The sequence below is a fragment of the Oncorhynchus kisutch genome, linkage group LG15 (genome assembly GCF_002021735.2).
Source record: "Oncorhynchus kisutch isolate 150728-3 linkage group LG15, Okis_V2, whole genome shotgun sequence".
NCBI lineage: Eukaryota > Metazoa > Chordata > Actinopteri > Salmoniformes > Salmonidae > Oncorhynchus > Oncorhynchus kisutch.
Genome location: NC_034188.2, coordinates 29,807,449 through 29,951,627, shown reverse-complemented (window position 1 = coordinate 29,951,627; position 144,179 = coordinate 29,807,449). Strand labels below are relative to the sequence as shown.

The window sequence follows — 144,179 nt, the reverse complement described above, 5'->3', positions numbered from 1 at the left end:
GAAGGGCGAGTCACAAAACCATACTGTTCTCATCAGTGCAAATGTCAAAAGTCATGTCCTCCTTCCCTGTCACTCACTTACAGAAACAAAAGACCGTCAGCACTCTTTCTGAGGGTTTTGCAGCAGACATGATGAATTCCAATTTAATTGCCTACAATCTCATATTAATGGGGGTGGGAAAGCACATGCACAAGAACAAAAACATATACAAATGTCAAATGGAGAGATGAGACAGACATGGGGGTAGGAATAAAGACGTTTTAAAAAACGAGTCGAAATGAAATCTGAAGTTCTGTATGTTGACCTCCGTAACCGTGGCCTCGCATGCTTCATTTCTGTCTTAACGCTTCGCTCAACTACAAGGTTTGTTCAAATTTCTCATTTGATTTTCTACCTTGCTATTTGTTCGTTTCTAATTCTCTCCTCCTTATCTTTGGCCGACCGTGTTTCTAGCTCATTCAAAACGTCAAACTTTCTGAGACGGAACTCGGTTATATTCCTTCCTTGTTTGAACATGGAACAGCGGCGCGGGACTGTCCTCTATCAAAATAGACTTCGGCTATTGGCCCAGATCATACGACATTCCAGAGAGGAAAAACTAAAACATATTTCCTGACATTTTATGCTGCTTTGCTGGAACTCTTGTCTCTGTCTACATCGCTCTCTTGCGTTCTGTAAATATAACATATCTATTGAAATAGCGCTGCCTGACTCCTCTTCACTGCGCTGTGCCAGTCAAGTTGAAATAGGTTAGGTGTCATCTCTCACATCACAATGTTGTCACCATCAACCATCATCCTCAACAGACAATACTATTGTAATATCGCCCAACCCTAATGACAACCATGCAGCATTTAATACCATACCGCATCTAGCGTGTTCTGTAGCCAATCATAGCTGACCCCTCAATCATAGCTAACCACCAACAAAGAGAGGCAAACGGTCCAAACGGGTCTCCAAACCCAATGAATCACCTTCAAAGTTTCTCTACAAGCCCAAAGGTCAACACAGATCAAAGTGATAAACACATATATTTGCTGTGCTTTCTCCGTGGCTCAACATTGTTATTGCCCCTGTCATTTATAAACACATGTAGTGTTGCCACTAATCCTCTATCAGCTCCGACAATCAACTTGAAACAGACACAGCTAAGGGTTAAGGAAGTAGTCATTGTTTTAATAGAGAGAGAGCTGCTACAGTGTACCCTGTAGAGGAGCTCCAATGGAGAAGCAGCGATGGGCGGCTGAGCCAGTCCAGATGCCTGCCGATGGACCAACTTGCCTGAGAGACGCCCGAGCTGTCTGGGGCTTCCGACAGCGCTCTTCATCACCGCACTCACCACACGCACACACTCCCTCCACATGCCATCTGTGAACACACAAACACACACCACACCAGCAACACCCACCAACCAACCAGCAGCGGCACAAAAGCGGGGAGACACGTTAGCATCATGGCTAAGACCGCAGCTCTGCTGACTGCTGACAGGCGTTAAAGAGAGATAGAGAGCGGGAGGGAGAGAGTAAGGAGGGAGGGAGCGAGGGAGACAGAGTTGCTGAGCCAGATGGTCATCCTAAGCTAAGCGCTAAAGATTGAGCTGCCAGAAGACAGCCGTCTTGGGCCGCTCTGGTGCTGTCGTGCGTGAGACTGCTGCTGTGTGTGTGTGTGTGGTGTGGCTATTTGCTTGCCTCTGTGTCTGTGTGTGTGTCATAGTGTGTGTCGTGTTTGGGGTAGTGTGTGTGAGCGTGGTGCTTGTGGCATGTAGGGTTAGCCCTCTCTGGCAGTGTGCGGCCCTGCACTTGCATCAATTACAGCGGATGACAGTGACAGCTGTAATTACAGTGCTGTAAGTGTGATTAACCAACGGCTCTGCCATGGAGATCAGCAAGCCACCCATTTCATCTTCAGCACCCCTCTGACCATAGCCGCGGGGAGAAGGGGTGCTGAGGGTGCTGCAGCGATCTCTAAAATGTGTCTTCACAAAAGTAGTGCACTGGGCCTTTACTAGTCCTGTACTAGCTGACTGATATATAGTTCTCTGTAGCGCGGGCTACATCGTGGGGGCAGAGAGCATGCTTTACAAAAGAGAAATGTTTTTATTGTCAGCAGATAGATGCAGTGAAATGTGCTGTTCTAATGAAGATCTACAACAATAAGTAAATGGCAGTATTAGACTGAAAGATATAAGGTCATTCCGTGAGGCTCTCCATGTTTATTAGTGGCTCATTCAACATACAGTATTTGTTGCTACTTCACTCAATCCCGTTTTAACAGTTTCCCTTCCTAACTGTTTTACATTCCCTGAGATCAACCAGAAATGTTTTCTTGGTCAAATATTTTCATAAAAAGGCCATACGTGGTTTCTCGTTTCTGCATCATCATATTTTGCGGAAAGGTAGGGGCGCTTCGGTGCAGCGGACAGCAGTGTTCTGGAGCCGCACAGAGCTTTGCTCCGGCACTTCTCACACTGGTGCTCGTTTAGTAAAGTTAGATCAAAGCTGAATCAATGTCTTGGAAGATGAATGATTCATTAGTATTCTACATAACAGAACCAAATACAGTATAATAGTACAGTATAACGTTACTGTTACACCAAAAACACCACCTCATTTCTTATGAGATCTCAGGACGTTCAGCTGAATAGTCAAAAAGAAAATCAAATGTGGCCAAAACGCAACAGCGCCCACCGCTAGGCAGGGGGTGAGGATGGGAGGGTGCAGCCAAATGTTTTTATTCATATATGCTACACTGTCCCGCAAAATCATCCTGCTGTCACACATTTGGGAATTTTAAATATGGTCACCCCCACCCCACACACACACTCTACCTCAGCAGGGAAAAGAGGCCAGGAGGAAGGCTGAAGAGAGAGGGGGGTGGAGGGGGGTAAATCGCCACTAAACACATAAATAGGTGTGCATATACATAGAGACACTGTAACGGTATTCGTCGTCTGAAGAAGAGGAATCATCGGACCAAAGCACAGCGTGGTAAGTGTTCATGCTTGTTTTATTACAACTGAACACTATAACAAAAATAAACAAGAGAATAACTGAAACAGTCCTGCAAGGTGCAAAACACTAAACAGAAATTAACTACCCACAAAAACCCTGTGGGAAAAAGCTACCTAAGTATGGTTCCCAATCAGAGACAACGATAGACAGCTGTCCCTGATTGAGAACCGGCCAAAACATAGAAATACAAAAACAGAAAAAGGAACGTAGAATGCCCACCCAAATCACACCCTGACCAAACCAAAATAGAGACATAAAAAGCTCTAAGGTCAGGGCGTGACAGACGCACACACACACACACACACACACACACCCTCTCCTGCGTCGGTGAGCTCTCCTGCTGCTCTGTGTGATAAGGGCAGCTGCATCAAGCTCCAGTGCTATTATTTTCATAATAACGGATGGTTTAGTGGAAGATTAAACCAAACCTCTTCAGGAGACTGGTGTTTATCCTGCCTCTAGTGAAAATGAAGCACATGTAAACCAATATCATAATACATTGTGAATACCTTCTATCATCTTATTGGCAAACCATAATCACAAGTTCCTCTTTAGCCTACTCTAGCATCCAGCTTTCATCAATGATATCCCTAATCACTGTTTGTACTGCAACCGTGATAACACGGAACAGTCACACAAATCTAATGTGATGAAGTCAGTGAATCGATTGGAGATGCCAACTCGGATATGACATGAATATTTAACGATTTGTCTGGGCCAGGCAAATGCATTCCGTGATACCTTCAGGGAATCAAGACAGTGCCGATTTGTTCATAGAGGATAAGAGTTATCTCGCACAGATGAGCTGCGCAGACACACACACTTGCAGACACACACACAGCCAGACTCGCTCTGGCTCATAAGCTGTAACCCATCCAATATGCGTAGCTGTCGGGCAGCGCTCGGGAAAGCCATTCTAGACAGCACAGTGAATCCTGCACGCTACCCTCTATTCAATCACAGCCCTCCCTGGCCCAACCCGTACAAGTGGACCAATCCGGTACACCAGACACTGCCCCCTCCCCACCCCCCATTGCCACACACACATTTAAAGCATCCAATCCAGCTGTGATTACTGGCCAGGAGCCAAGCTGTCGTTCTGGCCGGGGTGTGGCATGAATGGCAGGGAGATGTGGGTGTGTGTCTGTGTGATTGGGGGTGGGATGGCGTTCCCTGATACAAATCGAACCACATCTGAACTCTGGTAGTAGATAGCGCCTCGGCAGCACGCGAGACAGACGGAGATAGAGAAAGGGAGGGAGGCACGGAGAGAGACGGGGGGTTACTATGCCAGTGTGTGAGAGAGAGTGAGTGAGCGTGACTCTGGAGAGGAGAAGAGGAGCAGCCAGCCGGTGAATCATCCTCTGCTCACAAACATCTCTTGGCCCAGATCACAGAGATATAAAGCCTAGAAAGGCAGACTTACACTCTGTAAGACTCAGATTGGGATACATTCTACTTTGATCTGAGATTCTAGGTTATAAGTTCTAGGAGGTTGGATTTGACAACGGCAGTTTGATTATTTGTTGGATAGATGTTCTGCTCCAATATAACTCACACATCTGTACACAATCTTAAACACAAACACGGACACACACTTCTAAGACGAGGCTGATGTATGAGTGGTAATGAAACACAGTGGGGACTTACCTATGGTTCAACATGAGTAGTCTGTCCCAGAGCCAAATGCCAGGAGTGATATCCAGGTGAAGGGTCACAAGCCAGGGGAGGGGTCATACTCAAACCAGGAGGTAGAGAAAAGAGACATTCTGAAATAGGAACAAAGAAAAATACAAATAATTTTTGGGGCTGCTTATATTTGTCCTATTTCACACGTTAATATATGCATGTGTGAATTGGAAATGTGTTTATTGCATTTTCCAACTCTCCCTGAGACACTCTCAGAGACTGGAGCAATTATGTAAAGTCCCCATATTTGGGGACCCTGTTAGATTGTTTTATTCAATTCAGTCTGGCATGACAGCGGTAGCCCCTATCTGCAAAAGCAGGGTGTCTGTGGAAAGCTGAATATCTTGGCTATTGATATGTGCTTTAAAAACTTTGGTGTGACTCACTACCATATATGGGCATACGAATGTATAAGGGCGGGCTAAGCCAATGACCTCATTTCAAGATGGCTGCCACCTACATTCTGGTTAGCATTGTGAAGCATAAACTAAATAAAAAATGGAATACGTCGATACACACCGAAAGCTTAGGTTGGTAGGAACAAATCTGGCCTTTTATCTGATGATGTATGACCTAATAGCAACATTGAATGTCCACGGAGTGACTATATCTTTGTGCATCAAAAATATGACGTCGTCTGCTTATGCGTCGTAGGCTTCCATTACACAGGGGATTGGCTACTATGTCACCTTGACAGTCTTGTAGCCAATGAGATACGCTTTCCAGGGATATGCAGTTGACCTGAGTGGGACAAAGAAAGGCCTCTTGGCTCAGAGACGAGATGCATGAGTTCATCGTAAATGTAATCATCGCTTTAGCATAAAATATGGCTAGGGGGGGAGAGATAAAAACGAAGAATATCGAACAGGAAGCTAAAAAGAAGGCAGCTATGAATAAGTACACCAAATAAAATACTAGTCGGATCAGGGGAGCGATTTGGACAATGAGGATTTCGACTCTGCCGACAAAGATTGCTTTCTAGAAGGATTGGATCCACTTTTAGACCTGTAAGTAAATCATTTTCAGGACTTTATGCAGCTCATTTACTAGATGTATTTCGTTTTTTGTAAGTTGTCTGCTTTTTGTGCTTTGGATTTAGTTTACATAAGCAAGTAACAAGTCATTTCAATGTTATATCATTCCAAGGTAGTTATTGTCTGTTTCATATTAGTTCACTGTTTGCTGTTCTACGTTTCATCATTGGAGAGGCCACTAAACTCTCATGGCCATTGTTTATTTGTGGTAGTCACCTCCATCTTTCTCTCCAAAGTGTTACTCTTCGCATTGTGTGTGTGCTTCACACCTTCTATGTGAGTCACTGTACAGATAAAGTTTAGGCTTGGTGTTTTTACTTTACAGTTATGTCGTTTAGTAAATTTAGTCAACTGTAATTCTGGGTGTCTTACAACAATATATCCCTTTATTTTAGTCACCAGAGAGTGGAGGATGCAGAGGATATGGATGATGACGTTTGGGAGCCACCCCTCCCCAGCAAGCGCCCCAGCCGGTCAAGGTCTTCACCCCCCCCCCCCCCCCACACTGCTATGTCAATCACCCCGTCTGATGGTTCTACATCCACTTTTCATAGACCTCTTGAAAAAGAAAATAGGGGCTTGTGGCACCATTCGTCCTAACAGAACCGGCTTCCCCAAGACCAAGGTAAACGTCATGACAAAGACATCGGAGAGGGGGACCATACGTTGGATCAGGACTAACAAGCTGCTTGTTGTGAAATGGAAGGACACTAGGGAAGTAACCATGCTCACCACACAGCATAAGGCATTCAATAACAATCATGTCTCAAGGAGGGTGAAAAAGGAAGAATGTCTCCATTCCTGTTTATGTGAAGGACAACAATGCCAGCATGGAGGGTGTCGACCTATCTGATGGTCCTCCACAAGACCAGGAAGTGGTAGAACACTTTTTTAAACCAATTTGTGGATATAACAACCATGTTAGATAATTCCAGTGCTTTTACATATTTGCCTAAATGCTATTTGTTCAGCATAGAAACACAATTTCTACAACACCAACCTCTCTCAAACATTGTGGTTGTGTCAGGGGACATACAGTGGGGCAAAAAAGTATTTAGTCAGCCACCAATTGTGCAAGTTCTCCCACTTAAAAATATGAGAGAGGCCTGTAATTTTCATCATAGGTACACTTCAACTATGACAGACAAAATGTGAGAAAAAATCCAGAAAATCACATTGTAGGATTTTTTATGAATTTATTTGCAAATTATGGTGGAAAATTACAGGCCTCTCTCATCTTTTTAAGTGGGAGAACTTGCACAATTGGTGGCTGACTAAATACTTTTTTGCCCCACTGTACAGGGTGTTATTTCCAAGTGTTTTTTCAAACCTCTCCAAAGTGTCTGAACATTTAGCTTAGACATATCCAATGTCTTGGCCCCACATACAAATGAACTGTTGACAAAAAACGATATAAAAGCAACAGATATACATAAAACAAATTGTAAAATGTCTTATCAAACACAAACTTGGTTAAACACGTGTCCTTCACTATAAAAATAAGCAGAACTATTTACAACTATTTAACTACACCTGGGATGTAAATGCTTTCATTCTCCACAAGCAGATGGCCAAAGCAAAAGGTCAAACCACTCTCTCCCAGTTGGCCTTCCTAGAGCAGCTGGTGTTGGAAATGGCTGAATTGGGGGCCCAAAGCAACCTCACAAACATCACAATACCCCCCAATCAAGGTGAGCGCCACTATCCAACACACATGCCAAAAGCCAACAGGAAGAACTGCAAGCACTGCATAAAACACAGGGGGGGATGGGGGGGGGGTGAAATGCCAGATCTTCTGTCTGAAATGCCAGATCGCTTTTTGGTTCCTGGCAGAGAGGGATAGCTTCAAAGACTATCACGACATGCACAAGCTATGGTGAACATGAAATCTAATCATCTACACCTGGGATGTAAAACCAACACGAATGCCATTTGTAAAGGACACGTGTTTAACCAAGTCAGTTAAGAACAAATTCTTCTTTACAATGACGGGCTACCGGGGAACAGCAGGTCAACTCAAATCAAATCAAATCTATTTATATAGCCCTTCGTACATCAGCTGATATCTCAAAGTGCTGTACAGAAACCCAGCCTAAAACCCCAAACAGCAAGCAATGCAGGTGTTGAAGCACGTTGGCTAGGAAAAACTCCCTAGAAAGGCCAAAATATAGGAAGAATCCTGGAGAGGAACCAGGCTATGAGGGATGGCCAGTCCTCTTCTGGCTGTGCCGGGTGGAGATTATAACAGAACATGGCCAAGATGTTCAAATGTTCATAAATGGTCAAATAATAGGTCTGGGACAGGTAGCATGTCCGGTGAACAGGTCAGGATTCCAACTGCCTTGTTCAGGGGCAGAACGACAGATTTTGACCTTGTCAGCTCAGGGATTCGATCCAGCAACCTTTCAACCTACCCAAAGCTCTAATCACTAGGCTACATGCCACCCCAAATGATAAAACATCATCATGGCTGCATGTGAAAAGATGGTGAAAAACGACTTTAACCATAAAAGTGTGCATTGCTTCACTTCAGACATTCCTCTCCATTGCCATCCCCATTATTTGGTGTCAAATAGATATTGCAACTGTTTGCAAAAATGTTTTTTTCATATTTCCATCGCTAAATATGTCCCACTGTTGTTATGTAAAAGATCACACACGAGACCAACGTTGAAATCTTTTTCCCTCTAAGTTAAAATACATTGTATCAACGACCTGTACGCACCACTTTGAATTGTTTGAGGCCTGATTAGGAAAGTGCACACCGCTCTTGTCCACATTAGTGATGGGTCGTTTGCGAAGGAGTCAGCTCTAAGAGCGGACTCTTGTAGGTGAACGTTGGGAGCCGGCTCGCATATCAGAAGAACCGCATCTATTTATAAAAATATTAAAAAATTAAGATATGAATAATCAAAAGATTTAAATGAACAGAATTAACTAATTCAAAGAACAAAAAAAATATTATAATAATATCGGCATAAATGCTCAAGCGCACACATTCGTTCTGACTGTCTGCTCAGACTAACAGCCTCACCTGTTGTTCCTGTCAATCAGACACGCAGTGTCAACCAATGAACCAAAGAAGCGTGAGGGAGGGCCGAGCCAACTCACTCACAGTCACACAGTTAGCAGGAGAGAGAGAGGAAGGACAGTTGTGAAATCAACAGCTGGAAAATGAGTTGGAAGCACAGTAGCATTTGGATACATTTTAATAATGTAGACAATGTTACAGCACAGTGTAGAATTTGCCAAAACAAAATCTCATATCAAGCCGGTTCAACGCATAACCTACACCGGCATATGCGAACTGTGGACCCATCTGTGAAGCTAGCTGTAGTGGAGCTTCGAGAAACTAGCGGGCCTGCTAGTGATAGTGGTGGAGCCAGCACCTCCACACGTGGAGATGTATCCACTCAGTCAAGTAGGCCTACTTCGCAACCCACAGCAACACAGTCTTCTATGGACCAGTTTATGCCAAAGTCTATGTCTGTAGCAAAACAAGGCCAAATTTATATAGATTTCCAGCCATTTTCAATTGTGGAGGACAGAGGTTTTAGAAATTATAGCAATAGTCTAAATCCAATGTACACAATTCCAAGCAGGAAAACCCTTTCAAAATCACTTATTCCACAACTGTATGAGAGCACACAGGCTTCAGTGCGGGAAAGAATCCAAAAAGCTACTGCAGTTTTCCTTACCACTGACTGCTGGACATCAGGGGTAACCACTTCTTACACGTCTGTTACCTGTCACTTCATTGAAGATTTTTCGATGTCTAGCTGTCTTCTGGACTACTTTGAGTTCAGCAACAGACACACCTCAGAGAACTTGGCAGAGGAACTGTTGAGAGTGGCAAGAGAATGGCAAGTAGATGGAAAAGTGGTATGTTGTGTTAGCGACAATGCAGCTAACATAACCAAAGCCATGAAAATGTTTAAATGGACCCATCATCCATGTCTAGCCCACACAATCAACCTGATTGTAAGAGATGCTCTGAAGGTGATGAAGCCCACTGTGGACAAAGTGTAAGCAGCTGGGATACGTCCACAGGTGCACAGTAGGTGCTGAAAAACTAAAGTCTACACAACACCAGATGGGGATGCCTGAGCTGAGGCCTAAACAAGACTGCACTACAAGGTGGAATATGTTGAGCGGTTTCTTGAGTCAAAGGATGCCATCATCTCTATCCTGGACATTGTCAATGCACCTGTTGATGCTCTGACCCAAGAGGAATGGGAGGTGGTGGAGGAGGTGTGCAGAGTCCTGGAACCCTTTGAGCAGGTCACTGTGGAGATCAGTGGAGAGGTACAGTAAGCAGTTATTACTACATCATTATTTAATCTAGTATTATATATGTATATGAGCAGTAGATGAGAATGTAGTATCAGTAGACAAAACATGAACCAGAACTAATAAGTTACTGTTCTCTCTTTTCAGCTATGTGACAGCCTCAAAAATGACACTCCTGTGTAAGGGTCTGCAGCGAATCACAGCCAGCCGCCAGAGAGAAGCAAATGTAACCACAGGACATGTGGCAGAGTTGATGGACACCCAATGTTCATCAATGGACAGAAAGTTCCACAGAATGGAATATAATCATGTGCTATCAGAAACCGCTGCACTTGACCCCAGATTTAAGAAGGTAGCCTTCAGTGATGCCAGAGCGATTGATGAGGCTCTTCAAAGAATCACCTCAGCAGCAGGGAGGGAGAGCACCAGCAGTCAGCTGGCTCAGGCACCAGGGAAACAGGAAGAAGAGGGAGGGAGAGCACCAGCAGTCAGCTGACTCAGGCACCAGGGAAACAGGAAGAAGAGGGAGGGACAGCACCAGCAGTCAGCTGAATCAGGCACCAGGGAAACAGGAAGAAGAGGGAGGGAGAGCACCAGCAGTCAGCTGTCTCAGGCACCAGGGAAACAGGAAGAAGAGGGAGGGAGAGCACCAGCAGTCAGCTGAATCAGGCACCAGGGAAACAGGAAGAAGAGGGAGGGAGAGCACCAGCAGTCAGCTGACTCAGGCACCAGGGAAACAGGAAGAAGAGGGAGGGACAGCACCAGCAGTCAGCTGGCTCAGGCACCAGGGAAACAGGAAGAAGAGGGATCAGAAGGAGCAAAAGCACCAGCAGTAGTGCCACAAACGTCTTCTGTTTGGATGCTGTTTGACGAGAGAGCAACTGGGGATGCAGCACGAAGGAATCCCTCAGCAGATGTCATAATGGAGGTCCGATCCTAATTGGAGGAGCCCTTCCAAAGACCTGCAGATCCTCTGAGCTGGTGGAAGAACAAGGCCTCTGTCTACCCACGGCTTACTAAAGTCATGACAGGGAGACTCTGCATAGTGGCCACATCCGTTCCCTCTGAGAGGGTCTTCTCGAAAACGGGACAAATAATTACTGAGAGAAGAAACCACATCAGCCCCTCGAAAGTGAGGCAGCTTGCATTTCTGAATGCAAATCTCTCATAAAAGATACATCTGGTCAGCATTTCTGTGTGCTGCTGGTTATAACATGGCAGTAAAGAAGAGAGAGAAAATAGGGACCAGTTTTAACTGGGATGCTGCAGTTTGCACATTGTTATTTATCTTTCTTTGATATGGTGCAATATTGTATTATGTTGTTCAGATTGTATTAGTTTTGAACGGTTACATTTATATACACTTTGTTTATATACATATACATTAAAAAGTTATACATTAAATGCAAATGTTTAATAGCATCCTTTTTCATAACAAACCAATGCATTTTTAAATCAATTGTAGTTAAGGTAGTGTATGATTTCAGTCAATAATTTAATTAGAATAGTTTTAACACCAATCATAGTTATCGTAAAACTATCGCAAACTGTTTGACTTTAAGAAATACGAAACATATATTTTTTTAAAGAGCCGTTTGGGAGACAAAAGAGCCGGCTCTTTTTGGTGAGCTGAGTCGAACGAGACGGAATGCCCACCACTAGTCCACAGTTATGTTCTATGGTGAGGATGGGCTGTTTTCCTACTATCTTTCTTAGTTTAATCTTTATGTCATATTATTGGCCACATTGATATGAAAACTATTCAGAATCATTTTTTATAGAAAGACATTTTTATTGATGAAGTACCTGTTTATTTGCACTCTGGATTCCACGGTTCCAGAGGTTGAGATTTTAGTGCACGTATAGTAGAGTATGTATAGAACCTGTTCACTGTGCTTTTGAACAAATGAGTGGTAAATAACAGCGTAGTAATAGGTTTTGGATTGTCTAAGTCTGGTCTCTAAACCACCCCCCATGCTTTCAATTCAGACTGAGGCTTTACAATATGGGGATGCTGGTTTTTTAGAACCTTAAATACTTATTGATTTCTGTCAAAGCGAAAGGGGCTTACTTTTTTTCACACTCCAACCCTCATTTGTGTTTTTTTTTTGTTGACGGAGTACTCCCTTTCTTCATCTTTATTGTGGTCATACAATGAGAAATAACTGGTTTTCACTGGTTTAGAGGATATACTAAAACACTCAAACAACTCTCTTACTAAGGCTGAGTGTGTTGCTCTGTGTTTAAAGGCAGCCTAGTTATTTGTCCAAATGGGTTAAAGGCATAATGGTGTTTAATCCCCATGGGTCTCCCCCACCCCACCCCAGCACACACACACACACACACACACACACACACACACACACACACACACACACCAGCTCTCACGACGACCTCCCCCTTCAGCAATCAGCTGTCAAAGTCCCCTGGCTTTCCAATCCTGATTGCCAGCCCATTGTCATACTGCCTATCGACTTGTTAGATTAAACAACATTTCACATGTCAATTAAATGTGTTTTTCCCTGGTGATTAGCGGATCCCACTAATTGTCTCCTCCCTCCTCCTTCTCTCCCAGATATTTTCCACATGGAAGAGCAGGAAATGGGCCTTTGTCCTGACGGGCACCAGTAGACATGTCAAAGATGGCTTCTCTCCTCTTCAGATACCCCCTCTCTCTCTGCTCAGGGTATGAAGGAGAGGGCAGTATTGGGAGGGGGTAAGTTCATACAAAGCAGGATATAGGTTTGAGTTTATAGGAGAGCCCTCCCCACTTCACTTTGGGCCGTCGATTCATCCATTCACATGATGCAGTGAGAATGCAAACAGACAAACAGACAGCCAGTCAGCACTAGCCAGCCAGACAGAGAGCACTAGCCACTCAGATAGCCAGCCAGTCAGCACTAGCCAGCCAGACAGAGAGCACTAGCCACTCAGATAGCCAGCCAGCCAGCACTAGCCAGCCAGACAGAGAGCACTAGCCACTCAGATAGCCAGCCAGCACTAGCCAGACAGCCATCCTGCCAGCCAGCACTAGCCAGACAGACAGCCGGCACTAGCCAGCCAGCACTAACCAGCCAGCACTAGCCAGTCAGCCAGCACTAGCCAGACAGACATCCCAGCTAGCACTAGCCTGACACCCAGCCAGCCAGCCAGCCAGCACTAGCCAGACAGACAGACTTCTACACACACTCTTCTTCACACTCCCACACACTGGGCTAATAATTACCCAAGCAGACTCTGGAGACCCAGACACCCACACAGGGCCCCTAACGGCTTTAGACAAGGGCCACGGCACTCACAAGACCCTCCCTCTTTGTCCCTTTCTCACTGCCCATGTGTTTGTTTTGCTTAGCTTAATGAACTTGATCTCTGGATCATCGTCCCATTTGTTCCATCTCATCCCAAGAGGTGTCGGGGAAATGCTAAGATGGGCCAGGGAGCATCTTTTGAAGTGTCACTTGAAAGGCGTGAAAAACAAGGCGTGACTGGTAACAAATGTGTTATTCCTTTTTTCCTTCCCTCAATGTTAGGGAAAATTCGGATGCAAAGTTATGCATTCTTAATACTGCTAAATTATGCACGTGGAAGTAATTCAAAAGAAGAGGACAGTCGCTGGGAGAGTCTACACACACCCTAACCACTCTGATCATCTTGACATCCCTCTTCTCTTGACACCATCTGAAAGAAATGTCCACACACAAAAGATACCAATCCGGTCGCTCAACAAGCTCCAGAAAAAAAAAACGTCCCTCTGCTCTCCTCCTCCAGTCATAAGGAGCCGCCCAATCATCCCTTTTCATAATTAACGGCAGTGGACAGCAGCTCCAAACACTGGGGTGACATCTTTAACCAGTCCTCAATGGTCCCAACGCCCAGGCCCTCCCTAGTCCCACCCCAGTGTTCAGCACTAACCAAGCATTACACAGACCTACATTCACAACACACACAACTGCTCCCCTTCATAATGGAGGACACAACCCCGGGGCGGACCAGCCCAGATCCTAGACGGTTTAGTCCGCACTTTATCAGACCTTACAAAACACCAATGCCCTATTGAGCCTACAGTATATTGGCTGGTGGTTTCCTTTAAGAGCAGCACAATGAATGTGCCAGGCCTGGTCTTCCCTTTGTGCCTGGGCAGCGGACCAGAGATGACACACCACACGGGCCTGGTGGATGAGGGATGGATGGAGAGGTGAAGGAAGGATGACAGAGACCCTTCCTCCTAACAGGAAAACACTCTATACAGTTTTAATATATAGCTCATGTAGTAACATCAATTAATACAGCACACCAATGCAACTCTCCTTAGCATGTGTAACAGTCTATACGCAACTAGGAGCAATGACCTTTCCTTGGGTAAAAGGTTGATTCAGTGCAGGCTCTAAAATTGGCGTTAGGGATTTCCCTGTTTAGTCCTCTTCCGTGCAATCTCTCTCTGGCTCTCTCATTCTCTCGTTTTTACAATGTCCGTGATACTAGCACACTTGTGTGGATGTGCGTGTAGTCATCCGTGAGCTCGTGTGCATTAGAGATCGTGCGGCTAGAGTGTGTGGATGAGTGCTCTAGTGTAGTACATGGGCAGTGTGCACACGCCGGCAGACAGTAGTATGAGACTCCAGCCTCTACAGTCAGGGCTATCAGACAGACAAGTTGGAGATCAGTATGAGGAGTTCACTTTACAAGTAGAGCTATTATGTCAGCTTCTATTCATCTTTAACCATGGCTAAACAACCAGATGACTTTGGCTCCTTCTGCTATTCTGAACCACCCAAAACAAAAGATCCCTAAGGAAGCGAAACGGAATATACTGTAAACAGATTTAATCATCTATGTTCTGCAATAACATGAACAAATCCACAATCTGACCTGGTTTTAAAGGCAGAAAACACTTATAGAAATCATTCATTATATAGAACGTATTTGGTACTAATGTGTTCCTGGTTGTAGAGTCACTACATGATATTACATGCCCCTAAAAAGCCCCTCAGCCCACGGCCATTACTGTGCAGAGAGAACCACAATGGTGGGAGGGGCATTGGGGAGGGGGGAAAAGTGTGTTTCCATGACAACGGTGAAGTTCAACTCCTGGCGGGTAGGTGGGGCAGGGGGGGGCTTAACTGGTCCCATACTATACGGTCACTCCTATTGTTATGGGCTGGGGTCCTCATAAGACAGGGTGGGTGTTGGCTGCCTGCCTGTAAATGAAGAATGAAAACAGAGGGCCACCGGGACAGCTCCCACAGATCTAGGATGAGCTTACCATCCAACCCTAACCTTGACCATAATAGTGAACAAAAAACATAAAATGACCTTAGATCAGTGTCTAGGGTTAACATCACCCTAGTCCACGCAGAGAGGGCAGTGGGTGGAGACCAGGCCCACTACTATGTGGGGCCCCTCTGTGGTCTTAAAGGAGAGGTGATGTTGGACTGGCACTAATTGAAAGTGGCGAGGTCATCCGATGACACTGCGGGGATACTCTGGTTTGTCACAATGTGTTTGGGCTTGGTGTTCAAGGCTGGCTGCTCTCACAGCAGAGTTAATGAACGACCCAGCTTAACACAGAGTGCTCAGGACACAGCGGAGTGCAGCGGCTGGTCTAGAGGGGAACTGAGGTTCACTGGCCTCACAAACTGAGCTACATGCTAAAGTATGCCTAGCTATCAGTCAACGCTATCATCATCACTAGATGAAGGACACGCAAAGTGTGGTTTTTCTTGTAATTGTACCTTTAGCAAACCCCTTGATATAGTAGCTGTTGAAGAGAACATAAACATGTATAATCCTGGTCTGAATATTAGGGAAAAGAGCTGGTTTGATTTTCATGGGAGTCATGCATGTCCATCCAGCACATGATGTGCTGTGTCAGCCAACCACTCTTGTTTTCTACATTAGACATGGTGGAAAGGAAGGATGAGAAAAAGTGGCATTCTGGACTGGACAGCACCAGACACACACGCTCAGACTAACACCTTCAGGGACTGCAATACACTGTTAGTGCCACGTTGGAGCCCTCACACACACACACACACACACACACACACACACACACACACACACACACACACACACACACACACACACCGAATAACAGCTAGCCTTTACGGTACACTTGTAAAGTTGTGATTTACACTTGTGTACTAAAAACAGCTTGACACAAACAGACACATTAAAAGTGCAGACGGCTCAGGCCTTCAAAGTGTGCCAGTGTTTGGCAAATTTACTGAGGTAGATCTAAACCTAATAGCGAGACAAAATTGACACCATAACAGTTTTCCGCACAAAACAAAGCCAACGCAGCAGTCTGGTAGCTGGCTAACTGAAGCAGCTAAACAAGATGTCTCCTAGCCTCGTGTACACTCTAAACTCTGGCCCTGTCTGTCTACACGGTGTGAGGCCTGCCCTGGGATAAGTCTCCAAATCAAATGAAGAGGGAGGGAATCCATTTGCATTGTAAATACACCATGGATGCAAATCCTGTTTAGCTTGTTGGTTGGAGAGCTGATGTGGAGCTAGAGGATGGAGAGACGCACTGACAGATCTAGGAATCCCCCCTGGACCTGGACCACCCTCCCTACTCCTCCTCTCCCTCTCCCTCTCGCCACCCAGCCACCCCAATCCCCCGCCCCCCCTGGGGGGACATCCCACTCCCTGACCTCCTCCTCCAAGGGGCTTCAGTGGGAATTTAACACACAGGTCCCACATTCCTCCAAGGTGATAATTGCCCTGGCAGCAGGCAGGGGGTCATCAGGAGCAGGGTAAACAGGCAGAGGGGTGTCTATCTACCCCTCTCCCCTACAAACACTGGCCCCCACTACCTCCTCCTCCCCCCTCCCCCTCCTCAATGTCATGTATGGCTGTTGCCCCGTGAATTATGGCATCAAGCACGCCGGCCCCTGACAGAGCATGTCGCCTGTGACGCCCATCGAACCGGTTGCAAGGTTTATTTAGTCGCTAAGAGCCCACAGCTGTTCGCTAGATGAGCCCTACTACAACATCAGAGCAGGCCAGCCTCTTCACACGTTATACTGTAGATCCTATTCAACCAACCAGGGCCAGGCTAATACCCTTTAAATATACTCTTAAGAATCTAGCTAGCTGGGAGTTATGGAGGAATCACCGCGGCTGCCATCGCTCCCACAAACAGCCGCTCAGCTTATTAATCACCCCCCTCAATCATCTGTCCTCTTTTCCCCCTGGTCGGTGGAGAAAGAGCGGTGTAAACAGAGACTGATGGATGGAGCTGGCCTACCACAAGTATGTCGCTGTTACTGTGGAGCTGCTGCTCTCTCCTTTATTCAACTCATCAATCAAACTAGAGTCAGGCCATCATCACTCCTTCCTAGGCTTATATATTACCAGCCAATCAAAGTGTTATATATTCACGGCCAATTAAAGGCTTATATATATAAACGGCCAATCAAAGGCTTATATATTAACGGCCAATCAAAGGTTAACTGTTTATATGTCATGTGGTCAGGGATGGGCAACAACTACAACATAGAATTACAAAATACCATAAAGGTCAATGGATCAAAAGAAACAATTTTTTTTTTTTTTTTTTTTGTGCATTTAATTAAAATACAGGTACAGTGGCAAGAAAAAGTATGTGAACCTTTGGAATGACCTGGATTTCTGCATAAATTGGTCATAAAATTGGATCTGATCTTCATCTAGGTCACAACAATAGACAGTCTGCTTAAACAAATAACACACAAACAATTATATATTTTCATATCTTTATTGAACACACTGTGTAAACATTCACAGTGCAGGGTGGGAAAAGTATGTGAACCTTTGGATTTAATAACTGGTTGACCCTCCTTTGGCAGCAATGTCCTCAACCAAACGTTTTCTGTAGTTGTGGACCAGACCTGCAGTCAGTCAGGAGGAATGTTGGACCATTCCTCTCTACAAAACTGATTCAGTTCAGAAATATTATTGGGATGTCTGGTGTGAACTGCTCTCTTGAGGTCATGCCACAGCATGTCAGTCAGGTTGAGGTCAGGACTCCAGAAGGTGTATTGTCTTCTGTTGAAGTCATTCTGTTGTTGATTTACTTCTGTGTTTTGGGTCGTTGTCCTGTTGCATCACCAAACTTCTGTTGAGCTTCATTCTCCTGCAAAATGTCTTGATAAACTTGTGGATTCATTTTTCCGTCTATGATAGCAAGCTGTCCAGGCCCTGAGGCAGCAAAGCAGCCCCAAACCATGATCCCTCCACCATACTTTACAGTTGGGATGAGGTTTTGATGTTGGTGTGCTGTGCCTTTTTTCTCTCCACACAGTGTAGCGTGTTCCTTCCAAACAACTCAACTGTAGTTTCATCTGTCCACATAATATTTTACCAGAAGCGCTGTGGAACATCCTGGTGCACTTTTGCCAACTTCAGACGTGCAGCAATGTTTCTTTTGGACAGCAGTGGCTTCAGCAGTGGCTTCTTCCGTGGTTCTTGTTTAGTGTTTTACGTATCGTAGACTCGTCAGAGATGTTAGCATGTTCCAAAGATTTCTGTAAGTCTTTAGCTGACACTCTAGGATTCTTCTTAACCTCATTGTGCATTCTGTGCTGTGCTGTTGCAGTCATCTTTGCAGGACGGCCACTCCTAGGGAGAGTAGCAACAGTGCTGAATTTTCTCCATTTATAGACAATTTGTCTTACAATAGACTGATGAACATCAAGGCTTTTAGAGATACTTTTGTAACCATTTCCAGCTTTATGCAAGTCAACAATTCTTAATCTTAGGTATTCTGAAATCTATTTTGTTTGCGGAATGGTTCACATCAGGCAATGCTTCTTGTGAATAGCAAAATCACATTTTGTGAGTGTTTTTTTATAGGGCAAGTCAACTCTAACCAACGTCTCCAATCTCGTCTCATTGATTGGACTCCAGGTTAGCTGACTCCCGACTCCAATTAGCTTTTGGAGAAGTCATTAGCCAAGGGGTTCACATACTTTCCCCAACCTACGCTGTGAATGTTTAAATGACGTATTCAATATAAACAAGACAAATGCAATACTTTGTGTGTTGTTAGTTTAAGCACACTATGTTTGTCTACTGTTGTGACTTAGATGAAGGTCAGATCAAATTTGATGACCAATTTATGCAGAAATCCAGGTAATTACAAAGGTTTCACATACTTTTTCTTGCCATTGTATTTTGTATTTTAAAGTACAGAAATATATTTGCAAACAGCCAGCCCTAACAGCAACAACATCCTCAGTGACAGTTACAAAAAAAGTTTTACTTGGTATGACTGTGATAGGTTGTTGTTATTTACGTTAATTGAATACACTGACTTTAAGTCACTCACTCTGGATAGCAGTGTCTTCTAAATGACCAACATGTAAATACTAGAACTTCCAGCGCTGACAGAGATGGCCGTCTCGCTTCGTGTTCCTAGGAAACTATGCAGTATTTTTTTTTTAATGTGTTATTTCTTACATTGTTACCTGAGCTAAATGACTACCGCCCCGTAGCACTCCGTCATCATGAAGTGCTTTGAGAGACTAGTCAAGGACCATATCACCTCCACCCTACCTGACACCCTTGACCCACTCCAATTTGCTTACCACCCCAATAGGTCCACAGATGACGCAATCGCAATCACACTGCCCTAACCCATCTGGACAAGAGGAATACCTATGTGAGAATGCTGTTCATCGACTACAGCTCAGCATTTAACACCATATTACCCTCCAAACTCGTCATCAAGCTCGAGACCCCCCCCCCCCCCCTGTGCAACTGGGTCCTGGACTTCCTGACGGGCCGCCCCAAGGTGGTGAGGGTAGGTAACAACATCTCCACCCCGCTGATCCTCAACACTGGGGCCCCACAAGGGTACGTTCTCAGCCCCCTCCTGTACTCTCCTGTAGTCAGCCCTCTCCTGTTGACCCACGACTGCGTGGCCATGCACGCCTCCAATTCAATCATCAAGTTTGCAGACGACACTACAGTGGTAGATTTGATTACCAACAACAACGAGACGGCCTACAGGGAGGAGGTGAGGGCCCTCGGAGTGTGGTGCCAGGAAAATAACCTCACACTCAACGTCAACAAAACAAAGGAGATGATCGTGGACTTCAGGAAACAGCAGAGGGAGCACCCCCCTATCCACATCGATGGGACAGTAGTGGAGAGGGTAGAAAGTTTTAAGTTCCTCGGCGTACACATCACGGACAAACTGAAATGGTAAAACCACACAGACAGAGTGGTGAAGAAGGCACAGCAGCGATTCTTCAACCTCAGGAGGCTGAAGAAATTTGGCTTGTCACCAAAAACACTCACAAACTTTTACAGATGCACAATCGAAAGCATCCTGTTGGGCTGTATCACCGCCTGGTACGGCAACTGCCCCGCCCATAACCGCAAGGCTCTCCAGAGGGTAGTGTGGTCTGCACAACACATCACCAGGGGCAAACTACCTGCCCTCCAGGACACCTACACCACCCGATGTCACAGGAAGGCCAAAAAGATCATCAAGGACAACAACCATCCGAGCCACTGCCTGTTCACCCCGCTATCATCCAGAAGGCGAGGTCAGTACAGGTCCATTAAAGCAGGAACCAAGAGACTGAAAAACAGCTTCTATCTCAAGGCCATCAGACTGTTAAACAGCCATCACTAACATTGAGAGGCTGCTGCCAACATACTGACTCAACTCCAGCCACTTAAATAATGGAAAAATTGATGTAATAAATGTATCACTAGCCACTTTAAACAATGCCACTTAATATAATGTTTACATACCCTACATTACTCATCTCATATGTATATACTGTACTCTATACCATCTACTGCATCTTGCCATCTTGATGTAATGTATCACTAGCCACTTTAAACAATGCCACTTTTATATGTTTACATACCCTACATTACTCATCTCATATGTATATACTGTACTCTATACCATCCACTGCATCTTGCCTATGCCGTTCTATACCATCACTCATTCATATATATTTTTATGTAAATATACTTATTCATTCCTTTACACTTGTGTGTATTGTCGTGAAATTGTTAGGTTAGATTATGTTAGATTACTCGTTGGATATTACTGCATTGTCGGAACTAGAAGCACAAGCATTTCAATACACTCGCATTAACATCTGCTAACCATGTGTATGTGACAAATAGATTTTGATTTGATTTGATACTGTATATACATGAATATGAATATACAAAAATGAACTGCAAAGCACACTGGGAAATATCATTGGCCTTGTTTCGGGGTTATGTCTAGATGGGACACGGCTTAACCTCATTCTCCTAACCTGCATCGTTATTTCTCCTAACCTGCGTCGTTATTTCTCCTAACCTGCTTCGTTAATTCTCTAACCTGCTGTGTAAATTCCTCTAAACCTGCTAGGAAAAGTCCATTTTGACAAAAGTTGAATCATTCCTAGACAAAACCTTGTTTTGTGGCAGAGCTCATTCGAATAATATTCAGGATGCTTTTCAATTGGAAATGTGTACATACACATGTATATGTAGTTAATTTAGCAGACGCTACTATCAAACCATAGTGCCATCAGACTTCTGAAACCAATGCAGGGTGAAAGGGGACCACAAAATGGAGAACCGCTATAAAAAAAAAATGGTATAGAAAAGTATTTTGTAATTTGAAAATACAAATTACAGCTACCGAAAGTATCTTGTTACAAAATACATTGGAGTGTAATTCGGCCCAGTCTAATAGTTGTTTCAAATACATGTAACCGAAATACTGCCCATCAAGTAGTGTATATTATTATTATTATATTTTTACATTTAAGTAATTTAGCAGACACTCTAATCCAGAACGAGTTACAGGAGCAATTAGGGTTTAAGTGCCTTGCTCAAGGGCACATTGACATATGTTTCACATAGTCGGCTCAGGGGATTCGAACCAGCGACCTTTCAGTTGCTGGCCCAACTCTCTTGACCGCTTGATTTGAAGATGTAAATAATATGACCAGGGTAAATGTTCAGTAAGGCGACGGAGGAAGCCTGCAGTAGGAGGTTACCAGCCTATTCCATGGAATTCAGCTCTCTACACATAGTAGTAGAGAAATCCATCTATTAATACTTTCCTAATCTCTCTTGACAGTCCCAGCAGGATCATAGAAAAGAATGTACCCAGTTCCCTTCTCATAAGCATCAATCAAATGCAGCAGAACACTTCTCACTGTGCCCTTTGCCTATTGTGTTCAGCCCACTGAGCTTACAGAGCCCAGACTGTAAGTTCTGGGAGGCGGGGAGGGAGGGCCTATTCTTGTGGGCCTGTGTTTCCTGGTCGGTGCCCACATGTGGTTCCCTCCCTGCAGCCACACATTGAAGCTCAGGGAGGTTATAAAAGCCTAGGTGGTGATTAAGAAGCCACATAATGGCCTCCACAAAACCAGGAATGCGTTTAACTGCTACAGCGGCTCGGGAATCATTCTAAAGCGGAACGCCGCCATTAATATCGAGAGTGATGCCACTATTCCCAGGCAGGATCTATTTACTAAATGTACTGTATTTACTGTATTGGCTATTTACTGTATTGACTGTCTTTACTGTTATTAGTGTATTTACTGTATTTACTGTATTGACTGTCTTTACTGTTATTAGTGTATTTACTGTATTTACTATTTACTGTATTGACTGTCTTTACTGTTATTAGTGTATTTACTGTATTTACTATTTACTGTATTGACTGTCTTTACTGTTATTACTGTATTTACTATTTACTGTATTGACTGTCTTTACTGTTATTACTGTATTTACTATATTTACTATTTACTGTATTGACTGTCTTTACTGTTATTAGTGTATTTACTGTATTTACTGTATTGACTGTCTTTACTGTTATTAGTGTATTTACTATTTACTGTATTGACTGTCTTTACTGTTATTAGTGTATTTACTGTATTTACTATTTACTGTATTGACTGTCTTTACTGTTATTAGTGTATTTACTGTATTTACTATTTACTGTATTGACTGTCTTTACTGTTATTAGTGTATTTACTGTATTTACTATTTACTGTATTGACTGTCTTTACTGTTATTACTGTATTGACTATTTACTGTATTGACTGTCTTTACTGTTATTACTGTATTTACTGTATTGACTGTCTTTACTGTTATTACTGTATTTACTGTATTGACTATATTTACTGTTATTAGTGTATTTACTGTATTTACTATTTACTGTATTTACGATTTACTGTTATTAGTGTATTTACTGTATTTACTATATTGAGTATATTTACTGTTAATATGGTATTTACTGTATTTAGTGTATTTACTGTAATGTGGGTCTTGAAATGAGGGTATAAATGAGTATTAACATAGTTTAGAAAGGAAAGGAGCATGGAAGTGCATGAGAGGCATAACCAGTATGTAGTGTAGTGTGATTATGTCTCCATGGCTTGGAGGGTGGACCGGGAAGATTTGAGCTCTACCTCCAGTAGCTGTGCTGAACTAACTACCAGATTTACATTGTTGGAAATGTGTGGATCCTTCCAAATCCAGGATTAGAGGAGTCAACTGTGCACAAACTCTGACTTCCCCTCTCTCTATCCTCCTCCTCCTCACACAAACACACACATGTACACACACACATGGTGTTGGCTTGTAGCGGCCTTATGCTCCACAGTTAGTGAAGGGGAGTGTAAGTGTACACACACATACACACACACACACACACAGTAAACTTCCACTATCTCTTTCTCTCTACACAGCCAAACACACACACACACACACACACACAGTGTGTCCCTGATGCCTGCGTGCTCAACACACCCAAACCCCATCACTTTCCTCATTACAGGAGCTTCATGGCTTTTTAGGGGCTCTGCGCTTTATCAGGGGATTTCACATTTCCCAGCCTGCCACTTGACATGGCTCACCCAGCTGCCAGCAATCAGGCCAGGCTGTAGAGCAGAGGTCTGTAGAGGGGAAGGGGCCGCCCAGCCTCCCTAGACTCCAGGCTGCACCTTGATTTGAACCAAGCGCCAAAGAGCCACTGCTCCTGCTAAGCCCCCATAATTACAGGTCACAGATCCCCTCCTGCCTTCCACCCACATCACACACTGACCTGGCCTCATGGGAGGACTAGAGAGAGAGAGGAGAGGGACAGCAGTCCAGAGGATTGTATCTATTTGCTTGTTAAGTTGTTGAGAGACAGTCCAAAAAAAAAGTGTGTGTGCGTGCCCTCATGCACGTATGTGTGCGCGAGTTGCATAAGTGTGTGTGTTTATCTAATTGAGAGGTAAGCAAAAAAATGTTCCCTTTAAAGTTCCCAATAAATATCCTTCCCGTAATTTGAAACACCTGCCCGTAAACCCTGGAGGAATGCTAAATGAAACCAAGTTGCAGAGCCAGTCTCCTGTCTGGAGTCTCACATCATGACAGCAGGATGTGTAACGGCTTTAACCAGGATTAGGGAGTTCAAGCAGAACAGCCAGGGAGAAGAAAACGGCACATTAACAATACAGTACTTTTGTTCCATGCCGAATCCAGCAAGACAAGTAGCCTTAATAAGCCTTTCAACTTCACCATCAACCTTCAAGTTATGTACTTCATGGGGATTATAGCAAAGAACAAAATAACCTGATCATGTATGGAACCTTAACAATATGTGAGATCCTCGTATGTATGAAATCACGTCAAATGATTGGAATCATTAGGATTGGAGCATTTGTTTTGGTGAGTAATGGAATGGCATGACTTGCTTTCACTTCGGGCCCCCAAGGGAGGGGGGGGGGGTGTTACTAACTGACCCCGGGGGCTGAAGACACTAACCCTCTTCGGCCCATCTCTGGTTTCGATTCCCCCGGCTCTTGTCGCCTTCCTCCCTCTTGCACCTGTCGGCCGCCAATAGACCCCCCGCCCGGGCCCTTTCAGCAACCCTGAATATATGTCCCTGCTCGCTGGCCCTGCCTGGCTAATTGCTGTTGGCCCCAAAGGCCATGCTAGGCCCAGGCGCTTAGCTACTACAGCCATCGCTACCCTTAGCTAGGGCTGTGACGGTCATGGAATACTGGATGATGCTTATCGGTCAGCCAAATAACCTCAGTCACATTATAACGGTTCAAATTTAAAAAATGAAATAAAAGTATCTCCTCTTCTCTCACAGTATCTCCTTTTCTCTGCTCCTGACTGCATGTGCTGCTGCTTCAGGGAAGGGGTGTTGCTAGGCAACCAAAGACAAATTTGCTACAACACCTTGTATGTTTCAGCAAGAAGCAAAAAAGTTTCATCACGTTGTAGAGTAGTTTGTTACAGCAGAAATGAGTGATAGCTTTATTATTCATGGCTTTCATGTTTTTTTTAAACATTTTTAAATACGGTTATGGCGGTAATTTTATTTTCATGACGGTCTTCATCCATTACCATCGGCTACATGGTTATACTGTAATTGTGCCAGCCCTTAGCCTCCCTCAGCCCGGCCAGGCCTGGTGCTCAGTGGGCTGACCTGGGTTGGCCTCCTAGCTACGTAGGCACACTGAGACATGAGCTGCCACAGTAAACCTGGAGATTAAGCACCCTGTCTACACGCAAGCCATGAATAATAGAGCGATCACGCCAGACGAGCAGGCAACAGCAGTTTGAGCCAAACACACTCCTAATCCCACAGGTTCGCTGCACGAACGTGTCACACACAAGCTACATTCATATACAGGGGTATGAAGGAGGCGATGCACGTTCTTGTACAGTTATGGGAATGGATATTTTACTTTATTCACACAGCATCAGTAGTCAGGATATTCCATAAAATACAAGATATTAAATTCAATAATATATGCCATGCATGCACATCATGAGGGTATCCCTCCCTATAGTATACATTCATGTGAATTCCATTTTCAAAATACTTTGAAATGATTAAACATTTATGTGGAGAAAATACATTCCATATCATCTGCATATCACTTCATTATCCAATCAAATGCTTGCCCTGATAGTTAGCATTATCCATAATGTATCCATCATTTGTGCAGTGGTGCATCCCAATATTTAACTTGAGTGCTATGAAATAAACAGCTCCCCCCATACACTGTAGACTACCTCACTTAAAAGAGTGCGGACAATAACAAACACCACGTGACTGACTGCAGCACTTTGAGTCGAGACACACGAAAGAGTCTGGCTCAGAGCATCCTCGCTGTCCCGCGGAGAGGAGGAGAGATGCACCAACTCATCTCAACACGATCTGTTTCTTTTCCTAACACTAGTTCATAAATTCACCAGGCAAGCTAAGGGTTTCAAGACGATTTTTAACAAATAAACAATATACATGTGTACTAACGTTTATAGTAACCTACACAGCTTGTCTGAGTCTCGTCTCCCCACCTCTGTTTTCTGCCAATTACACCTGCCATTCAAGCCGAGGTCTGAACCTCGACATGTGTACCCTTTCGATGTAATTACAGTACATATATTGCCCCCTTTACATTTACAGCCCAGTCCGTGACTATTGAGTCTCTGCGGAATCCATGGATGTTATTTGTCTCCATAACACCTCTGCTCGTTTACTGCGTCACCTGAGTCAGATAGAGGGGGAACGTGTGGCATCGCATCTGAACTTGTGAAAGTACTACGATTTTAAAAAGCACTCAGTCAGCAAGCGAGTCACTTAGCTTCCTGTGCATCTGTCTCACCTGCGTGGTTATCTCCTGCATCCTCCAGCGAACATCACATGTCTGGACCCCCACTGCGAGGCAGCATCCTCCAGGGTTCTGGACATCCTAGACAGACTGTCCTGCGACATATTTTTAGTTTGGACCCCCGTGATGTCACATCCTGTTTGTGTAATACATAACCAGCCCAGGCATATCGAAATAAAATATGAGAATTGGCATTTTTTGGGATCACACGGACGAGTTCACTGGGGCAAGCAGGAAATAAGCGGCAGGCGGCGGGGAGAAATACGCCGTCCTGAAAGAACATTAAAGTGATACCCGACATACCATTTCGAGCATCTATCCGGTGGTGACACGCGCGCATTATACTTTTATATAATCATCTGATCCACTCCCAACTTATCTATCCCTTGCAGATCCGCAGTCGACTTTTAATTTCCTGGTAGGATGTGCGCATTTTACTGTTAGGCGTAATGACAGGCAGCATCATCACCTATTGTTTTAACCTATATGTCATTTTATATCCAGAGGCTCTATTGACCAACTGGGGAACTTTAAATGAATAGTTAACTGAGGAATGGTAAACAGTGGTTGACGGGGAGTTCATGGAGAAAAAGAGACACTTGTTACATCACACAGACCAAGTCTTGTCCATAGTATCAAATTACATTCCAAATTAAATCACTGACCTATTTTCCCCCTTGTAGAGTTGCAAAATGTTACACAATGTGAGAATTGTTAAGAGGCACACTTTAATTACTGTTAGAGGCTGACATGATGGAGACAGGGCTGACTTGTAGAGGCAGGAGACATCACTCCTGAGGGGGGACTGATGGAGGTTACTGATGAAGAGGGTGTAGATTAGACACTTTTAGAGGGGCAGTTTGGCTGATAGAGGTTGGTTTGGGTGTGGCCTCCTGCATGGAGCCGGATCCTCTTTCTTTAGTCCAGGTCTCGGCTGTTTACCTTTGAACCCTGGCCCAGCAGCCCATCTCTGATCTACCGAGGGGCTCCCCTTATGGCCCGTACCCCAATCGGCCCAGAGATAGATTGGCCACCGCCATGCCAATACTGCACAATATTTACATTTCCTGCCCAGGCGGAGGTATTCGGCAGGGTTGATTGGAGTTCAGCTGCACAGTGTGGAGCCTGCAGCCTCCTGCCACCAAACCCACTGGCCCCACTCTGCAGCATGGAGACCCAAGACCCAAACATTCAGCTGGGAACATTCCAGAACCCAGACCCTCTCTCTCGCTTTGTGTTTGTGTATCAGCAAAACAGCCACCTTCACCCGCAGTCCCGCTGTACCTCAGCTTAACAGACAACAGAACAGTCTACGACTGCAGCTCACTGCAACCTGGGTGAGTATCGGAGATATAGCCTGGAGTAAAACAGTAATAATAGCCTGGATTAATACAGTAATAATAGCCTGGATTAATACAGTAATAATAGCCTGGATTAATACAGTAATAATAGCCTGGATTAATACAGTAATAATAGCCTGGAGTAATACAATAACAATAGCCTGGAGTAATACAGTAATAATATCCTGGATTAATACAGTAATAATAGCCTGGAGTAATACAATAATAATATCCTGGAGTAATTCTGTAATATTAGCCTGGAGTAATACAGTAATAATAGCCTGGAGTAATACAATAATAATAGCCTGGAGTAATTCTGTAATAATAGCCTGGAGTAATTCTGTAATAATAGCCTGGAGAAATACAGTAATAATAGCCTGGAGTAATACAGTAATATTAGCCTGTAGGAATATAGTAATAATAACCAGGAGTATGACTGTAATATTAGCCTGGAGAAACACAGTAATAATCGCCTGGAGTAATACAGTAATAATAGCCTGGAGTAATACAGTAATAATAGCCTGGAGTAACAGATTAATAATAGCCTGGATTAATACAGTAATAATAGCCTGAAGTAATACTGTAATAATAGCCTGGAGTAATAAGCAAAACATAAATGTGCCTATGTGTATTTATCTGTACAAATACATTGATGGACATAGAGGAAAATATTTCGCTTTTATCTGGTGAATAGCTGGCAAATGATTCACTTTTATCTGGTGAATAGCTGGCAAATGATTCACTTTCATCTGGCGAATAGCTGGCAAATATTTCACTTTTATCTCTGCTACTGGGAACCCATGCCAGACATTTCTGCTAGGAGAAAAAATAAGATTGTTAGAAACACAAGCAGGAATGAGGCCATGGATCAAGTTTGACATTACTATCTGGGTCAGTTATATTTATGTTACATGGTGTTTCAAGCAAACAGGATTATGTACATTCATATCTATGTATGTGACTAAAGCGGGCAAATATCCAGTGTGTGTATAAGTGGGTGTACTAAAGTGGTTTGTGATTTATGGAGGCTGCAGTGTGGCAGGGTTTTGGAGGGTGGTGATTGGCTGGAGTGAGCCAGGAGGCTCAAAACAAGCGGGAGGGGATGCTATGAGTCAGGCAGTGCAACCTAGTGGTGGGAGAGAGGGACGGGGTGTATCATTGACAGTTCATCACACACACACACTCTGACACACACACGTTTAGAACCAGTAGCACCGAACCATGCACGTTCCCCTCCCACAACCCACACACATGCAAACACCCTGTACAAAGACCATTGTAAATTGTCAGCTAAAAGCATTATTTTACACTCTGTCATATTTGTCACCCCCCACCCACACGCACACACACACACACTCCCCACCCCCAAACTAAATGGTGCTAATGGCAACTTCAAAGTCAATAGCTCTGTGGCTGTTCAACCTTCACAAAACAACAGCCAGAAAATGCAGACATTGTTTGGTTGTCTCCACCAGTGGACATTATATACTGGAAGTAATGGACCATACCGTTTAGCCAGACCCACGGCTGAACGGTAACTAAATGCAACATCAGAGCGCCAACCTTGATACTGTCAGGGAGCGGTCACCCCACAGTGTGTCCCCCAAGATCAGCCCCTTGCCCCCCTACAAAATTATAGCAGATTATCCCTCCTTCCAGATGTTTATGGGAGCGATTGATGGGGCTTTGTGAAGGGGGGTGGTTGATTTGGGTGGGGTGGGGGTGTACAGACCAGCCATAGACAGAGACCCTAAAGTAGAGTTTAGTAGCAGCCCAGCCTAGCCCAGCCTAGCTAACCCATCCCAGCCCAGCCTAACCCGGCCCAGCCCAGACTAACCCAGCCCAGCCCAGGTAGCAACAGCCCTGTTTGCCAGTGAGGGGATTAATAATGAATTAAGGCATCCCCCCTTTCAAAAAGATATTCATGCATGCTAATGCATCCATTATTTATGGTGTGCATACAGGCTCGCTAGTGGTGGTTGCATGGGGTTCCAAGGCTGTGGCGAAACATCCGCCTATTGTTGTTGTGGGTATGGCTGGGAGTGGTGCTAGGGCTGGCACTGGGCTGGGGCTATGGCTGGGGATAAGACTGGGACTGGGGCTGGGACTGGGGCTAGGGCTGGGGCTAGAGCTGACGCTATGGTTGGGGATAAGGCTGGGACTGGGGCTAGAGCTGGTGCTATGGCTGGGACGGGGGCTGGGACTGAGGCTAGAGCTGGAGCTATGGCTGGGGATAAGGCTGGACTGGGGCTGGGAATGAGGCTAGAGCTGGAGCTATGGCTGGGGATAAGGCTGGACTGGGGCTGGGAATGAGGCTAGAGCTGGAGCTATGGCTGAGGATAAGGCTGGACTGGGGCTGGGACTTGAGCTATGACTGGGGATAAGGCTGGGACTGGGGCTGGGACTGGGGCTGGGACTTGAGCTATGGCTGGGGATAGGGCTGATACTGGGGCTGGGACTATGGCTGGGACTGGGGATAGGGCTGGGGCTAGGGCTGGGGCTGGGGATGAGTGGGGACAGGATGGGGACTGTATAAGGAGGAGGAGGGGAGAGAGGGGGGCTCCTACCACCAGACAGTCAGTGCATGGGGAGTGAGACTGACAAGTACTGTAGGGGGAGGGGAGGATTAAACAAATAAATACATGATAAGAAATAGTCACGATTGGGAGGTCGGGCTCAATGGAGAACAAAGAGGCTAAGGGGTGAGTGGGGGAGTGGGGGGTAAGTAGTTAAGTCAGCATGGATTTATACTGTCTGGAAGGTCCCATTCTGGCCTGAAATAATGTTGGGGTCACGACCACTTTTCTATCCCTTTAATTCATCTGTTGGGTTTAAGTTAATTCACACTCGCACAGTCACGCTCTGGGGATAGAGTTAACCAGTGGTGATCTGTAGAAACAAGGCCATCTCTTTATCTACAGGATACAGGCTAAATAGATCTGTCTGAAGTTGAGTTTGAATGATCGGGCCATGTTTAGCACTGTCTATGGCTGCTGACCAACAGACCATGACAATCAAACTATGGTATAGTTTCAACCATAGATATACAGAAAATAGGAATGTTGCCAGAAATACAGAGAAATGCAGAGAAAATATGTAAGGCATCGACAGAGCCCGTGTGATGGGCGAATAGGAATAAGGGAAGCAGGGCAGAGAGCGAACGTGAGAGAGAGAGAGAGAGGAGGATGAGAATGCTTGTGGAGCCAAGGCATCCTATGAGGCATGCCAGGTATGCACTGAGGCAGAGGACAGAGAAGAGAGAGAGCGATAAGGTAGAGGAGAGAGCTGAGAAGAGCAGGCATCCACATTAGCATAGCTACATAGGCATCAGGCTGCCACCCGGTGGGACGGAGGTGACAGGAGGAGTGGCCACCACGGCACCCAAACACTCATCTCCATAGATACCAACAAGGACAAGGGACATTACTGACATACCTGTCTTATCTGAGCAACAACATCTATGCAGCATTATCTTGTAACATTTGGTAGCCTTAGCAGTCTCGAATTCTAAATCATGTTCATCCCATATACAATGCTGATTGACCTGAAATACTCAAGTGGGGCACATCCGAAAAACACTCTGTGATTAATCAGAAACCAATGAAGGTCACTGAGTTCACTCTCTACATAGAGACTGTTGACAGAGTAGTACTAATGCCGTAGACTACTTGCACACAGGCTTGGAAAGGCTACTGACAGGTCAATGTTTTTGGGTCATACTCGCTCTCTCTTGCTTTGATATCTGGGGTAAGAGGTTATCAGTGTGGCTTTGTCAAAAGCGTCCCATGGGATGGATGGATGGATGGATAGATAGATAGATAGATAGATAGTAAGTACTGCTGAGTAAGTACTCCTAGTAAGTACTGCCAAGTAAGTACTCCTAGTAAGTACTCCTAGTAAGTACTCCTGAGTAAGTACTCCTAGTAAGAACTGCTGAGTAAGTACTCCTAGTAAGTACTGTTGAGTAAGTACTCCTAGTAAGTACTCCTAGTAAGTACTACTGAGTAAGTACTCCTAGTAAGAACTGCTGAGTAAGTACTCCTAGTAAGTACTGCTGAGTAAGTACTCCTAGTAAGAACTGCTGAGTAAGTACTCCTAGTAAGAACTGTTGAGTAAGTACTCCTAGTAAGTACTCCTAGTAAGTACTGCTGAGTAAGTACTGCTGAGTAAGTACTCTTAGTAAGTATTGCTGAGTAAGTACTCCTAGTAAGTACTCCTAGTAAGTACTGCTGAGTCTGTCATTGTCTAAAGAGTATATTTGACCAAAAGGCTATAGTGTCTTCCATGGACAGTTTTAGGAATACAGTTTGATGAATGGATTAAATATGGACTCTTAACCAGGCCATTCCCATCAGAATAAGGATCCATTAGTAGCTAGGTTTAGTTTACTGTAGGTAGTCACACAATAGTCACACATAATATGGTTCTAATGAATTAGCACTGGAGGCTAAACCTCCCTGAAGATAGTCAACCTTTATTCCCCCCAACAAACACCAGGTGAACCACTTGCAGCTTTTACACATCCATCTTACCACACACAGGAAAATCCATAAACGTTGAAATGATGTCAAAACAACATTGTGAAGTTTTTGACAAGATTTCATTTTCCACTGTTCAAAGTGAAAATGCCTCCTGCTATATTTCCTGCCCCACCGCCCCCTGATTTTTATGACAAATACAACAGCACCGTAATTACACATGCGACCACCGCGTAAACACCATATCGTTAAAGAATGTCTTGTTAACATGGGGGGGGACTTGCCCAAAAGTGCTAGTGTGACGCTTTCTAATCCTTCCTCACTGCTGCTGTCTGCTGCTTGGCACGGTTCTAAAGGAAATATAAACATTAATGTGGCAGAACATACACACCTACACACACACCTCGTGTTTGGGCTGGGGCTGGTTTGAATGAGCCGTGTAGGGGTGCCTGGTGATGGATCTACTGATGATAAACTCACTCTTAAAGATGCGTTACGAAGGTGTTTCAGCCAATAGTTTTGAAAGTAGAGCTCATGAGCCCAAAAATTGTGCACAATTGTGTACAACATCATCCATTTAGAACGATATGTTACGCCCTGCAAAAATAACACAAAATGCTTTACACATACTGCAACCGAGTCCAAAACACACTTTAAACTCTTAACTGACACACACACTCTCTGACACACACTTTAAACTCAGACACTCTCTTAACCGGCATACACACTATAACTGACACACACTCTCCCTTACACACACACTCTCTGACACACACGCTCTGACACACTCAACACAACCTCCAGCTGTAGAAAAGAGTCCAGCATGTCTGTGACCTGCCCCGGGGAGTCAGGGGGGAACTCTTTGAGTCTCCTAATAATGATGAACCTCCAACCTCCTCCCGAAGAGGCTTTCATTAGGTTTCAAAGGCTTCCTGGGTTTTACATTACAGACCAAACACAGTGCAGCTGGACACAAGAAGTGACCAGTCTCAATGAGACACTATGGAAGCAGAGAGAGTGGAGAGGGAGTAGAGGGAGCAGGGACGTCCCGTGACGTAACCAAACAGCCCGATCTTAAGGCCAGCAGGATCAGGAGGAATGCCATTGATGCTGATGTTTGGTGAAACAGGTCACAGTGGTCCCTGATGACAGGTGTGATATTACTCACACAGCCCAGTGGTGGAGGGAGGCTGCCTGGCTGTTTATAGTGTTGCTGGGAGTGATGAGTTCAACCTCTCTCTGACTCTCTGTCTTCTACAAAGGGAAGTCTGGCCTCATAGAGTATCGGATGATAATAAAAATGGGAGAGAGGTCATGGCAATGTTCCAGCATATTCTACTGCAATCTCATTTACCTCGAGCCCATACACCTCCACCGGCGGAAGCTACCAACCAGCTGCCTGTCAATCTCTACATGAGAGGTGGCTCCAAAAACCCACAGCACACCTCCTCAATAGCAACTCCATCAAAGCTCTCTTACTACAGAGATATACAGTATATATGACCCTATGTTAAAGGGTGAATGGGCAGAGAAAAGATGCCCTCCTGAATCCTATTATAACTCAACCCCATTGTCTCTGGGCCATGCCGTATGCCCCTCAAAGTGGCCCTTAAAAGACATGTTGAGACAAAAAGGCCCTCTGTTTCGGAATGGGCCCAAATCAATTATCATAGCAACTGGCGGTTGCTCTTTAACATGTCAATAGTCCTCTGGCTACATGCATAATTATGCAGAGTCATTGTGGTGGCCTCTGTGTTGCCCGCTGACAAAAACCACAGGCACGGGGTCCTATTGTCATGGGCGCATCCATCTGGATCAAGGCCATTAGGATGGAGAGAGGATATTTGCACTTCCTCTGTGGCTCCTGGCTGCTTTTTGACATGCGGCAGAGGGACCAGGCTTTGACCAGGCTTTGACCAGGCTTTGACCAGGCTTGGTCCACCACCCTCGGGCCGTTTGAGGTATAGATTTGGCTGGGGGGACCTGTCAGGCTGTGTGATAGACAGACACGGGGGCGGATGGGGGTGGTTGTTGGCCCGAGGTCCAAGAGGATCAGGGGAGATTGATGGGACAGGATGAGGTAGGGAAGCGTGGCTCACAGTGGATGTTGGGGGGGGGGGGGGGGGGGGGGTGGTATGTCAGTTCATTTTGGGGGCCACAGCACACTTCTGTTGTCGAGCATAGATATATATGCAAACATTATATAAACATCAGGAACACCTTCCTAATATTGAGTTGCACACCCTTTTGTCCTCAGAACAACCTCAATTTGTCGGGGCATGGACTCTTCAAAGTGTTGAAAGTGTTCCACAGGGATGCTGGCCCATGTTGACTCCAATGCTTCCCACAGTTGTGTCAAGTTGGTTGGATGTCCTTTGGGTGGTGGACCGTTCTTGAAACTGTTGAGCGGGAAAAACCCAGCAGCGTTACAGTTCTTGACACACTCAAACCGGAGCGACAGGCACCTATTACCATGCCCATTCAAAGGCACGTTACTCTTTTGTCTTGCCTGTTCATCCGCATACACAATCCAAGGCTTGAAAATGCTTCTTTAACCTGTCTCCTCCCCTTCATCTACACGGATTGAAGTGGATTTAATAGGAGACGTCAATAAAGGATGATAGACTGACCAGGTGAAAACTATGTCACGGAAAGAGCAGGTGTTCCTAATGTTTTGTACACTCAGTGTAGCTTGCATCATGACAATCACAACACTGAATGTGAAATATGGGAAATGGATAGCCCTGATGTAATTACCTTGTCCTTAGTGGAGGCCTCAGACGCCCACTCAGGGAGTGTGTGTGTGCATAGATGAGAGCAACTCAAAGAAAACAGCATTTACAATGGCCAAACACCCTAACACCAGAAACTGTCCGGCATGACAGTCCCCTCAGTTCTGCATGAACACATGAACACGAGAGCCTGTCAATCTGCCCACATGAAACATATACGCCTCACTCTCCGTACTCCGCAGCTCACAGTGTTGTGTTGGAATGCTGACGGCAGGGAGATGAAAATCTTGATTTGATTAAGCGCCAGGGTGTCGGGGCTGGGTACTGCATGGGGCCGAGGTACTGGGTGGGTGTTCAGGGGGACCGGTGAGGGGGGAGAGAGCGGACTAGGTGATGGGGCGGGGGGGTACCTGTGGGCCCGGCCCCTACTGGGAGTAATTTGGAGCAGACTGCTCCCAATGTGTTCATTAGGTTGTGATTGGGAGCTGAGCGCAGGTGGGGAGGGCTCGCCCGGCTGACGCTGAATAGTCCTGATTGTGCTCAGCATAAAACGCCATCTGTTTCGGCGGGGGAGAAAGGAGAAGCACGGGGGGGTGCTACTACCAGGGAAAAAGTCAGCTCTTTTTTGACTTCATTTTTGACAAATTCGGTGGGGTGCAGAGAAATAGGGAGAGGGAGATACTAGAGCTAGAGAAAGGGGGATGGAGGGAGGCAGGGCAGGATAGAGGGAGGGAGGGATGTACTGTTAGTGTTTATGATCATCGTTTTCCTCTACATGAATTGTCTGATAAAAACATTTTATTGAACAATATCCCTACCACCAAAAACGATGCCTATAAATCAAGGCCACGAAATGTCCACACAGAAATCCTCCCCCTATCTCTTGTAAACCACTGGCCGGCCATTTCAGCCAAACGTGATTGATTGAGGTGGCAGACAAAATGGAGGGCGTTTTGGAGTGATCCTGTTGAGCTGTGGTTAGTCTCTCTGTGAGGAGAGGAGAGAGATGAGAGGGGGGGGTTGTCGATGTGGTTCCAGAGTTCATTAATAGGTCACCAGCCTGAAAGCGGGGGATGTTTTTGGATAATCCTTTACTATTCCCCAAAAACATGGGTACACACACTAATCGATAGCTTATGTACACATTTACTCTCTGTCTGCCTAGTTCTCCTCAGCAACACATGGCCATTTATATGCACAGGCATAGAACGCAAATACAATAAATAGAAAATAGAATATTTTCTTTATTTTTCTCTCCCTTTTTTTCTGTCACTCCGGGGAAGAAGGAGAGGGAGCGGCGGAGGAGAGGAGGGCTCAACTTTTAAAGCATCTTCATCTGGCAGCGTGGTCCTGCATGTCCAAGCCTCGCAGCGCTTTTCATCCATTGTGCCGTCCAAGGTGTGTCCAATGCACTGGGGCTTTGTGTTGGCGAGGGAGACGACACATCACATTCTGTCTTCAGTCTTCTGTCTCTAGTGGGGGGGGACAAAAAGGCAACTTATCGAGGACCCCGGCGCTTCAAAGCTGAGATGCACAAAGGACTATAAAGCCTTACTTCATGCAGAGTTGTGCCAGATGTAATTGCGGGGTTCTCGGAGATAGGGAATCACATGCAACGCCTTGGCCCCGCCCCTGACACCATGAAAGGCCCGCGGCTAAGAGGCTTCCACGCCGAGCGAGAAGAAGAAAAAAAAGGAAAAGTTTGCCTCACTTTGATTCACCATAAACAAGTGAGTAAATAAGCTATCCTTAAGGCCCTGTTACAAATCCACCACTTGCTGATGTGAAAAGGCAATTTCATGCATGGAGCTTGATAGCTGCTCGGTGTGAATGGCTGCCTCCACCACGACTCAGGAGGGGTGGAAGCTCCGCCAAGCGACAAGTGATACGCCCTCTCTTATCGGAGCCATCAGCTTCCGTAGCAACCTCTTTCAAGTCCAAATTGGGATTTCTACAGAAAATGATGTTGATTGGTTGTTGATAATGGTGGCAGTTGCGACGGTGTGGCGCGTCACTCAGGGAAATGTAGGCCGACTATTTCCTAATCAACCTGCCTGCATCTTCATCTGTTTCCTGTGGCCTCCTGCTGAGATTTAAGGGTGTGGAAGTGTGCATCTTTAAATATGTTCCTGGGCATAAACAATTGGCATATGGGGGCAGGCAGGTAGGTCTGCGCAAGCTGTGCCTTTGTTGAAGTCTATCAATATGTGTGTAATTGGGGGTGAACGCTAATGGGTGTGGAGGAAGGGGAGGTTCCACCGCCTCCACGGGCCTGCAGATGGGTTTCCCACAGGACAGACACGCCCCTGCTGTCTCCGAAAACACGGAGATGAGGAGCGCTTTATGTACAAGCAAATATGTTGGCGGCTTCGTCTTTGACTCTCCACAGAGCTCATCTCCACAGGCCTGTTGGAGCCGTGGTAACTCACGCTCAAAGGGTCAAGAGTCAAATCTCTGACAGGATCCTGTCTTTACCTCTCAAGGAAGAGTTTGGCAGATTGTGGCCTACTAGGTGTGGATCATGTGGAAAGGGCCAGGACCTAGCCTTAGGGGACGCTACCCTTAGTACCGCAGATCCCATCTCAGGTTAACAACTCTTACTCAGCCATGGGAAAGAACTCTGTATCTTCCTCCTCTATGGGCCGGTGGAATTACAAGGGCTCTGTATGGCGGAATGAAATCTTCCCCCTGAGTGGAAATGAAGGATCCTGTGTATATCCACGTGATATTAAATGGTACCTGGCAGAGCCGGGGCGGTAATGCCGTGCCTGGTTCTCCTTTGCATATCAATGAGCTGTACAGCGGCCCTATGAAACAGAATAATTCATTCCTCTGTATCGCCCCGCTAACGTCACTTTCAATGGGGAAGCCGTAACCCTGCCGCACTGACCCACGCTGAAACAAAATGGAGGGGCAGAAGCCATGTCGAGCCGCTACAGAGGTCTGCTGGACCGCAGCGGCCGCAGGGAAGGAGACAGAAAAGGATGCCCACGCCGTGTTTCATAATTGCCTTCGGCCGCCCATTAATACAGGCGGCTAAAAATGAGGACGAAATTGAGGACGAGGTATCGAGTACGATATGTACAGAGTACATTTTGAGCTTCCATCATCTAAGTTGCCGATTGTCTAGAGAGGAATGGTATCCAGTAGAAACTGGTAGGTCAGAGCCGTGTCAAACTCAGTGGGTCGGTTCGTAGCTCATAGCCTCACTGCTACAGTATAATAATAGCACATGTCCAGATGAATATTTCTGCCCAGCTGCAGGGCTGTATATCACCAAACCCACACTGGTTCACTGAGGTCACAGGACAAAGCACCAGGGTTGGCTAGCAGGTCTAGCAGGTCTCAGGGGTCAGGGGTTAGCCTATCCCAAGGGTAACGCACCTCACTCCCCACTCATCCTCAAAACTAACTCGGCCCCCCTACCAGCCAACCCTGTTCAACCCCTCATCACTAAAGTGCCCCCGATGCTCCCATGCGACCCCATGCCCCTCTCTGGTGGCAGCCGGGGTGCAGGGGGTGGAGGGGGCATCAGGTTAGGTCACCTGGAGCCCCTGGTACATAACAGCCAGGCTGGTTCTCTCCCAGACCCAGCCAGGGACACAGTAGGGGGGGAGACAGTAATAATGCAGACGGGGCCAAACACATCCGGGGGGGTAGCTTCCACTTCTTCTGTATTTCATAAAAAGCTGTTCTCACATTTTGGTGAATTCAAAGATTAACGAGAGAGGAGTTTACCCCATGAGAGACAATTAGCCATAACCCAATGACCCTGCTACTACGGTTCATATACACTCAAACACGTAACGTCCTATCTCCTCGGGCCAGCTCCGCTTTCCACAACAAAGGAAGCTTGTTTTGAGACAAAAAAGTTACCCACCAGAACTTAGAGAAATGCTTACTTGCAAGGCCTTAACCAACAATGCAGGATTTATTTTTAAGTAAGAAAATATTTGCTAAAAAAACTACTTTTTTGGGGGGGCCTCCCGGGTGGCGCAGTGGTTAAGGGACTGCAGCGCCAGCTGTGCCATCAGAGTCCCTGGGTTCGCGCCCTGGTTCTGTCGTAACCGGCTGCGACCGGGAGGTCCGTGGGGTGACGCACAATTGGCCTAGCGTCGCCCGGGTTAGGGAGGGCTTGGTCGGTAGGGGTGTTGCTGTCTCATCGCGCACCAGCGACTCCTGTGGCGGGCTGGGCGCAGTGTGCGCTAACCAAGGTGGCCAGGTGCACGGTGTTTCCTCCGGCGCATTGTTGCGGCTGGCTTCCGGGTTGGATGCACGCTGTGTTAAGAAGCAGTGCGGCTTGGTTGGGTTGTGTATCGGAGGACGCATGACTTGACCTTCGTCTCTCCCGAGCCCGTACGGGAGTTGTAGCGATGAGACAAGATAGTAGCTACTACAACAATTGGATACCACGAAATTGGGGAGAAAAAGGGGTAACATTTATAAAAAAATAAAATAATAATAATAAAAAAACTACTTTTTAAGAAAAAAAGTAACCCAATAAAATAACAATAATGAGGCTATATACATGGGATACTGGTACCGAGTCAATGTGTGGTGATACAGGTTAGAAGAGGGAATTTAGGTAATATGTACATATACATGTAGGTAGGGGTAAAGGGACTATGAATAGCAGCAGTGTAAGAAAGGGGTTCAATTCAAATAGTCTAGGTAGCCATTTGATGAACTGTTTAGCAGTCTAATGGCTTGTGGATAAAAGCTGTTAATTTACTATTATATTTTTTTTATTTAACCTTTATTTAACCTTTATTTAACCAGGTAGGCCAATTGAAAACAAGTTCTCATTTACAACTGCGACCTGGCCAAGATAAAGCAAAGCAGTGCGACAAAAACAACAACACAGAGTTACACATGGAGCCTTTTAGAGGAGACTTTTGGACCTAGACTTGGTGCTCTGGTACTGCTTGCCCTGCGGGAGCAGAGAGAACAGCCTATGACCATGGGGGCTGGAGTCTTTGAACATTTTTAAGGCTTTCTTCTGACACTGTCTGGTAGAGGCCCTGGATGTCAGGAAGCTTGGCCCCAGTGATGTACTGACACTACCCTCTATAGTGCCTTACGGTCGGATGCCGAGCAGTTGCCATACCAAGTGATGATGCAACCAGTCAGGTTGCACTCAATGGTGCAGCTGTAAAACTTTTTGAGGATCTGAGGACCCAAATCTTTTCAGTCTCCTGAGGGGGAATAGGTGTTGTCGTGTCCTCTTCATGATTGTCTTGGTGTGATAGTTTGTTGGTGATGTAGATACCAAGGAACTTGAAGCTCTCGACCCGCTCAGCCTCCCTTTTCCTGTAGTCCACGATCAGCTCTTTTGTCTTTCTCATGTTCAGGGAGAGGTTGCTGTCCTGGGACCACACTGCCAGGTCTCTGACCTCCTCCCTGTAGGCTGTCTCATTGTTGTCGGTGATCAGGCATACCACCGGTGTGTTGTTGGCAAACTTGATGATGGTGTTGGAGTGCGTGGCCATGCAGTCATGGGTGAACAGGGAGTACAGGAGGGGACTAAGCACGCACCCCTGAGGGGCCTCCGTGTTGAGGATCAGCGTGGCAGATGTTGTTGCATACACTTACCACCTGGGGGCGGCTCATCAGGAAGTCCAGAATCCAGTTGCAGCGGGAGGTGTTTAGTCCCAGGGTCCTTAGCTTAGTGATGAGCTTTGAGGGCACTGTGGTATTAAACACTGAGCTGTAGTCAACGAACAGCATTCTCACGTAGGTGTTACTTTTGTTCAAGGGAGAAAGGGCAGTGTGGTGTGCAATGGAGATTGTGTCATTTGTGGACCTGTTGGGGCGGAATGCGAATTGTAGTGGGTCGAGGGTTTGGGATGATGGTGTTGATGTGAGCCATGACCAGCCTTTCTTAGCACTTCATGGCTACAAACACGAGTGCTATGGGGGGGGGGTAGTCATTTAGGCAGGTCATGGCTCACAAGGACTATGGTGATCTGCTTGAAACATGTAGGTATTATAGACTTGGTCAGGGAGGTTGAAAATGTTAGTGAAGACAGTTGCCAGTTGGTCTGCGCATGCTCTGAGTATGAGTCCTGGTAATCCGTCTGGCCCTGCGACCTTGTGAATGTTGACCTGTTTAACGGTCTTATTCACATCGACTTCGGAGAGCGTGATCACACAGTCATTCGGAACAGCTGATGCTCTCATGCATGGTTCAGTGTTGCTTGCATCAACTATTGACCATAGCAGGTCAGAAGCTTCCCACTGGGCACAAACTGGTTGAATCAACGTTGTTTCGACGTGAGTTGTCAATGTATTGTGACGTGGAATCTACATGGAAAATACATTCACCAAGCGGTAGGTTTAACAGAGAAAATAAAATATGACCCTACTTTATCACTAAGACAGTATATTATCAATTCTGCTATTTAGGTCTATATAGCATTTGTAAAGTCATCAACAAGTATTGTTTCAATTCAACCCAGAATTCAACTAAGAATAGACAATACAATATGCCTAGGGTTTAAAGCTCTGGTTGATTTCAAGTGGAATGATATTTAGTTATATTCAATTGTGTTTGGTTGTCAACACACCCAAATATTAATATTTGAAGGAGATTTTTATTCTGCTTGGATATTTCCATCTGTGCCACTGTCTCACAAACAAAAATACAAGTTATATAGAATTGATTTTATTTAGTGCTATTCTTTAACTTAGATTGGTGGTTGAGATGGGGATGTGAATCCAACATAGACAAACTGGAATTAAAGCCAGACTAAGTCAATGGCACAGATGGAACTATCCAAGTAGAAGGTTAAATCTCCTTCAAATGTTGATATTTGGTTGCGTTGACAACCAAATAAAATACATTATCACTTTTGAAATACAATAAATTGCCTATTAGCTTGTCGACAAGTTAACAAATTTTATGTTGGATTCAAGTCTCCAACTCAACCAAACATAACATTTAAAGAATGGGATTAAGCCAGTGTCTCAGACGGAACTAACCTAACAGTAGCTACATCTCCTTTAAATGTTGATATTTGGTTGTGTTGTCAACCAAATACAATTCAATATTAGTTTTGTAATACAGTAAATAGCCTAAAGTTAAGGCTCTTACAAACTAATGTAACATTCAACCATAAAATGAGTAACACATCCATGGCCACATTTTGAGGTTACTGTAACTATACACGTCTTCTTATGTAATCATATAAAGTGTGGATGTTCAAGATAGCATGCAGAGGTTGTCGCAGGTCTGTGGAGATCTTCATAATGGCTGTAATAGTCTGTGCAGAATCTTGAATGGCATTGATCAGTTGCACCATGTACTTTTAATGTAATCTCAACTGCAGTCCAGGTCATTTGGTTCTGCTATTAGATGAAGCACAATGATAACACATTCATCTGTTGTTTAAGTAAACAAAATATCTGTATTACAATTTCAACTTTGCTGTGCTTTTAAATGGTTGAAAGCGCAGTGATATTCATTTTGGGTGACAAATACACCAAAAATCCAACATTGTTTTTCCATTGGAAGCATAGTGATAACACATTGGAAATTCAACTAACTTTTGCCTGTATTTTTGAGTGAGTAAATATAGGTTGCAAACTCATTGATCAACATCTCAACCAAATATTACCCAATTATCCACGTTGAAACCAGTTGGTGTGCCCAGTGTGTACATTCACAACGTTGAGAGGATATACTCAGGAGTTTAATACTGCAGCACAACACAACAGCAATGAATGGAAGGTAGACAGGATTAGTCTATCTTCTGCTACTCTCAGCCTGATCTGTCTGCGAATGTGTTTATTTTGCTTGATAAAGACAAAGCGATGGGGTTACAACCATTGATGCAGCAAATCCAAAACCTCCTTCCCCTTGTCCGCCTAATCAACCATTGATAACGTCTCTCTTCCCTCTCTCTCCGGCCCTTCTCTAGAAACCCAGAGAGCTGGGCCCTAGCCCGACACAATGACGCCTACTCCCCCCATAAGTCTATATGCACAAGGTTAAAGAACACAGTTACACAGATATTCAAAGTGCTTTTACCTCTGCATTTGATTTGAGAGGAAGGAATAGGGAAAAACAGCAAACGGCAATCCACACTAAATAACTCAACGGGAGAATACTAATACATTTTAGTGTGGGCTGCAGTGGTTAAACATATGCATACATAACATGTTGGGGCTGGGGACCCCCTGCCAGGGCCAGGCACGCCAAAGCCTCTCTAACAGGAATACCTCTGGGATCGCTAATGATTCATTAGCTTGTGTCATTAAGTCAGGCAAATGTCACCCTAGCTTCCTGGAGAAACTGTCACCACGTGCACAACTCTGCAAGCACCGGGGGGAGCAGAGCCCCGTTAACAAGGCAAACTCTGACATCTAATGGTCAAATACTAAACTACACCTGTTTCTGCCAGCTCTCATTCAGGTAGTGCTGTAGTATGGTTACATGCAGTCCTCCCTTTTCCAACAACATAGAAATTCTACCAAATGTAAAAACTATCAGCTATATGCACTACAATGCAACAGCACGAGAGACACAGATGCACCCACTGGACTAATCTGGTGTAAAGAGGCTCACTACAGTTAACATGAGGAGCAGGTGACCTTTGACCTGGAAGCGCCACTCACCCAGACAGTGACACATTATTACTGTCAGACTGGAACCAACAGACACATGATGGTGCTATGTGGTGAGCCTGGCACTATCATAACATTAATAATAAATATTACTTATACACTTCAGCAAATCTGCCAGGATTTATTTTGTGGCTAAAGCTTAAATCAATTAATGGAATAAATAAAATCCAAATATTTTTTGTTAAATAAAGTCATGTTATATTTAAATCCAGAGCTTATACTGATTGTTCTTGAAAGTATTCTTACCAGGTCTTACCAGCTTGGTTTTGAAGCTCTGCATTTGAAGACTTATCCAGGGTCTGAGTTTGACTGCCAGTGAACCATTTGAAAAAGCTACCGATATTCATGTACCTTTCTTTCCATCTATTAGCATTGGCCCTGTTTCTATCTGTGTGCTCTACCCATTGCATCCCTATGTCCCTATGAGCTGAACTGCAGGCCGTCTGGCCGTCTGGCCTGTTAACAGTGGAGTTCAACAGAGTGTGAGAAGATGGCCCCTCGTTTCTAAAACATGGTGAGGGGTATGAGGAGGTAGCGAGGGAGAGGCATTAAACACACAACTTAGAGAAGCTTAACTGGGGACACACATCCGTCCATGCCCACTCATACACACACACACCACTCCCTCTCACACACACACAGACAAACACCATTCTCTCACACACACACACACACACACACACACACACACACACACACACACACACACACACACGGCTCTCTCTCTCCATCTCTCTCTCTCTCTCGCTCTCACACACAAACCCCATTCTCTCCCTCTCTCTCCCTCTTTCTCACACACACACACACACACACACACACACACACACACACACACACACACACACGGCTCTCTCTCTCCATCTCTCTCTCTCTCTCTCGCTCTCACACACAAACCCCATTCTCTCCCTCTCTCTCCCTCTTTCTCACACACACACACACACACACACACACACACACACACACACACACACACACACACACACACACACACACACACACACACACACACACACACACACCGCATGAACACACATGCACATACAAAGGCACACCTGTCAGTGCCTTTCCACTGCGTGAGCACGAGCAAAGAAGTCTGGCCCTCCCTCGGCCCCTAATCTGTTTTATATAAGAAGAGCAATTCAACCCCCCCCCTTTCTCATCTACAACACTAAAATAATGGCATGAGCAATTTCACATTTTTGCAATGCATGTGGGCATGTATTGTTTCTCTCTCCCCCCTCTCTGTTTCTCTCTCTCATGCTTCTCTCTTTCCCTCTCTCATCTCTCCCTCTTTCTCGCTCTCTCCCTCGCTCACACGTACACATAAGATGCAGAAGCCTGGATCTGACACACGTGGCTTAGGTGTGGCCACAGTCCCCGGTCTGTCTTTGTGGCTCAGGGAGTTTAAAGCTCTACCATGGGTTTACAGATGCAGAGAACGGGAAATCTTCACTCTTTCTCTGTCACAAATGTGTTGCTGCTCGTAGTCTAAGAGACCTTCTGAAGTCAGGAAGCGTAAAGTGGAATGTGTGTTGTCAGTGTGCTGCTTGTGTGTGTTGGTGTTATGAAAGACAGCAGTCTACACTGAGCATAAAAAAACATTAAGAACACCTGCTCTTTCCATGACACAGACTGACCAGGTGAATCCAGGTGAAAGCTGTGATCCCTTATTGAAGTCACCTGTTAAATCCACTTCAATCAGTGTAGATGAAGGGGAGGACACAAGTTAAATAAGGATTTTCAATCCTTGAGACAATTGAGACATGGATGTGTATGTGTGACATTCAGAGGGCGGGGGGGCAGAGGCCAGGGGACTGCTTGTTGTGCTGGTGTGTTGGTCTGTGACGTCCATTTCCAGGGAAGTCTGTCAGATAGAAAGGTTTATTTAAAGAACACTTTGCTCCAGAGTGGTCCTCTCTTTGGAGCCCTTCCCCACAACACTGCTTGTCTAAAATTAATTAGCTTGGGGCCTTTGGTGGCGGAGCGGGCGGATCCTCAATGGTCAATGGGAAGAATCGTCTGTCCGTGAATGGAGGCCTCCCATCTGAGAGGACACTTTATTTTTCTACACTTGAGGTTTGTTGTCTTTTGTGACCATTATCCCATTCACCATTTGCTTTCATGTAGCTGTGGCCCCAGTCAAAAACTCTTTGTGCTTGCTCCATGAATACGGCGAATGTGTCCATGGCAGGTAGCCCTTATAGCAAGTTAATCTCCCGAAAGAGTCCCATACAAGTACTTTTAAGTTCTCCCTTGGCCACTGAGGGCCGTCATCAATCGGGCACTTCTGTCCTTTGTGGGCAGGGCCCACTTGCGTGAATGTGAAGCGCAGCCGTTGACAATGGCTGCCAAGTGTGGTGAAGTAATCACCTTCTGGGGAAAACACAAGTAATTACTTCTAAACTGTTTGGGCTCTGGAGACAAACGCCATTGTGGTGAGCAGAAGAAGTGAATGGGTCCTTTTCAGGGGCAGTGGTGTGACAGTCGCTCTGTGAATCTCCTGATTATCTATTTGCTTACTGATACAGCTCTCTTTAGCTACAGCCCCTCACAAGCACTGTAATGTGTGTGTGTGTGTAATGGGGTCATTTAAGATGACTGAAGTTCATATTTAGTTTAGAGTGATCAACATCATATTTAGCATATTTGGAGTGTCTGTAATAAACACCAATCACATCTGATCTTTTTCAGCACTGATCTGATTGGTCAATATACCAATTAGTGAAACAAAGATCAAAATTGGGCTGCCGGTGTAAACGCAGCTAAGGTGTGAGTGGATGGTCACTGGACTTGAAGCTGAATGTTGTGGATTATTTTCATATGAGACGCCACTGGCCCAGGTTGAGAGCAGTTCATGACGTGTCCACAATAATCAGCTTTCCAAACGTAGATCTGTTTTTGGGTGATGATCCCATTTATAGCGTATGAAAAGATACGTACAGTTGAAGTCTGAAGTTTACATACACTTAGGTTGGAGTCATTAAAACTCGTTTTTCAACCACTCCACACATTTCTTGTTTACAAACTATAGTTTTGGCAAGTCGGTTAGGACATCTACTTTGTGCATGACACAAGTCATTTTACCAACAATTGTTTACAGAAAGATTATTTCACTTATAATTCACTGTATCACAATTCCAGTGGGTCAGAAGTTGACATACACTAAGTTGAATGTGCCTTTAAACAGCTTGGAAAAATCCAGAAAATAATATCATGGCTTTAGAAGCTTCTGATAAGTTAATAAACATAATCTGAGTCAATTGGATGTGTACCTGTGGATGTATTTCAAGGCCCACCTTCAAAGTCAGTGACTCTGCTTGACATCATGGGGAAAATCTAAAGAAATCAGCCAAGACTTCAGAAAATATATTGTAGACCTCCACAAGTCTGGTTCATCCTTGGGGGCAATTTCCAAACGCCTGAAGGTACCACGTTCATCTGTATAAACAATAGTACGCAAGTATAAACACCATGGGACCACGCATCCGTCATACCGCTCAGGAAGGAGATGCGTTCTGTCTCCTAGAGATGAATGTACTTTGGTGCGAAAAGTGAAAATCAATCCCGGAACAACAGCAAAGGACCATGTGAAGATGCTGGAGGAAACAGGTACAAAAGTATCTATATCCGCAGTAAAACGAGTCCTATATTGACATAACCTGAAAGGCCGCTCAGTAAGGAAGAAGCCACTGCTCCAAAACCACCATTAAAAAGCCAGACTACGGTTTGCAACTGCACATGGGGACAAAGATAATACTTTTTGGAGAAATGTCCTCTGGTCTGATGAAACAAAAATAGAACTGTTTGGCCATAATGACCATCATTCGCAAGCCGAAGAACACCATCCCAACCATGAAGCACGGGGGTGGCAGCATCATGTTGTGGGGGGGCTTTGCTGCAGGAGGGGCTGCTGCACTTCAGAAAATAGATGGCATCATGAGGGAAGAAAATTATGTGGATATATTGAAGCAACATCTCAAGACATCAGTCAGGAAGTTAAAGCTTGGTCGCAAATGGGTCTTCCAAATGGACAATGACCCCAAGCATACTTCCAAAGTTGTGGCAAAATGGCTTAAGGACAAAAAATTCAAGGTATTGGAGTGGCCATCACAAAGCCCTGACCTCAATCCTATAGAAAATGTGTGGGCAGAACTGAAAAAAGTGTGTGCGAGCAAGGAGGCCTTACAACCCTGACTCAGTTACACCAGCTCTGTCAGGAGGAATGGTCCAAAATTCACCCAACTTTTTGTGGGAAGCTTGTGGAAGGCTACCCGAAACATTTGAAGTTAAACAATTTAAAGGCAATGCTAACAAATACTAATTTAGTGTATGTAAACTTCTGACCCACTGGGAATGTGATGAAAGAAATAAAAGCTGAAATAAATCATTCTCTCTACTATTATTCTGACATTTCACATTCTTAAAATAAAGTGGTGATCCTAACTGACCTAAGACATGGAATTTTTACTAGGATTAAATGTGAGTTATTGTGAAAAACTGAGTTTAAATGCATTTGGCTCAGGTGTATGTTAACTTCCAACTTAAACTGTAGTTCCAATACAAAATATGACCATATAAAAGGTGCCGGTGGGTAATCTATAAGCATGTTCCTGTGGGACAGTAAGAACCGTATGCCCTCTCCTCTCACGTAATAATAGATGCATTTTATATAGCGCTTTTCATTACAAACAAGAATCTCAATCACTTTGAACACAAAATAAACAAAAAATATTTAACATGTGCCAGAGAGGATGAGGCAAAGCAAGACGGTCAACTCCGCCCAAAATCTGTTCACGCAGATTAAGCAGACTTGGCCCGTTTAACACTCATAACGTTAAGCAGACCAAGTGAGGGGTCTTTGTATGGGGGCAATCAGAGTGTTGAATTTGGTCAAGATAAAAGTGAACTGCCTTTGCGGACATGTATTTCCATCGTTAGAGCAGTCAGTCGACCATCTTGTCAATATAATAGACCATCTTTTCCCATGCGACCCTTCCCTTCTTCAAAAAAAAAGAAGCTGATTCAAAGGGGGTGTGGCGTATTTCAAAAGTCTTCCGTGAAGGACTCAGGTGGGATCAGCATGACTGTCCTCGATGAAAGGTGGCTATCTACCCGATCACGGTTTCCAAGTCACGGAGGAAACAGGACAGAGTAGAGAGGGTGGAGGACTGACTTTTTCCAAATGAAAAAAGACCCTGGTCACCTGCACGACTTATATACATGTGACCAATGACCCTTGACCTAACATATAGTGCCCTCTAGTGAACAAAATAAGTTAAAACATCCCTGGACAGACAACCTACACAACACATTAAATGACACATAAGCAAGCCAAACGGTTCCTACACAATATCTGTTGATAGTGATTGACGCCAGACTGGATGTACACGAACACACTGATTCTTCACTGTTGTTATATTGTATTGATCGCTACATACTCGTCGCCAAACCCACTGGCTCCAGGTCATCTAGAAGTGTTTGCTAGGTAAATCCCCGCCTTATCTCAGCTCACTGGTCACCATAGCAACACCCACCTGTAGCACGCGCTCCAGCAGGTATATTTCACTGGTCATCCCCAAAGCCAACACCTGCCTTTGGCCGCCTTTCCTTCCAGTTCTCTAATGCCAATGACTGGAACGAATTGCAAAAATCACTGAAGCTGGAGACCTATATCTCCCTCACTAACTATAAGCATCGGCTGTCAAAGCAGCTTACTGATAACTATATCTGTACACAGCCCATCTGTCTCAGCCTCCAATATTTATGCTGCAGTAGTTTATGTGTCGGGGGGCTAGGGTCAGTTTGTTATATCTGGAGTACTTCTCCTGTCCTATTCGGTGTCCTGTGTGAATCTAAGTGTGCGTTCTCTAATTGACTCCTTCTCTCTTTCTTTCTCTCTCTCGGAGGACCTGAGCCCTAAGACCATGCCCCAGGATTACCTGACATGATGACTCCTTGCTGTCCCCAGTCCACCTGGCCGTGCTGCTGCTCCAGTTTCAACTGTTCTGCCTTATTATTATACGACCATGCTGGTCATATATGAACATTTGAACATCTTGGCCATGTTCTGTTATAATCTCCACCCGGCACAGCCAGAAGAGGACTGGCCACCCCACATAGCCTGGTTCCTCTCTAGGTTTCTTCCTAGGTTTTGGCCTTTCTAGGGAGTTTTTCCTAGCCACCGTGCTTCTACACCTGCATTGCTTGCTGTTTGGGGTTTTAGGCTGGGTTTCTGTACAGCACTTTGAGATATCAGCTGATGTACGAAGGGCTATATAAATAAATTTGATTTGATTTGATTTGATCTGTAAATAGCACACCCAACTACCTCATCCCCATAGTGTTATTTATGTTTTGCTCTTTGCACCCCAGTATCTCTACTTGCACATCATCATCTGCACATCTATCACTCCAGTGTTAATGCTAAATTGTAATTATTTCACCACAATGACATATTTATTGCCTTACCTCCCTAATCTTACTACATTTGCAAACTGTACAGATTTTTCTATTGTGTTATTGACTGTACGTTTGCTTATCCCATGTGTAACTGTGTTGTTTTTGTCGTACTGCTTTGCTTTATCTTGGCCAGGTTGCAGTTGTAAATATCACGCCCTGACCTTAGAGATCCTTTTCATGTCTCTAATTTGGTTTGGTCAGGGCGTGAGTTGGGGTGGGCATTCTATGTTTTGTGTTTCTATGATTTTATATTTCTATGTTTTGGCCGGGTATGGTTCTCATTCAGGGACAGCTGTCTATCGTTGTCTCTGATTGGGAACCATACTTAGGTACCCTTTTTCCCACCTTTGTTTGATGGCACGTAGCCTTAAGCTTCACGGTTTGTATTGTTTATTGTTTTGTCGGCGTCATTTCAAATAAAGGATCAAATGTACGCTCACCACACTGCACCTTGGTCCAGTTCTTTTAACGGCCGTGACAGTAAACGAGAACTTGTTCTCAAATGGCCTACCTATATAAATAAAGGTAAAACATTTTTTTTTATAAACATTGGATTGATGACATCCTGTGAAACTGTGGGATTCTGTAGACGCTGACAACGTCACTGCTTTTTGATTTTACAGAACAGTTGGTACTGATTAGGATATATAGGGCCTGTCTCCAAGAGGCTGGTGTTTACAGAACAGTTGGTACTGATTAGGATATATAGGGCCTGTCTCCAAGAGGCTGGTGTTTACAGAACAGTTGGTACTGTCTGATTAGGATATATAGGGCCTGTCTCCAAGAGGCTGGTGTTTACAGAACAGTTGGTACTGATTAGGATATATAGGGCCTGTCTCCAAGAGGCTGGTGTTTACAGAACAGTTGGTACTGTCTGATTAGGATATATAGGGCCTGTCTCCAAGAGGCTGGTGTTTACAGAACAGTTGGTACTGTCTGATTAGGATATATAGGGCCTGTCTCCAAGAGGCTGGTGTTTACAGAACAGTTGGTACTGATTAGGATATATAGGGCCTGTCTCCAAGAGGCTGGTGTTTACAGAACAGTTGGTACTGATTAGGATATATAGGGCCTGTCTCCAAGAGGCTGGTGTTTACAGAACAGTTGGTACTGTCTGATTAGGATATATAGGGCCTGTCTCCAAGAGGCTGGTGTTTACAGAACAGTTGGTACTGTCTGATTAGGATATATAGGGTCTGTCTCCAAGAGGCTGGTGTTTACAGAACAGTTGGTACTGATTAGGATATATAGGGTCTGTCTCCAAGAGGCTGGTGTTTACAGAACAGTTGGTACTGATTAGGATATATAGGGCCTGTCTCCAAGAGGCTGGTGTTTACAGAACAGTTGGTACTGTCTGATTAGGATATATAGGGCCTGTCTCCAAGAGGCTGGTGTTTACAGAACAGTTGGTACTGTCTGATTAGGATATATAGGGTCTGTCTCCAAGAGGCTGGTGTTTACAGAACAGTTGGTACTGATTAGGATATATAGGGTCTGTCTCCAAGAGGCTGGTGTTTACAGAACAGTTGGTACTGATTAGGATATATAGGGCCTGTCTCCAAGAGGCTGGTGTTTACAGAACAGTTGGTACTGATTAGGATATATAGGGCCTGTCTCCAAGAGGCTGGTGTTTACAGAACAGTTGGTACTGTCTGATTAGGATATATAGGGCCTGTCTCCAAGAGGCTGGTGTTTACAGAACAGTTGGTACTGTCTGATTAGGATATATAGGGTCTGTCTCCAAGAGGCTGGTGTTTACAGAACAGTTGGTACTGATTAGGATATATAGGGCCTGTCTCCAAGAGGCTGGTGTTTACAGAACAGTTGGTACTGTCTGATTAGGATATATAGGGCCTGTCTCCAAGAGGCTGGTGTTTACAGAACAGTTGGTACTGATTAGGATATATAGGGCCTGTCTCCAAGAGGCTGGTGTTTACAGAACAGTTGGTACTGTCTGATTAGGATATATAGGGCCTGTCTCCAAGAGGCTGGTGTTTACAGAACAGTTGGTACTGTCTGATTAGGATATATAGGGCCTGTCTCCAAGAGGCTGGTGTTTACAGAACAGTTGGTACTGATTAGGATATATAGGGCCTGTCTCCAAGAGGCTGGTGTTTACAGAACAGTTGGTACTGATTAGGATATATAGGGCCTGTCTCCAAGAGGCTGGTGTTTACAGAACAGTTGGTACTGTCTGATTAGGATATATAGGGCCTGTCTCCAAGAGGCTGGTGTTTACAGAACAGTTGGTACTGTCTGATTAGGATATATAGGGTCTGTCTCCAAGAGGCTGGTGTTTACAGAACAGTTGGTACTGATTAGGATATATAGGGCCTGTCTCCAAGAGGCTGGTGTTTACAGAACAGTTGGTACTGTCTGATTAGGATATATAGGGCCTGTCTCCAAGAGGCTGGTGTTTACAGAACAGTTGGTACTGTCTGATTAGGATATATAGGGTCTGTCTCCAAGAGGCTGGTGTTTACAGAACAGTTGGTACTGATTAGGATATATAGGGTCTGTCTCCAAGAGGCTGGTGTTTACAGAACAGTTGGTACTGATTAGGATATATAGGGCCTGTCTCCAAGAGGCTGGTGTTTACAGAACAGTTGGTACTGATTAGGATATATAGGGCCTGTCTCCAAGAGGCTGGTGTTTACAGAACAGTTGGTACTGTCTGATTAGGATATATAGGGCCTGTCTCCAAGAGGCTGGTGTTTACAGAACAGTTGGTACTGTCTGATTAGGATATATAGGGTCTGTCTCCAAGAGGCTGGTGTTTACAGAACAGTTGGTACTGATTAGGATATATAGGGTCTGTCTCCAAGAGGCTGGTGTTTACAGAACAGTTGGTACTGATTAGGATATATAGGGCCTGTCTCCAAGAGGCTGGTGTTTACAGAACAGTTGGTACTGTCTGATTAGGATATATAGGGCCTGTCTCCAAGAGGCTGGTGTTTACAGAACAGTTGGTACTGTCTGATTAGGATATATAGGGTCTGTCTCCAAGAGGCTGGTGTTTACAGAACAGTTGGTACTGATTAGGATATATAGGGCCTGTCTCCAAGAGGCTGGTTTTTACAGAATAGTTGGTACTGTCTGATTAGGATATAAAGGGCCTGTCTCCAAGAGGCTGGTGATTACTGAACAGTTGGTGCTGTATGATTAGGATATAAAGGGCCCGTCTCCAAGAGGCTGGTGATTACTGAACATTTGGTGCTGTCTGATTAGGATATATAGGGCCTGAGTCCAAGAGGCTGGTGTTTACTGAACAGTTGGTACTGTCTGATTAGGATATAAAGGAGTGCTCAGAAAGGACCAGTTAGATTTGCAATAAACTGTATGTATGTTTGTTTGACTTTACCAACGACTGCTCTCCTTTTTGTTCACCTGGAAATTCCTATTACAGTATGTGTGTGTGTGTGTGTGTGTGTGTGTGTGTGTGTGTGTGTGTGTGTGTGTGTGTGTGTGTGTGTGTGTGTGTGTGTGTGTGTGTGTGTGTGTGTGTGTGTGTGTCTGACCCCCGACAAACAGAAGTTCATGGAATTTTCCAAGCTTAATAAAGCACCTTTTCACTTTACCTACCTTAAAATGGATGGGAGGGGACTTTACCTACCTTAAAATGGATGGGAGGGGACTTTACCTACCTTAAAATGGATGGGAGGGGACTTTACCTACCTTAAAATGGATGGGAGGGGACTTTACCTACCTTAAAATGGATGGGAGGGGACTTTACCTACCTTAAAATGGATGGGAGGGGACTTTACCTACCTTAAAATGGATGGGAGGGGACTTTACCTACCTTAAAATGGATGGGAGGGGACTTTACCTACCTTAAAATGGATGGGAGGGGACTTTACCTACCTTAAAATGGATGGGAGGGGACTTTACCTACCTTAAAATGGATGGGAGGGGACTTTACCTACCTTAAAATGTATGGGAGGGGACTTTACCTACCTTAAAATGTATGGGAGGGGACTTTACCTACCTTAAAATGGATGGGAGGGGACTTTACCTACCTTAAAATGGATGGGAGGGGACTTTACCTACCTTAAAATGGATGGGAGGGGACTTTACCTACCTTAAAATGTATGGGAGGGGACTTTACCTACCTTAAAATGTATGGGAGGGGACTTTACCTACCTTAAAATGGATGGGAGGGGACTTTACCTACCTTAAAATGTATGGGAGGAGACTTTACCTACCTTAAAATGTATGGGAGGGGACTTTACCTACCTTAAAATGGATGGGAGGGGACTTTACCTACCTTAAAATGGATGGGAGGGGACTTTACCTACCTTAAAATGGATGGGAGGGGACTTTACCTACCTTAAAATGGATGGGAGGGGACTTTACCTACCTTAAAATGTATGGGAGGGGACTTTACCTACCTTAAAATGTATGGGAGGGGACTTTACCTACCTTAAAATGTATGGGAGGGGACTTTACCTACCTTAAAATGGATGGGAGGGGACTTTACCTACCTTAAAATGGATGGGAGGGGACTTTACCTACCTTAAAATGGATGGGAGGGGACTTTACCTACCTTAAAATGGATGGGAGGGGACTTTACCTACCTTAAAATGGATGGGAGGGGACTTTACCTACCTTAAAATGGATGGGAGGGGACTTTAACTACCTTAAAATGGATGGGAGGGGACTTTACCTACCTTAAAATGGATGGGAGGGGACTTTACCTACCTTAAAATGGATGGGAGGGGACTTTACCTACCTTAAAATGGATGGGAGGGGACTTTACCTACCTTAAAATGGATGGGAGGGGACTTTACCTACCTTAAAATGGATGGGAGGGGACTTTACCTACCTTAAACTGGATGGGAGGGGACTTTACCTACCTTAAAATGGATGGGAGGGGACTTTACCTACCTTAAAATGGATGGGAGGGGACTTTACCTACCTTAAAATGGATGGGAGGGGACTTTACCTACCTTAAAATGGATGGGAGGGGACTTTACCTACCTTAAAATGGATGGGAGGGGACTTTACCTACCTTAAAATGGATGGGAGGGGACTTTACCTACCTTAAAATGGATGGGAGGGGGCTTTACCTACCTTAAATGGATGGGAGGGGACTTTACCTACCTTAAAATGGATGGGAGGGGACTTTACCTACCTTAAAATGGATGGGAGGGGACTTTACCTACCTTAAAATGGATGGGAGGGGACTTTACCTACCTTAAAATGGATGGGAGGGGACTTTACCTACCTTAAAATGGATGGGAGGGGACTTTACCTACCTTAAAATGGATGGGAGGGGACTTTACCTACCTTAAAATGGATGGGAGGGGACTTTACCTACCTTAAAATGGATGGGAGGGGACTTTACCTACCTTAAAATGGATGGGAGGGGACTTTACCTACCTTAAAATGGATGGGAGGGGACTTTACCTACCTTAAAATGGATGGGAGGGGACTTTACCTACCTTAAAATGGATGGGAGGGGACTTTACCTACCTTAAAATGGATGGGAGGGGACTTTACCTACCTTAAAATGGATGGGAGGGGACTTTACCTACCTTAAAATGGATGGGAGGGGACTTTACCTACCTTAAAATGGATGGGAGGGGACTTTACCTACCTTAAAATGGATGGGAGGGGACTTTACCTACCTTAAAATGGATGGGAGGGGACTTTACCTACCTTAAAATGTATGGGAGGGGACTTTACCTACCTCAAAATGTATGGGAGGGGAGTTTACCTACCTTAAAATGTATGGGAGGGGACTTTACCTACCTTAAAATGGATGGGAGGGGACTTTACCTACCTTAAAATGGATGGGAGGGGACTTTACCTACCTTAAAATGGATGGGAGGGGACTTTACCTACCTTAAAATGTATGGGAGGGGAGTTTACCTACCTTAAAATGGATGGGAGGGGACTTTACCTACCTTAAAATGTATGGGAGGGGACTTTACCTACCTTAAAATGGATGGGAGGGGACTTTACCTACCTTAAAATGGATGGGAGGGGACTTTACCTACCTTAAAATGTATGGGAATGGACTTTACCTACCTTAAAATGGATGGGAGGGGACTTTACCTACCTTAAAATGGATGGGAAGGGACATTACCTACCTTAAAATGGATTGGAAGGGACTTGGTTGTAACTTTTTCGTACCATACTTTTTCATTTGCTGTTTGGCTCAGTTACAAGAGCAGTGAGTATAAATTGCTTTTCGTGATTAAAGTTATATTTCTAGTTGTCCTAATGAATTGTCAATGTAAGATGTAACTTTGCATATATGTTATATGCATGTACATCAAAGAGCTCTCTAAGCTATATGAATACTAGATATCATTCTTAATATGCCTAATACATTTATGATGAGACAGCGCAGCGGTAGATTTGACCCAATTATTGAGTACGGTCATGTAGTTTGATGTATTAAGCATGTGGATTGGCAACATGAAGGGAATGCTAATCATGATGATTTGGATATCAATGGTTTAGAAGCAGAATGATGTGTGGGCTGAGGTGTTGTGTAACATTGTTACACACTTCACTATTATTACATCTTTTAGTGCTAAGTTAATATTCATGGTTATATGAAATCTTTAGATTTTGGTAATTATTTGCACCAATCCACTTAATTAAGATGAATGTAGTGATGTATGGTGAAACAATTACTATAACTTTGAATCAGTGAGGCCTCCCAACACGAGGTATTGATGTGTTGAAGGTACCGAAATGTCTGTTAAACCAGCTGGCACACAGTACACACTCTCATCGGTACAACACAAGACATGCAACCAGAGGTCTCTTCACAGTCCCCAGGTCCAGAACAGAGGCTGGAAAACACATGTATTAATTAGAGCCATGACTAAATGGAACTCTTTGTGAACACCAGGTAACACAAGCTAGCAATGAAACCAGATTTTTTTTAAACGGATTAAAGAACACCTTACTGCACAAAGGGGACTGTGAAGAGACACAGCCATTTTATATATCTTGCATTGGAATTTGCAGTGTATTATGTATTATAAACTGGGTGGTTCGAGCCCTGAATGCTGATTGACTGACAGCTGTGGTACATCAGACCGTATACCACAGGTATGACAAAACTTATTTTTACTTCTCTAATTACATTGGTAACCAGTTTATAATAGCAATAAGACACCTCTGGGGTTTGTGGTATATTGCCACGGCTAAGGGCTGTGTCCAGGCACTCTGCGTTGCATCGTGCATCATGCTTATCAATAGTCCTCAGCCATGGTATATTGGCCATATACCATACCTACTCAGGCCTTATTGCTTAATTAGACCTAGATATGGTGTGTATGTACTGATATGTAGGCTGTGTGTGACATTTTAAATTTATGTAGTTCAGTCCTTGACTAACAATGTTCTGTACTAGGTGTTATGTCATGTTTCATGTGGACCCCAGGAAGAGTAGCTGATGCTTTTGCAGCGGCTAATTGGGATCCTAATAAATTCCAAAACCTGATGAAATGTATCAATCTCAGCACTAGATGGCGGTATAAACCCACTCTGTTATGACGGTTCAAAACCAGTAGTATCACTAAATGAATGGTGCCCTCAAAACCTGTTCCTTCTTTCCAACTGTAATAAGAGATTTCCTCACATACTACCCACTCACATGGTTTTAAGGTTTGACAAGTCATTACTACACAGAACCTTTGATGACTCAGTCTTCATCTGATAGGGGGGAGGGGCTCTGTCCTTGATCCACTCCACAAGTACAGGAGAGGTGGATACATGTTTTATTCACTCACCTATTTGTTCTTAATACCACCAAATGCAGTAGCAGCTGAGCCTGGTCTGAAGTATCATGAGTGCCCAACCCACAATGCAGTCCGTCTCCCTAATACAGCTCGACCTCATCAGACCGATTCACATGACATCTTGATTTGATTAGATTTGATGGCTGATCAATGGGAACATTAGTTCTTCAGATCAACCGTATGCATGTTGGGGAATAAATATATGATTCATCTCCTCTCGCTGTGGTTCCCTCTTCAAGGTTATTTTGCAACACTGTGACTTTCTCCTTTGAACCGCTTCCTCACTGCCAAAGGTTATAATGAGCACTAGTTAACAGCCTGTGTGTGAGTTAGAAATAATCTTAGGGGCCCCACAACTGAGTAGGGGTTGGGGGGCTCCAGGGAGAAGGGGGCCCTTCCTACACAGTGTGTGTCTGGCTCCTGAGGGTGTCCCTGACAGCCACAGGACCAGGGTGTAATCCCAAAGGCCACTGCAGGCTGGAGGGCCCACAGGGCTCCCTTGGAACCAGGGGCCATGAGGAGGAAGAAGATACATTTCTTCCTAGGGCCACCAGCATTTAATATGCAGACAAATCTAACAGGGAGTGCTTACTCAGCACTTCAAAGGACTTCTGGACAGCTTAGAGAGAACTCGTTCGTTACAGATGTGGAGGAGGATGTTGCTGAGGAGGCTACAGTTTAATTGGATTGGGTAGAGGATCTTAGCAGCTTTTGTTTCTCCACGCTATCAACTGTGAAGACTTTCAGATGATAATATAATTAACACATTCAACCTAGGATTGTTTCAAGTCAACACAAACCTATTTCTGTTTCTGCAAGTCAATTGGTCAATTTATTAATTATTCCATATGTTATTCCATAAAGTACCAGTCTTTACTATTTTCTACATTGTAGAATAATAGTGAAGATGCCAAAACTATGAAATAACACATATGGAATCATGTAGTAACCGAAACATGTTAAAGAAATCAAGATATATTTTACATTTGAGATTCTTCAAAGTAGCCACCCTTTGCCTTGATGACAACTTTGCTCCACTCTTGCGCTTTCTCTCAACAAGCTTTATGAGAATTAATTTCAATTAACAGGTGTGCCTTGTCAAAAGTTCATTTGTAGAATTTATTTCCTTCTTTTAGGGTTTGAGCCAATCAATTGTGTTGTGACGAGGTAGAGGTGGTATACAGAAGATAGCCCTATTTGGTAAAATACCAAGTCCATATTATGGCAAGGACAGCTCAAAAAAGCGAAACGACAGTCCATCATTACTTTAAGACATGAAGTTTCATGAACTTTCAAAGTTTCTTTAAGTGCAGTCGCAAAAACCATAAAGCGCTAAGATAAAACTGGTTCTCATGAGGACCGCCACAGGAAAGGAAGACCCAGAGTTACCTCTGCTGCAGAGGAGAAGTTCATTAGAGTTACCAGCTTCAGAAATTGCAGCCCAAATAAATGCTTCACAGAGTTCAAGTAACAGACACATCTCAACATCAACTGTTCAGAGGAGACTGCTTGAATCAGGCCTTCATGGTCAAATTGTTGCAAATAAACCACTACTAAAAGGACACCAATAATAAGAAGAGACATGCTTGGGCCAAGAAACACGAGCAATGGACATTAGACCAGGGGAAATCTGTCCTTTGGTCTGATGAGTCCTAATCTGAGATTTTTGGTTCCAACCGCCGTGTCTTTGTGAGACGCAGAGTAGGTGAATGGATGATCTCCGCATGTGTGGTTCCCACCGTGAATCATGGAGGAGGTGGTGTGGTTGTGTGGGGGTACTTTGCTGGTGACACTGTCTGTGATTGATTAATTCAAGGCACACTTAACCAGCATGGCTACCACAGCATTCTGCAGAAATACACCATCCCATCTGGTTTGTGCTTAGGGGGACTATCATTGGGTTTTCAACAGGACAATGACCCAAAACACACCTCCAGGCTGTGTAAGAGCTATTTGACCAAGAAGGAGAGTGATGGAGTGCTGCATCAGATGACCTGGCCTCCACAATCACCCAATTGAGATGATTTGGGATGAGTTGAACCGCAGAGTGAAGGAAAAGCAGCTAACAAGTGCTCAGCATATGTGGGAACTCCTTCAAGACTGTTGGAAAAGCATTCCAGGTGAAGCTGGTTAAGAGAATGCCAAGAGTGTGCAAAGCTGGCAAAGGTGGCTACTTTGAAGAATCTAAAATATATGTATTTTTTTAACCCTTCTTTGGTTACTACATGATTACATATGTGTCATTTCATAGGTTTGATGTATTCACTATTATTCTAAAATGTAGAAAATAGTAAAAATAAAGAAAAACCCTTGAATGAGTAGGTGTGTCCAAACTTTTGATTGGTACTGTATTTCCTGATCACATGACCTGACCAAGAAACACATCCAGACCCTATAACCTGGACAGATCAGGTAAACCTCTTGGCCTTATACAACATAGATGAAGAGAGGTCACTAGGTTGTGTCCTGCCCCCTCCTAGCCTGTTGTTACGCCATCTCCTGACATGCTATGTTGTTTACATCCCAGACCTTAAGATCCCCACTTAATTAAACCAACTGATTGAATTATCCAAACACTTAGACCATTGAGATTATTGGAGATTCAATACAACGAACTGGAATAGTACACATGCAACTCCACATACTGTTGTGTAGCTACAGTGCATTCGGAAAGTATTCAGACCCCTTGACTTTTTCCACATTTTGTTACATTACAGCCTTATTCTAAAATGGATTAAATGATCCCAAACCCCATCATTAATCTATACACAATACCCCATAATGACAAAGCAAAATCAGATTTCTTTACTTTTCTGCTTATTTATAAAAAATCAATTAAATATCACATTTACATAAGTACTCAGTACTTTGTTGAAGCACCTTTGGCAGCGATTACAGCCTTGAGTCTTCTTGGGTATCAGGCTACAAGCATGGCACACCTGCATTTGGGAGTTCCTCCCATTCTTCTCTGCAGATCCTGTCAAGCTCTGTCAGGTTGGATGCGGAGTGTCACTGCACAGCTATTTTCAGGTCTCTCCAGGACAAAGGCCCTAAACACACAGCCAAAAATGTGTGTTGGGTCATTGTCCTGTAATAAAAACTAATTATATTCCCACTAAGCGCAAACCAGATGGGATGGCATATCGAACCCGATGTTCGATCAGGTTCAAGTCCGGGTCCACTCAAGGACATTCAGAGACTTGTCCTGAAGCCACTCCTGCTTTTTATTGGCTGTGTGCTTAGGGTCGTTGTTCTGTTGGAAGGTGAATCTTCGCCCCAGTCTGAGGTCCTGAGCGCTCTGGAGCAGGTTTTCATCAAGGGTCTTTCTGTACTTTGCTCCATTTATCTTTCCTTCGATCCTGACTAGTCTCCCAGTCCCTGCCCCTGAAAAACATCTCCACAGCATGATGCTGCCACCACCGTGCTTCACTGTAGGGAGGGTGCCAGGTTTCCTTCAGATGTTACGCTAGTTATTAAGGCCAAAGAGTTCAATCTTGGTTACATCAGACCAGGGAATCTTGTTTCTAGGTGCTCCAAGCAGGCTGTCGTGCTTTTTACTGAGGAGTGCTGCAGAGACGGTTGTGGGAGAAGGAGATAGAACTCTGAAACTCTGTCAGAGTGACCATCGGGTTCTTCGTCACCACCAAAACATTTCTAAAACTTGTTTTTGCTTTGTCATTATGGGGTATTGTGTGTAGATTAATTCCTCATCAATTTAATGTAGTCAATTTTAGAATAAGGCTGTAACGTAACAAAATGTGGGAAAAAGGAAGGGGTCTGAATACTTTCCCAAATGCACTGTATATACCTTTAGAATAATTTTACTATTATATTTGACAATGATTCAACTAATTCAACATATATGCAAGGTTTATGAACTCAAATGCAAAACAACAATTGAAGCATCAATCAGTTCTTTGATCAGTCCGCCCTGTGCAGACTCTGCCACAAGGAAACGGAATCAATAGATCTCTTTTGGTGATGTCCATCCGTGGCACGTTTATGGAGTCAGGTGCAGGAGTCGTTCTTAAGTTATAATGTCTGTGTTGTGTTGGACCTACAAACAGTACTGTTAGAAGATCTGAAAAACCACCATCAATCAATGAGAAATATGATTACACCGTTAGGTAAAGTATTTATTTTAAGGGCAATCTCTGTAGAGAGGTACAAACAGAGAGGTTCACGACCCTCGTAAGACATCACTGTCAAATAGAAGGATGTATTACAGAAAGAAATAGTTAAATGGTACCGGGAAAGATAGACATCTGAGGGTACTTAGCAGCAGAAGAAGTGTTGTTTTCCGTTAGGTTGCTCCAATCGGGGGAGGGGTGGTAGGGTTGGGAAATAAAAAATAAAATAAAAAGTGGGAGATTAGAAATTATGCAAACAATTAGTTTGATAGATTTTGCGTACTGTCTGCAATATTGAAGCTGATGATCTATGCAAGATGCACCTGTGGATATTCCAGAGGGGTGCAGGTTTAGTAGCCCTTTATTCCAGAAAGTTATTTTCGTTTAATTAAATTACTTTCATAATTTTTGGTCACAGGAAATTTACATTTCGAGTATAACGCTCAATGAAAGGGGGGGGGGGGGGGGGGACTTGTAGCATTCAAAAATAGCCCACAGTGTAACCAAAAGTCTTTGCATTTTGAACAAAGACAAAAATTGGCAAATAAATGTTGCTGATTGCAGATGAGCAGCTCTCACAGCGCAGGTGTCGTCCGTTTTATGACAAACCAGTATTTCATAGTCCGTTACATAAGGAATGCTTGATTTGTCATGAAAATAAACGATAAAGGGCAGTGGAGATTATTCTTGTCCAAAATCAATCTTCCCCGTTGAGTGATGACAAGAAGCGTATGCCGCTTGAGCCGTGGGGGTGGGGGGCTGCTGCCATTGACGATTCAGCCTTGCCTAAAATGGGAGCGCGACGAAGCGATGACAATCGAACGGTATCAAAGTGGGAACCCGGGCTCTGGTGCTGAGGAGAACGGAGCATCATCACCGACCAAAACACTGCAGCCTTCAGCATCTCAACCGAACCCGCCCCCAAACAAAGGAAAGATGGTCATTTCAAGGTAAAACATTTATTCTCACTGATACATTTGTTGCTGTTTTGGCAACAGTGAAGAGTAGATTGTACAAAATTCATTGATTGGGAGCATCAGTGAGCAAGGATGAACTGGCATTTTGGAAGGGTTGTTTGAATCCCTTTCCTTCGCAGTTTCAAGTCGCCTATGTAAAATACTGTATATGTTTATTTGCAATGCAAGTCGGGTATCAAAGAATAATTCTGTCGTCAATTTTGTCAGAATGTATTTGGCGATTGGGGTTCAAATTTGCACAGGTTTCTGTTGATAGATAATGAAATGTACAGACACTCGTACTCTCTTTACTGGTCTAATGCAGCTGTTACAGACACATTGCCATGGGTATACCATGTATGCAATGGTTTTGCAGCTACAGTGGGGTCTGAAATTATTGAAACACTTGATAAAGATGAGCAATTAGGAATGTAAAAAATAAATGATTCAAATACTTAGCTATATTGTCTGCTCCAAAAAATTGGGAAATTATATTATTTGATACTGTTGTTTAATAAGTCGTAGTAAAAAAAAATGTAAATGAATGAATTCATAGTGAAATTAAATCAGCCTCAACAATGTAGTCCTCTAGAATTAGAGAGTACATGCTGTTTGAAAGCAGACAAACCTCCGTTCGAGCTTGTGCTTTTGTCTTCTCTCATCCTCTCCTTCAAGAAGAACACAGACTGACAGAAAAGGGGACCTGTGAGACATCGGGTGGAAACGGTGAAGGCTGTGAGAGCTACAGTCACGCATGTTGTCTCCCCCACCCTGCCAACTTCAGCATGTCCACCTCTGAGGCGCCTGGTGTGAGCAGTAACTCCAGCACCGTGCCCTGGGACCCTGGTTCTCCTGGCCCCACAGACTGGCCATCGGTGGCCAACAGCGTGGTGAAGATGGTGCTGATCTCAGCCATCGTGTGTGTGTCTCTGTTTGGTAACGTGGTGGTGTTGTTAGTGTTCCAGAGGAAGCCTCAGCTCCTCCATGTGGCCAACCGCTTCGTGCTCAACCTCCTCCTGGCAGACCTGCTCCAGACTGTGCTGGTCATGCCCTTCGCCATCGCTGCCACCGTGCCTGGTGTGTGGCCCCTGGATGCCCGCTTCTGCCAGGCCCTGATAGTGCTCATGCACCTGTTTGCCTTCGCCGGGGTGAACACCATCATCGTGGTGTCGGTGGACCGTTATCTGGCCATCATCCACCCGCTGTCCTACCCCACCCGCATGACCCCTCATCTGGGCACCAACCTCATTGCCTGCACCTGGGTGTTGAGTCTGCTCCAGAGCACGCCACCCCTCTACGGCTGGGGGGCCATAGACTTTGACCGCAAGCATAACATGTGTTCTGTGGTGTGGTCCTCCAGCCTGTCCTACTCAGTACTGGTTGCCACCTGCTCCTTCTGGCTGCCGGTGATCATTATGCTGGGCTGTTACTGGATGGTGTTCAGGGCAGCTAGGAGGCAGAACGCCCTTGTGCACCCTATCCAGACCCAGTCTAAGTCCCAGCCCAACCTGCCTCCAAAACCCCAGGCCCCCTGCCCCGGCAGCCCCCAGCGCCCACCCCAACAGGCACCCCCACCCCTGGACTCCTTCTCAGCTGGAGGGTACCCCATCCGGGGCAGGCACAGACGTTTCCACTACCACTGCAAGGCAGCCCGGGTGGTGTTCGTCATCATGGCCTCGTACATCCTGAGCATGGGACCTTACAGTGTTCTCAACACGGTCTCCATTCGCTCCAGTGCTGCTGTGCCTCCATGGCTGGCCTCCCTAGCCCTGGTGCTCTTCTTCTTGCAGTGCTGCCTCCACCCCTACATCTACGGCTACATGCACCGCAGCGTGAGGAAGGAGTTCCTGGCCCTGCTGTGTGGTCCGCTCTGCAGGCAGGGTCGTCCCTGCCACAACTCCGCCCAGGACAGCTGCTTCACCGTGACCGACGGGCGCTCCACGCACCCCAACCTGCCCACACGTGTCTGCCCCCTCCGCACCTGGGAGGAGGGCACCACCACAGAGGCAACCTCCTCCTCCCCCACCATGGATAGGAGGTCCAGGGACACCCGCAAAGAGACCACCAGCCTGAGCTCTGAGAGAGAGCTGACTGTCCACACCACTACCAAGTAGAACAGTCTACAGAGAAACAGCCTGGGAGATGGGGTTGACTTGTCTTTCATGTGGCTGTTTTCACCTCCAATGAAGACATCATGGTTATTCAGCATGGTTCAACTTGAGCAGATCTGCCTTCTAGTCTACAGGGTTATACATTCTGACATTGTCTGTTTATTGTGATTCGGGGTTGTTGCATTTTTGATGACCTAGTAATGCTTATTTCTAGAGGGAATCTCTGTCAAAGTGCCACAAAATAGATCACCTATCATATCAACTTGAAATAACATGCCACAAATGTATTTGATTTGAGTGTTGCAAATGCTGCTACAGCTTTTGCTTATCTTATGTGGAGAGCATGATTAGTGTATTAACCATTACCACTCACCCTGCCCATGGTGTATAACACCTGATGTCAAGGAAGAGATGGTTGAGTGGGCTCAACATGACCACTGATTCATTAGTCTAGATCACTACTTCAGCTCCAGAATCATGCTGCCTTTCCCAAACAGCATCTCATCTAGCCAATATCCCCCATTTATCTGTGCCCTGTGATTCAGCCAGTCTATGCAGCCTGCCAGTGCAGCCAATTAATTCAGGGTGTTATGGGGACGGTGGAGTGTCCATGCCTGTCCGTAAAGCCTATTGAGCAGGCTGAACAGTCTGGCTCCCTCTCAAAGCAGTGCAGTGTGCAGTGTCTCATTGACTGTTCCCCTCCACTACCAAGTGGATGTGGCTCTATCAAGCCTTCTGAAGGCTACACTGTTCATGTTTGCCTTAGCCAGTTTGGCCCTCTCATCTCGGAGTTTCCAAGGAGGCTGAGAGCTCTCACAAACTTCCGTTACCTGAACGTGGAAATGCTTCTTGGTAGGGCTCCACTGACCACATCCACTCACTTAGCCGCTTCTGTAAAGCGTAGATATATACCATATAAGTATTGGTGTTACTTTATCAGAGCATAGGGCATGGAGGTCAGACTATTAGTCGGTTTGAAACAGGTTACAGAGTACTGTAAACACAGTACTATAGCTAGATTCATGTTGAGACCTCTGAAAATACTGATGGTCTCAAACGTTCAATATAGTAAATGTACATACAGTGCATTGGGAAAGTATTGAGACCCCTTGAGTTTCCACATTTTGTTTCCTTACAGCCTTATTCTGAAATGGATTAAATTAAAATTCCCCTCATCAATCTACACACAATACCCAAAAATGACAAAGCAAAAACAGGTTATTATTTACATAACTATTCCAACCCTTTGCTATGAGACCCGAAATTGAGCTATGGTGCATCCTGTTTCTATTGATCATCCTTGAGATGTTTCTACAACTTGTTTGGAGTCCACCTGTGATAAATTCAATTGATTGGACATGATTTAGAAAGGCACGCATCTGTCTATAGAAGGTCCCACAGTTGACAGTGCATGTCAGAGCATAAACTGAGCCATGAGGTTGAAGGAACAGTCCGTAGAGCTCCGAGACAGAATTGTGTCGAGGCACAGATCTGAGCAAGAGTACCAAAAAATGTCTGCAGCATTGAAGAACAGAGTGGCCTCCATCATTCTTAAATGGAAGAAGTTTGGAACCACCAAGACTCTTCCTAGAGCTGGCCGCCCGGCAAAACTGAGCAAACAGGGGAGAAGGGCCTTGGCCAGGGAGGTGACCAAGAACCCGATGGTCACTCTGAAAGAGCTCCAGAGTTCCTCTGTGGAGATGGGAGAAAGCCCCAGATGGACAACTATCTCTGCAGCACTCCACCAATCAAGCCTTTATGGTAGAGTGGCCAGCCACTCCTCCGTAGAAGGCACATGACAGCCCACTTGGAGTTTGCCAAAAGGCACCTAAAGACTCTCAGACCAAGAGAAACAAGATTCTCTGGCCTGATGAAACCAAAATTGAACTATTTTGCCTGAATGCCAAGAGCCACGTCTGCAGGAAACCTGCCACCATCCCTACGGTGAAGCAAGGTGGTGACAGCATCATGCTGTTTGGGTGTTTTTCAGCAGCATGGACCGGGAGACTAGTCAGGATCAAGGTAAAGATGAACAGATCAAAGTACAGAGAGATCCTTGATGAAAACTTGCTCCAGCGCGCTCAGGACCTCAGACTGGGGCGAAGGTTCACTTTCCAACAGGACAATGACCCTAAGCACACAGCCAAGACAGCGCAGGAGTAGCTTCTGAATGTCCTTGAGTGGCCCAGGCAGAGCTCGGACTTGAACCCAATCTAACATCTCCGGTGAGAGCTGAAAATAGCTGTGCAGCGACGCTCCCCATCCATCCTGACAGAGCTTTAGAGGATCTGCAGAGAAAAATGGGAGAAACTCCCCAAATACAGGTGTGCCACGCTTGTAGCGTCATACCCAAGAAGACTTGAGGCTGTAATAGCTGACAAAGGTACTTCAACAAAGTACTGAGTAAAGGGTCTGAATACATATGTAAATGTGATTAGTTAATGTTTATACATTTGCAAAAAATTCTAAAAACCTGTTTTTACTTTCTCATTGTGGGGTATTGTGTGTAGATTGATGAAAAAAACAAACAATTTAAATCAATTTTAGAATAAGGCTGTAATGTAACAAAATGTGGAAAAGGTCAAGGGGTCTGAATCCTTTCCGAATGCTCTGTAAATACAAATGGGCACATACCGATTCGGTATTCCTCAAAGCCATGGAATGAACGTAGTCAGACCCAATAATAATTATTGGCACCCTTGATAAAAGGCCGCCTGGAGTTTGATAAACGACATTGGCACTTGGATTGGAATAGGTGCTTTGCCCAGATGACATGCAAATAGAGCTCTGGCTACCCACACCAGTGGTGGGTTTGATGTTGAAAAACAGAAGTATATGCAGAAAAGTAGCTCATACCTTGGGTAAAATATGGTGGTGGATCTTTGATGTTATGGCGCTATTTGGCTTCCACTAGTCCTGGGGCCCTTAAGGTTAACGGCATCATGAACTTGACCAAGTACCAGGACACTTGGCTGCAAGTGGATCTTCCAGCAAGACAATAACCCCAATCAGCAATCTACAAATAAAATGGTTAACTGACCACAAAAAAAAATCTACATTTTGCAATGGCCATCACAGTATCTATACTTGAACCCCATTGAAAACCTGTGGTTTGAATTGAATAGGACAGTCCATAAGAGCAGATCTAAGGATATCAAGGATCTGGAAAGATACTGTATGGAGGAATGGTCTGAGATCCCTCCCAACATTTCCTTCAATCTCATAGAACATTTGAGAAAAAAGTATGTCATTATCCTCGCAAGGGGAGGGTGCTGGCTTATTGAAAACAGGGGTTCCAATCATTTTGAATGAATCATCCAATCAATTGTATTAGTATAAAGTAATTTCCCAATTGTTTTAGCATACAATATGTATGAATGCATTATTGTATTAGTTATTTCATACAGTCTTCCCCCCCTCATCAAGGGTGCAAGTAATTATGGACCCGACTGTACATGTAGAAAGAGCAGTCTCTGCTCCTAGTGTTAAATACTTCAAGTGTAATTGTTCAATCTAAAGCAAGTTCATCTGAGAGCTCATCACAGAATTGTTGGCTAACAAACAAACATGGTGTCGATATAGTAGTTTCAGCAGTGGGTCATCTCTGCTCTGAGTGGAAGTCCTTCAGTAAGTGTGATCTGTATGCATGTTGTTGAGAGCCTGAAGTGTGTTAAGTATGAGTGAAATAGACTTGAGTGCGGAGAATCTCAATTTTCAGCCATTTTGTTTAAAGGTAATTGACCTTGAGTGCTAGTTGACAATCAAACATCAAAAGGAAGGCAATCATCACCAACACCATTGTAAAGTATTGTGTGATATGTTTCCCGTTGAACATGTAAAATAGTGACACTAAAGTAAATAACAGAATGTTTTATATGCAGTACTTCTTTAAAAACTAGACATTTGTGAAGATTTCTATATAATTTTTTCCCCTCAACATGGTCTGAGGATGCTTGTGTACAGTTAATTTATAAAAATGAATAAAGTGAGAGTTTAACAACGCTAATCAGAACTCCTTCCATGGAGTGGCAGTGAGATTGATGCTTTGCCTTTAAAAAAGGGGCCATCCAAGATTTGAAAAACAAAAGCGGTCACAGCGGCACTTATTTTGGTAAACAGCTGGGCATGTTATATTCTTCAATAAATCAACAGCTGTATATGATTTAACCAAATTAAACAGATGTACCAATCCCGGTTTGCCCCTTTAAAAAGGTGGGAAAAATTTCCATCCGAGAGAATAGAGGTTTTATGCATCTAGTGAAAGTTACCGAATAAGAAATAAATGTCTAAATGTGGTATACTGTATCGTCATCATCCACCAAGTTGTATTCTCCTGTGCTGTGTGAGACATTACAATCATAAGCTTTGGCTTACATTTCTACTGTTATAGCAAATTAATTTACGATAAAGATGCATTTCTAACTACATATTCTTATTTTCTTATCAACCAAAATATAGCCATAAAAATAAACAGATTTCTTCATGGCAGAGTCAGTTGTAGATATTTATACAGATTCCATTACTGTAAAAGGATAGTACAGGTCATTAAATGGTTAGGATGCTACAGCCCGTCCTCACCTCACCAAACAAATATAAAAACTAAACAAAACATAAATGTTGTAAAGGACAGATCCATAGAGGTGACATTCTTTAAGTATCAACACATCTTCTGAATACAGCAGAGTTGGTGAAAAATAAAAATATAAGTTTAGGTTTCTGAGAATATAAAAGCAAAATAAAGTACTTTTGTTTGTTTTTTTACATTAGAAATGGGGAAAAACATCATTTTGGAACATCCTTCACCACCCTCCCCTAACCAGTCACCCACTAACTTAGATCTTTGGAACTCACCTCGTAAATCAAGGTGCAAGTCAAATCAAAATGTGAATTAATCTTAGATGGTAAAAGCCAAAATAATTACGACCGCAACATATCAAGTTTGAGGGCTTCACCTCTCTAGATCTGAGACGTGATGTTTTCCAATCATTCAAAGGGCTTCCTTTCCTCAAAGCGGTCACTGTAAAAGCGCTGCACTGGGAGAGCAGGGAGTCCGGCCCTCATTCCGTTAGTCCACCTTCACCACACTGTAGATTTTATTTACAAACCAGAAGCAGGCAAAGAATCCAATTGTGCCTGAGGAGGAAGATCGGGGGGGAAACTCTTAGACACAGTACTGCTGTATACAAAATAAAACACATTACACACTCAGTATAATACAGTGCCTTCAGAAAGTATTCATACTAGAGGTCGACCGATTATGATTTTTCAACGCCGATACCGATTATTGGAGGACCAAAAAAGCCGATACCAATTAAAAATCGGCCGATTTAAAAAATTTGATAAAAATGACAATACTGAATGAACACTTATTTTAACTTAATATAATACATCAATAAAGTCAATTTAGCCTCAAGTAGATAAAACATGTTCAATTTGGTTTAAATACAAAAACAAAAAGTGTTTGAGAAGAAAGTAAAAGTGCAATATGTGCTATGTAAGAAAGCTAACGTTTCAGTTCCTTGCTCAGAACATATGAAAGCTGAGTCTTCAATATTCCCAGGTAAGAAGTTTTAGGTTGTAGTTATTATGGGACTATTTCCCTCTATACCATTTGTATTTCATTAACCTTTGACTATTGGATGTTCTTATAGGCACTTTAGTATTGCCAGTGTAACAGTATAGCTTCCGTCCCTCTCCTCGCTCCTCCCTGGGCTCGAACTAGCAACACACCGAAGCAGCGTTACCCATGCAGAGCAAGGGAAACAACCACCAAGGTTCAGAGCCATAGTTACCTGCAAGGAAACACCGTCATTATTGCTTTGCACAAAAAGGGCTTCACAGTCAAGGATATTGCCGCCAGTAAGATTGCAATTGTTGTGAAGGCTTCAGGGTGCCCAAGAAAGTCCAGCAAGCGCCAGGACCGTCTCAAAGTTGATTTAGCTGCGGGATCGGGGCACCACCAGTACAGAGCTTGCTCAGGAATGGCAGCAGGCAGGTGTGAGTGCATCTGCACGCACAGTGAGGCGAAGACTTTGAGGATGGTCTGGTGTCAAGAACAGTAGCAAAGAAGCCACTTCTCTCCAGGAAAAACACAAGGGACAGACTGATATTCTGCAAAAGGTACAGGGATTGGACTGCTGAGGACTGGGGTAAAGTTGTTCTCTCTGATGAATCCCCATTCCGATTGTTTGGGGCATCCGGAAAAAAGCTTGTCCGGAGAAGACAAAGTGAGCGCTACCATCAGTCCTGTGTCATGCCAACAGTAAAGCATCCTGAGACCATTCATGTGGGGTTGCACATCCTCCAAGTGCATCTTCTCCCAACCACCCAGGAACAGTTTGGTGACTAACAATGCCTTTTCCAGCATGATAGAGCAACTTGCCATAAGTCAAGTGATAACTAAGTGGCCCAGGGAACAAAACATCGATATTTTGGGTCCATGGCCAGGAAACTACCCAAGACCTTAATGCCATTGAGAACTTGTGGTCAATCTTCAAGAGGCGGGTGGACAAACAAAAACCCACAAATTATGACAAACTCCAAGCATTGATTACATAAGAATGGGCTGCCATCAGTCAGGATATGACCCAGAAGTTAATTGACAGCATGCCAGGGCGGATTGCAGAGGTCTTGAAAAAGAAGGGTCAACACTGCAAATAGACTCTTTGCATCAACCTCATGTAATTGTCAATAAAAGGCTTCGACACTTTTGAAATGCTTGTAATTATACTTCAGTATTCCATAGTAACATCTGACAAAAATATCTAAAGACTGAAGCAGCAAACTTTGTGGAAATTAATGTGTCATTCTCAAAACTTTTGCCCACGACTGTATATAATTATTTTCTTACTCATCTACACACAATACCCCATAATGACATTTATTGAAAATGAAATACAGAAATATCTAATTTCCATAAGTATTCATACCCCTGAGTCAATACTTTGTAGAAGCACCTTTGCCAGTGATTACAGCTATGAGTTTCTGGGTAAATTGGCTCCCGAGTGGTGCAGCGGTCTAATGCACTGCATCTCAGCGCCAGAGTCGTCACTACAGACACCCATGCTGAATCACAACCGGCCGTGATTGAGAGTCCCATAGGGTGGCGCAGAATTGGCCCAGCGTCATCCGGTTGTGGCCGGTGTAGGCCGTTATTGTAAATAAGAATTTATTCTTAACCGACTTGCCTAGTTAAAAAAATAATAATAAAGTCTCTGAAAAGCTTTCCACACCTGGATTGTGCCACATTTCTCCATTATCCTTTAAGTCACCTTGGCCTAGAGACATTTACAGTTATCAAAACATCACGCCAGGGTAAGTCTACAAGAAACCCAGCCCTTATTTAAGTGTTTCTAAAATACTCTATGGGAAAAATGAATGGTGAAAAACAATTGGAACCATTTCCTTGTTTGACCGCTAGATTTTATGGGTATTATGACTCATACTGTGGTACTCTATAGATGGCCTTCTTTGCTAGGCATTGGAAAACCTCCCTTACAGATAATTGTATGTGTGGGTTACAGAGATGAGGTAGTCATTCAAAAAGTATGTTAAACACTATTGCACACAGAGTGCAACTTATTAGGTGACTAGTTAATCAAATGTTTTACTTTTATTTAGGCTTGCCATAGCAAAGGGGTTGAATACTTATTGACTCAAGACATTTCAGCTGAAAAATCCACTTTGACATTATGGGGTACTGTGTGTAGGCCAGTAAACAAAAACAATTCAGGCTGTAAGAGCAAGATGTGGAAAAATTCAAAGGGTGTGAATACTTTCTGAAGGACTGTAAATACACTGTATGACATAGGTGTAAATGTACAAACTGTACATGTCTTTTACAGCCACATACAGGTAGCTGCCAAAACAATGGAAACACTTGAGAAATGACCGATACAAATCAGGTGCTTCCACACAGGTGTGGTTCCTTAAGTAATTAGCATCCCATCATGCCTAGAGTCATGTCTAAAAATGCTGGGCAGACCATTATTTTGGATACCATGGCTATGCCCCTCCATAGGATGACAATGACCACATCCACAGGGCACGAGTGTTCACTGAATGGTTTGATGAGCATGAAAACAATGCAAGCCATATGCTATGGCCTGGGGCTGGCATCAAAACTTCAGTTGTCACTATGCATTGGGGCAGGTAATGTTCTCCTGGCATCCGCCAAACCCAGCTTCGTCTGTAAGACTGCCAGATGGTGAAACGTGATTCATCACCCCAGAGAACGTGTTTCCACCACTCCAGAGTCCAACGGCGGCGAGCTTTACACCACTCCAGCTGACACTTGGCATTGCGTATGGTGATCATAGGCTTGTGTACGGCTGCTCAGCCATGGAAACCCATTTCATTAAGCTCCCGACGAACAGTTATTGTGTTGACGTTGCTTCCAGAGGCAGATTGGAACTGGGTAGTAAGTGTTGCAAATGAGGACAGACGGTTTTTACTCGCTTCAGCCCTGTTCTGTGAGCTTGTGTGGCCTTCCACTTTGCGGCTGAGCCTATATCTAACGAACTGACTTGTTGGAAAGGTGGCATCCTATGACAGTGCCAAGTTGAAATACACTGAGCGCTTTAGTAAGGCCATTCTACCACCAATCTTTGTCTATGGAGAGTGCCTGGCTGTTTGCTCGATTTTATACCCGTCAGCTACGGATGTGGCTGAACTAGCCGAATCCACTAATTTGAAGGGATGTCCACATACTTCTGTATATATTGTGTATGCCAAGGTGCATTGAAGCTGTTCTGTCTCAACGCCCTATCAAGACACTTTATATTAGTGCTTAATTTATTTTGGCTGTTACCTGTACATACAAACCATTCAGTTTGTCAGAGTGGAAATGAAGTGACACTGATGTTTGAGCTCCTCTCTGGAGAGAACAATTTAATTGGGCAAAATCCTGGGAGAAAATTCATAAAAAAATTTACAAAAAATGTACGTTGAACACCCGTATCTGACGGCTCAATGAGAGCCATACAAGAGACTCCTGGATTAAGTTCTGAACCAAGTTGAGACGAGGTGAAATGGGAAGGACGAGGATTGGGTAAAAATCTGAAATGGGGCAGATTAGAATTATTCCGATGAAGCCCCTTTATTTTAGATTGATGAATGTTCTGCCAGCCCATCCCAATATTGCTTATCGCAGTCTTAAGATGGAGGCTGACACTGTTTCGGTGATATAGGCTACATCTGGCCCTTAAGACGGTAAATGCCTATGATTTTAACTTGATTTATTAGGATCCATCTGATAGGAGGTCGCCATAAGTTCATATGTCTATATAATATTTCGGGAGAGAGAAACTCATTACTTCAGGAGTAGTTTTGTATTGACTTTCCTTAAATTGTGTCCTAGGTCACGTGTGTGTGTGTGTGTGTGTGTGTAAGAAAAGGCCAGACGGGGTCGAAGTGTCGTTACCATGTCAACCCTGTGTCCATTTCTACCCGTTCCACATCACAGTAAGGACAGAGGGAGGGAGGCAGATCTGTTCATAGCAGTATTGTTGTTGTGAGTGTGGATACCCAGTAATCGCCCACATTGCTCTCCTCCTGGTACACAGCTATATATTTTCAGTGCCGGCGAGGGGAAGTTGCCATAACAGCCGTAGTCAGGGATGCTGGTGCATCTATTAGAATCCATGGCAACCTGTAAATTGGGCGCTGCCTCACGTTTATTTTCTAGGAGACGAAAGCTACCCTCTCTCTAAAACCAACACCTATAGGAGGGCTAACCATTGATCAACTACTACAAGCAGCAATTCACAAATACGTCCGGTATTCGTGTGTTTAAAACGCGTGCTCAGTTTTAATAGTGCTAATAATAGGTCAAATCCAGTCAAATGTCCCACTGAGGAGACCAGGGGAGGGTCTGTTGATCTTGAGCTTTTTTACCAAAAATAATCAGGTTTTGATGAATACCATAGATGAACATATATAATTTAAGAGTAGGAACATGGAGAGGTGGTCAGAGAGCATGGCTGAGTGCTGTTCCGCCACAGCTCCTACGACCAGCTCTTTTCCATGAAGTAGAGTGGGAGGAGTTCACTGTGTGGAACACCGTCTGTCTGGCCTTTCTCCCTCCTCTCAGCATATGAATGAGCTGCTCAGTGCCAAACTTGGCACAGGAACCAGGAAGAGGGAAAGCCACTAAATTACAACCCATTTAGAAGACTGGTTTGTATTCCTCTGCAGTATAAATTACCACATTAAGACTACAAGCTGCACACCGTTCATTTACCATTATGATCAAGAAAATTTTAAAAATGATGAGTCTTTATTTGGTCTCAGTTTAAAGGATGCACCCAGCATCTCCAAGGAGACTTCTTTAAAATGTTGCCGTAAGAAGGAAATGTCTGCGGTAAAAGTCTAAGTGTATTTAGCAAAGAACAGCTGTACTGCCAGTAAAACTAGAGGAACCAGAGGTGTGACGCCTGTCATGGGGGGGGGGGGGGGTTGAGCAAACAATACTTGCGCAATACTAGTGCATTCCTTGGTCTATGTCGTCACTGGAACGGGATAGGGTTCCTGGATCCTAGCAAGTGTGTACAGGGCCGGGCTGAGCAGCCCCTTTGCTGTTAATCAACCTGGCTTCTTCAAACACTTAGCAATTTCCATTGCAATCCCCACCTCCTTCTCCCACTTATAGTCTTTACAACACAATGCCTCTGGGACAGATCGCTACTCCAGAAGATTTGTCACCGCCATTCATAAAACTGCAAGCGGTATGTGTTGAAGGACGGGCGGGTTAACGCCTCTTAACCATAGTCCATGAACAAACAATAGGACAGGTCTTTGCAAATAATACAAGCTAATGGTTCATTGAGACGCACACCGGCCTGTTTAACTATCACGTTCATAAACCTCGCTCACGCAGTGTTCCCAGACCACTCACCTGTGAAGAGGAAGAAGATGAGCACCATGATGGAGGTGTAGCCGAAGTAGAGGATGGTGCTGGCAGCTCCTACGATCTGCAGCTTGGAGAAGAAGTAGTGGACGGCGTAGACGAACAGGTAGACGGCCGTGAAGCCGCTGGTCAGGAACGAACGCCACCACCAGTGGTAGTCCTACAGGAAACACAAGGTTACGCTACAGACATTCTGGATTTGAAAGAGTTATTACGTTGGCTATTATGGTTGAAGCAGTTACCCTGGTAAATGTTTAATGGTGTTTCCTAATACACCATCGTCCACATTACAGTAAATGTACACCTACACGTTTCAGTAGGCCATTCTGAAAGAAGGCACTGAATAGTATGGTTTCCTCTCACCTCCGCACACAAGTGGAAGTAGCATAGCAGAATGGTAGCCTCAGAGCAGGTGATGAGGAGGATGATGAAGACCAGGAAGAGGAAACCAAACATGTAGTACATCTGGTGAGACCTGGAACAGAAGATAAAAACATTTAACTAACTATTACGTCAATCAATGAAGTCAGTCAAACAAGTCTCCCAGCAGGCGAGTCACTTCTACCAGAAAGATCAGCAACAGACAGACGGTCGGACAGGTGACAGGACACACACAACAGCATTACAGTTGTTTTATATAATAGAAATGGCTTCCTACCAGATGCTATTGAGGATGAAGAAGAGCTGGATGAAGATGCAGCCGAAGGGCAGGATGCCCCCCATGACAATGCCGGGGACAGGCTTGGTGAAGAACGACTGTTCTGGGATTTGTCTGGGGATCTGGTTGGTTCTCACCGGCTGCTCAATGGCCTGTAGAATGGAGCAAGAGATGGGTGGCAACTCATCAAGAAATGGAAAGTTGTACGCCATATTAGAAAGGGCTGGCTTTTAAAGTGGACAAAATATCAGGGCCCGTATTCATAATCCAGCTCAGAGTAGTTGTGCTGATCTAGGGCCAGTTTTGCCAATTAAATCACAATGAATAAGATTCCATCGACAAGGGGATCTGATTTGAGACTCACAGGTCTCTTGAAGCCGAAGTAAGCACCGATGAAGGTGAGGGGCACGGAGATACCAAACCACAGAGCTAAGATGGCCACCAGCGTGCCGAAGGGGATGGCAGCTGACGAGCCTTCCACCCACAGGATCAAGTTCATCAGGAAGAAGTCTGCAAACACAATCCTGGGGAAGGAAGAGACAGATGTGAAGCCTCTGTACATATCTCCCTGTTAAGGAGAATATCAAATGAATGCAGCTTTGGATGTTCCAGTACATACAGCGAACAGCTGACCTACCCTGGACACAACAGTGCTGTCAACAGGACATTGGTCTTCCATTTCTCACCACCGAAAGCTGAGGACACATGGGGAAAATAAGGGTTCAAATCATAAGCTATAAACGGGGCATACAGAATAGACTATTCAGGCAGAAATACATATCTAACTGAATGGTTGGAGGGAATATCATACTGTCCTGATCACTGTAGCCCTGAAATGATCTGTTTTGCATTCATATCATTCCCTTCTCAAACTCAATCTTATTAAATGAATTCACGGGTGGTTCGTTGATGAGTATGTCAAATGGGGCTTACTCTTGTAGAGGCGTGCTGACACATATCCTGCAGGGGTGCCCAGCAGAACCCACAGCACCACAGAACAGGTCATCAGAGCCCCTCGGTTAGCTGGAGACAGGAACCCCAGGCAGGCCAGGACTAGGAGTCAAACCGATGTCACCATCACTACAGAGAATACTATCACTACAGTAATACTACCACTATTACTCTAGTAAAATGTCAATAAGAGAATGATTATTACGCCATTAAAAACTCTTCCCTATAGGTCATGTAGACTTGAGTTCATGTTGAATAAACCATCTTCTGAAGGCAAGGCATTGTGATTTTACGTTGCTTATTAACCTCCACGAGATCGGTGTCCCCACCACGAGATGGTTGAGCTAACGTAGACTAATGTGATTAGCATGAGGTTGTAAGTAACAAAAAAAATCCCAGGACAGACATATCTGATACGGGCAGAAAGCTTAAATTCTTGTTAATTTACAGTAACTATTAGTGAAAGAATACCATACTATTGCTTGAGGAGACTGCACAATTATGAACTTGAAAATGTTTTAATAACATAATATAACATTTAACAGATATGCAATGGTTCATTGGATCAGTCTAAAACTTTCCACATACACTGCTGCCATCTTGTGGCCACATTCTAAATTGAGCCTGGGCTGGAATAATACATTATGGCCTCTCTCTTAAATGTCAAAAATTGTAAAAAATAAATAATAATATTTGTCTTATATTCTCCTACATTAATTTTACATTTTCACAAACTTCAAAGTGTTTCCTTTCAAATGGTATCAAGAATATGCATATCCTTGCTTCAGGCAGTAAGATTTGGGTATGTCATTTTAGGCAAAAATTTTAAAGAAAGGGTCAGATCCTTAAGAGGTTTTAAAGCATCTGAGGAAGAGTTACTTACAGAGGGTGATGAAGGTCATGATGAAGATTTGGGTTCCCTGGCCGAGGAACACAGAAAGCAGCATGCCCTTCCTGGGAGGCCTAAACACATCCCCGTGCACCTGCTTCCACCCAGACTCCTCCTGGGCATCCTCCTGTTGGGTTAGAGTGCACCACAACCAATCAGAGCCAATGGAATGGTCAAATTTATGCATATAAAAATTGCTTCGTTACGGATCAGCCAATCATCAAGAGGGACTCATTAGCCCATCTTCCAGCTCATCTAACACCTGCTAGTGTAGCAAAAACCACATGACCATGTTAGCCAATGGCTGTAAAATATGGTGTAGACAAGAACTCAGTTTAGCCCAATAGCAGAGGTGGCTAAGAATGTTCAGCTGTAAATGATGGCCTGCACTACACCACATTTTAAAAGGTTTACAAGTTATATGACACTTCAAGAGGTAGCTCCCAGAAATCACACCAACAATCCCCAATTTGTGCTCAAAAGGCTTTCCTTACATAGAATATGGATTTTCCTTGTGGTGGTGGAGCCTTTATCAAGTCTTCCTGTGAATATGAAATGTTACAACAAAGGTTTCATGCTTGTGGCTCGGCAACATACAGAACATAAATGACTTTTAGCAGATGAATCCTCTGCCACGTCCATCTGCCCCATTCACTCATGGGGGATTCCTTTGTGTACAATGGAACACAACTGAATAATCCAGTTCTGTTTTGCGGCATGTAACTTGGTTTCATACGGTCGTATAGTTTGACGGTCAGAGAAGTTGCTGCTCTGTGTGTTTCTTTACCTGGTCCACCTGGTTGTACCTGGCGATGTCCTTGTGCAGGGTCCTCAGCATTATCATAGCCACCATGCCAGACAGGAAGAGCACGATGACCAGAGAGTTCATGATGCTGGAAGGAACACAAGCCATGCGCCATTAACATGACAGCAGAAGAGCACCACATTCTAATCTACTGTATAACAACACTGGAATGGGAATATTTAACATGACTAAAGTTCCTATTACATTTAGAGTGATCAACATACTGTTTAGCATATTTGGAGTTTGTTAGACATTCCAGTGTTCCATTTGTGACATTTAAGGTGCAGGTTGGTCACTAGACCAGATGCTGTATGTTATGGATTAAACTCATATCTATTGATAGTGATTGACTGGAAACGTCAACTGCCTTTCGGTTTTGACTTCATACAAGTCTCTCAGGCTGGTGTTTACAGAACAGTTGTCTGCTGATTAGGATATAAGGTAGGGCCTTCTCAGAGGCCTGTTAGACATTTTCTCTAGTTCTGTGCTGTAAGTCCCTTATCAAGGCTGAGTGTTGCGAGACCTAGCGTACCTGAGACCTAGCGTACCTGAGACCTAGCGTACCTGAGACCTAGCGTACCTGAGACCTAGCGTACCTGAGACCTAGCGTACCTGAGACCTAGCGTACCTGAGACCTAGCGTACCTGAGACCTAGCGTACCTGAGACCTAGCGTACCTGAGACCTAGCGTACCTGAGACCTAGCGTACCTGAGACCTAGCGTACCTGAGACCTAGCGTACCTGAACCACTGGATGTTGGTGTGAGGCATGGAGACCAAAATGTAGTCCCATCTAGAGGCCCACTTGATGTTATTGTTTTCCTGTGAATTAAGAAATGATTATTTGAGAAAGAGAATACTTTAATGCCTCTATGAACTATGCTGTTGACCAAACACATGGTGTACTTGTATGTGTAAAACAAATAATTTGTGGTTAACTGTTCTAATGTACCTCAAAGCTGACAGAGTAGGTGTAGGTGATTTTCACATCACTGCTAAACTCTCCAGGAACCTCCATGGGAGGGCCTTCACATGTCGGTTTGTCAGCGTCAGCATTGTTGATACTGTCAATCACACAAACACACATAAGACCACTAGCTACAACACAAAACTATTTCAAAAAGTATTATAAAGTTGGCGGCTTTCCAGTGCTTCATATGAAACTCTGCTTGTCTATACCAGATGCGCGCTGCAGTGCAAAAAAAAGTAGGAGTTTTGGACTCCTCTGGTGAAATGTGGAAATTACACTAATCAACAATAATATTAAACAACCATACGTGGCAAACAGTTGTTCATCGAGTATAGAACAGTGCATATTAATGGCCACCTATGGAAGCACCAGTATGTTCAAGTGCTGCTAATGAAAATGGAATAGATCTGCTCATACATCACCTGATTTACACGCCATCTGGCCGTCTGAAATTCTTACCTCTTGGGCTCCAGTGTGGCAGCCACCAGGCGAGCTCCTCTCCACCCCTCCCCTTCCCCATTGTGGTAGGTCAATTTGATGTCCACGTGGTTGAAGATGTAAAATGTGTTCTTCTTGTTGAACTCGGACTGAAAAGAGAAAAGATTCCAGTCAATCACCCTATATTACATAGTGCATACTAAACACAATCATATTCAAAGTAGGTTATCATTAGAGCTATTATAAAAACAGCACGACTCACTGACTCACCCTAATACGACACACTCACCCCACTCATGGTCCAACCTAATGATGTTGTTACTACTGAATATTACCATTTCACAACACAGCCTGCCCTGAACTAGAATTGGCATAGCTACAATCTCTGGTGTTATCAGATAGATATTGGGCAACCATCATGTGTGTGAGATATTGTAAAAGTATGGCTCACATTGATAACACAGGCATCTTTAGCGCGCCCTTCGGTGGTGACGAGGCAGCCAATGGGGAATCCAGGATTGCAGTATTTCTGACTGTCTTCCACATCATAGCACCAGGTGACTGGCATGTTGTCAACAATCCTGAAAACAAACACATATTTTGTTATAACCAATTAAAAAAACACTCAAACTGGAAAAGCCCTGCAAGTGATTTGGTTGACACAAATCTGTCTCCCGTTCATCCACCTCTGTCTAACCAAATGCTGTGCAAAAATACAGTGTTAACCTCTTGTATAGGATTCGTATCATGATAAGGGGCCCTACTATGCCTGGGGGTAAGCAGACCCATTGTCTGTAGAATTAACTACAAGTATCTCAACCTATTCAGGAGAAGGAGAATGATTAGCTCACCAATGGTGCTGGTAGTTCAACTGCATTCCTCTCTTGAGGAAGTCCAGCATGTTCTTATCCTCGGTTTTATCCTTGACATAGGTTTTGGTGCACAATTTCTTGCATTTCTCATCTTTTTTGAATGAGAACTGAAGGAAAGTGAAGAATAAAAACTCTTGACACTAGTAACACATAAATGGGTATAACAGGAAGAACAGGGAAGCTTGAATAGCCGGTCTTGTCTGGAGTGATTGAGCAACACAAAACAATGGAATCCAATACCTGAAAAGCTGGGCCCAGAGGACCTTTTGTGTAATTAAAGCCTGGTGGTACATGCCAGACTATCAATGAAACCTGTGATGACAGAGGTGCCCTACCTTGTATGGCGACGTCTCAATTCTCTCACCAAATAGCACCTGGCCCAGGTTCTCAGACGGTCTCCTCTCGTTGTCATCTTTGCAGAAGTCAAAGCTGTGAAAGAAATTTGTTGACAATGAATGTGCAATTATCTAACAAAAGTAAGATACGGTAGACAGAGGTATGTACCAGTCAGAGCTGCTGCCAAAGTTAAAGTAAATAAAAACTTAAATTAATCATGAAGAGAACATTTTGTACAAATTAAAATAATGAATATACTCAAGCTATTATCTATGACTCCAAAACTAACTAAAATAAAAAACAGTCATGAATTATGTTCAGTTTTAGTTTATTTCTCTTCTAAACTGTGTGCAAAATCAAATGGTGTTTTGAAGCTTTTGGGGGGGGGGGGGGGGGTTATTCCACCATTTCGGAGTGACATCGCTGACCAAGGCCCTTCTCCCCCGATTGCTCAGTTTAGCCAGATGGCCAGCTCTTGGAAGAGTCTTGGTGGTTCCAAACTTCTTCCATTTAAGAATGATGGAGGACCTTCTTGGGGACCTTCAACGCTGCAGACATTTTTTGGTAATCTTCCCAAGATCTATGCCTCAACACAACCCTGTCTCGGAGGTCTATGGACAATTCCTTCGACCTCATGGCTTGGATTTTGCTCTGTCAACTCTGGGATCACACAGGCGTGTGCTTATTCGAGCTCAATTTCCAGTCTAATAGCAAAGGGTCTGAATACTTATGTAAATAACGCATTTCTGTTTTTAAAAACCTATTTTCATTTGTCATTATGGGGTATTGTGTGTAGATTGATGAGGGGAAATTTGTATTTCATCCATTTTAGAATAAGCCTGTAACGTAACAATATTTTGAAAACTTCAGGGGGTCTGATTACCTTCCAAATGCACGGTATGCCTTTTTTTTATTTTTTAGACTCGACTTTCAATTGACACCAAATTTGACATGCTCTTATGAACTGGAAATGACCTCACATATGCATGCTTTAGGTCCCTAACACTAACAAAATAAATAATATAAAAATGAAATATTTGTATACAACTGAAGTAAATAACAACTAGCCAATCAAGTCTGTAAACTGAAACCAAACAGAATTTCAAATAAAAATCAAAGATCTAATAGAAATATAAACGAATACAAAAACACAACTATAATAACCTTGGCTACTACTTACACGTCATATTCATAGGGCAGAACTGATTCCACTGAGTCCAAGCGATTCACAAACAGCTGGATGAGAGTCTAAGGAAGGAGAGAGATGGTCATACAGGCATGTTGCCTAATACATCTGTGCGATACCACTTACAGGTATACAGTCAAGGCACTGCCCAAACATGGAAGATTAACTTAGGAGCAAAAGTGTTTAATAAAATTATAATTTACTCCAACGATTGTCCATGGGGTTGATCCTTAAAATGATCGAACATTTTTACAAAATATTTACCCGACTTTTTTGAGCGTCGGTGCAGAAGTTGCGATTTAGATCACCTGACACATGCACTAAACCTTGCAAACACCTGCAAGACTACGGTTAGTATGCATGCATCCGTCATGTTGATAGACTATTATATTATTTAATCACATTATAAGCGCAGCAATACGCACAAGGCAGCATGCTACGCGCGAATGTTCTGTCCATAATGCAATTAGCAGGAAAACACCTTTGTCAAAGGGGCACCGCACATACAAGCTGATGTGACAGAAAATATCAGTTAGGAATGTAGAAAGAGGGGAGATCTAATATGCAACTACTAACATGGGTTGCTATTATGACAGATGCTACGAATATACTGTACACGCGCATGTAATTTAGGTCATAAACACACAGAGGCCTGTGTTTTGAAGTCAGTTTAATAATACAAGCGCTGAATGGTGTAGGGAATCATTGTACCATCTAAATTGCTGTGAAATATATTTTCAGTAACAACAAATATCATTTTTACAGTTGTTTGAAACCGGTGGACGAAAACGACAGTTAGTTTCGGTTTTGGTCCACCAGCTTCGAACAGTGGTTTTGGCGAATATCATGGCCGATCACAACACTGGCGATTAAATAATACTGTGAAACACTAACGTACCACTATTAGCGCCAGATATATTATGGACATTTTAAGAAATAGCAATGGAAAAATAAAGCAAAAATGCGTAGCACCTTTAAGTACATTAGTGATTGTTTTTAAACAAAATGGTCAAAAATAGCTTCTTAGTTAGAGCAATTTCTCAAGCAAGAATTTTGCTAGGACTATCTGGGAGTGGTCTGAGTGGTGGGGGAACTGATAATTAGCTGTTATTGCCAGAGGTTAGGAACAGCTCTTACTCACACTAAAAGGGCATTACCATTTTCACAATATTAGTCCAACCTCAGTGTGGAGATAAACACGGGGATATCACATTTCTGACTGCACTGGGCCTTTAACACGCATATTTCGCTGTACGGTTTTGGAAACAAAATTAACTTATCTTTCATATCAGCCAGAAATAATTTACTTACTAATTAAATTACTACACACCCTTTATGGGGATTAGGGTTCCCACATGGTCATACCTCCATGTTACATTCCTTGTTTAAGGAGGACAGTGAGGCGACCGTCTGTGTTAATTTGCCATCTAGCATGTCCACCTGTTCCCTTAGAATAACTGGGAAGGGAGTGTAACGTTAGTTCGTCGGCTGGACGTAAAAAGCCATATTGATCTGTTCAAACCTGCTACATACAGTAAGTGTATATCTTTTTATTTTTAAGATGCTCAGAAAATATAAGGTGCCATACGTTTCGAAAACGGTATCGCAAGTGGTGATTGGCGTTTCTAAACGTTAAAACAGTATCGGGATTGTAGTTAACATGGTCATACCGGTAAACAGTGCTTACGACTGAGAACCTTGCTTGAGATATGGCAGAATGCCTTGGGTTCTCAAGAGCAAATGTTTTGTAGTTATCATACTAGCCAGCCGTGACGGACAAGTTGCAGCCTAACTAATAATGTAAACCACTTCAAATCAAGACTAGTCAGCTAGCAAACTAGCAACAACTGTTAACGTTACGTTCATGTTTGGTAGTTTAGCTGGTGAATAGCTTTGGTAGCTAGTGCAACAGTATGTCACTTGACTAGCATGCAGCTAGCTAAATAACGCTAGGAACAAACCCCGTAACCAGCTAGCCAGTCGGAAGGAAATAAACATAACATTAAACCGTCAATTTGATGCACAAACTAGTTAGTTTACAGCGAAATAACCACGTGCGACCATGTCAGTCCGTAAAAAAAAGACCAAATGTGTAAATTTACCTGACAATCATCGCCTCCTTTAACATCTTCACAAAAACTCACTGGGGCTAAACCCGGAAGGTAGAATCCTGAACAAGTACTAAAGGCAACTAACGTGAACACAAGTACAAATTCAGTGTCTATCCGCGTCTTCATTGTCCCGGTTTTGTTTCTAATTTCAATTCACTTGGTATGTAGCTAGTTCCGTTTTTGTTTCTGCGAGGAAAAATAACGTTAGCTAGCCAGCTTGTCAGCCAGTTGAGCTTAGATAATTAGCTAGCGTCCAACGCTACTTCTTCTATGATGTAATGGCTGTCCGCAAACCAACGTTAAATGTGCATGCCGCCACCTACTGTGCTGGAGTGTGGTCGATTACGGTTTACAACATTTCTAAATCCTCCTACTCAGTACTTCTGAGAAAATAAAAAAGATCCCTACTAAGTTATAATAGACCCTCCCCCATCGCCTTCCAAACCCATTCCAACCTCAATGACCCCACACTTCAATCTTTCCTTCTCTTCAACATACTTACAACAATATAACAACACACGCTCCACCGTTTCAATCGACCATACACTCCAGATGCAAACCATTCACTTGCTTGGCAACCAGATGTAATTACAAGTTCAATGTACAATGTCCTAAGCAAACACCACCTCTCTCTTCCGAATCTGACCTTTGAATCTTGATCCACCAACCTTTCCTTGGAGGGCATATAAATGCCGGCCCTTGTGCTCAGTCCCATCTCTTCTGCCACATGTAACAGTTTAACTTCCATCCCTCTCCTCGCCGGACCCTCTGCACACATCAACAACTGACACCCACGAAGCATCGTTACCCATCGCGCCACAAAAGCCGCGGCCCCCTCAGAACGAGTGACGTCGCCGATTGAAATGCTCTTAGCGCGCACCACCGCTAACTAGCTAGTCATTTCACATCGGTTACACACACATCTATCAAAATAGCTCTGACTTCTTACATTTGGCCTAACCTCTACCCAATATCAGTTATCTTGTTTCAAATCTCTTTAACAAAGGTATGCTTTGTTAAACGTTAATTTGTGGAATATCTTTCCTTAATGCGTTTGAGCCAATCAGTTGTGTTGTGACATGGTAGGGGTGGTATACAGAAGATTGCCCTATTTGGTAAAAGACCAATTCCATCTTTTGGCAAGAACAGCTGAAATAAGCAAAGAGAAGTGAGTCCATCAAAAATATGAAATAACCCTTTTTTGTTGTTGAAGTGACCCAAACAGGTTTAAACAAATCCTAATATATTTGAGATTCTTCAAAGTAGCCAACCCTTGTCTTGATGACAGCTATACACATTTTTGGCATTCTCTCAACCAGCTTCATGAGGAATGTTTTTCCAACAGTCTTTAAGGAGTTCACACACATATGCGGAGCACTTGTTGGCTATTTTTCCTTCACCCTGCGGTCCAACTCATCCCAAACCATCTCAACTGGGTTGAGGTTGAGTGATTGTGGAGGCCAGGTCATCTGATGCAGCACTCTATCACTCTCCTTGGTCAAATTGCCCTTTCACTGCCTGGAGGTGTGTTTTGGGTCATTGTCCTGTTGAAAAACAAATGATAGTCCCACTAAGCGCAAACCAGATGGGATGGTGTATCGCTGCAGGATGCTGTGGTAGCCATGCTGGTTAAATGTGCCTTGAATTCGAAATTAATCAGTGTCATCAGCAAAGCACCATCACACCTCCTCCTTCATGCTTCACGGTGGGAACCACACATGCGGAAATCATCCGTTCACCTACTCTGCTTCTCAAAGACAGCGGTTGGAACCAAAAATCTTAAACTTGGACTCATCAGACCAAAGGACAGATTTCCACCGGTCTAATGTCCATTGCTCGTGTTTCTTGGCCCACGCAATTTTCTTCTTATTGGTGTCCTTTAGTAGTGGTTTCTTTGCAGCAATTCAAATGTGAAGGCCTGATAGTCACTTTAACTATACCTACATGTACAGTGGGGCAAAAAAGTATTTAGTCAGCCACCAATTGTGCAAGTTCTCCCACTTAAAAAGATGAGGCCTGTAATTCATCATAGGTACACTTCAACTATGACAGACCAAATGAGAAGAAAAAAAATCCAGAAAATCACATTGTAGAATTTTTTATGAATTTATTTGCAAATTATGGTGGAAAATAAGTATTTGGTCAATAACAAAAGTTTATCGGGCGATGTGTTTGGGATCATTGTCATGCTGAAAGACCCACGTTTCATCTTCAATGCCCTTGCTGATGGAAGGAGGTTTTCACTCAAAATCTCACAATACATGGCCCCATTCATTCTTCCCTTTACACGGATCAGTCGTCCTGGTCCCAGAAAAACAGCCCCAAAGCATGATGTTTCCACCCCCATGCTTCACAGTAGGTATGGTGTTCTTTGGATGCAACTCGGCATTCTTTGTCCTCCAAACACGACGAGTTGAGTTTTTACCAAAAAGTTATATTTTGGTTTCATCTGACCATATGACATTCTCCCAATCTTCTTCTGGATCATCCAAATGCTCTCTAGCAAACTTCAGACGGGCCTGGACATGTACTGGCTTAAGCAGGGGGACACGTCTGGCACAACAGGATTTGTGTCCCTGGCGGCATAGTGTGTTACTGATTGGCTTTGTTACTTTGGTCCCAGCTCTCTGCAGGTCATTCACTAGGTCCCCCCGTGTGGTTCTGGGATTTTTGCTCACCGTTCTTGTGATCATTTTGACCCCACGTGGTGAGATCTTGCGTGGAGCTCCAGATCGAGGGAGATTATCAGTGGTCTTGTATGTCTTCCATTTCCTAATAATTGCTCCCACAGTTGATTTCTTCAAACCAAGCTGTTTACCTATTGCAGATTCAGTCATCCCAGCCTGGTGCAGGTCTACAATTTTGTTTCTGGTGTCCTTTGACAGCTCTTTGGTCTTGGCCATAGTGGAGTTTGGTGTGTGACTGTTTGAGGTTGTGGACAGGTGTCTTTTTATACTGATAACAAGTTCAAACAGGTGCCATTAATACAGGTAACGAGTGGAGGGCAGAGGAGCCTCTTAAAGAAGAAGTTACAGGTCTGTGAGAGCCAGAAATCTTGCTTGTTTGTAGGTGACCAAATACTTATTTTCCACCATAATTTGCAAATAAATTCATAAAAAATCTAACCAAGGTTAGACCAACAACGGGATCTGACAGTAACCATGGAGGAACATCCCCTATCACCACAGAAGGGCCAACCTCCAACTCCCTCAAACCACTTTCATCAGCAAGCTTTCCAACTGTCCAACCAAAGCCACTGCCTTGTCTACTAGCACACATCCAACCCGTCCTTTGTTTGGTTGTCATTAAGAAGTGGGGCGGACGATACATTTGATTGGTTAGTCTTCCAGACTCTTGGCAAATATATTTACAACTAACCCTCCTTGTTCCATCTGTGCTCGTGGTCTTCTCTAAAGTTGTGTTAGTTGAAATGTTGCAAGCAACCTACCTATAACATTATTACTGTTCAATGCTCTATATTTGTATGCCCATTAGAATAAAACATGGAAGAAAATATAATATGAAAAATGATATCAGACATGCACATAAAAAAGAGGCAGTGGTTTTACTCTTTGCTGTGCTGGTTTTTCAGATAGAATATGCATAAATTGCCAGCTACTTCCGGATGCGTGATAGCACGTGATCGTTATAAATTTACATCCATCGTTTCGCAGTTTTCTTGAGGCGCCAGCGCGTTGAGAAAATCGTAGAGGTAGGTGTCAAGCACCGTTCAAATGTATTTTGTGCACAATGTTTTGCAGATAGTAAACGTCCAACTCACGTTAACATCAGATTAAAAAAACATACATTTATGCTTGCACCTATTTTTTTAATATCCGACTAACAGCTAGCCAGCTTCAAATGAACTAGTCGCCATTTTGAGTTTTGTTGAATGAACCCACAGTTTTGTCCGGTTGTTATTTATTGTTAAATGCACGTTTATTGTTAAGTTACTAATAATGTACTTGGACTGACATGGTCCCACGTGGTAATTCTGATTTAAACTAACTAGTTTGTAAATCCGCTTACTTGCCAGGTAACTCGAGCTAGTATAATTGATATCCTGGCTGGATGGGAATTGGCAGAGATACGTTTGGTTTGGAAATGTTAGCTAGCCATTCATTCCACTTTCGACGCCATTTTGTCCTGCATGTTAAAGCTTAACAAATATACACTAACATTGTACATTAACTTTCTAATCGTAATTAAGTAGATAACGTCAGTGACACAACACATTAACTTGCTAGACACCACGTAGACCCGAATCAAATATTAAGCTAACGTTAGCTAGTTAACGGCATGTTTCGAAACCGAGGTCTGGAGGGAGGACAAATTGTTTTCCCCAACATGCCTTAGTCCAAGCATGCTCATTTGTTGCACAACCAGTCGATCTGGTGGCTTAAAACTATTTTCTCCTAATAGGTTAAACCGACGCAAATATGGCAGAGGCAGACCGACCAGGGAAGCTATTCATCGGAGGCCTGGACACTGAAACTGACGAAAAGGCCCTTGAGAAGTATTTCAGCAAATATGGCAGAATAGTGGAAGGTACATATATATTTTTTTAAATGTTTATTTTATCTTGGTTATGAAGAATGCACCTAAATGGATTGCTGTTATATTGCAATAGTTATGTCCCAATAAAGACATTACTCTTGCTATTGTATGAAGACAGAACCTACGCATATTGGAACTGTTTGGATCTCAATTATGAGCAATTAAGTGAATAACATAATGGTTTTGATGAGCAATGAGCTGGGGAAAAAAACACCAATGCCTCAATTCTGAGCATCAGTTCAGATTAATATTTTGTAACCTAGTCATCTTCTTGTGTCTGCATTAAATATCATTTTTTTTCTTTCCAGTTCTGTTGATGAAAGATCGGGAAACAAACAAATCAAGAGGTTTTGCTTTTGTGACCTTTGAGAGTCCTGCAGATGCAAAGGATGCTGCACGTGAAATGAATGGGAAGGTAAAGTTGTGAATTTTTTTCATCTACTTAAATGACCCTAGTGTCTGTAGCTTGTGTACATTCCTAATGTTCTCTTATATCTCTAAAAGTCGCTTGATGGAAAGCCCATCAAGGTTGAACAAGCTACGAAACCTACTTTTGGACGCGGCCCACCACCCATGCATCCACGCAGCCGTGGTCCCCCTAGAGGCCTTCGAGGATCTAGAGGAGCACCAAGTGGAATGAGGGGTCCACCATCCAGAGGTAACTTTGTGGAAGTACTCACCGGAGTTGTTGTATTGGGCATTTATGAATAGTATTAATACTTTTTCACATTGTTTCGTGAGTGCTGAGTTTGCCATTAATATTTGCATTTCTTGTCTGCCAAAAGACTACTATGATAACATAGGAATTGTAGAACCCTTTTTCAAAGGGATTTCATCCAGAGGCCCCCCACCACTGAAGAGAGGACCTCCGATTCGTAATGGAGGCCCCCCACCCAAGAGACACGCTCCTTCTCCTATGGGTAGAAGTAAGTGTGAATACCTCTCTTGAACTTATTGCTGTAAGGAATGACTAACCACGTAGTGCCACAGACTTCTGTTCTCCTGATAATTACTGCCGGATCTCGTTTTCTTTAGCTCCCATGTCCAGGGACAGGGACCCCTATGGCCCACCCCCTCCCCGCAGAGAGTCAATGTCCAGAAGGGATGATTACCCATCACCAAGGGATGACTATTACAGCACAAAGGACAGGTGGGTCAACAAATATCTTACTACTCTGTTTGCGGTTGGTTACATGTTCTTAATGTTACTTATAACATTTGTCAAATTGCTTATTTATACAAGTGGCATGTTTTCCCATTTTGACAGCTATTCTAGCCGGGACTATACGAGTTCCAGGGATACAAGGGACTACGCACCACCACCAAGGGATTATCCCCAATCCAGTTCCCGTGATGACTATGGGTCAATGTCCAGGGGCTACAGGTATGTTTGACTTGTGACTCTAAAGATTGGTTGAGAGTTCCGTTGACATAAGTAACGTTACACCATTCCTTTCACTAGTGAGCGTGATGGCTATGGTGGAGGCCGGGAACCCAAAAGCTATATGGAGCGCCCTAGTGCAGCCGCCTATCGAGAGCCCTACGGTGGTTACGGTAAGATTGACCACTTAAGCATAATGGACAAAAGTTGCTCCAGTCTCCCACAACCTGCTCAATGTCCCCCTGGGAGCTGGAGACCTTACATGCACCGCAAGGGAAACATCCAAAAAGCCTCTTAACCATTCAATGTTCATTCTACAGTGTCACAAAATACTCCCTCAAGGAGTCGTGCTCAAATCTGTTTTTGTAGGGTGAAACGACCCTCACAAAACCATCAAGACCTCAATGAAAAACTGTGACCAATGTGAGATTCTAACAACTGGAATTCTAAAAGGAAAAAGCAGCTCCTCAACAAAACCATGGCATGCTCAAAGGGCTTTCATTGCCTAATTTATGATCCCCCAAGCTTGGATAAATAATCGCTGAAAGCACCTAAATGTTAAGTTTTGATCAGATCCCTAGCATATTGGAGATTTAAACGTATAGTTGCAATTGATAGTCTTAAGAAATACTCACAGAAAACATTGGCTCATAATTCAGCAAAGTGTGTGAAGTGAAACTTGCCTATTACCTGACCCATTGACCCTGCAGGTAACTCACGCAGCGCCCCACCCTCAAGGGCCCCCCAACCATCCTACAATGGCAGTGGCGGAAGCAGTCGCTATGACGACTATGGCAGCAGTTCCCGGGATGGCTATGGCGGTCGTGAAAGTTACCCCAGCAGTCGAAGTGACCCATACCCCCCTAGCCGTGGTGAGCGAATGGGCAGGCAGGAGCGGGGGCCAGCGCCCCCTATCGAGAGAGGCTACCCTCCTCGTGACGCGTACAGTGGCTCAAGTCGTGGAGCACCCCGTGGTGGCCGCGGAGGCACCAGAGTCGATAGAGGAATTGCCCGCAGCAGATACTGAGATGGACTTGGACATTACATCAAAGCGACCGCTACGTAATGCGTGTTCATTCACTACTTGTATAAGTGGGTGGAAAGTTGGAGAGGGCAAAAAAACTAGGATGTCAAATTCCATGGACAAGCATAGGTTTTGAGATGTTTATCTTCAGGCTGTCAATTTATTTTTGTTTTAAGTGTTAAAATACTTTTATTTCCCCAGCCCATGTAATGATATCATTGCCAAGTGATGCGTGTTTAGTTTTTGTACATTTAGTGCTGTTAAGTCCTGCTATGCCCATGGATATGGCTTTCGTATACTAATAAAGTTTTTAACCAAAGTTCTTTACGCAACACTAATGGATGTTCTGAAAGTGACAAACTATTACATAAATGTACACCGATTGCCCAGCGCACATCAACAAGTAGAGATCATTTGAGATGCAGAGCTTTCAACTGTGACGCTTGTAGATGACACTTAGCAGTCCTGTACTTTGCATTGTCCAACTGGGTTGTCGGAGGACAACGCAAATGTCAATCAGTGTAGTTTTCCCTCAGTGGAAATGGAGTCATCGCCATAACTCCAAACAATGCTGGCTTGCAACGACCTTACCAAAGACCAACAACCAAACGCCAGAGTCTTTTCAACCCGACTGATAGTGTCAACAGCTGGTAAGCAAAGCAAAACTTTTTGTTTCTCGTCTGTTAACTTAATTTCTCATTACCGTGAATTGCAGTCTGCTCAAAAGGTATAGTGTGCAAGAGACTGGATGCCCCAGGGAATGAAACGAATCCTTTTAGTCCAATTGAAGTAGCTTTTTTTTTGTAGTCTTTTCTCTACAAAATTTTGATTACATACAATTTCTTAAAATGTATTTTACTTGATAAACATTGAATTAGCCACTAAACCTACATTACGGGTCAACATCTAACTTGTCAACAACTAACTTGTCAACAATGCGCAGAATCACAAAAGGAGATCACCTTTGCTGGGCACTTGTTTTTTTTTCAACTCATCCCAAAAAATGTTTGGCAATTTTTTTTTACTGAGGGGCAATGTTCATAATAAGGAGTCTTTTTTTGTGTACGGTGGATTTCATTTTATTTTTCTGTGCCATAGTCAAAGATCAAGCTTGTCTCAAGCATGCCAATTCTCAAATGGAGACCACTCGGAAGAGCAGCCATGTCCTAACAACCAAGCTGGAAAGTGAATGGGAGCGAGAATCAAATCGGACCATTGCGTTATTTGAAGGGGATACTGAAAGATTGGGTTATCAATTTTATGTAATCCAAAAGAAATGGCGGGATGTTAATTTATATTTTCTTGTTTCAGGATGAGCAATCTTTTGGAACTATTGCTGATTAAAGCCGTCCTGTTGGATCCAAGTGGATGTTGGACCACTGCATAGAGAACCGAACGTGTATGACCACCACCAATTCAGTAATCAAGCGTTTAATAGCTACACGTAACATTTTCAGACTTAATAGACTGTATTTGCTTCCCTGTTCCAGGTACCAGTGCTGATCATGTGATGGAACCAAGCGTGGTGGGCAGATCCATGGACAGAACTCTGGCTGAGAAATAAGCCTTGAAGTCTTAATGTCTATTTTTGCCAATAAAACATTTTTTTTACTTGGAATTGTTTGGTGTCTTTTAGATTTTTGTTTGCTGTTCAGGACTGTCTGCAAATGACAATGGTTAGTCACTAAGTGGTTGATTTTATATGGTGCCCAAAAGCAAAATAACTTAATTCCTGGAGTTTTGGGAGTCGATGAAGATGTTGGACTAGAATGTAATGCAGATTTCGTTCTGTTTGCTGAGGCACAATTGTGGTCGCCACTTTCTACAGCATTCTGTTGAATATGGAATGTGTCCCTTCAGATAACATGATTTCTCTGTTTCCTGATGTTATGTCAGTGGAATTGGAGGCACAAAGCATTCAACCATAGCTCAGAATTCACCTACAGTGCCTCAGGTGTGGAAGGGCGAAAGGTTATTGCATAGGATGGAAACCACCATCAATATAGGTATTGCTACAGTGCTTGTTATTAACCAGTAGGGGAACCCAGTACTAGTACAAACTGCGTTTTTAACAAGCAGAAGTGTTACACGGATGTGGGTAACATTTTGATACCGAGTTGTGTAATTTGGCGCCTTCGGTGGGGATGCATAATAAGGAGGGTTAATTGGAACCATGAACCCAGAGGAGCAGACCGTAACGTGGCTGATATCATTAGGGGTGCTTAATTCACCCAAGAAAAACATAGCTGACCCAGAAGAATTTCTGAAAACATCTCTGAAAGATGGGGTCGTCTTGTGCAAACTCATGGAGCGGCTCGTGCCCGGCACTGTTCCAAAGGTAAGCAGAACATTGTTACTGCAATGTTATCCGTGCAACATTCTAACGGTGATAACGGAGAAAAGTAATATTTACAAAGTCAACAACTTGAACCGTGAGAAGAAAACACTGGCGACGCCAGTGGAGGGATTGTTTGAATCGCAAGGGAGGGGTTGTTTGAATAAATTACCAATCCCTGCTGAAGTAATGTAACTTCAATAGTCTAATTAAACCAGCTTCGAATACATTATTATGCAAATTTAAGATGAGAAATGTATCAATAATGTAAAAGAGTGCTGAACTCCTATGGGTTTGCATGCATTGCTGACTTCCTGTCAAGTTAAAAGTGTTTCCGCATTCTGAAAATGACGAAACATGTTCCAAAACGCATATAATTATGTAACCAAAGATGCTTATATTCAGGTTAATGCACATTATACTATGCAAAACCTGTGCATTTTTAGCAGGTATATTCTTTTTACATTTCGGGAACCAGACAGGAATGTATTTTGTACAGATCAGCTGAATCACAGATGTAGAACAAGGAACACAGCCTACTTGGTTAATTTAACAGGCTACATTAGGCGGAAGGCATTCTTGTAACTTAATTGTAGGCTATCCAATTCAAATCTGATGATTGTCACTGACTAGAAAAAAAATTTGCACTGCATTTTCGATTATGCTGAGCCGAGGGGGCACCGGTCTATGGCCCGTGACGTGAACAGGGAAAAACGGTGGAGGAGGAGCGCCTTTATCAAATCGAACTGCAATCAAACCAAATCCATCTGCGCCGCTCGGTCCTATTGTCAATAAGGCAGCGTGGTGAATGGTCCAGAAACATAACATAAAAGCAATCACTTATAGATGCGAAAAGAATATTATTCATTACACCGCGTGCTTAATTAGGTCACTTTTGTTTGGTGCCGACTTCGCCGTGGGATTTGACCGGGGCACCTAGCTCTCGCCAGTGAAAGAACACCCCTGCCCGGACCAGATTGGTAATGTACTTTTATAATCTCCCGGCACAGACAGAAGTGGACTGGCCAACCCTCAGAGCCTGGTTCCTCTCTCAAATAAAATTGTATTGGTTACGTACACGTGTTTCGCAGATGTTAATGCGAGGTGCAGCGAAATGCTTGTGTTTCTAGTCCCAACAGTGCAGTAATATCTAACAAGTAATATGTACCAATTTCACAACAATACACACAAATCTAAAGGAATGGAATTAAGAATATTTACATATTTGGACGAGCAATGTCAGTGTTGCATAGACTAAGACAATTGAATAGAATACAGTATATGCATATGAGATGAGTAATGCAAAATATGTAAACATTATTAAAGTGACTAGTGTTCCATTATTGAAGTGGCCAGTGATTTCAAGTCTATGTATATAGGGCAGCAGCCTCTAATGTGCTAGCGGTGGCTATTTAACAGTCTGATGGCCTTGAGATAGAAGCTGTTTTTCAGTGTCTTGTTACCAGCTTCGATGCACCTGCACTGTCCTTGATTATTTTTTTGGCCTTCCTGTGACATCGGGTGCTGTATGTGTCCTGGAGGGCATGTAGTTTGCCCCCGGCAATGCATTGGGCAGACCACACCACCCTCTGGAGAGCACTGCCGTTGTGGGCGGTGCAGTTGTCGTACCATACAACCCGACAGGATGCATCTGTAAAAGTTTGAGGGTTTTAGGTGCCAAGACAAATTTCTTCAGACTCCTGAGGTTGAAGAGGCACTATTGCTGTGTGGGTGGACCATTTCAGTTTGTCAGTGGTGTGTACGCTGAGGAACTTGAAGCTTTCCACTTCTCCACTGTGGTCCCGATGATATGGATAGGTGCTCCCTCTGCTGTTTTCTGAAATCCACAATCAGCTCCTTTGTTTTGTTGACATTGGGTGAGAGGTAATTTTGCTGGCACCACACTCACAGGGCCCTCACCTCCTCGCTGTAGGCTGTCTCGTCATTGTTGGTAATCAGACCCATTGTTTTGTCTGCAAACTTGATGATTGAGTTGGAGATGTGCATGGCCACACAGTCATGGGTGAACAGGGAGTACAGGAGTGGGCTGAGCACACACCCTTGTGGGGTCCCAGTGTTGAGGATCAGTGAAGTGGAGGTGTTGTTTCCTACCTTCACCACCTGGGTGTGGCCTGTCAGGAAGTCAAGGACCCAGTTGCACAGGGCGGAGTTCAGACTCAAGGCTTTTATGTTTCTTCTTAGGTTCATGTCCTTCAAGGGAGTTTTTTTTTGCCACCGTGCTCCTACATATGCTTTGCTTGCTGATTGGGGTTTTAGGCTGGGATTCTGTATAGCACTTTGTGACATCTGTTGATGTAAAAAAAAAAAAAAGGGCTTTATACATAAATTTGATTTGATTTATCGTTTCCACTATTTACCACAGCCACAAAGTAAAAATGGTCGATATCGAAAAAATAAAAACCATAATTATGCTTTTTGGTCTTTATTTAATGTCAGGGTTGGGCATAAGGCTATCTGTGTGGTTAAGGTTAGGTTTAAAATCACATTTTAAGAAAATCAATTGTAGAAATAGGCGGGGTTTATGACTTTGTGTCTGTGGTAACTAGGGACGGCCCAAATGAATCGAATCCCCTCATTTGAGGAATAATCGAGGGGAAGAGGCGAAGCGACAGGTATAATGGGCCCAAAATCTGTCTTCCCCAGCAGGTGTTTTTTTTTCTTCATTCATCAAGTGAGGAGTTTTTGTATGGAGGTCAATGAGTGTCGAAGTTGGTCAATAAAAAAAATGAATTGCTTATTTGCTACGTGCGGCTTATCTGATCGAATAGAAGTTTTGAAGAAAAGGTTGTTACGAGTGTATATCCCGGCAACTGAGAAAAAAACAATTTACACTGGATTGTGCCTGTTCACACACGTATCTGCCCTCTCATTGGCTAGAATGGTCCCACTTGAACTTGCACCTTCCCACTGCCTTCCATTTTTTAAAGAAATGTAATTTTCATCTTTAGAGCGACCACCTCAGTATCTGGTCAACATAATAGCTAATCTGTGGGTATTTAAGAAATGCAGCGAGAGGTCATCGTCACTTCCTCCCCAAAGGCTTGCTTCCTGGTGCAACCACCCCCTTTAGCGAGTGGTGGGTATATTGCTGCATTCAAGACAACTGGGAACTCAGGGGGGATAATCCAATCGTGACATCGGAGATACTTAGGTCGAAAAGTCAGAACTCTAGGAAGATGCCTGAATTTCCTTCTTGGAATTCCGTCTTTTGTAAATGTTTAACTGTTATTTTTCTATTGTTTATTTCCACTTAGTTTATTATCTATTTCACTTGCTTTGGCAACGTAAACACATGTTTCCCATGCCAATGAAGCCCCTGACATTGAAATTGAAGTTGACCGTTCCAAACCATTTTTCCCCGATCAGAGCTCATTTTTTTCAGAGTTCCCAGTTGTCTAGAACGCACGGAAGTTGGATTTAAAGATTTCCGAGTTTCCAGTTATCAAGAAACCGACACAATATTCCTGAAAGAGAGACGTAGGAAGAGTCCACCGTTACTTACTTACTGTAAAATATCAACATTCGAAAGGATACAGTGGATTGTGACTTTGTTTATTTCCCCCACCCTGAGTTGTCATTTGCGTCAACGCCTGTAATAGTAAACCAACATTTTTAAAAATTATATATTTATCTCTGTTTTTATACATTTATTTTATGTCTGTTTTAGTACTGTCAGGAACCGAGGAACGAAGCCGAATGCATCGCCAATATCAAGGAGTTTCTGAGAGGATGCACATCCTTAAAAGTAGAGGTAAGTGATTTCAAAGAGCTTGGTTGGTAGTGGTTTCACCTCTTCTATATTGACTTGTTTTATGATCATGTGTTTGTTGTTGTTGGACATTTTGATTTGAGTTCCTTGCTGAATTCTTGTTTCTAGCTTTAGTAAACATTTACATACAACCAACAATAATATATTGCCATAATGGTTTGCTTATTTGAGGACTGGTCTCTCCATGATGTACATAACTGTCAGCTGAGCAATTCGAAGTGGTGATTAGAAAATAATACTGCATAATTGTGGCAGAGTCAACTCAGGTTTCTGTCAACAAAAGGTTAACTTTCCTACAATTGTTTTGCTGTGACTTCAGCATAGATTTGTTTTCCTCTGCAGGCAGTATTTTTATGACATGTCTCTTGATTGCCATGTGGAGTGGGTTGCCCTTTTAAGCAAGCATTCTGTTAGTCACTCTGACAGAACACACAGACAGATGGGTTTGTTGATGGGTCTCAACTAAGACTGCTTGTCTTAAATAATGCCGCGTTCAAGTGCTAGTCGGAACTAGTAAACTCTAAAATGTATGACTGGTTGAACGTGGCGCATGTTAAGTACAAACCGTAAGCAAGACGGACATTTCTGAGTTTCCTAGTTCTGACTAGCACTTAAACACGGCATAAGGCTGGCTCCACTGTCTACTACTGCTTGAGCAGTGTACATTGAGCAGCATGCATCACGTTGCTTGGTTAAACAGCAATAGGAAATCTAGCTGTACTCCCTACCTTTTCTACAAGTGAAAATTATCCCCCCCTTCAGCCATGTGACATTGAAATTTACAGTGCATTCGGAAAGTATTCAGACCCCTTGACTTTTTCCACATGTTGTTACGTTATAGCCTCTACATTTTTAAATATTTTTTATTATCAATCTACACACAATACCCCATAATGACAAAGCAAATTCAGGTTTTTACATTTTTTTAAATCTAATTTATAAAAAACAATTAAAACAGAAATGCCGTATTTACAGTTGAAGTCGGGAGGTTACATACACCTTAGCCTAATACATTTAAACTCAGTTTCACAATTCCTGACATTTAATCGTAGTAAAAATGCCCTGTCTTCAGTCAGTTAGGATCACCATTTTATTTTAAGAATGTGAAATGTCAGAAAAATAGTTGAGAGAATTATTTATTTCAGCTTTTATTTCTTTCATCACATTCCCAGTGGGTCAGAAGTTTACATACGCTCAATTAGTATTTGGTAGCATTGCCTTTAAATTGTTTTAACTTGGGTCAAATGTTTCGGGTAGCCTTCCACAAGCTTCCCACAATGTTGGGTGAATTTTGGACCATTCTTCCTGACAGAGCTGGTGTCAGGTTTGTAAGCCTCCTTGCTCGCACACGCTTTTTCAGTTCTGCCCACACATTTTCTATAGGATTGAGTTCAGGGCTTTGTGATGGCCACTCCAATACCTTGACTTTGTTGTCCTTAAGCCATTTTGCCACACCTTTGGAAGTATGCTTGGGGTCATTGTCCATTTGAGAGACCTATTTGCGACCAAGCTTTAACTTCCTGACTGATGTCTTGAGATGTTGCTTCAATATATCCACACAATTTTCCACCCTCATGATGCCATCTATTTTGTGAAGTGCACTAGTCCCTCCTGCAGCAAAGCACCCCCACAACATGATGCTGCCACCCCCGTGCTTCACGGTTGGGATGGTGTTCTTTGGCTTGCAAGCCTCCCCCTTTTTCCTCCAAACATAACGATGGTCATTATGGCCAAACAGTTCTATTTTTGTTTCATCAGACCAGAGGACATTTCTCTGAAGAGTACGATCTTTGTCCTCCTGAGCAGTTGCAAAACGTAGTCTGGCTTTTTTTATGGCGGTTTTGGAGCAGTGGCTTTTCCTCCTTGCTGAGTGGCCTTTCAGGTTATGTCGATATAGGACTCGTTTTACTGTGGATATAGATACTTTTGTACCGGTTTCCTCCAGCATCTTTCATCTCTAGGAGACAGAACGTGTCTCTTTCTTGAGCATTATGACGGCTGCGTGGTCCCATGATGTACTATTGTTTGTACAGATGTACGTGGTACCTTCTGGCATTTGGAAATTGCTCTCAAGGATGAACCAGACTTGTGGAGGTCTACAATATATTTTCTGAGGTCTTGGCTGATTTCTTTTGATTTTCCCATGATGACAAGCAAAGAGTCACTGACTTTGAAGGTAGGCCTTGAAATACATCCATAGGTACACCTCCAATTGACTCAAATGATGTCAATTAGCCTATCAGAAGCTTCTAAAGCCATGACATCATTTTCTGGAATTTTCCAAGCTGTTTAAAGGCACAGTCAACTTAGTGTATGTAAACGTCTGACCCACTGGAATTGTGATACAGTGAATTGTAAGTGAAATAATCTGTCTGTAAACAATTGTTGGAAAACTGACTTGTCATGCACAAAGTAGTTGTCCGAAACGACTTGCCAAACCTATAGTTTGTAAACAAGAAATGTGTGGAGTGGTTGAAAAACAAATTATAATGACTCACACCTAAGTGTGTGTAAACTTCCGACTTCAACTGTATTTCCAGCACTATGAGTGATGATGCACATAATAAGAGGGTGTTGGAAGTCCTTTCCCTCCCTATGCATTACAGTGACTGCCCCATTGGACCCTCAGTCATGCCTTTCCCTCCCTATGCATTACAGTGACTGCCCCATTGGACCCTCAGTCATGCCTTTCCCTCCCTATGCATTACAGTGACTGCCCCATTGGACCCTCAGTCATGCCTTTTCCTCCCCAACCCTTATAAACAGTAGTTTCTGCTTTTGTATCACATTAGTTGGTTTGAAAAAAAGGGGGAAAAAGTAATTTAATCAGCCAGGCTCTTTACTGCAAGTCAAGTGGTTCGGGGGAGAAACGCAGGCTGGTCTGTTGTGGTTTGGGAGGTCCCTTCTGCTTTCTTGCAGCGATCGCACTTCTCCATAATTACAGGCTTGGGGGCAGTTCAGGAGCTCAAGACCGTAAGGATTTGGAAAGCCCCTGTACAATGTGTCATCTTGACTTTTTCCAGACCATTGCAGTTCATACTCTGGCCAGTCACCCTCTCTCACTCCATTTTTCGTAACCACAGCCATGGGGCTGTCATGTGACTGGACAAAGACCACATTCACACAACTTTCACTTCTGTTCCGAGATGCTGAATTGGGAAGCAGCAGCGACGGCTTGAGTGACGGCTAACTTGACGAGTTATGGTCGACTACAGTATAGTTGAATTTATAGATCCTGAGCCTATGGTATTATTATTTTTATAGACATACCGTTGTAACGCCTGCGAGTCACATACCACCCTGGCCCTGCTCAAGGCTTTTTGACAGCAACAAACACGTTTGATTCCTGTGTCATATGTTCGCTTCAGATTGTTCAACTTTTATGTCACTGTTTTAATGTCTGTATCCTTGCTTAGTTTCTCTGTAGATGCTTGTTCATTTTTGACAACAACAACCGATTGATACCGGTACATGTCAATATCACACGCTACCTCAGTCTGTCGTCTTGACATGGTTACCAGATAGGCCACACTTCAGCTTTGAAAAGACTATGCATGAGTCAGTCAGTCGTGTTGGCTCTGAAGGGCTAGATAGTGAACAGATGCCTCGTGCTCTGCTACCCTCTATATTTAAGATGTTTCATTTGAAGTGTGAAACCATAGCCACTAGAGGAAAGTGGATAACCGGCTGTCTGTGAGGCCCGGGAGACAGACGGACAGAGCGAGCGAGTGCTCGGCGTGCATCGAAGAACAAATTTGTTTTTTATTGAACCTTTCTTTAACTAGGCAAGTCAGTTAAGAATAAATTCTTATTTACAATGACTGCCTACCCCGGTCAAACCCTACCCCGGTCAAACCCTACCCCGGTCAAACCCTACCCCGGTCAAACCCTAACCCGGTCAAACCCTAACCTGGACGATGCTGGGCCAATTGTGTGCCGCCCAATGGGACTCCCAATCACAGCCGGTTGTGATACAGCCTGGAATCGAACCAGGGTCTGTAGTGACGCCTTTTGCACTGAGATGCAGTGCTTTAGACAGCTGACCCACTCAGGGACCCTTCCAATGAGGAGAGAACCGTCTGTTTTGTTACCAAAACCACTAGGCCACGAAAAATATGGGTCACATTCAACATGTCTGTTTTTCTCTCCGTCTTCTTGTGTGTAAGTCACATCCCATTATGTGTTGTTGCTGGGCTGCGGTCAGGATTCTCTCTGTGTGATAATCAGCCAAGCAGTATCTCCTACACCTTTGTTGCTAATGATTTTATACCTACTTCTTTTCCCCTGCTGATTTTAGTCTGTCATATGAGCAGCCAGGTATTTTGTTTTTGAATTGAAAGTGTCTTTGTGTCGGTCTCCTCTCCTGCCAGGGATTTGAACCAGAGTGCCTGTACTCTGGTGAGAAATTTAACAAAGTGCTGACCACTCTGCTGGGAGTCAACTTCGCCACCCAAGGTAAGTCTAATGACTGTATTTATTTGCTGGGCCTTATTCAGGAGGATGCACAGCTACAAACAGTCGGATAGAAATGCACTGGGTAAAACAGACATTCCTACTCCACACATTTTATTTATTTATTTTACCTTTATTTAACCAGGTAGGCAAGTTGAGAACAAGTTCTCATTTACAATTGCGACCTGGCCAAGATAAAGCAAAGCAGTTCGACAGATAAAACGACACAGAGTTACACATGGAGTAAAAACAAACATACAGTCAATAATGCAGTATAAACAAGTCTATATACAATGTGAGCAAATGAGGTGAGAAGGGAGGTAAGGGCAAAAAAGGCCATGATGGCAAAGTAAATACAATATAGCAAGTAAAATACTGGAATGGTAGTTTTGCAATGGAAGAATGTGCAAAGTAGAAATAAAAAATAATGGGGTGCAAAGGAGCAAAATAAATAAATAAATTAAAATTAAATACAGTTGGGAAAGAGGTAGTTGTTTGGGCTAAATTATAGGTGGGCTATGTACAGGTGCAGTAATCTGTGAGCTGCTCTGACATGATCTCTCTATTTCTATTTTTAAGGTTGTAAACAATGTACCCCACTGAATAAGACCATAATGAGCTTAAGGTTAAGGCCCAAATCAAATGTACTCACCTGCCTTTATTATCATGCAATATTGTAATCATTGATGTGTATGCTACGTTTGTATGACTAACCTGTCTGCTCTCACACGCTGTAAGCTCTAGTAGAAAACTGAATCATTTTACAGCTATGTGCTAGTGTGTGAACTGTGTAGTGTTGAGACTCGCATTGACCACATTCAACGTGGTGGTTTAAAATATACTGTGTGTGTGTGTGTGTGTATAAAATGAATATGCATGTGTCATTTTTCGCTGGATTGGTCCCAGTAGGCCTGGTGAATCTTAAAAGGTGCCCTGTTCACAGACAGCTGGCATGGCTGTGTGTCTGTTTCTGAGGGCCTCCTGCAGAGTAACATATTTACTCTGATGACTACCATGGCTCTCATGTCCTACTGAACATGCCTTGCTTTTTTCTGTAACATTGCATTAGAAGGCACCTGGCTCAGCCTGAATAAGACAGTTGTAGGAAGGGAATGTACATGGCAGAGAGCTCATTGTCAATATGATGAAATGGTATTTCATGTCAAAGCAACAGTGCAGCTAGGCTATAAGACATCCACGTGACAAACAGCAAGCTGACACAGTCACCCCAATCATACACTGTTTTGACTTTCTGCTAGCGCCAAGCTTTTGCTGCTAATTCTAAAAGCCATCACTTGACGATATCCAATAGTGTCGTTATCTGTTTGAAGTTGTCTTAGCGCCAATCCTCATCAGAGAGCATCGATGCTAAAGGCCGGAGAATGACGATTGGACCAGAGTCTCTCGCTCTCTCAGCTTGAAATGGAATAGTCTTCAAAATGTCTAGTGTTGTTGAGTTGGGCTGGGTTAGTCACACTCTCTTTAATGGGTTCAAGAAGAGGCATCTCTCTCCGTGTTTCTGCTTATCATGATCCTCTGACAGGCCTCAGTACTGTGTCTCTCTCCCTGTGTTTCTGTGTGATTGTGTGCACGTTCTGACAGTGCAGCTGCGAGAGGTATTGGTGGCCAGGCCACGAGGAGGGAGCTGCTGACAGTACAGGGCTTGTTGGGGCATCTCACTGCATGTGTAAAGGGATGTGGAATACTCACCCCCTCACAGCTAAGAGAAACACAAGCATTCCTTCTATACTGGCCTGCCATTTGTGCTCTTTTCGTTTTTCTTCTCCCCCCTATCTGCAGTTGTAAAGGGATGGGGAATGAGGGTGATGTCCAGGTTGGCACTGACTCTTGGCGGTGCCCTAGAAATAGTTGGCTGAACCAGTATGGATATATGTATGGCCAGATCTACCTTGAAAAATGTATTTTTTTATATCTCTATTCTCAGGTCTAAAAGGTTGAATAAAAACATGATCCTGGTGCTTTTTCCTCCAGTCATTACCAGACTGTAGCAATACCTCTGCCAATCTCACTTTATCAATTGTCTTTATAATGGTCTGTGTGACTAATAGGATATATAGCGAATCTTGCCTTCCAGATGGTTGGTTCTCTATCAAAACATGTATAAATAGCTTTGTGATGATCTGCTCCTATATTGAAAGGAGATTAAATGAAGGTTTTACTCTGGGACACTTTCCCTCCTTGGATAGTGGATGTAGACTCGGTACCAGCCGACAAGGTTGCAAATGTTTCATGTAGAGTCATGTGTTGGTTCTTTTAGAAAGTATTCGCTGTCACCTCCCGACATCGGTCCAGGTATTGATCCAGTAGTGTGTTGGCTCAGTTGTAATGGATGGCTATGGGTCCACATGATCAAAAATATAAACGCAGCACGCAACGATTTCAGATTTGACTCTTTTACAGTTCATATAAGCAAATCAGTCAATTGAAATACATTCATTAGGGCCTAATATAGGGATTGCACATGACTGGGCATAGATCCACCCACTGGGAGCCAGGCCAAGCCAATCAGAATGAGTTTTTCCCCCACAAAAGGGCTTTTATTATAGACAGAAATACTCCTCAGTGTTTGAGAGAAATAAACTTTTGGGATGTATGGAACATTTCTGGGATTTTTAAAATTTAAACTCATGAAACATGGGACGAACACTTTATGTGTTGCGTTTTTCTATTTCTGTTTAGTGTAGTTGTTGACTTAGGTTTTGCAGCTGGCATTGGAAGAGGTTGTGGTGGAGACATGCCCAGCTTTGTTGGTACTGCTGGAGCTAGAAGCTAATGCATCACGGTGCCTGCAAAGGGAGTCCTCTCACAAGACTACTCCTGTCAGAGAATACTGAGAAGAGTTTATTAGTCAGCTCTTTGAAGATGATTTTGTCTACCTGCCAGTGTTATTGTCTCAAACTACCATCCACGCCATCGGTTTACTTGAGCACATTTAAGGTATAATGAGCCATTACGTCATTGATGTTGGTCAATGATAATATACATCAAGGTTTCTCAGCTTGTCTGTGTTAGATGGCTGGTCTGGGATCAGTGTGTGCTAGTTGAGGTGATGTGAGGTGATTCTGTCAGCTAGGCACAGCAGACATCTGTGTGCCCACTGTCCCTTGGGGACTCCGCAGAGCTAACAGCCTGCACTGAAACACATTGTCATCAACAAGCTCACAAACATTTATATAACCTCCGAGTCCTTTGCAGTCACATTGCTACATGGTGGATCATAATGAACTATTTAAGGTGTGTGTGTGTGTGTGTGTGTGTGTGTGTTTTCTCTTCCACAGACTGTGGCACTGAGAGGTCATGTCCCCAGTCCGGCACACCTGCTCCTAGCCAGTCCACCACCTCACACACACACACCTCCTCCAGGTCCAAGTCCCTGCCCAGACAATCCAAACCAGCAGTAAGGTCGCACGCACACACACACTCCGTCACGTTAGTCGTTTGTGTGTCATTCCATGTTTGTAAAAGGATGACCCTGACAGTGAAACAGACCTAATTGGAAAAATGTTTGTAGCATGTGCTGTTAACCAGTAATTACAAATATATTCACACTCCTGTACGCCTGTCCTGAACGGCTTGTACACTTGGCTCACATATTACAGAAATGCATAGTAAATCAAACTTTCCTGATTGATTGGTTAAATTGTATAAACGAGTCGTTAACTGACAACTATTCTACCCAACCAGGAGATGTCGGAGAACGGCGGAGGCGGGCTGGTGCTGGTGAAGGCGCGCTTCCAGTTCAAGCAGAACAACGAGGATGAGCTGTCCTTCAACAAGGGAGACCTGATCAGTGTGTCGCGCCAGGAGGAGGGCGGCTGGTGGGAGGGCTCGCTCAACGGCAAGACGGGCTGGTTCCCCAGCAACTATGTCCGCGAGGTCAAGCCCTGTGGTGAGTAGGGCTAGGAAAGAGTCTGTGGTAGCATGCTGTACTAACACCAGACTAGATTATGATGCTTAGCACAACACCCATTCTGTGTGCTGTTTGCTGCTCTGTAACTTTGCCCCCGACTACCTTACTTCTTGCAGATAAACCTGTGTCTCCTAAAGCATCTCAACTGACCAAGAACTACTACACTGTGGTGAGTGGGCCCTCTCCCATTGTATCTCCCTTTTCTACAGCTCCATATGCACTGGGCCACTACAGCTTTGCTTAGCGGAACAGTTTAGGCTGTGTCAGCGTTTCTGTCTCTAATAGGATGTGGGTTATTTAAATGATCTTTCTCAGGTGGTGCAGGACATCCTGGAGCATGAGAGGGAGTTTGTCAAGGAGCTGCAGACAATGTTGAGCTGTTACCTACGACCCCTAAAGGCCAGCAACAAGTAAGCTCAGCGAACAAGGATGGGTGTCAATTCATTCAGATGCAAACTGTTTAGATACATTTTGAAATACCAGTTACTAAAGAGCCTCGTGGCATTGTGAATCTCTCCGAATGACCCATGCAACATGCTGTTGTTTTTAATAGGTATATCTGTTCTACTCATTGTAATTCTATGTTCTCTGCTGTGTGGTGTCCAGGCTGAGCAATACAGACAGTGGCAGTCTGAGTGGTAACCTGGAGGAGATCCTCACCTTCCAGCAGGGTCTGGTTCTTGCTCTGGACGAGTGCACCAAGTAAGTGTACAGTGCATTCGGAAAGTATTCAGACATTTTGTTACGTTACAACCTTATTCTAAAATGGATTAAATCCTTTTTTCACCTCATCAATCTACACCCAATACCCCATAATGACAAAGCAAAAACTGGTTTTATACATTTTTTCAAATGTATAAAAAAAGGAAATATCACATTTACATAAGTATTCAGACCCTTTACTCAGTACTTTGCTGAAGCACCATTGGCAGCGATTACAGCCTTGAGTCTTCTTGGGCATGATGCTACAAGCTTGGCACGCCTGTATTTGGGGAGTTTCTTCCACTCTTCTCTGCAGATACTCTCAAGCTCTGTCAGGTTGGATGGGGAACTTCGTTGCTCAGCTATTTTCAGCTCTCTCCAGAGATGTTCGATCGGGTTCAAGTCCGGGCTCTGGCTGGGCCACTCAAGGACATTCAGAGACTTGTCCTGAAGCCACTCCTGCATTGTCTTGGCTGTGTGCTTAGGGTTGTTGTCCTGTTGGAAGGTGAACCCACGCCCCAGTCTGAGGTTATTTGCGCTCTGGAGCAGGTTTTCATCAAGGATCTCTCTGTACTTTGCTTCTTTCATCTTTGCCTCAATCCTGACTAGTCTCCCCGTCCCTGCCACTGAAAAACATCCCCACCGTATGATGCTTCCACCACCATGCTTCACTGTAGGGATGGTGCCAGGTTTCCTCCAGACTAGACGCTTGGCATTCAGGCCAAAGAATTCCATCTTATTTTCATGAGACCAGAGAATCTTGTTTCTCATGGTCTGTGAGTCTTTAGGTGCCTTTTGGCAAACTCCAAGTGGGCTGTCATTTGCCTTTTACTGAGGAGTGGCTTCCGTCTGGTCACTCTACCATAAAGGCCTGATTAGTGGAGTGCTACAGAGATGCTTGTCCTTCGGGAAGTTTCTCCCATCGCCACAGAGGAACTCTGGAGCTCTGTCAGAGTGACCATCCGGTTATTGGTCACCTCCCTGAACAAGGCCCTTCTCCCCCGATTGCTCAGTTTGGCCGGGGGGCCAGCTCTTACATTTAAGAATGATGGATGCCACTGTGTTCTTGAGGACCTTAAATGCTGCAGACATATTTTTGGTACCCTTCCCCAGATCTGCGCCTCTACACAATCCTGTCTCGGAGCTCTACAGACAAGTCTTTCAACTTCATGGCTTGGTTTTTGCTCTGACATGCACTGTCAACTGTGGGATCTTACATAGACAGGTGTGTGCCTTTCCAAATCATGTCCAATCAATTTTCCACAGGTGGGCCAATGAAGTTGTAGAAACATCTCAAGGATGATCAATGGAAACAGGATGCACCATAAAATATATATAGTATATATTGTAAATGTATATGGTATGTATAAGCTGGAAATATAGGCCTAAGTGTTGTTGTTTACTAGTTTGCTCCAATTGGGAGAGGAGTGGTAGGGTTGGAGGGTAATAAAGGAAATATGTGTGTGTGTGTGTGTGTACCTTTCAAAAGTTTGGGGTCACATAGAAATTCTCTCTCTATTCTGGTTAGAGCCAGTTTGCGCTGTTCTGTGAAGGGAGTAGTACACAGCGTTGTATGAGATCTGAAGTTCCTTGGAAATTTCTCGCATGGAATAGTCTTCATTTCTCAGAACAAGAATAGACTGACGAGTTTCAGAAGAAAGGTCTTTGTTTCTGGCCATTTTGAGCCTGTAATCGAACCCAATACTCAACTAGTCTAAAGAAGGCCCGTTTTATTGCTTTTTTAATCAGGACAACAGATTTCAGCTGTGCTAACATAATTGCAAATGGGTTTTCTAATGATAAATTGGCCTTTCTAAATTATAAACTTGGTTTAGCTAACACAACGTGCCATTGGAACACAGGAGTGATGGTTGCTGATCATGGGCCTCTGTACGTCTATGTAGATATTCCATAAAAAAATCTGTCGTTTCCAGCTGCAATAGTCATTTACAACATTAACAATGTCTACACTGTATTTCTGATCAATTAGATGTAATTTGAATGAACAAAAACAAGGGCATTTCTAAGTGACCCCAAACTTTTGAACAGTAGTGTGTTCCTGTTCCAGTTTAATACATTTGCAAAAAGTTTGAGAAACCTGTTTTCGCTTTGTCATTACGGGGTATTGTGTGTAGATTGCTGAGGATTTTTTATCCATTTTAGAATGAGGCTGTATGGTAACAAAATGTGGAAAAAGTCAAGGGGTCTGAATATTTTCAGAAGGAACTGTATGAGAGTGTAATGGGGACGCGGGGGGACACTGCTCGTTGAGGCAACTGAATTGGTCCAATCACATTACCCTAACCCAAGGTCTAATCTGTGTCACTACACTTTCTGCCTACTCCGCTGTTTCTATCAGATATTCTGGGGATAATTGTTTTTGTTGTGATGTACTCGTAACTGACAAAATAATGGAAACACTTGAGTAAATGAGGAATACAAAGTATATTGAAAGCAAGTGCTTCCACACAGGTGTGGTTCCTGAGTTAATTATGCAATTAGCATCCCATCATGCTTAGGGTCATGTCTAAAAATGCTGGGCAGGCCATTATTTTGGCTACAATGCCCCAATAGGATGACAATGCCCACATGGACAGGGCACGAGTGTTCACTGAATGGTTTGATGAGCATGAACACGACGTAAACCATATGCCATGGCAGTCTCAGTCACCAGATCTAAACCCAATTGAACAGTTATGGGAGATTCTGGAGTGGCGCATGAGACTGCATTTGATCACCACCATCAACAAAGAATGATATCGCATCCTTCCAATAGAGTTCCAGACACTATGCCAATAATCTATGCCATGGTGCATTGAAGCTGTTTTGGCGGCTCATGGTGGCCCAACGCCCTATTAAAACACTTGGTGGTGTTTCGTTTATTTTGGCAGTTACCTGAAGCTCTAGATGGGGTGGCCTCAGGTTACTATGCTCCCTCTATTGGACAATATGTAGAATGGAATCTGAAACTAAACATACAGGAACAACCCAACTGTTATCCTAGTAACTAACACACCCACTTCTTTCTGTGTGTGTTGCAGAGTTCCAGAGAGCCAGCAGCGATTGGCTGCCTGCTACCTCAACCTGATTGGTCAGATCAGGAGGCTGTACCGGTCATACTGTTCCAGTCACCCCTCGGCTGTCTGCGTACTCACTGACCACAGGTCAGTCCTTACTGGCATCTCAGTTCTGCATGACATGCATCTGCATTTGATTGGCATTTCACTGCAAATTAACATGTCCATCAGTTTAGTAATGCAAGTAAAATGGAATGTCTTTGTGGATAACCATAGGCTATAGAAGAGTAGTTGCAGTTTCTCTTTGACCCACTAGGTGTCATACTTTCTCTGGAAATGTAGAGGTGTAACAGAGCGGTGTCTCAAATCAAATTGTATTAGTCACATACGTCTAATACAACAGGGGTAGATGTCACCTTACAGTGAAATGCTTACTTACAAGCCCCTAACCAACAGTGCGGTTTCAAAAAGTATGGATAAGAATAAGAGATAAAAGTAATAAGTAATTAAAGAGCAGCAGTAAAAAATAAATCAAATAACAATATATACAGGGGTGTCCCGGTACAGAGTCAATGTGCGGGGGCACCAGTTAGTTGAGGTAGTATGTACATGTAGGTAGAGTTAATTAAGGTGACTATGCATAGATGACAACAGAGAGTGGCAGTGGTGTGGGGAGGGGGGGGGTGCAATGTGAATAGTCTGGGTAGCCATTTGCCTAGATGTTCAGGAGTCTTATGGCTTGGGGGTAGAAGCTGTTTAGAAGCCTCTTGGACCCAGACTTGGCACTCCGGGTGATAGGAGAGAGAACAGTCTATGACTAAGGTGGCTGGAGTCTTTGACAATTTTTATGACCTTCATCTGACACCGCCTGGTATAGAGGTCCTGGATGGCAGTGAGCTCGGCCCCAGTGATGTACTGGGCCGTTCGCACTACCCTCTGTAGTGCCTTGCGGTCGGAGGCTGAGCAGTTCCCATACCAAGCAGTGATGCAACCAGTCAGCATGCTCTCAACTGTGTCTTTCTTGTCCGTTCTGAGTGACCTTTTTTAGTTTATCCCCTCACTACAATCAGCCAGGCCCTGAGGCTCTGTGAACAGTTAATCACAGCGCTGTCCATCACACGCAATGTAGTTGTAACGAGCAAACAGAGCAATGAATGAAGTGGTTGTGTAATTATTATGTTAGTTACGCAGTTAATCATGTACACTATTGTGGAACTGGTGTTTTTTTTACCCCCTCGGTCTCTTTCTGCGCAATTGTTAATGTGAAAACATGCACTGCAGAGACAAGAGAACACTGTCATGACACACACAAATACACACAGGAAGCTGCACACAGGATATCTATAGTTGTGGTTATGTTCCAGGCAGGTGAGGCACTTTTGATTTCACACTGAACTAATTAGCATCTTTCATACTGTGGGATCCTTTTCAGCTTTTTTCTATCATTACCAAACACATTCAACAAATCTAGATTATTTTCCCCATGGTAGAATATTTTCTCTCTCTTTACAAGGTCACCCAGCAGTAAAACTCTGTGTGTGTGTGTGTGTGTCTGTTGTAGTGAGGAGCTGGGTACGTTCATGGAGAGCCAGGGGGCCAGTCCACCAGGCATCCTGACCCTGACCACCAGCCTGAGTAAACCCTTCATGAGGCTGGACAAGTATCCCATCCTGCTGCAGGAGCTGGAGAGACATATGGAGGTAGCCTAGTGGTTAGAGTGTTGGCTAGTAACCGAAAGGTCCGAGCTAACAAGGTACAAATCTGTCGTTCTGCCCCTGAACAGGCAGTTAACCCACTGTTCCTAGGCCGTCATTGAAAATAAGAATTTGTTCTTAACTGACTTGCCTGGTAAAATAAAGGTACAATAAAATAAAAAATAAACATTAGGCCTCATCTGGAGCCAACATAACTCTCTATAAGCCCATCTATGGATCCATATGCAACTGAGATTTAACTCACCTCCGGTGTTCCAGATGTCACTCCCCAATACCATGTATTGGTATCCCTCCCAAATGTCTTAATGTAGATTGATTTATATATTTTTAATTGGGTATTGTGTAAGATATAAATGATTTAAATGTTTATAATTTGTTGACTATCTTGCAGGAGGCCCACCCGGACTACAGTGACATCTTGAAGGTTACGGTGGCTTTTAAAAGCTTGGTGGTAGGTACAGAACCCCTGTGGTTCCTCATGCAATGTTTAGGTAGACATGGTCCATAGAGATTAGCCGTGTACACTGAGTACTGTATCAACTCACTAGTCTACAGTAGCATCATCTAGTCTATATTACCTAACACACTACCAAGAATCATAACTGTCTTTCTTGATGAAAGCACACTTAGCTATTTGAAACTACCGAAGGCTGTCCTTCTCAGAAGATTGGAGATGTTGCTTGTATAGGGCATATGTTTCCAAACTGAGATGGAGCATCACATAAAAGACACTCAAGATGATACGCCCATCTCGGTTGTTTTAATGAAAAGAAAAACACCATCTTGCTTCCTGTGTAATATGTCCTCAGTGAAAAACGTTTTCCTCTGGTGGGTTGTGGACTGAAATAGCAGCATGATACACCGTTTTCTGTTGGAGCAGTAGTTTGAGAGGAAGTTTCCACAGTGTGGCTGAGAGTTTGCGGGGAAGCGTTGACTCACACACACTGGAGTAGTCTCTTGACGTGTGAGGTGTGTATTTGAGCATATTTTGGGTCCACCAGCCCTATTTACGTGAACCTGGTTGGTGTTGATTTGTCATTTTGTCTTTGAGAGATGGGGAATCCCCCTTCTGGTCCCGGTAAACTGTTCTCTGTAACTCACCTTTTGCACGATGCACAGTTCCTTTATACCTGTTGCAGCATTGCCATATCCTGGACATTTTACATTATAGTGTGGAAATGCTTACTAAACCAGGCTTAAAACAGCTTCTATCTTATGGTTAATCTATCCAATTTCTCATATGAACTATACAGTAATGGACACCTCTCCTTTCAGGCCCAGTGTCAGGACCTGCGGAAACGTAAGAACCTGGAACTACAGATCCTGTCGGAGCCAGTGAGAGGCTGGGAGGGAGACAGCATGAAGTCTCTGGGTCACGTGGCCTACATGTCCCTGGTCCACATGCAGAACGGGACCAATGAGGTGAGTGCAACGGATACAGTTGTCCCCCAATATGAAGTGTTAGGATCTGGGGAAGGTGAGCCTATCCTAGATCTGTGTGTAAGGGCAACTACCCAGAGAGAGTGCTACAGACCACCTCCGAGAAGGTCAAAGTTCAAAATAACAATGTTTTGAGCAGTATGAACGGTGGTTAGGCGAATAACGAGAAAAGGGAGGTAGACCAGTTACATTCTCTGCCAGGAAATACCATTTCCAAACAGCTGCCTGTTTGTTCCCTCACAAGTTTAGAGTTGATACAAGGACCTGTTTCCCCCGAATTGTATTATTTCAGCTCCTGTGAATAGCATTTCCAAATGACTGAACGTGCCATTGCCACATTATTTGGCACAGATAAGATTGTTTCCGTCGAACACATTCTGGAGATCAAATTGTATTAGTCACATGCGCCGAATACAACCGGTTAGTTGAGGTAGTATGTACATGTAGGTATAGTTAATTAAAGTGACTATGCATAGATGACAACTGAGAGTGGCAGTGATGTGGAGGGGGGGGGGGGGGACTTTGCGCTCCGGTACCGCTTGCCGTGCAGTAGCAGAGAACAGTCTATGACTGAGGTGGCTGGAGTCTGACAATTTTTAGGGCCTTTCTTTGAGCACCGCCTGGTATAGAGGTCCTGGATGGCAGGAAGATTGGCCCCAGTGATGTACTGGGCCGTTCGCACTGCCCTCTGTAGTCCTATAGATGAGTCATATATGCTGATTGCCACCCCCTCTCATACGTTATGCCTATGTTAATTTCATTATGAATCAGAAACCCCAGACTGGCCATATATAGAGTGGAAAGCCAGTCCCCCTCCACGTAGTGTGGTTTCTGTGTAGGGGTCGACTATGAGGATCTGAAAGCTGAGAGGAATAAATATCTGGCTGTGTTTTGGTCTGATTGAAGCACCACCTGACGCCAATCTAACATCTTTCAAACCTATTCCCTGTTTTCTTTACTTCTTAACTCAGCTGAAATATTGTGATTTGGGATTCACATTCGATGTCAAATCAAAAGTATTCGTTATCTACATAAAGGTGCACCGAAATGCTTATGGGCTATCGCCCTCACCTGTGTCCGTGGGTGTCGTTGTGTGATTGACTCTGTGGCGCTGCTTGTGTGTTCCCCATAGGAGAAGGAGGAGCGCTACCTCATGATGTTTCCCGGTGTGCTGGTCCTGCTGTCTGCTAGTCCGCGCATGAGCGGCTTCATATACCAGGTAAACTAATGCGTCCCAAGTATTGCACTCAATCTGGGGAAGTGTGTCAACCTTCTGCCCCCCTCTTCTCTCTCTGTCCCCCCCCCCCCCAGGGAAGGCTGCCACTGACAGGCTCCACAGTCTCCAGGCAGACGGAGGACACGGAGAATGGCCACTACACCTTTGAGATCACAGGTACCGTAGGTTAGCGAGGGAGCCTTGAGTCATTTAGCAGACGCTCTTATCCAGAGCGACTGTAATGGGTGCATACATTTTCATACGCTTTGGTGTGGTCTGCAGTTCCATCAAGTAGTTTAGTTCTAGTGAGTTTGCAATCAGTGCCAAGGATTGGGTTTCCTGTGAAAGGCCTATATCTTAACACACTGGTCCATTACGCTCTACACGTCAGTGGGTCGAAGGTCAGTAATGCAGTTGCGCCTCATTTTTTGCGAATGAATGGAGGATTTCTTACTTAACATCCCTCTGATAGAGCAGCTTCCTATTATATTATGTCATTCTCATTCCAATCCCTTCTGTACAAACGGTGTAAAAACCTTGATTCGTCTCGGTTTTAATGATGCAGTTACTCATAACGTTCACTGAGGGAAAGGGAAACGATGCTACATCAATGAGTTACGTGAAATTATCAGTCATAGCGTTAATGCAATGCTTTCATTAACATGCCAGGGCTGCAGGGAGAACCACTCCTCCTAGTTGTCTTGTTTACTTGCCGCAGGACACAGGATTGGCTAACAGTTTATTTTTAAAAACCATGACACCATAATCCAGTTTTTCATCCAGTCGCGACTCGCCAGCTGTCATGGTGGACGGTTATGATTCATGCCAGGTACCCTATATGTGGGCGTTATGAAACGCCTTGCAAACAGTTTTACCCACCCCTAACTCTAGGTAACCCAGCCTGAAACTTCCCTGCAAAGTGCAACCCACTGAAGTGTGTGTGTGTGTGTTGCAGGAAGCACAATGGATCGCATCACAGTGTTCTGCAGTAACCCCCAGGAGCTGCAGGAGTGGCTGGACCATCTCCATGCCTACAGTGAAGGAGCCAGCCCCGTGGGCACCTTTATCAAGGTAAAGACATGGGCACACTGTCCATGATTTCTTTCTGAAAAGATGCAGAAAGTGGCGTTGCGTAGAGAATGTTCGTTAAACAAGATGGCTGTGCTGTATTTCCCTCTAGACTTAGTATCATAGTATGAGAACATCTACACCACTTCATGTATCCAGAACTCGCATTGCGCTGAACCATTTCAACATCCACTGTACTTCACACATGGCTGGCACTTGCATTCAACTTGCATTGAACCTCACACATCCATCATCTCTCTGACTGAAAGCCGGTCAGTATGGTGGGCACCCCCACTCACCTGCCCAGCTTCAGCACCCCCAGCCAGGCCAACCGGGGACCCCTGGAGCCCCCCAAGACCACCAAGCCCTGGTCTCTGAGCTGCCTGCGCCCCGCCCCACCCCTCAAGCCCTCCGCTGCACTGGGCTACAAGGAGGTAGGCCAACCCAGACCTACAGAATATCCATCTATCTCTTTGTTCTTCAGTCTTGATACCTGAGAGCTGCAGTGTGAGCAGGGTTTTGTTCCAGTTTTGTTCTAACCCTCTAGAGTCTGGAACTATTCAGGTTCTTGATGAATAGCTGATTACTTGAATCAGGATATAGTGCTGGGTTAGGACAAAAGCCTGCACACACTAAGTTTATTCGGAGCCTGGGGTAAAGAGCACTGCTTAAAGTCTTTTACAGTAACATGAGTTTAACGGGTCCATGGAAAAACCCTGTCAGATATAGCTGTTTGTGTGGGCAGAGCTCTTACCAGATGAGTAGGCAAACGGGGGTCCCAGATTCTATATAAAACAGTGTATATACAAGGTGAGGGGGTTGTGTTGGTAATAAGTAACTACATTAATTCCAGTACACACTTGTCTTTTGAATGGCGCTTGTCTGGCTGTCAGGTTGACCTGGTGGTGGGCTGCACCAGCTGCTACTCCACAGGGTCGGGAAGTGGTCAGTGTGCGGTGAGGTCGAGCTCGGTCACTGACCGTTTATTTTGCCAGAATAATCCTCTTAAAAATGGTTATCGTTTTGCAGATTCCTGAGATCCATGAAAACGTTGACAAAAAGACGTTACGTACAATGACGTAGGTTGAAAATAGGTCATTTGTGGTGAGATTTCACGATATTCTAAAGCTAGAGTGCAGCATTATCCACTATGCTCTATGCCCTCAGGGTTAAAGCAGCTATTAGCTGCATCTCCCCTTCCCCTCTCTTTTTCTCTGTGGAATCATCACTCCGTTTTCTTCATACTGCAGGATGAGGGGGGGGGGAGGTACTGACATTTTCACCGTTCACCCTCTTCTAATTTCTCCCACTTTTTTTTTCTTCTCATGCATCTCTCTTTATCTCTCTATATCTCTACCTCTCTCTGTCTCTCTCTCTCCATACTGGCTGCTGTAGAGGATGTCTTCTATCTTGAAGGTGAGGCTAGATCTATCGCTCTCCCTCTGTGTGGATGTGTGCGTCCATGTGCTGAAGTGGCATGTCATTGCTCTGTTTGCCTCTTCCTCTGCAGTAAGCTGTTGGTTTCCTGTGTTCTCTGCTGCCTTGTCTGTCTTTTATCCCCGTACTCACCAAGAGCCTCTGGCAGACGTTCTGTTTTCTAGGTAACACAAAGCTATTTCTAGGTAACGGATACAAGTAGAATTTGATGCAGAAACACTCCCCCCCCCCCCCCCCCACACACACACACACACACACACACACTTTTTATAAAGAATCAATCGTCCCGCTTTTTAATAGGTCTGTTAGGGAGCTTTATTGAGATGGACACATTGTGCATAAATGTGTGTTTGTGCTTTATTTTCAACGAAGCTGCCTCTTGTTGCACCTTGGCCAGCATATGATCAAATAAGAAAGAATGGCAGTTTATAGGTTAGAAAATGGGAGGGGTTACATAAGAGGGTTTTACAATGGTTCATTAATGGTAAAGGTGATTCATTATTGCAGACGTGATGACATAGGCCACACAGTTAGAACCAAGTGTGTGACATGGCTGTGCTAAAAACTAAATGTGTTCATTAATGACTCGGAGGCGACAATTCTTGTTTCTAAAAGTAAACTGTTAAAAATAATACCAGGGTTGTGTTCATTAGGCACCAAACGGAAGAAACCTGACTGAAACGAGGAGTGGCTACTTAAATTGTAATTTAATTTTCCTGTTGCGTGCCCTAATGAACATGACCCAGGTTTCTTTGGTTACTGCTGTCCCATGCTTGTGGAACTTCTAAGACTTTGTCACCGTGTATGTTTTCGTCTATGGAGGCAATGTGTGTGTGTGTGTGTGTGTGTGTGTGTGTGTGTGTGTGTGTGTGTGTGTGTGTGTGTGTTACTGTAGGCTTGCATTTACTGTGATGTTTTTCCCCATGGCTTGAAGGTGTGTGTCACTGTGTTGGCTATGACTCTGTGTACCATAGCCTCCTAACAGTTCTCTGTCACTCCTACAGGACTCCAGTAAGAGCTCTGGGCCCATTAAGAATTTCTTCCCAAAACGCAGAGCAGAAAGGAAACATTCTGACGAGGAGTTCCTCTTACGGAAAAGTAGGTTTGATCATTCCACGCTAGGAAATGAAACCATAAATGTGTTGCCACCAAGGAAAGCACCGATTCACACTCTGCGTGGCAAAATACAGTCTCTGCCTAACCAATGAACTAATTTCTCTCACTGTGAATCGACACTCCAGTGTAATTCACTGCACGCAACTCAAAACGCATGTCTCACGTGATATAGTACCTCATCGCTAGTTGAGACATCCAGCTCCTAGTAACTGTCCAGTAAAATCTTACTTTTAAAAGTTCACAGTCCGTTAACTCATACCTAAATAATGTTGTTGACTCATCCTATACTCATATTTGTGGCCAAAGTGTAAATAAAATAAAAACACTTAGGAAAGAAATTCAACTCAAACAGACTGTTTAAAAATGCTTGCTGTTTCCTCATTAAATGTGATGTCAAGTTGGCTGAGCTGGCCAATCAGCTTTTTACTTGCCATTTAATATTTTTAATGATGGTATACACCCACACTGTTCTGTTGTAGCCCTTACCATTCAAACACAGAACAGCTGCTTTTAAACAAACTTAATTACCATTTATTGGAAGGGAAACTATTTCACTCAATGTAATTAATTATAGAAATCATAGAAATCTGGAAAAACTAGACAGTTAATTTAAAGTAACTGGAACAATGAGAGGGAAACTGACCATCTGTAGCAGACACACAGACAGTTACCATAGAAATGAAGTAGCTAAATCAGTTGTTCCTGTCTGTCTGTCTGTCTGTCTCTGTCTGTCAGGTCTGTGTCAGTTGAATGTTGGAATTTAAAGTCAGTCTTTGTGGGGTTCAGAAGGCTCCTGACTCACAGTTTCCCTTGTGTGCCTTTGATTGACAGGTACAGCTGCTCTGGAGGAGGATGCCCAGATTCTGAAAGTGATCGAGGCCTACTGCACAGGGGCCAGCCAGCATCAGGCCTGCCAGCATCAGGCCAGCACAGGTGAGCTGGAGAGTGTCTGTCTGCAGGCACGCGCACTTGTATGCATCTGTGTGTGAGGGATTATTTTCAACCTGTCATAAATGTAAGTGTGTGTGTGTGTTATAAACACACTGGCCACCTCTCATAAGGACTGGCCACCCCTTATAGCCTGGTTCCGCTCTAGGTTTCTTCCTAGGTTTTGGTCTTTCTAGGGAGTTTTTCCCAGCCACCGTGCTTCTACACCTGCATTGCTTGCTGTTTGGGGTTTTAGGCTGGGTTTCTGTACAGCACAGAAATACATTTGATTTGATTTATACAGACAAATCATTTATTTCAACAGGTGTGTCACACCTTTAATGGCCCATAGATAGGCATGGTAACGACTCAGACTTACATGTGTGTTATTGTGTCTTTCTGCAGCGGTGAGGAAAGTGTGTGTCCCTCAGGTCCTGCTGCCGGAGGAAGAGAAGATCATGGTGGAGGAGATGAAGAACAACGGTCAGACAAGCATAGAGGAAAAGTAAGATGGCCATCACTCAGGAGAATAGACGTTTATTAAACCATTACAACACTGTGCGTTAGGGCGGGGCGGTATACTGTCAGAATGGAGAAAGACTCATTTGAAATCACTTATTTGTTGCCCCCTAAAATCAGGAAATACTAAATACTAATAAGTATATTTTAAAACTTTTTTATTATTAAAAACATAAAATACCGTCAAAAATGTGAAAAATATGATATTTTGGCCAGATTGCCCAAAAGGCACTTGCACATCTGAGCTGTTTTTGTTGCAGATGCATGGTAATAGTTGAATAAAATAAGAAACCCGCACACCGCTCTTGATAGTGTCACTGCTCTTGATAGTGTCACCGCTCTTTAATAAGCTTAAGTATCGGACACACTGCCTTAGCACCATTATGTAGACATAGCTCCACCCACATCCATTCCACGCATCGAATGGGGTTGGAGTCAAGAGAACCAATAAGTGCTACCAAATATAACAATGTGCATTTCATAAATATTTGAAATAGTGTGTACGTTAAACGTATTAAACACAATGAGGACATCGAGCTACCAAGCAAGTTTTCATAAATCATCAGGTACAGCGCAAGAAAAACGTCAGAGTAAACTGAAATGGGGGCATAATTCATGTTCACATTCTACAACATAACATACATAGGCATTTCATCATTAAGACCTCTAGGAAATAATGTATGGAGGGTGAAAATCCCAAAACATTCTCTTTTACTCAGAGTATTATGTATATCACATGGCCATATCGCCCAGCCCTACTGTGTATGTACATGGGTCTGCAGTTAGTGTTGTTTAGGTGGTCGTTTCAACACATCTAATACGATGCTTTTTCAAATCTGTGGTATTTATTCATCCAGTTAAAATTAAGAAATGTATTTCTTTACATAATAACGTTAAGGTATTAGCAAGTGGTAGTTTTGCCTTGAACATTGAGAAGCAAGAAATTGCCTCGTCAATATTTGTGAAATTATGTTTGACTGCCTGGAGCACTCAAATTTCCAAAGCCTTTGTCAAAGAACATAATGTGACATTAAGATATGCTGCTGTCCCACTTTCTGATAACCTTTTGTTTCTGCACTGGCAGGAGTCTGGTTGATGCAGTATATGCTTTAAAGGATGAGGTCCTTGAATTAAAGAAGGTAAAACAAGAATTGTTCATCTAATGGTCACTCTGAGAAAGGTAAAGGCTGACACGCCATTTTTGCTAAGTCGTGTTGGTGTAGTGGGTAATTGTGGTTTGTGTGGGTTCATACTTGTCGGTGTGTTCTCACATCTGTGCTGTGTAATATTTAACTTGTATGGGTCTTGTCAGGAGAACAAGTGGATGAAGCAATGTATGGAGGAAGAGCAGAAGTCTCGTAAGGAGCTGGAGAGAGTGGTCAGGAAGCTGGCCAAGCAGAAGAACGACTGTGCTTGGGAGGATGGAGGACACTGAACAACTCCCCATACCTACCCAACTACCTACCTACCTAGCCTGTGTGTGTGTGTGTGTGCGACTGTGTGTGACTGCCTTCAATCCCTACAACACAGAAGGGTTGGATTCATGCATCTGGACAATGGTTAGAGCAACTCTCTGGTCTGATGCTTGGGTGGGGATAACCAGAAGCAAATATTCTGATTGGTTACCTCCCGTCTACTGGCACTGGTCAACTCTGATGGAGCCATTTTGGACAAAGGAGAAATAACTGCTGCTCTATTGTCACCAGCTGCATCGCCACTGTGGACTATTGGGTCTACATTTTCAATAGAACATCTAATGGGAACGAGAAGCCATCTTTCGGTTCAATGGGGTGTTCTCTTGCATGTACTTGTTTCTGCAGGAGAGCGACTCCCTCTGCCATAACTAGGGCTCATCTGGCCCACTCTACGTCTGTTACAGCACTGTTTCTTTATGTTGGTGTTGAGGACACCCCTTGCAGCCTTGTCGGGAAAGAGTGAGGCTTGCATCGAGCTTTATTGAACATCATTGGCATTTTGAGATTGCACGTTCTAGACGTGAGACTCTGGTCTCCAAGCTGTTTCATAGTCCTCAGAGCTTTAGCTTTTCATTTCAGATGGGTGAGACCTATCCATGGACTATCAAACAGTCCTCTAGCTCATGGTAAGTGGATTTCAATACCGCTCATATCCAAGCTGGTATTAACATTAATGAATAATGTCCTTGACTGTGTTTCTTACAATCTGCGCGGATGTACAGTATTTTTAAGATATTGTCACACATTAGATGAGACTATCAATATATAGGCCAAAGCTTTCAGGGATATAGATATATAACAAATAGAACACCCGTATATGGTGTATTGCGTATAAAATAGACATGTAAAGATGACAACGGTGTGGCCTATACTTTCTTACCGAAACGATATAACAATTAAATACATAGCTTTGCTTTATTCGGGAGTTAAAGAATATATATTGCTTATTTATTTTCCATGAAAACATTTCATTATGTAGGTAGAGATGTGTCTATTGTATGTAGGTTATATGGTACTGGGAACCCACTTGGGGCGGTCTCTGGGTTTCTGCCTTAAACCAACCCGCACCGCAGAAACCACCTCTACAGAATGATCACCTAAGGAAAAAATGTTTTTAAGCGATCTTTATTTATTTGGCATTGTCCATTGGGGAAGACAAAACACAACCCATTTAGATTTTAAGAATTTGGTACCACAGGAACAATGTTATTTGTACTTCGTAAACTGTGTCCCACAATGTGAGTTAGGGTTACATTCCAAGGAAGTCTCATTGCATCAGTGTCCTCCGCCTGTTTTCACAGAGCGTCTGAGCTGGACTGCTGTTCTAGGATCAGGACCCTCCGGTCCATTTTTATCTGAACTAATTATGGTCTAAAAGGGAACAAATATGATCCTTTTCTTGGACGGTTTGTACATTTCGTCCCTGGTCTGTCGTTCTTATGCTTCTTTCTGGTGAGTTAATGCAGATGGAGATATGTCCCCACTTTGATTGTGTTGATGGAGAGTGTAAAGTATGAGTTGTGGGCTCAAGGGCCTCCTGATCACAGTGGATTAAGTTATGAGGTACAGAGGAAGTGGCAGGGATTTATATGCACAGGTTTTCTGTCATGTTTCACATTTCAATGGGACTGATGGCACTGTTTAGATGGGGACAGGTAAGGGTCGTGTGACGATTCAATGTGGAACCGGGCTTTGATGACTTATGTCAAGGCCTTCGGGGAAAGATTATTCAGTTGAATCACAGCACTTCCTCCCAGGATGACATGCAGTGCGTGCACTGTAGAACCCGATGTCAACCTCATACTGCAGAGTGACCATAGGAACTTCATGAGAATGCAATGTGACCACTTCAGTAGGACTGTTTTCACTTGAGTGTCACTCTGAGACAGTCAGTTGGGCAGTAGACCAGATTGTATAAAGAGACATATCTCTGTTAATGTACAGTGATGATGACTCATTCACCCACTTAACCAAAATGGGCCTATTGCCTTGTCCCTGTTTCCTGGCCACTGTGTTCTCTGTAGTCCTGCTGTATAGCAGCATACTCTTACAAGCTGTTGTGTTCAGGTCCCACGGTCTGTCAGGTCAACTCCACATGTTTTGTCACCTGTACAAATGTCCTTCAGTATCATTTGTTTATGTTTTATTGCTGAGATTATTTTTAACATCAATATTTTTACCAATGCATTTTATTTTATTCATAAAGTGTCTTAAACTTTTCAATGTCTGATAGCCTAAGCGAGCACTTAGACTGTTCCATCCTGCTCATGACGACTTGTGTCGGCAGACCACTCCACGTGTATCATTTGAAAAAGTGGTTTGATGCCAAATTCTAACTCTATTGTAAGGCATTTTGTTTCTTCTAGTTGCGGCACACTTTCATGTTTTCAGTATGGTCATTCTTTTAATAAAAATCAAACTTGATCTGCTGTTATTCATCCGTTTTTCATTCAAGCTGGAAAAGTCCATTGGTAAACTGCGTTTCACCCTGTTTTCCACTTCCGGGTGATTGCACAGGTACATAGAACACGCTACAGTGACTAGCGTATGTTGAGAGAGACCCATGACAGGATGGAATGACTGAGTAAAGATGACATCCTGTGAAAGCCACTTCTCCTCTCTTCATCTCCTGACAGCTGCACCTCTGCTCTGTAGACTTGTTCTTTCCATGCTGCTCAACGACTCCCTCTAACCATGCAGTGGATTGGTCTATATGACGGCAGGGCTGTGTGGAGTTTGTTGCCATACGTTCATACTGTTTAATCATAATCATATTCCATATTCCATGATTAGTCATGGAATATATCCCTGAAATCCCAATCGAAACCTGGAAGCCAGTTTCACTGCTCTTTTTAATTCTTCCCCTCGAAATCAGGACTGATTTAGACCTGGGACAAGATGGCGTAATTAATTATCAGGTAGAACAGAAAGACAGCACTACTCCGGACCTCGTGGGGCAGCGTTTCCCAAACAGGGTCCTGGGGTCCCCAAGGGGAGCACGTTTTGGTGAGCACTACACATCTGATTTAAAATAATCAACTCATCATCAAGCTTTAATTCTTTGTTTAATTAATCGTCTGTGTAATGCTACAGACAAAAAGAAAATGTTCACCCCTTTGGGTGCCAAGGACCGAGTTTGGGAAGCGGTGTCATAGGGTAAGATTTGAATACCCCTGGAGTAGATGTTACTACAGTATACAAAATGGCCCACAGTCTGTGCCCTGTGTGAAGACCTCATATTGCTGTCACAGCATCCTCATGAAACGCACAGATTTTCATTAGACCTGTCTGGTTTTGCTGCACAGATCTTTTTGCTCTGGTGCTAATTCTAGAGGTTACTGCAGCGTTTGTTGTGAAGGGATGCAACGTTGCTGCAGAAGGTTTGTGTGAGACACTTTTATTTTTTTTCCAACTTGGTTTCATAAGTTGCGTTGGGGACCATAAGCGCATAAAGTACATGACATTTGTTTGTGGTGATGAGTCAAACGACAAACCATTTTAGTTTGATAATTATGCTTAGCAACCCACGAAATTGCGGGGGGGGGGGGGGCTTGTGGAAATAAAGGTTTCACGGGTTGCGTCAGTTCCAAGCACTGAGACGATACTGTATGCGATAAACCAATTGGAAACCTACCATAGAGATATGGTTATTTTCATTTAAATAATCAAGCACATTTTTTATTAAAATATAATAATTTATTAACTATACAGACACCATCCGTCACAATAAATACACAGTCATTGCCATATTCTTAGAAATTAATATTCATATCTAACATTGTGGGGGCAGGGAGAGCAGGTTATCCAATCAACAGCAATAAGTTCCAGGGATTCCTTTCACCGAGGCCTTTTTAGAAAGATGTTCAAATTGGTGTAGTCCATGAGCAGATCTGTTATCAGTCCTGTACCAAATCCAACAGCACGCAGGGCCTTGATTCCACCCATCACTCCAATACAGTAATAATCCAAAGTAATACAGTCCATCCTCTCCATACTGTAGGTAATGTCTAGCCTACAGTTTAAATAATCCAAAGGTGGTCGTCCCCTCCTCATAGTTGACCAGGCTAGGGTCCGTCACCCACACAGAGATCTGGTCTTCAGGCTCCAGACTGAACACTCCTCCCTGGAAGGCTGTACACACGTCTGTCCGGTTCTGGTCCCCCAGGCTGCAGTAGGCTGTCATCAGGTTCTTCTCCTTTCCTGTCTCCCCCTTCCTCAGCTTCACCCGGCTCGCCAGAGGGGTTTTGGGGTGCCATTTGGAGAAGGCCACCTGGGAGTAAATGTCGTAGTCTCCAGGCTGCAGAACCTTCAACCAGCTGGACTTGAAGTACTGGACGTTCCTCAGCACTGAGTGGCCTATGTTCCACTCCAGATACTTCGCTGTTCAACCAAACAATTGATATTTTAAGTATTTGCATTTATTATGGATCCCCATTAGCTTCTGCCAAAGCAGCAGCAGCTACTCTTCCCGGTGTCCAGCAACACTAAGGAAATGTACCTATAGTTCAAACGTTACACGTCACAACACATTATTACACACTACTACAACATATCTACAGTACAAAATCGATGTGTGTGTCTTCGCTGTCGGCGCTGTTCCATAAGGTGTAGTTTTTTTGTTTGAATCAGATTTTACTGCTTACATTAGTTAAGAGTTCCATGTAGTCATGGCTCTATGTAGTACCTCATACTGACACTCTTTTCTTGAATTGAGGCTACAATTTCATAGGAAAAAGACAAACCAAGATTGTTTGTGATAAGTAACTCTTACATGAAGGGAGTGCACCAACGACAGGTTGCTTGACTATCATGCGTGCCATGGCTCCATACGAGGGCACACCCCCAGTGCGTTTGACAGCTGAAACGGAGAACAGACAGTCAGTCAGTCTTCACCCTCTCAGAATAGGAGGTCCTCTGCTGACAGAGTGGCAAGTAAAGCAGATGAAGTAAAGAAACACAAAGAGCTCGGTGACACATGTTGTTTTGGCTCTTTACTCCAGCACTTTGGATTTGAAGAGATACATTCACTATGAGGTTGAAGTGCAGACGGTCAGCTTTAATTTGAGGTTATGTTCATACATATCGGGTGAACTGTTGAGAAATGAATGAATTCAGTACAATTCAGTACATCAAGTTTGTGACACATTCCAATTCTCCCCATTACAATGGCAGTGGAGGTTAGCTTTGTTTTTTTTTGTTTTGGGGGGGGGGGCATGATAATTATGTGTCTAACTTTCTCCCTCATCATTATCCACAATTAATTCAGGATTATCTGTAATCATGGTAGCATCCACATTAATGCAGAAGTGTTTTAGAAACATATTCTATTCTTATTTACAATAAAAGTAACACAATACATTATTTACCAGGAATTTTGATTGGGCACAGCGTAATCTGAAACACAACCAAAACAAACAGCAAATGTGTAGTCACAAGCTTGATGTGGTCATTGTGTGCTATGAATATGGGACCAAATACTTAAAGAGAATTAACATGAGAGAATTTGTCCCAATAGCCTTGGTCCCCTAAAATGGGCGGACTATGTACAAAAGGTCTGTCATCTCTAAACGGTTCACCCGATATGGATGAAAATACCCTCAAATAAAGATGACAGTCTGTACTCCAAAGTGCTGGAGTACAGAGCCAAAACAACAACAAATGTGTCACTGTCCCAATACTTTTGGAGCTCACTGATGTAATGAAATATTTTAACATACCTTTTCCTTCAACTTGTGAGACCTTGATAGGAGAGAGAGCATAGCATTGCTTAATTATCTGTTAATACTGCATATTTCGTCTTCTCCAAATGTACTCCTAAAACCTCTGATATCTTCATTTGAGTCTCAGAAACCATAGCCTACCTTTTCCATTATGTTTTTGTATTTCTCCACAAGCTTCTCACAGTCCAGCACTGACTGGCTGTCTTTCTCACACTCCCCAAGTCTCCTCAGGACAATCATGTCATCCAGGTACTTGTGTTCAAAGTCCTCGTCATACTGAGCCCAAACAAAGCAGGAATTAATGTTAACTCTATATTTAATATCAGCACTGATTGAGGACCACACGTGTCTTTCAAGTTCACATCAGGACAAGCGCATGAAGCATGTTAGGACTAAGCAGTTGTTTTGTATGTGCTGTTGCTAAATGCTTCTGTTGAATGTTTATTCTGATCATGGAAAATGTTCTCATGAACCCATTTTAATTGTTTTATAACGGAGGTTGTTTCCTGTGCTTGAAGAATTAGTAGGCCTAGGTTGAAACTGAAATACTTTAGATGTTGAAAAGACGCCCTTACTCTGTAAACTACATTGCTCTTTGAAAATACACTATACTATGTCACGTATAGCCGAAGGCAGTCTAATTCAAACAATATCTCGCTCTCTAGTAGCGTTCAGGATAGATTTCAGCTATAAAATAATGAAACGGGTCACACTTTATTTGGATAATCCGGATAGTTCGTCTGTAGATGCTCTACAGGTGGTCATATTTTCAACAAACTATCTGTTGATGAGCAACTGCTGGCCTTCGGTTAGGTTTAGAATAAAGGTTAGTATAAGGACTAGTGTTCGTAGACAGTTAGTTGAAATGCTACTGAGAGTCTGTTGAGCATTCACAGATGGACTTATCCAATTAAAGTGTTACCAGAAATAGACTTGTATCCATGATCTATGATAGTTTTGAACGTGGCACTAAGAAACTAATAAATGTATAACCGTATCTAGAAAGGTGAGTTCTTACCTTGTTTTCCTTGTTGTACAGGTAGGTGAATCCCCCCAGTAGTAGCAGCATTTGGAGCACTATCATACCAATGAGGAACCCGAGGAGAGGTTTGTTGTGGCCCGCTCCTGTTGCTGACTTGACAGAGCCTAGCCGGGGGGGGATCGGTGGTGGAGGCAGGTTGGTCTGGTACATGTTGATCATGATGGTGCAGAGAGATTTACTCTGGGGAGGTCTGGCTGCCTACACACACCATTCACTTCTGAATAGCTACTGTCAGTCGACTGTCACTAGCAAGTGTGTTCCTCTGAGGCTACTTCCCGGAAGCTGTCAACTTTTAGGTGTGTGCCTCTGAGTGCGTGTCTATGTGTGTGTACATTGTGTCTGAGATTGATTTGAATGCATCAACCTCTCTAAACAATCCCATTTTTACCTGTTGGCTTCTCCAGTCCACGTTTACCCAGGGACTGATTCCAAAAAGTTCCTTTCTTGAAGTGATTGGTGTGATATGATAGAGCACAGTAGAAATGCTAATGGAAATCACCTAAAGAATAGTTTGAATGTTGCACAATTAATGCATTTGCTGACCAAGGCTTTGTGGCTGAAATTTGTCCATCTGACAGAAAAAGATTCAACCAGAGTTACAGCACCTAGAGGTGCATCTATATATTTCTGTTTAGAGCATTCTGTTGGGCATGTTAGATTTTTCAATTTAATCAAACGTTTTCATAGGTTTACAGTTGAAAGGACGTCGCCAAATATATATATTTTTACAGTTTCAGATCCTATCAAGGCCCTGATTGGTGAACCACTGATTCATTCACAGATCTTTGCCCGTTGTCAAGGTTAGAGACATCCACACAAACAGTGCTTTTAATAAACACTGCTCAAAAAATAAAGGGAACACTAAAATAACACATCCTAGATCTGAATTAATGAAATATTCTTATTAAATAGTTTTTTCTTTACATAGTTGAATGTGCTGACAACAAAATCACACAAAAATGATCAATGGAAATCAAATTTATCAACCCATGGATGTCTGGATTTGGAGTCACACTCAAAATGAAAGTGGAAAACCACACTACAGGCTGATCCAACTTTGATGTAATGTCCTTAAAACAAGTCAAAATGAGGCTCCGTAGTGTCTGTGGCCTCCACGTGCCTGTATGACCTCCCTACAACGCCTGCTCCTGATGAGGTGGCGGATGGTCTCCTGAGGGATCTCCTCCCAGACCTGGACTAAAGCATCCGCCAACTCCTGGACAGTCTGTGGTGCAACGTGGCGTTGGTGGATGGAGCGAGACATGATGTCCCAGATGTGCTCAATTGGATTCAGGTCTGGAGAACGGGCGGGCCAGTCCATAGCATCAATGCTTTCCTCTTGCAGGAACTGCTGACACACTCCAGCCACATGAGGTCTAGCATTGTCTTGCATTAGGAGGAACCCAGGGCCAACCGCACCAGCATATGGTCTCACAAGGGGTCTGAGGATCTCATCTCGGTACCTAATGGCAGTCAGGCTACCTCTGGCGAGCACATGGAGGGCTGTGCGGCCCCCCAAAGAAATGCCACCCCACAACATGACTGACCCATCGCCAAACCGGTCATGCTGGAGGATGTGGCAGGCAGCAGAATGTTCTCCACGGCGTCTCCAGACTGTCACGTCTGTTACATGTGCTCAGTGTGAACCTGCTTTCATCTGTGAAGAGCACAGGGCGCCAGTGGCGGATTTGCCAATCTTGGTGTTCTCTGGCAAATGCCAAACATCCTGCACAGTGTTGAGCTGTAAGCACAACCCCCACCTGTGGACATCGGGCCTTCATACCACCCTCATGGAGTCTGTTTCTGACCGTTTGAGCAGACACATGCACATTTGTGGCCTGCTGGAGGTCATTTTGTAGGGCTCTGGCAGTGCTCCTCCTGCTCCTCCTTGCACAAAGGCAGAGGTAGCGGTCCTGCTGCTGGGTTGTTGCCCTCCTACGGCCTCCTCCACATCTCCTGATGTACTGGCCTGTCTCCTGGTAGCGCCTCCATGCTCTGGACACTACGCTGACAGACACAGCAAACCTTCTTGCCACAGCTCGCATTGATGTGCCATCCTGGATGAGCTGCACTACCTGAGCCACTTGTGTGGGTTGTAGACTCCGTCTCATGCTACCACTAGAGTGAAAGCACCGCCAGCATTCAAAAGTGACCAAAACATCAGCCAGGAAGCATAGGAACTGAGAAGTGGTCTGTGGTTATCACCTGCAGAACCACTCCTTTATTGGGGGGGTCTTGCTAATTGCCTATAATTTCCACCTGTTGTCTATTCCATTTGCACAACAGCATGTGACATTTATTGTCAATCAGTGTTGCTTCCTAAGTGGACAGTTTGATTTCACAGAAGTGTGATTGACTTGGAGTTACATTGTGTTGTTTAAGTGTTCCCTTTATTTTTTTGAGCAGTGTACAATGTATTTCAACCTACATATTTGACACATGATTACATTGTTCATTTATAGAGTTATTATTCCACATGTCCTCACCTAAGACTCACAACTTCTTGGTTGATCTGATCTTCCTGCTATGCCACCACGTTTGCTTTAAACGTCATTGGTCAGGCACGTGTCTAGAACATCAATATGGTATATTCTGAAAACATGGTAATCATGTTCTGTTTGACAATTTGTTCAGAGCACTTTGAATAGGAAGTAGTACGAACGCTTCTTTTTAACGAGACTGTCCTTGAAAGGGAATGTTCTCTTAAGTCTAATGCCAAAACATGCTAAATAAGTTCAGGAGGTTTTTTGCTAACATACATAGAATGTTCCCATAACTAAAGGAAAAAATGGACACAAACATCAGGAGAACATTACTAAAACGTTCTCTCCCCCTAGAATTGTTAGCTGGGTTGTTTATCACACACTACACCCTGCAAAGAAAGTGGAAGTGAAAACTGGTGGCTAACCTTTCTGACCGTCTCACACAGGATATGATTCACAAATGTGTCATTTACTTTCTATACTTCCACTGAATGAGTTGATCCAAAAGAATAGAGCAAAGCAATGGATATAAATCAAATTGAAATGCTTACTTACAAGCCCCTAACCAACAATGCAGTTTAAAAAATATGAATAAGAAATAAAAGTAACAAGTAGTTAAAGAGCAGCAGAAAAATAACAATAGCGAGACAATATACAGGGGGTACCGGTACAGAGTCAATGTACCTTGACTGGTTAGTCAAGGTAATATGTACATGTAGGTAGAGTTATTAAAGTGACTATGCATAGATAGAGTAGCAGCAGTGTAAAAGAGGGGGGGGGGGCAATGCAAATTGTCTGTGTAGTTATTTGATTAGATGTTCAGGAGTCTTAAGTCTTGAGGGTAGAAGCTGTTTAGAAGCCTCAAGGACCTAGACTTGGTGCTCCGGTACCACTTCGCGGTCGCAGAGAGAACAGTGTATGACTAGGGTGGCTGGAGCCTGATAGTTTTTTAGGGCCTTCCTCTGATACCGCCTGGTATAGAGGTCCTGGATGGAAGGAAGCTTGGTCCCAGTGATGTACTGGGCCGTACGCACTTCCCTCTGTAGTGCCTTGCGGTCGGAGGCCGAGCAGTTGCCATACCAGGTAGCGATACTCTTGATGGTGCAGTTGTACCTGACTACCTGACATGATGACTCCTTGCTGTCCCCAGTCCACCTGGCCATGCTGCTGCTCCAGTTTCAACTTCCACCTGACTGTGCTGCTGCTCCAGTTTCAACTGTTCTGCCTTATTATTATTCGACCATGCTGGTCATTTATGAACATTTGAACATCTTGGCCATGTTCTGTTATAATCTCCACCCGGCACAGCCAGAAGAGGACTGGCCACCCCACATAGCCTGGTTCCTCTCTAGGTTTCTTCCTAGGTATTGGCCTTTCTAGGGAGTTTTTCCTAGCCACCGTGCTTCTACACCTGCATTGCTTGCTGTTTGGGGTTTTAGGCTGGGTTTCTGTACAGCACTTTGAGATATCAGCTGATGTACGAAGGGCTATATAAATAAATTTGATTTGATTTGAGTTGAGTTGTAGAACCTTTTAAGGATCTGAGGACCCATGCCAAATCTTTTCAGTCTTCACGACTGTCTTGGTGTGCTTGAACCATGTTAGTTTTGTTGGTGATGTGGACACCAAGGAACTTGAAGCTCTCAACCTGCTCCACTACAGCCCCGTCGATGAGAATGGGGGCGTGCTCGGTCCTCCTTTTCCTGTAGTACACAATCATCTCCTTTGTCTTGATTACGTTGAAGGAGAGGTTGGTGTCCTGGCACCACACGGCCAGGTCTCTGACCTCCTCCCTAAAGGCCGTTATGTCTTTGTCGGGGATCAGGCCTACCACTTGTGTCACCGGAAAACTTAATAATGGTGTTGGAGTTGTGCCTGGCCGTGAGGTCATGAGTGAACTGGGAGTACAGGTGGGGACTGAGCACGCACCACTGAGGGGCCCCTGTGTTGAGGATCAGCATGGTGGATGTGTTATTACCTACCATTACCACCTGGGGGCGGCCCGGTAGGAAGTCCCAGATGCAGAGGGAGGTGTTAAGTCCCAGGGTCCTTAGCTTATTGATGAGCTTTGAGGGCACTATGGTGTTGAACGCTGAGTTGTAATCAATGAATAGCATTCTCACACAGGTGTTCCTTTTGTCCAGGTGGGAAAGGGTAGTGTGGAGTGCAATAGAGATTGCCTCATCTGTGGATCTGTTAGGGCGGTATACGAATCGGAGTGGGTCTAGGGTTTCTGGGATAATGGTTTTGATGTGAGCCCTTTAAAGCACTTCATGGCTACAGACGTGAGTTCTATGGGTCGGTAGTCATTTAGGCAGGTTAGTGTTCTTGGGCACAGGGACTATGGTGGTCTGCTTAAAACATGTTAGTATTACAGACCTCAGACAGGGAGAGGTTGAAAATGTCAGTGAAGGCATTTGCCAGTTGGTCAGCGCATGCTCGCAGTACACGTCCTAGTAATCCGTCTGGCCCTGCGACCTGTTTAAAAGGTCTTACTCACATCGGCTACGGAGAGCGTGATCACACAGTCATCCGGAACAGCTGGTGCTCTTATGCATGTTTCAGTGTTTTGTCTCAAAGCGAGCATAGAAGTGGTTAAGCTCATCTGGTAGGCTTGTGTCACTAGGCAGCTCTCGGCTGTGCTTCCCTTTGTAGTCTGTAATGGTTTGCAAGCCCTGCCACATCCAACGAGCGTCGGTGCCGGTGTAGTATGATTCGATCTTAGTCCTGTATTGACACTTTGCCTGTTTGATGGTTCATCTGAGGTCATAGCGGGATTTCTTATAGGCTTCCGGATTAGAGTCCCGCTCCTTGAAAGCGGCAGTTCAGTGCGGATGTTGCCTGTAATCCATGGCTTCTGGTTGGGGGATGTATGTATGGTCACTGTGGGGACGACGTCATCGATGCACTTAGTAATGAAGCCAATGACTGATGTGGTGTACTCCTCAATGCCATCAGAAGAATCTGATGTATGCGTCTCTGTGTGTGGAGTATAGGTGGTACAGAGTTTTTTTCCTCTGGTTGCACATTTAACATGCCGATAGAAATTCGGTCAAACTGATGAAAGTTTCCCTGTATTATAGTCCACTAGGAGCGCCACCGGTAAATGAGTTTTCCTGTTTTCTTATGGCGGAATACAGGTCATTGAGTGTAGTTTTAGTGCCAGCATCGATCTGTGGTGGTATGTAGACAGCTACGAAAAATACAGATAAACTCTCTAGGTAGATAGTGTGGTCTACAGCTTATCATGAGATACTCTACCTCAGGCGAGCAAAACCTCAAGACTTACTTCGATATTGTGCACCAGCTGTTTTTTACAAATATGCATAGTCCGCCCCCCTTGTCTTACCAGACGCCACTGTTCTATCCTGCGGATACAGCGTATAACCAGCCGTATGTTGATAATGTCGTCATTCTGCCACTACTCTGAAGCATAAGATATTACAGTTTTTAAATGTCCCGTTGGTAGTTTGATCTTCCTCGTAGGTCGTCGATTTTGAATTTTCCAATGATTGCACGTTAGCTAATAGAACTGAAGGCAGAGGGGGTTATTTGATCACCAACGAATTCTCAGAATGCAGCCTGACCTCCGTCCTCTTTTTCTCTGCCGTCTCTTCACGTAAATGACGGGGACTTGGGCCTGTTCCCGGGAAAGCAGTATGTCCTTCACATCAGGCTCGTTAAAGTATATTTAAAAAAAGCTTCTGCCAAATCGTGGTGAGTAATCACTGTTCTGATGTCCCAAAGTTATTTTCAGTCATTAGAGACAAAATGCACAAAATAAGTAAATGCAAAAATACAGACAAAAAAGCACAAATGGTTAGGAGCACGTAAAACGTCAGCCATCTTCTCCGGCATCTAATAAAATACACATTTGAGCTGCGTCATCAAATTAGTTTTAAAACCTCTGATAAGTCCACTGTTTAGGGGACCTGCATGGCTCTGGTACTGTACGCCATTTGTTTATAAATAGATCTGTGGACACCGAAGATCGAAACGGCTTGCATTGAGCGGTAGCCCTGATTCTCACAGTCAGGAGTATGTCTCTGAAATCTGACACCACTTGTAGCTGGGATGTCTCACCGACCATTTTGTTTGGTCTTCGGACTGTCCATCAACTCCTGTCTGAGCCCTACGTCACATCTGCTAACAATGCATATGCTTGGACTCCTTACATCGTAACACAACAGGAAAGTGGTTTCGTCGCTGTAGCACATTGCATTCAATTTATAGCCCGTAATCTAAAATAATTCATAGATTTTAAAACAGAAACAAAATTTCACTTTGTCATAGATGGACAAGATTAATATTAGATGAAAGGCAGGTTCCTAACAAGTTCAGGAAGCCAAGCTAGACTTCTGTGAGATGTCCACAGTGATGGAGGCTGATGTTAAGATCAAGAAAGATCTTTAGAAAATATGCACATTTTCTCTAAGACTAAATGCAGTGCATTCGGAAAGTATTCAGACCATTGACATTTTCCACATTTTAACATGTTACAGCCTTGTTTTTTTCCCCTCATCAATCTACACACAGTACCCCGTAATGACGAAGCAAAAACTGTTTTTTATACATTTACATAAGTATTCAGACCCTTTACTCAGTACTTTGTTTTAGCACCTTTGGAAGCGATTACAGCCTTGAGTCTTCTTGGGTATGACGCTACAAACTTGACACACCTGTATTTGGGGAGTTTCTTCCATTCTTCTCTGTAGATCCTCTCAAGCTATATCAGGTTGAATGGGGAATGTCACTGCACAGCTATTTTCAGGTCTCTTTAGAGATGGTCAAACAGGTTCAAGTCTGGGCTCTGGCTGGGCTTCTCAAGGACATTCAGAGACTTGTCCTGAAGCCACTGCATTGTCTTGGCTGTGTGCTTAGGGTCGTTGTCCTGTTGGAAGGTACCTTTTCCCGCAGTCTGAGGTCCTGAGCGTTCTGGAGCAGGTTTTCATCAAGGATCTCTCTGTACTTTGCTCTGTTCATCTTAACCTCAACCCTGACTAGTCTCCCAGTCCCTGCCACTGAAAAACATCCCCACAGCATGATGCTGCTACCACCATGTGTCACCGTAAGGATGGTGCCTGGTTTCCTCCAGACGTGATGCTTGGCATTCAGGCCAAATTCTTCAATCTTGGTTTCATCAGACCAGAGAATCTTGTTTCTCATGGTCTGAGATTCTTTAGTTGCCTTTTTGCAAACTCCAAGTGGGCTGTCATTTGCCTTTTACTGGGGAGTGGCTTCCGTCTGGCCACTCTACCGTAAAGGCCCGGTTGGTGAAGTGCTGCAGAGATGGTAGAATCTTCCAGAAGGACAACCTTCTCTGCAGAGGAACTCTGGAGCTCTGTCAAAGTGACCACATCCCTGACCAAGACCCTTCTCCCCCGATTGCTCAGTTTTGCCGGACGGCCAGCTCTAAAGAAGAGTCTTGGTGGTTCCAAACATCTTCCATTTAAGAACGATGGAGGCCACTATTCTTGGGGACCTTCAAAGTTGCTGACATTTTTTGGTACCCTTCCCCAGATCTGTGCCTCGACACAATCCTGTCTCGGAACTCTATGGACAATTCCTTCAACCTCATGGTTTAGTTTTTGCTCTGACATGCACTGTCAACTGTGGGACCGTATATAGACAGGTGTATGTGCCTTTCCAAATCATGTCCAATCAATAAAATGTACCACAGGTGGACTCCAATTAAGTTGTAGAAACATCAAGGATGATCAATGGAATCAGGATGCACCAGAGCTCAATTGCATCTCATAGCAAATAGTCTGAATACTTATTTAAATCATTTTTACCAAAAAGGTGAGATGAACCGTATGCAGCATTACTAGTTATTGTTTATGGTCCACTCATAATTACTGTTGGGGATTACCTAGATACCATTTTAGATTATATTTTGTTACATTTAAGAGGTTAGTAACCCACTGGGCACACCACATGATAGTACTTGGCTGTGACCATAGGCGGGTGGTGGCATCTTCATTGGGGAGGATGTGCTCATAGTAATGGCATAAATGTAATGGTATTGAACACAAACACATGGTTTTCATATGTTTGATACCATTCCAGTCAATGTATTATGAGCCTTCCTCCCATCAGCAGCCTCCTGTGGTGGAGACGTTGATCAATGAGATTACATCCTATATTCACCCACTCCAAAAGACAGCCAATAGTTAATTGAATTTCCAGTGTGTTATCACTATGCTTTCACCCACCTCAAATTTGATTGGTCACACAGATGTTATTGCGGGTGTAGCGAAACGCTTGTGTTTCCAGCTGCGACAGTGCAGTAATATCTAACAATTTCACAACATTTACCCAATACACACAAATCTAAGTAAAGGAATGTAATTAAGAATATAAATATATGGACAAGCAATGTCAGAGGAGTATAGACCAAGATACAGTCTAATACGGTATATAGAGTTGAGATGAGTAATGCAAGATATGTTAACATTACAGTGACTACTGTTCCATTTATTAAAGTGGCCGCCAGTGATTTCAAGTATATGTACATAGGCAGCAGCCTCTTAAAGCTCAGCCAAATTCCAATGGAAAATTGTCCGATTTTTGGATTAGTTGTCATCCAAATGCTTATCACTGCGCTATCAACTATTTAAAAGCACAGCATAGTAAATGGGAATTCAATGTCAGATTTGTCTATTTATAAGACAGAGTGTGTTGCCATTGGGTTTAATCTAATGCCAGAAACAAATGACCTGCATTACAGTTGAGAGTACAATAGAATGGTGGAAATGATCAATGCCATTCAACCGTCTGCGCAGATTATTACAGCCATTGGATAGTTCCATCTGGGTGACTGATTTTTTTCTGGCTTAAATTATTCATTTGTAGACAAACTGGAATTAATGTTGAATGCATGTCTCCATCTCAACCAAAAATGTCAATTAAAGAACAGGATCAAATCTAAATGTATACGCACTTTAAATAAAGTTATTTGATTTAGTCCTATTTTGTTTTACTTAGAATGTTGAGATGGAGATGCGAATCCAACATATAAATGATAAATTAGTAGACAAACTGGAATTAAAGCCAGACTAATTCAGTGGCACAGATTGAATTAACCCAGCAGAAGATACGTCGCCTTTAAATAAATTGCGTTGACAAACAAACACAATTGAATATAACTAAATATCATTCCATTTGAAATCAACCGGAGCTTGAAGCCCAAGGCCTATTGTATTGTCTATTCTTAGTTGAATTGAAAAAATAGCTGTTGATGACTTGACAAATGCTTCATAGTATTTAGTTTCTCTCAATCGTTCTCATGATATCACATTGGTAAGTCAGTGACAAATAACATAGCTAAGCAGGGTTTGGTTAAAACCTTGGCTGGGAGTCTAAAGGGTTGCTGTAGATATATTTTCCAGTAGGAGGTGCCGCACAGCCTAATGTTTTTTTTCTGAACGTGGATCTAGATCTGATGTTTTTTTTTGTTGTAAAGTACAAATTCAATATACACTACATGTACAAAAGTATGTGAACACCCCTTCAAATGAGTGGATTCGGCTACTTCAGCCACAACCGTTAATGACCGGTGTATAAAATTGAGCACAGTCATGCAAATCGCCATAGACAAACATTGGCAATAGAATGGCCTTACTGAAGAGCTCAGTGTATTTCAACGTGGCACCGTCATAGGATGCCACCTTTACAACAAGTCAGTTCGTCAAATTTATGCCCTTCTAGAGCTGTCCAGGTCAACTGTAAGTGCTGTTATTGTGAAGTGGAAACTGCGAGGAGAAATAACGACACAGTGTTGGCCCGTGAGTGCTGAAGCACGTTTATTTATTTATTTTTATTTATTTTATTTTAAATTGTAAAAAATGTATCGCCAGTCCACTCACTACCGAGTTCTAAACGTCACAATAACTAGAGCTTCATGAAATGGGTTTCCATGACCAAGCCTAAGATCACAATGCGCTATGCCAAGTGTCTGCTGGAGTTGTGTAAAGCTTGCCGCCATTGGACTCTGGAGCAGTGGAAATGCGTTCTCTGGAATTATGAATCCTGCTTCACCATCTGGTAGTCCAGACGAATCTGGGTTTGGTGGATGCCAGGAGAATGCTAGCTGTCCCAATGCATAGTGCCAACTGTAAGGAGGAATAATGGTCTGGGGCTGTTTTTCATGGTTTGGGCAAAAACAATAAAGAACTATTTAGTTATCTTGCCCCATCACTGCAACTCCCCTACGGAGAGGCGAAGGTCAAGAGCCATGAGAGGTCAAGAGCCTCTGAAACATGACCCTGCCAAGCCGCACTGCTTCTTGACACACCAATGTGCCGCACCAATGTGTCAGAGGAAATACAGTTCAACTGGTGACCTAAGTCAGCTTGCAGGCTCCGTCCCGCCACAAGGAGCAGCTACAGCGCAATTGGACAAGGAAATCCCAGCTGGCCAAACCCTCCCCTAACCCGGATGACGCTGGGCCAATTGTGAGCCACCTCATGGGTTTCCTGGTCACGGCTGGCTGTGACAGATCCTGGGAATGAACCCTGGTCTATAGTGACGTCTCAAGCACTGCGATGCAGAGCCTTTGACCCCTGTGCCACTCGGGAGGTCCAGTGAAGGGAAATCTTAACCCTACAGCATACAATGACTTTCTAGACTATTCTGTGCATCCAACTTTGGGGAAAGCCTTTTCCGGTCTCAGCATGACAATGCCCCCATGCACAAAGCGAGGTCCATACAGAAATGGTTTGTCGAGATCAATGTGGAAGAACTTGACTGGCCTGCACAGAGCCCTGACCTCAACTCCATGGAGAACAGGCCTAATAGCCCAACTCCATATTAATACCCATGATTTTGGAATGAGATGTTTGTCGAGCAGGTGTCCACGTACTTTTGGTCATATAAGGTATTTCAAACAAGGTTTGTCTGTTGAAATTCAGTTACCATGACACAATCCTGTGGTTGAAATTGCTCCCTCAAAATATTTTTTTTCTAATCCAATGTATTTCTCACGTAACAATACGTTGACAAACTACATTGAAACAATATTGATTCAACCAGCTTGTACCCAGTGGGAAGACATTTTTGGAAATCCGCCCCTCTTTCAAGTATAGGTGCCCAAAAACCCACACTGGTTACAGAAAGAATTAGTCATTGTCAACCACACCAACGCTTGAGAGGCCAATGTTATCCCACAAATCAACAGCGGGGATGGTTGGTTTTCATCAGAATTCTGTAAATTGCTGTAAGAGCCACCCCCAGCCTCCTCTCATAGTGAAGCATTTGAGTTGGACCACAGGATGAGCAAGAATGGAAAGACTGCTAGCTTGAAGGCATGTTAATATATGTATGGTTTTACTGAAAGTGGAACAGTGTTCCACATCCGCATGCAAAATTTCACAGGTGGGTTGTGGGCAAAAAGTCATCCCCTGTGGCTTGCCTCAAAACAGACCCCAGAGTTGATGTAACCTTTTAGCTTGAAGGTGCACTATGCAGAAATCACTCTGCCATTTCCTGGTTGCTAAAATTTTAACAATTTCCCTAATTTCAGGTTGTGACAAAACAAGCAAATAGTGTAGAGTATCATTGCACCATCTAAACCGCTGTTTAATATATTTTCCATAACAAAGAGTATTTTCAGCTGGTGTACAAAACCGAAAATAAAAGATGCAAAAACAAAACTTGAGAACAGGAAGCATAGAAATAGCACACAGAACAGATCTCCCGCTTCTTAGACTTGTTTTCAATGAGTGACAGATCTATAATTCACATTTCTAGGCGCATTTGGTCAGGTCGCCCCAAAAAAGTTAGTTATTGCCGCTTTAACCTGTAGTGACACCCCATCCCGTGAATGGGACCGTTGTCATCATCTGACACTAATTAGCATAACGCTACGGACATAAATCTTCCTAGAAATGTTCCTATTCAAGAAAATCACAAGTGAAATATATTGGAACACAGCTTAGCCTTTTGTTAATCACCCTGTCATCTCGGATTTTCAAAATATGCTTTACAGCCAACGCTAGACAAGCATTTGTGTAAGTTTATCATAGCCTAGCATAGCATTATGACTTGCTAGCAGCAGGCAACCTTGTCACGGAAATCAGAAAAGCAATCAAATTAAATCGTTTACCTTTGATGAACTTCGGATGTTTTCACTCACGAGACTCCCAGGTAGACAGACAAAGTTAATTTTTTCCCAAAATATTATTTTTGTAGGTGAAATAGCTCCGTTTGTTCTTCAAGTTTGGCTGAGAAATCGCCTGGAAATTGCGGTCACCACAACACCGAAAAATATTCCAAATTAGCTCCATAATATCGACAGAAACATGGCAAACGTTGTTTAGAATCCATCCTCAAGGTGTTTTTCTAATATCTATTCGATAATATATCCTTCGGGACAATTCGTTTTTCACTAGGACTGATTGGAGTAATGGCTACCTCTGTATTTTGCGAGAATCTCTCTCGGAGCCACCATGTGACCACTTACGCAATGTGGCCGCCTACGGCTATTCTTCAACGGAAATGCGTAAAACTACTTCACAATGCTGTAGACACCTTGGGGAATACGTAGAAAGCGTAAGCTCGTTGATGGTACATTCACAGCCACATAGGGAGTCATTGGAACGCAGCGCTTTCAAAACCTGGGGCACTTCCGGATTGGATTTTTCTCAGGCTTTCGCCTGCAACATCAGTTCTATTATACTCACAGACAATATCTTTACAGTTTTGGAAACGTTAGAGTGTTTTCTATCCAAAGCTTTGGATATTATATGCACATTCTAGCATCTTTTCCTGACATAATATCATTTTTTTTTTCTTCCAATAAATGAAAATACTGCCCCTTAACACCAAGAGGTTGGGACTGCAGTTGTGAAGCTTTCTAACAAAAAACATTTAGTGATACAAATACTCGCTCCGTATCGCCATTCTTTCACTTACACACTTCCCTTTTACTGTATGAATCTTGTACGCTCCGTCTATGCGGAACTAATATCATTCATCTGCTTTTAAATTTGAATGAGTATTTTAACACCAGCGTTTGAGCTTGTTTTTCGCCATTTGTGCTAATTCAAATGTAATTCATTTAATTGGGGGGGTTAAATCCTGGAGTTAAATCAGCCATTTGTTTAGCCCAGTTGCACTAGAGAAAATTACTTTGCTTGCACTCCATGCACCATAAAAAGTACTTGAAGCACACTCAACTCCTAATTTCCTTCTCTAATAGCCAATACAAGTTGGATGCTAACAACTGGGTCAGGATCTGACCTCCCCCATGGAACCAAAGTTAAAAGCACTTTCTAACTAGTTCTCCCCAAATTTTTACCCCTGGGTGCAAAGGAGAAGTTTCTGTATGTGAGCGTATTTGAGTGGTAAGGCTACACTAACCGACTGTAAACGAAAGTCGAAGAGGTGCCTCTGCAACAGCCAAACGTCAGACACTAATCTGTTTATCCAACAAGGCTTAGAGTAACATGGCAGTGTTGCCATTGTTTAGAAGTTTCTTTGATGTAGAAAATCCCTCATCACACCCACCAACTGAAATCCTGTGTGAACATGGTATAATCAGCCTCAAATATCACAGAAATTTGTAGCCACTGTATGAATCTCGGCAAAGTTTGGTTCCCGCTTCAGTCTCGTCACATTTGCGTCAAAACCAAACAAACACCCTAACGATTAGGGGACAAGAGAGGCTCCCACTATGCAGGTGATGAAAGGCGGTGATCAATGACTTGATGCCAGATCTTACAAGCCTGCATAAGTATTTTTCATATCAGCTAACCACATGTTGCAGGGCAGTCCTAGAGAGCCAAAATACTTATTGTTTTCATTCTCTCCTTCTACTCAGACCTGGGACACCAGGTGAGTGCAATTAACCACAAGGTAGAAAGAAAAAAACAGAAGTGCTTCAGCCCTCCTGGATCAGAATTGCACAGCCCTGTAAATCTGGTGCCCGAAGGCACAGTCGATGAAGTGGCAAGCGACCACTGATTGACGCATGCAACGTGTGAGCAGAGGTACACACACACACTGTAGAGGAATCACAAGGTGGAACTCAAGGGAAGATTATGGTCAAATCAGGATTTCTCAGTAAATGGAAAGATTCTAATTTAATCCTATTGAGTCAAGCAGTTTCCATAGCATTTCATCAGCAGACTCATTTGGAGTGGTAGTCTACTTCCGAAATGGCACCCTAGCCACTTTATAGTGCACTACAAGAGCCATGTTCAAAGGTAGTGCACTATAAAGACAATAGGGTGCCATTTCGGACGTAGACTACCACTAAATGTCTTGGGTTAACACTCTGCACTAGCAGTAAAAGAGGACTTAAGACAAACGAGGGGGGAAAAAAAACCTGAAACTTTCATTTTCATAATGCACATTGCTGAACAGAGAAATGACACAGTTTGAAGTGTTCCATTATTAAATGCAGCCTTGGCAACAGTTTGTTTTTTGTTTTTTTACTACAAAAATGTTTTGGCATCAGTTTAGTTTCCTTGCATCTAAAATATGAATAATGACATACATTGCAACAATATAGCAACTAACACAGCAGCATATGAACATGACTGGCAAGCTGTCTAGACAAAGTTCATCAATACACAACTGCCATAGCACTAAATGCTACATTATAGGCATAAGGGAAATACACATTTATATTTAGTATGGTGATCAGTAACAGACCAGGGCTTCCCCTTCTCTCTGGTGGTATGCCCCTTGAGCTATAGGATTTGTTTAATTTGTTCAGAGCACTTTGAATATGAAGTAGCAAGAACACTTCTTTTTAACGAGACTGTCCTTGATCGAGATAACGTTTTTATATTTTCTCAACTGCAGTATTGATTTGACCATTTTTGTGCCCCCCTTTCCTTTAAATGGATTTCCATATCGTTTGTTGAAATCCGATTGTTTTTTGCTAATTATTTTGATTCGACAGAATTGGCTGTAGAGCAAAAATATTATGGTGGTCCGCAAACAATCGTTTATGTACACGACGCCACATACTGTAAAGTAAGATAAAATCATGATCTGCCCAATTCTGTACTACCATGAAAATACAATTCTAAACCAAATAAATCCCTAACTTCTACCACACCCTCCCCCAAAACCCCCTCCCAATTAAACTTTCTCTATATCATGCTGAAACACTCCACCCTTAGGATTGTTCAGCATGTCAACAACCATTTCAACAATAACATCTGTTACCCCCAATATGTCTTTTGCCGTCTCCACAATAACCTTCAACCTGGCATTTTGATATTGATAACCTTACCAATAGAAGCTATTAAATCAACTTTATTCATTATTAAAGTATCCTTTGATGCTACACATTGATGAGCACAACATGAGAAGCATCAGCCCTGACAGTAGGTCCACTTACTACAGGTACATCCATGTAATCTCCATCAATCCCCACTGTAGTTCTAGCAATCTGTTTCACGGCCTCTTCACATGACACATCATGACTGATCCTATATCTCTGAGCT

At 43.7% G+C, this 144,179-nt stretch overlaps 5 protein-coding genes across 15 annotated transcripts; 3 read left to right on the top strand and 2 right to left on the bottom strand.

Annotated features, from left to right (window-relative positions):
- The first annotated feature begins 62,178 nt into the window (after positions 1-62,178).
- LOC109905959 (probable G-protein coupled receptor 101) lies at positions 62,179-66,414 on the top strand. The gene has a single exon (XM_020503600.2). The coding sequence runs from the start codon at positions 63,927-63,929 to the stop codon at positions 65,253-65,255; it is 1,329 nt and encodes a 442-aa protein (XP_020359189.2). The 5' UTR covers positions 62,179-63,926; the 3' UTR covers positions 65,256-66,414.
- Positions 66,415-69,743: 3,329 nt separating this feature from the next.
- LOC109905135 (transmembrane 9 superfamily member 2) lies at positions 69,744-86,202 on the bottom strand. 4 transcript variants are annotated; one of them, XM_031790069.1, is made up of 18 exons: positions 86,019-86,202; positions 83,256-83,323; positions 82,075-82,168; positions 81,719-81,846; positions 81,319-81,448; positions 80,889-81,016; positions 80,412-80,523; positions 80,202-80,281; positions 79,444-79,549; positions 79,151-79,198; positions 78,651-78,783; positions 77,750-77,869; positions 77,454-77,511; positions 77,181-77,340; positions 76,817-76,968; positions 76,522-76,633; positions 76,147-76,318; positions 69,747-70,385 (listed from the first exon to the last, which is right to left on the bottom strand). In XM_031790069.1, the coding sequence occupies exons 1-18, from the start codon at positions 86,172-86,174 to the stop codon at positions 70,318-70,320; spliced, it is 2,025 nt and encodes a 674-aa protein (XP_031645929.1). In that variant the 5' UTR covers positions 86,175-86,202; the 3' UTR covers positions 69,747-70,317. The 4 variants fall into 4 exon arrangements, with proteins under 4 accessions (XP_031645928.1, XP_020357926.1, XP_031645929.1 ...); XM_020502336.2 differs by lacking the exon at positions 86,019-86,202 and adding an exon at positions 85,364-85,650; XM_031790068.1 differs by lacking the exon at positions 79,151-79,198 and having other exon boundaries at positions 69,744-70,385; positions 86,019-86,149.
- LOC109905132 (RNA-binding motif protein, X chromosome) lies at positions 84,445-93,952 on the top strand. 7 transcript variants are annotated; one of them, XR_004203018.1, is made up of 10 exons: positions 84,773-84,795; positions 89,795-89,920; positions 90,238-90,344; positions 90,434-90,587; positions 90,715-90,855; positions 90,965-91,079; positions 91,197-91,313; positions 91,392-91,483; positions 92,021-93,733; positions 93,825-93,952. XR_004203018.1 is itself a non-coding variant. In XM_020502334.2 (9 exons), the coding sequence occupies exons 2-9, from the start codon at positions 89,812-89,814 to the stop codon at positions 92,335-92,337; spliced, it is 1,152 nt and encodes a 383-aa protein (XP_020357923.1). In that variant the 5' UTR covers positions 88,971-89,084; positions 89,795-89,811; the 3' UTR covers positions 92,338-93,952. The 7 variants fall into 7 exon arrangements, 3 of the variants coding, with proteins under 3 accessions (XP_031645930.1, XP_020357923.1, XP_020357924.1); XR_002257236.2 differs by lacking the exon at positions 84,773-84,795 and adding an exon at positions 88,971-89,084 and having other exon boundaries at positions 93,646-93,733; XR_004203017.1 differs by lacking the exon at positions 84,773-84,795 and adding an exon at positions 88,971-89,084.
- Positions 93,953-94,391: 439 nt separating this feature from the next.
- LOC109905131 (rho guanine nucleotide exchange factor 6-like) lies at positions 94,392-123,898 on the top strand. 2 transcript variants are annotated; one of them, XM_020502332.2, is made up of 22 exons: positions 94,393-94,672; positions 98,358-98,441; positions 102,830-102,914; positions 106,211-106,329; positions 106,617-106,821; positions 106,959-107,011; positions 107,158-107,252; positions 107,449-107,544; positions 110,586-110,708; positions 112,123-112,261; positions 112,668-112,727; positions 113,552-113,698; positions 114,849-114,935; positions 115,028-115,109; positions 115,888-116,003; positions 116,270-116,434; positions 117,396-117,416; positions 118,442-118,535; positions 119,385-119,486; positions 119,886-119,985; positions 121,084-121,138; positions 121,312-123,898. In XM_020502332.2, exons 1-22 carry the CDS (start codon positions 94,508-94,510, stop codon positions 121,432-121,434), a joined length of 2,316 nt encoding a protein of 771 aa, XP_020357921.1. In that variant the 5' UTR covers positions 94,393-94,507; the 3' UTR covers positions 121,435-123,898. The 2 variants fall into 2 exon arrangements, with proteins under 2 accessions (XP_020357922.1, XP_020357921.1); XM_020502333.2 differs by lacking the exon at positions 117,396-117,416 and having other exon boundaries at positions 94,392-94,672.
- Positions 123,899-125,148: 1,250 nt separating this feature from the next.
- Positions 125,149-128,854, bottom strand: LOC109906007 (CD40 ligand). The gene is made up of 5 exons (XM_020503642.2): positions 128,213-128,854; positions 127,336-127,470; positions 127,192-127,213; positions 126,246-126,332; positions 125,149-125,854 (listed from the first exon to the last, which is right to left on the bottom strand). Exons 1-5 carry the CDS (start codon positions 128,393-128,395, stop codon positions 125,487-125,489), a joined length of 795 nt encoding a protein of 264 aa, XP_020359231.1. The 5' UTR covers positions 128,396-128,854; the 3' UTR covers positions 125,149-125,486.
- Positions 128,855-144,179: the final 15,325 nt, after the last annotated feature.

Bases quoted from the DNA above. Each gene is read 5' to 3' on its own strand.
- LOC109906007 (XM_020503642.2), bottom strand. From the start codon at position 128,395: ATGATCAACATGTACCAGACCAACCTGCCTCCACCACCGATCCCCCCC. The intron at 127,471-128,212 runs GTAAGAACTCAC...GTTTGGGCTCAG, and splicing joins TGTACAACAAGGAAAACAAG to TATGACGAGGACTTTGAACA. The intron at 126,333-127,191 runs GTATGTTAAAAT...TCTCCGTTTCAG, and splicing joins CTCACAAGTTGAAGGAAAAG to CTGTCAAACGCACTGGGGGT.
- LOC109905135 (XM_031790069.1), bottom strand. From the start codon at position 86,174: ATGCTTCGTGGGTGTCAGTTGTTGATGTGTGCAGAGGGTCCGGCGAGG. The intron at 80,524-80,888 runs GTAAGAATTTCA...TGTGATTGACAG, and splicing joins GCCACACTGGAGCCCAAGAG to TATCAACAATGCTGACGCTG. The intron at 79,550-80,201 runs GTACGCTAGGTC...TGTTCCTTCCAG, and splicing joins ACCAACATCCAGTGGTTCAG to CATCATGAACTCTCTGGTCA.
- LOC109905959 (XM_020503600.2), top strand. From the start codon at position 63,927: ATGTCCACCTCTGAGGCGCCTGGTGTGAGCAGTAACTCCAGCACCGTG.
- LOC109905132 (XM_020502334.2), top strand. From the start codon at position 89,812: ATGGCAGAGGCAGACCGACCAGGGAAGCTATTCATCGGAGGCCTGGAC. The intron at 91,314-91,391 runs GTATGTTTGACT...TCCTTTCACTAG, and splicing joins TCAATGTCCAGGGGCTACAG to TGAGCGTGATGGCTATGGTG. The intron at 91,484-92,020 runs GTAAGATTGACC...TTGACCCTGCAG, and splicing joins AGAGCCCTACGGTGGTTACG to GTAACTCACGCAGCGCCCCA.
- LOC109905131 (XM_020502332.2), top strand. From the start codon at position 94,508: ATGAACCCAGAGGAGCAGACCGTAACGTGGCTGATATCATTAGGGGTG. The intron at 106,330-106,616 runs GTAAGGTCGCAC...CTACCCAACCAG, and splicing joins CCAGACAATCCAAACCAGCA to GAGATGTCGGAGAACGGCGG. The intron at 119,487-119,885 runs GTGAGCTGGAGA...GTCTTTCTGCAG, and splicing joins CCAGCATCAGGCCAGCACAG to CGGTGAGGAAAGTGTGTGTC.